This window comes from Macrobrachium rosenbergii, chromosome 35, assembly GCF_040412425.1.
Source record: "Macrobrachium rosenbergii isolate ZJJX-2024 chromosome 35, ASM4041242v1, whole genome shotgun sequence".
Classification (NCBI taxonomy): Eukaryota; Metazoa; Arthropoda; class Malacostraca; order Decapoda; family Palaemonidae; genus Macrobrachium; species Macrobrachium rosenbergii.
The window spans coordinates 4,694,871-4,838,132 of record NC_089775.1 but is presented as its reverse complement, the minus strand read 5'-3'; the positions used below and the strand labels follow the sequence as shown (position 1 = coordinate 4,838,132).

Sequence of the window (143,262 nt, the reverse complement as noted above, 5' to 3'; positions counted from 1 at the left end):
AGTAGGAGGAATTGAATGAGGAAAATTGGATGAAAGGAGAAGGAAAATAATTGAAGGAGAAGAAGAAGGGAGGAGAATAATCAATGGAAAGAAGACCTTTGACAGAAGGGACACTGACGTACCCAGAGATAAAACGGGAGATAGAGATAGAGAGGAGAGAAGAAGAATCAGAAGGAACAGAAGAATGAAGAAGACAATAAACAGACAACAAGGATAAACAAAGAAAAAACAAACAAAACAATTACATAAACTCGAACCAAAACAAATGACAAACGAGGCCATCAAATTGCAATAAAAGACGAAACGGCGAAAAAGAGAAACACGAATAAAGATTGAATGGAGAGAAGAAACAAACGACTGGATGGAATCTCTACAGGAGATTACTGGAGATTATCGGAGTTTTCCATCTACGGGATTTATAAGGATTTACTTAATGGCTGAAACAGCGACGAAAAATCTCTGGCAAAAGGGAGATTTAGGTTGAAATGTGAATACAAATTTTTTTAATTCTTTCTTCCAACAGAGTCGTTCTCAAGAGAAAGTGGAATAATAATAATAATAATAATAATAATAATAATAATAATAATAATAATAATAATAATTCTCGAATAATAATAATAATAATAATAATAATAATAATAATAATAATTCATTTAATTCTCAAGTGCCAGTTTTAACAAAGAAAGTGGACAGTAACTATAATAATAATAATAATAATAATAATAATAATAATAATAATAATAATAATAATAATAATTCATTCATTTAAGGGAACAACAAGTTAATATTTCTAACCACGGAGCCAGAACTCGACAGCAGATATCAACTTGTACCTATCCCCCTTGATGGTCGAATGGTCAGGTCGACTGTCTCCCACTGGACGCAAACCTGGGTTCGAATCCTGACCTAGGACAGATACATCATCACTTATAATTTCTTTTGGGTGTAAGTTATCCCAAGTGAATTCGGTATTAAGTGGTATTTTTAAAAGTATAAAACTAAGTCAGGTTTGTGTTAGTGAGAGATTTCCGTGTAAATATAGAAGATTCTTAAGTTATGAAAAATTAATTTACAAAAAGAGATATTTCACTTCCACTTAAATCAGGAGGGCCGTAAGAGGAATGGGATTTTAGGAATGGGAATTGAGACCTTTCGAGGAACTTGGAATCGCTGGTCGGGAATATAAGGCATCATAAGTTGACCTCATAACTATCTGTTCTAGAGATGAGATATCTCAGTCAGTGTGAGTGATTTCTGTTGGAAGAATATAATAAAATTTAAACTTTATTTGCATAATTTAAATTCCTTTTGTGTTTATTATTGATCATTTCCTCAATCTGTGATCTTATATTGTAAATTTGATCTTAATTTGATATGGTAACAGATGAATTGGTCAGTTTTCAACAAAAAGTTATATACCGAAAACTGCGATTGACCTTCTGTCGTGGGACGGCAATTATGGAAATTTTCTTCATAAAAGTGATAGAGTTGACCCTCAATAATTATTCCAAAGCGTAAATTTAACAACACAGAAAGGTTATGTATTCAAATTTTACAACAACAAAGATTATAACCTTGGCATATCCACTAAGTTTTTCCGGACACCAAAAGCTCAAGATACCTCATTTACATAGTCAATATTTTTAAGAACAAGAGAGACTTCAGAGGTTTGGCTGTGCTATTCTTGAAAGATATTCTTTATTTTCTGTAGAAAATTAAAAAAGAGCCTTCCTTTCTTCAGCATCTTTGTACAAGAAGAAGAAAGTCAGCAATACAGAATTCTGCAGAACCGCAAGATCTGAAAGACGGGAATATAAGTCTTAACTTTCCATTTCTTTAACTTTAAAATTATTCTCCTTCCAAGCTTAGCAATCCCCTTCCCCACCCACCCCCTCCCCACAGCATTCAGAATACACTCTAACCCCATCTACTCTTGCATCAGTCAACTCTGCCTGTTTTACTCAGAAAGCGATTCTCTGCCTACACCTTTCATTCTGCGATCCAATTGCTCAGTCACCTTCCTCTCTGCACTGCTAATTCACATTCTCACTGAGATAGTCTCCAGATCTCATCTCATTATCTCACTGGTTCACTGGTCTTATCAATTTTCTTCTTATGTTTGTCATGCGAGTGTGCTTATTCTATTTATTTGTTTATTTATTTATCTGTTTATTTATTTATTGCAAGTACTCCTTGCTACTTCAGTGACCCAGTCCTTGAACTTAGAATATTCGCTTTTTATTTTAGTGAATTTTATGTTAATCAGTCTCATTCATCATTTCCCTAGAAGGTATCCTGACTTTTATTTAGCTTTTCTTTAATTATTATCTCATAATTATCATTAGAATATATTTTTCATTATGTGATACAATAAAACCAGAATCCATCGTTCCACCAAGATGATGGCAGCCATATTGGCTGCCATATTGGCTGCCATATTGGAGGCCATATTGGAGGCCATATTGGCTGCCATATTGTCCATGTATGGGACTCGTATCTGAACTGTTTCTCTCTCTCTCTCTCTCTCTCTCTCTCTCTCTCTCTCTCTCTCTCTCTCTCTCTCTCTCTCTCTCTCTCTCTTTGTGTTTCCAATTTCACCTCAGGGGGGAGATACCAGCCCCGGAGAGATGAGACAATTTCTACCTTTATTTCCGCGAGATTTATTCATTTTGGCAGAGGGTCTCCTGAAGGAAATAGCCTATCTCCAAGTCCACCGCCCAAAATGGCGCCTGGGAGGTGGAGCAGAAGGAAGGACAGACAGGTACAGACTCACAGACACAGATTCACAGACACACTCACAGAGACTCACAGACCAGGCACTTACACTCTCACTTCTGTCCCTGAATTTATATATGTGTGTGAAATGAACCTAACAGCTAATGATGAATTCAGAGTAAAAGCACCGTCCTCTCTCTCTCTCTCTCTCTCTCTCTCTCTCTCTCTCTCTCTCTCTCTCTCTCTCTGTCATCTCTCTCTCTCATCAGACTCTCTTCATATTTTCCTTCAGTATTTGATAATACTGTCAGTGAGTGTCATCTACCAGGATGTATCATCAGACCAATTTTTGAATGAAAAACCCACTTCACTTACAGTAGTATTATCTTGAAAGCAAAATGACTCATGACAATTTTTGAATGGACAAAACAAATAAATTTTTTTTTTAGCAAATCTAGATTTGAATCAACTTGAACCTAAGAAGATTTTGCAAAAGCCTTTATAATTAATTTCTCTGTTGTATGTGAAACTAAATATTAACTATAACTTCTTCTATGAATGTTAAATAGCTTTTAAAATTGTCATGAAGAATTGTGATGATGATAGGGAGTCGTCTGGTATAGTGACAAGTGTCATTTTAGAAGGTTGTCACGATCTGGACTTATGCTTTTTTGAAGGGTTGTATAGAGGTTGTAGGTGAATTATCCACTCAGCCATCGAGAGAGAGAGAGAGAGGAATTATTTTAGACACAATGGGGAATATTCTTGTTGAATTTGTCCTCTACAGAGACGCTACAAATCAGCTAAAAAAGTGATGAATCTAAAAAAAAACCTAAAAGCCAAACTGTGTGACATTCTATATCAATCTCTACATAGTCCTACAGATTCACGACTGTAGTTCCTCCTTCGATTTCATTGGTCAATTCCAGCCGTTAACTTGACTGGAATTCGTGATGCTGGGAATGTTCCAGGTTTTAGTGGCGGTCAGTGTACGTGTTGGTGACCGGAGGTGTTTTGTTATAGATGTGTTTGATGCTGAATTTAAGAATGAAAGTAAATTTGATATAGACTAATTTGGTTTTAAAGGCTTGATATATTTTAAGCAGAGATTTCGATTTTGTATAATATATATATATATATGTGTGTGTGTGTGTGTGTGTGTGTGTGTGTGTGTGTGTGTGTATATATAAGAGGGATATTTAAGCTAAAAAGTAAATCAAACTGACCACCTCTTTCTCGTTAGGCCTAGAATGGTCAAAGATGTTTGTCAAGGCAAAATTCAAACATTCCAGCTTCGTCTCATCTATTTCATTCCCTCCTTGGAATAGAAGGACTTCAGTGCAAAATCACATTAAAAAATATTATATATTACAATTTATGACCTTTGTAATTCACGAGACTCTTTCAAAACTGTTTAGCAGCTCATGAATTGACAGAGAGATAGACCTCTAGACACCTTTATCTGTTCTTGTGATTTTTCTTCTTTTCTTATACAAACTCAGCTCTTTTTTCAATAGATTATCTTTATAGGCCTACAGATGAACCTACCTGATTCAATCTTTTGTCGGGGTGGGCTATATAAGCCGGCCTGATGACAGCATAGGCCTAAGAGACCTTTGGGGAGGCTGCGTTTTAAATTGTTTTTGTGTTTTGACAATTTTTATTTTTCTACTGAGTCTTCTCTCATTTAAAAGTTTTTTTGAGAGATTTTCTCAAATATCTCTAAACGTTTTGCAGGGTTTAAAGATTTTATCAACATCAATATATTAAAAATAATAGCTTTTAGTTTTCTGTAAAAGAAAACTATTGTGCCGGCTTTGTCTGTCAGTCCGCACTTTTTCTGTCTGCCCTCAGATCTCAAAAACTGCTGAGGCTAGAGGGCTGCAAATTGGTATGTTGGTCATCCACCCTTCGATCATCAAACATACCAAATTGCAGCCCTCTAGCCTCAGTAGTTTTTATTTTATGTAAGGTTAAAGTTAACCATAATCGTGCTTCTGGGAACGATGTAGGATAGGCCACCACCGGCCCGTGGTTTAAGTTTCATGGGCCGTTGCTCATACAGCATTATACCTAGACCACCGAAAGATAGATCTATTTTCGGTGGCCTTGATTAGACGCTGTAGCGGCTGTACAGAAAACTCGATTGCGCCGAAGAATCCAAGATAAACAGTTTATTTTTAGCCCATTTTTTGGATTAGTGTTATTTGTGAGCAGATTTCCTTTAGATATAATGAATATAATGAACGTTAAGGAAGGTTCTGACATACTGATTACATTGTAAAGGAATCTCTCTCTCTCTCTCTCTCTCTCTCTCTCTCTCTCTCTCTCTCTCTCTCTCTCTCTTCTCTCTTTGAGTAACATCCTTTTGCAAAGAAGCCTAATTTCTTAGAAAAAGAAATCTAAAATAAAACTATATCGATTGTTCAGAACGAAGCAGTAATTCCTCTCTTTCTCAAAAACAGAAGATATGAATTTTCCAAAAACAGAAAGGCTTCAACCGTCCATTTTGAGCCAAAAGTTTTCCCTCTACAAGAGATAATTTGTCGTGGCTGATGTCTCCCTCTTGTCCTTGTAGTATTCTAATATACAAATGAATCATTAATATACAAAATATCTCCCGGAAGACATTTTTTAAAGTATATTTACAAAGACAAATAGGTAACTTATTTCGTCAGTTGCGCTGGATGAGATGTGATAAGCATTCACCTAGTACTAGGCCTATATAACTTTCTTTTAAATGTACAGATATTTGAGGAGAAGTCAATTACTTTCTTTTAGAGATAGAAAGGAAAGGTTTAGGCTAAATACATCACAGCTTTCTCTGCCTTTCACTAATAGAAATGAACATGCAGACTCAGAGGCCACTTAGATATGTGAGGGTCAATCTCTACACCGCCAACCGTCACATCGCAGGAAGAAACATAACTCCGCAAAACATTCTACCTATAAACGAAATCCCTATAAGCCCTCTATAAAAACAAACAAATAGGAGATAGAATGCAGGAGGGCTTAATGGACGCCGATCCCTCCGGAATCCCCTGACGAAGGTTTGCGCCACAAAGAACGCGTCCGATAAATAATCGAAGCCGGAGCCACGAGGAGCTTCCCAAAATGATGGCGGATTCCAACGAACTGTTTGTTCGTTCATCGTCGCTACAGATTTATTCCTAATGAAATATATATATATATATATGGAAATATCTTTAATGGCTCCCTATATATCAAATATTGGTATATATATAAATATATATTTTTCAATTATGTAGATAACGTAATTTTTTTATTTGATATAACATGTTAATACTTGTCATGGACAATTACTCTATTTAAAATGTCATATATTTATACAAATTTAGTTCTTGTCAGTTAAAATTCAAAAATAATTAAATGAATAAGCATCAATTCATTGAAATTAATGATTTGCTAAACCATATAAAGAATATTAATATTCCTCAAAATGAGAATTTCAATCTGTCTGGTTTCTCTGAAAACCAAAATAAATTCTTCTGATACAATTATAACAAATACCACAGAGCTTTTTACGGGATGAAAATGTCATTTAACAACATTTAATATTCTTGAGAAAATAAGTTTTTACAGTTTTTTTGTCTGTGCTCTGTAATAAATTCTCATATATTCATGGGATGATATTAGGATTTAATGACATAAGTTTTTAAAGCAATAAATATATACTCATGAATAAGGATGATATATAGGTCTATGAAAAACAAGACATTGTCAAGAACCTTTAATGTGTTTTATCTTAAGGACGATTTTGTTGGAATTCTGAGAATTTAGAAGATAATGAGTATCAATATATATCTGTATTATATCCTTATATTAGTGTCCACCATATCTTAAGGTACAAATAATCGATATATAATTGTTATCACTTAATGGAAAATTGACGTCATAGCAACTCGTCTGTTTAGAAGGAACAGTTTTGCGTTTTCATGACAGATATCGAGACATCTGTTGCCATATTCTTTGGACACCTGTTTCATTATCATTAATTTTGTTTGTTTCCTATGTGCTAGACTTAATAATGCTAATATTATTAATAATGGCGTCTCTCAGTTGCACATTTCTCTCACTAGTTGGCATCAGACATTCGCAGTCTGCTCGGGAGAATCATCATGGCTGAAGTGGAAATTCATGTCCCGCCCCGAGATGATGTGACGCTATTTCGAGCTCGTTTTGGGCGTAACAGCGGGCGTAATAACGCCCTCATTACCTGGCGTGCATAAGCTAATGCCTCCTCACTCCCAGGGGCTCCATTAACAACCGTCTCCGCTTCCGTGGGACAATAAAGAAGAAGATTCGAGAAGCTCCAAATGGCGGGAGAGGCCCAATATGGCTGTTACCTACTCAGGAGGATTGGACGACAGACGCTGAGAAGTTTTTAATATAAATAGACTTTTATCTCCTTTGGCTGTCTGTGTTTCTGTTTCTCAGTCTATCTGTCTGTTTATCAGTCATTCTCAGTCTGTTAGACTGTCTTTTAGCAAGGCTACGCGAGCGCTAATGGCGGGATTTAGACCAAACTTTCGGCGGCTGGTTCCTGGATAGTTTTTTGCTCGAACTTTTTCCCTCTCAACAAAAAGACGGAATTGGTCGAGATAGTTTCTGGTAATTCGTTCAAAAACGTCGCTTTTTTGGCATCCAAGTTGTTTTAGGGGGGGTGGGGGTTTTGGGCCAGTTGCCAAAAATGTCTTTGTAATGCTGATTTTTCTAGTTGCAAAGCTAAAAGTAAAGTAGATAGTATTTATTTGAGGATATAGATGAAGAATGTGTCATATTAAGAAGATATAGAAGTGCATTAATGACCATACGTCTATTGGCTCTAGTTGAAAGACCTCGTTCCGTTCCCGTTCCAAGGTCTTCTTCTTCTTCTTCGGCCTCAGGAATAGACGTTCCAGTTTTGGAACCGAATGTATCTCGTCTCTTCCAGGGGGAATTTCTCATCATAGGCATAATGCTTGTTCCAAAATACCTCTTAATGACATGTCATTCTTCTTCTTCTTCCTCCTTTCCCTGACTGCGCCATCTTTGAAAGGCTCTCTCTCTCTCTCTCTCTCTCTCTCTCTCTCTCTCTCTCTCTCTCTCTCTCTCTCTCTCTCTCTCTCTCTCCAGTTCTTTTAGATAGGGAAGGTAGCTGTTTCTCCACACACACACACAAACACACACAAGTACATATATATATATATATAGAGAGAGAGAGAGAGAGAGAGAGATTTCCCCAGGTTAAACCTGAAAGCTACAGCCTTCCAATTTTCAGCAATCTCAAGGAGTGAGGTTGCAAGCCCCACACCCTTACTTCTTGACCCTAGAAGGTGGCCTATTAAACATGAGCCGAGCTCTGCACCACTCAGCTATGATACCCACTTTGACTTATTGCTCGAAAATCTATAAAAATAATAATATATAATTTTATACTGAATTATCTTCAGATACGTAAAAATTAAGTTTAATATTTTATTCTTCATAATCATATCTGATGCATACATATGGGTATGTTAAAGTTAATTAATATTTTGGGAAGAAACTAAATTAAGGACTAAAATGACTTATTTATTTTGTCTTTTTTTGAAAACTTATGTATTAATGAAGAAACAACATTTCTCTGAGACAAGTTTATCAAAGGATCAATTATGAGATGAATTATCTATTTTTTTTTATGTAGTTCTCCAAAGTTCTGCTTTTACGTCATTGAGGAAATATTTGTTCAGTAAGATGTTAGTGACATCTTGGTCTATACTGAGTTTAGAAGCATTTCAGTTCATTATCTCAGGCTTTTATTGTCCTGTGTAACCTTTCTGTTCAAGATGTTCCCACGTGGAGTTGACTGATGTTATGTAATGTTCTGTAATGTGTGTCTCTTGTGTGGGAGTGACTGTGATTGTGTATGTGTGTGTTCAGGACACAGTTTTCAAGAGCAAGACAATATACAAGCAAGTCTCAAGTCCCCAGTCATCTCCTGTAGATAAGAAAGAAGAAGACAGAACTTTCAGTCCAACATAAACATTGTGATTTGCTCCAAGAGGAGAGCCGTTCCAGGGACAATACCTGATTAAAACTACTACTGTGAATGCAGTCGGCTTTCAGGAGGCATCGTTAACTCCTTGGGGTACGTCGTTGCTAAGATGGTGTTAATGAATTGTTTATTCTTATAAATATTTTGTGTTTTAATCAATCCAGGTGTTATTAAGCCGCTGGACACTGCTCTTAAAGAACTCTTCTTTACATATTGTGTGATAGAAATAACTTATTGACATATTTTATTTTGTATATCTACTGAAGTTTAATGATTCAGGAAAAAATGTCTGGATGGCAACACTTGTTGTAAATTTAAAAATAGAAACAAAATTCTTGCTTGAATTACTTAAGTTTAAAAGTCGATTTCTTTTTGGTTCCTTGCCTGTGAATATAAACCATTGATTGAGGATTATTAACTGAAAATTTGAACTAATTCATTGTTAGCATAATCTCAGAATCTTAATCTCTATCATAAAGGCCTATTTTGCCAACTGGCACTTTTCTTAAGATTTCAGAATCCTCTCCTTAGACAGGACACTTCTGGAGCAGGGAAAACAAAGGATTTCCTCATCTGAATTCCTTGTCTGGCGACAGAGATCAGGTCAATAAAGGCTTTCTCTTACTAGACTGCATTACCAAGTGTCTCTGGCTTACCTCTCCTCACTACAGAACCTTTATTTTCCTCTGTATTCTTTTTTACAACATTCGTAGCTTTCTGTACATTGCAAACACCACTTCTGTAGCTTCCTTGAGTCAATGGATGTTTCTGCATGTACTTTATACTCTTGTGGTTCTGGGGTCTTTCCTGAATCACCTGTAGCCTGTATTTTCTGTAGAATTTGTGTAACATGACTCTTTGAATCTACAGTTAGGGGTGTAATCCCTCTTTAATCTCTTGTGGTTCTGGGGCCTTTTCTGAATCGACTGTAGCCTGTATTTTCTGTAGAATTTATGCAATTTGACCTCCCCTTCAATAAACAGTTATGGAGCCTAACCCCTTATATCTCTTGCCTTGCAATCTCACATACTTCTCCCGAATGGCACCCCTTTTGGGCATTAGGTTTGAAAAACCAGCTTTTCTGGGATATCTCCCACAAATCTCTCTCTCTCTCTCTCTCTCTCTCTCTCTCTCTCTCTCTCTCTCTCTCTCTCTCTCTCTCTCTCTCTCTCCACAAGGCCCTCAGAATAAGCCCAGTGTACGAATCCCTCTGAAGAGAGTCTAAAACTGTCTTTTATCCAAATCTCCATCAATAGAACTCCCTTCCATCTATCTTTTGATAGTCTCAACGCATCGATATCTTGTTCCACCATGAGGCGTTCCACGTTCCCTGGCCAAATTTAGATCCGGAGGAGGTTTTTGCCCCAGACGGTATATATGCCCCCTTCAGGCGGAGGACCAATTCACCTGCCGAGCGCGAAATTGCCAGTGACGTCATCGGCGGCCTAATTAAACGGGATGTCTCCCCATACAGTGTCGAGAGGGACAGGTGGACGAGATAAGAATAAAAACTTTGAGACGAGGGAAACCACTGACGTCCTGTGAAGTCTTCCTTCTGACTTCGCCGTTTGGTTTCGCGACGAAGATAATCGTAAAAGTTTATTTTGAAGTTTTAATTACTTTTTTAGAACCTCGAAGGCCTTGAAATATTAATTCTGGGTCGTTTTTCGACGCGATGTTTCTCATTCAGGCGTCTCTTTCCTCAAACAGGGAAGAAGAAGATTGTGACTTTTAGCAAAAGTTCCTGTGAGAGATTCCCAACCTTTCTCTGTCAGGGACTTAGAGTGATATTAAGCCAACCCCAACCTCCCAAAAACACAAACTTGCCCCACCCACTTCCCCTCCCCACCCCCCTTTTCCTATAAGCATGAGTAGACAAATTTCCGCCCCCTTCCCGAAATGGTCTGTTCGTCAGCCAGGTGGAAGAATGTCCCCCGAACTTAGGGTCACTTTGTTTACATGAGGAAAAAAGGAGAATGTCTCAGTAACTTCGTCCCTCGTCTGAGATGAGTTGCTCCCAAAAGTTGGTTCCTTAATCATGTCTCAGGTTGCGAGCCTCTTCGTTGAGAGAGAGAGAGAGAGAGAGAGAGAGAGAGAGAGAGAGAGAGAGAGAGAGAGAGAGAGAGAGAGAGAGAGAGAATTAACATCATATTCATGAGAGACAATACTATAAGTTGTCACACCAAAAAACTTGACGAGTTGATCTGCTTAAAAAAAAAAAAAAAAAAAAGTTCCAGTGTGGAACTTTGCATATTCAAAAAGTAATCTGAATAATTCAAAAAACGACTGGGCTATTCGGAGAGGCTCGTTTTGGCCAGCAAAATTGCCAAAGTTTGGTCCTAACTGCTGGGGAACAAGAAAGTGTTTGGGATCAGTTTCTCTCAAAATTTGGGTACAATGATTCTGGATTTGGGTTTTTAATTTTTTTATTTTAATTTGATTTTTAATTTTGTTTTTAATTTTATTTTCCTTTGTGTGAAGGTCATTGTATTCGTTTATATTAACTTATTATTATTTGTTTGTGTTTAAGGTTTTATTTTGCTCCTTGACACTATAATATATCTCACAATAAACCACACTTGTCCATTTTATATATATATATATATATATATATATATATATATATATATATATATATATATATATATATATATATATATATATACACACACACACACACACTATATATATCTATCTCATACTCCTGCCCTTCACATTCAAATCCCTTCCTCTCAACACCTATTCCAATCTTTCTATCTTCCTCTTTACCTCAAAAGTTCTCAAAACTGCAAAATTGTACGCTCTTTTCATCACCCTATGGTCCTCCATTCTTCCCACATGACCAGACCATTTCATGACACTTTTATGAATTTCCCCCAAGTACTGTTTCTGTGTTGCAGTTTCCATAATGGAGGAAATCTTAAATATGTGAATTTCCTGCAGATGTTTCACATTGGGGGAATATTTGTTCAGTAAGATGTTTTTGAAATCTTGGTGTATAATGAATTTAAAAGAATGTCAATATCATCATCTCAGAAGTTTTATTGTGCAGTATCACGTAACCTGTTTGTTCGAGATGTTCCCGAGTCGAGTTAATTGAGAAGATTATGTAATGTGTCTTTTCTTTGTGGGAAGTTTGTGTGTGTTTGTGTCCTCAAACATCCCATGCATATATGCCATAATAAACAATTAATCTAGACACATTCTCTGTTTAGATACACACTGCTCTTACCCTATTAATCCTTCTCTCATCAGGTTTACTTTCCCTTTTGTAATGATTAATGTTATACCCACATAATCTTACAGTAACCTCCATCAACCTTTGACCTAATACAAAGACCCCTTAAACCACTCCTATATTCCTCTGGAACTTTTCCCTCTCTCGACCTTACACACATGGGTCAGCCATCCAGTCAGACTCTTTCCCATCATGCCACACCACATCCCTTCTTAAAACTCTTAATTGCTTTTCATAGAACTTTGCAAATCAGTTCCATTAAAATTCCCACCATTATACCATCAAATTCTGACTCTGTTCTGTTCTCAAAATTCATCATTTCTTCAAAGTACTCACTCCATCGAATCAAGGTTGCATCATCTTACATATTTCATTCTAAGATCCATTTGCTCATTGACCTTTGACCTTGATTGACCTTCCCCCCAACGAACAAGTTCTTCTTCTTCTTAAAAAAGTATTCAGGGAACTTTGTGACAGTTTAGATAATTATAAGATGAGTTTGTGAACTTAGATTCCAGTCAAAGAATGCAGAGTAATTATTGTATCAAATTTGTCATTCATATGTCAACATTATTCAGAGTAGAAGCAATATTTTCAACAATGGAGTATGTGTCACCCCAGGGGGAGAACTGTAGGCAAGTATGATGAGGAGAACAAGTATGAAAAAGTTATCAGTATGTTCATTTAATTATGTTCATTAAAGAGATTTAACTGGAGGTTTAATGTAGGAATGATAAGCTTGAAAACAATATTATTTGTTTATAGTAACTGGGAAAGGTTAAATTTGCATACTGAGTGGCCTAACGATACTTTGTCTTCAGTTGCTAAAAGAACTTCTAGTAATTAATAATTAGTTGCGAGAATTATTGCATGAATATATGTATCCTCTCGATATTATGTGGACATAACGTTAATTAGTTCAACCAAAATGGTGTTTGGTAGTTGACTGAGAAAGTTGAACAGATGGAAGGGTTGGTAGGATAAGAGCAGTGTAGGTCAGGAGAAAGAAAAGTGTGTGTGAATAAATGGATGTAAAATAAAAGCACACATTCTTAACTGGAAATTAATTATTATTATTATTATTATTATTATTATTATTATTATTATTATTATTATTATTATTATTATCCAGCCCAATAGCTATCACAGTGAGGCCTTTGGAGCTAAAGGTCAAGGTGAAAGGTCACCATCACTAACTCGTAGGATATACAATCGTACTTAGAGGTAGCCATAATCCAAGGTATCCTCAGTCAGTCCTTAGGCTAATTTTGGATCAAGTTGGCCTTATGCCAGTGAGACCCTTGACCATAATAACAGTTAATAACTTTAGGTGAAACTGTGGGAGAGTAATGAGCCTGTTGTGGACCTCTGGACCAGGGACCTTGAGCAGTTTGCAAAAGACAAAAAGTCTTGGAATTACTTAGGATAAACAGCCGAGTTAATTCTATATAAGAATTAATTGCTACTACAAAGTAATATTCAGTCAGAATTTATGGTATTTTAATTAATAATTCCCATTATTCATATTTATAGTCGCCCTGACCTTACCTGGAATTTTGACGGTATGGCATTACTTTCAGGATCTGGAATGCTGGGAATTTATTAACTAAACCTATCGACAAATATTTTTTTTTTAAATTCCTTCAAATTTGGCGAAAATATACAGGGTATTTTTAAAGGAGTTTCTCATTATTTTTTGAGATTCCCATTATAGACATTTTATTTTTACTGTTTTCTTTTATAAGATTATTATTATTATTATTATTATTATTATTATTATTATTATTATTATTATTATTATTATTATTATTATTATTCCCTGACCCAATTTCACTGAGGAAAATGACCTCACAGAAACAGGCTGGCCTAAGCACTCCAGCCATTGTGGTCAAGGCCTCCTAAGCATCTGCTCTCGGATCTAAGCAATGTGTAGCATCAATGGTTCCTGTCAATTACAGGACTTTCTTTGCATATAGTCACTAAACACTAACTAAACAGTTATGTATAATCACTAAACACTCACATTTACTATACACGCGCACTCACTAAACGCTCACACTCAATAACACTAAACACTCACTGAATACTCAACACTCACTAGGTACTCACTATACACTAAACACTCATCAAACACTAAACACTCACTAAACAGTCACTATGCACTAACTATACACTAAACAATCACTAAACCCTAAACATTCATCAAACACTAGTCACTCACTAAACATTCACTAAATGTAAACATTCATTCAACACTAAACACTCATTTAACATTCACTAAGCACTCACTCTACACTAAACACTCACTAAACCCTAAACACTCATTAAACACTAAACACTCACTATACACTAAACACTCACTATACCCTCGAAAAACACTCACTAAGCACTCACTATACACTAAACACTCACTAAACCATAAACATTAAACACTAAACACCACTAAACCCTAAACACTCATTAAACACTAAACACGCTCACTAAACATTCATTAAGCACTCACTATCCACTAAACATTCACTACTGTAAGTATTCACTATACACTAAACACTAAATGTGCACTAAGCATTTACTATCCATTAAACACTTACTAAACCCTAAACATTCATTAAACACTAAGCACTCATTAAACATTCACTAAGCACTCATTATACACTAAACACTCACTAAACTATAAACACTCATTAACACTCACTAAACATTCACTAAGCACTCACTATCCACTAAACATTCACTAAGTACTCACTATACACTAAACATTCACTAAGCACTCACTATACACTAAACACTCAACATTCACTAAGCACTCACTATACACTAAACACTCACTAAACACTAGATGCTCATTAAACACTAAACACTCACTAAACATTCACTAAGCATTCACTATCCACTAAACATTCTCTAAGTTATCACTATACACTAAACACTCACTAAACATTCACTAAGCACTTACTATACACTAAAAATTCACTAAACCCTAAACACTCATTAAACACTAAATACTCTCTAAACATTCACTAAGCATTCACTATCCACTAAACATTCTCTAAGTTATCACTATACACTAAACACTCACTAAACATTCACTAAGCACTTACTATACACTAAAAATTCACTAAACCCTAAACACTCATTAAACACTAAATACTCTCTAAACCCTAAATGCTCATTAAACACTAAACAGTCACTGAACATTCGCTAATCACTCATTAAACACTTACACTCAAAACACTAACATTCACTAAACCCTAAACACTCACTAGACATTCACTAAATACTTACATACTAAACACTAACATTCAGTAAACCCTAAACACTTGCACACTAAACATTCACTAACCCCTAAACACTAACTAAACATTCACGAAACCCTAATCAATCACTAAACACTTACTCACTACACATTCACTAAACCCTAAATGCTCAATAAACATTCACTGAATACTTACACACTAAACATTCACTAAACACTAACATTCACTAAACCCTAAACACTCACTAAACATTGAATATTTACACACTAAACATTCACTAAGCACTAACATTGACTAACCCCTAAACACTCACTAAACAGTCAGAATAAAAAAATCCATATCATTTAATCAATTACTTTCTTATCCACTCGACATAGAAATACGATTAAATAAAAACCAGAATTTCAATTATTTTTTTCATTATTCTTTATCTAAATCTAAATTGAAAACTATAAATTTAAGTTTACAATTTTTTGGCATTTCAAAATATCCTTGGGTTTTTCTTGTGTTTAAACTATCAAAATGGGCAGTTCTGAGTGTTTTTAGAGGGTTTTTAAATATATATATATATATATATATATATATATATATATATATATATATATATATATATATATATATATATATATATATATATATATATATATATATATATATATATATATATATATATATATATATATATATATATTCCTCAATTTGGGAACTTCATTATGCTCAGATTTCTTTTGACCTGACTGAAAATAATCGAGAGCTTTATAATACCAAATTCATGTTACAAAAATTGGAAGATACCTCACAGAGTTCTATCTAAGTATAAAGAGAGAGAGAGAGAGAGAGAGAGAGAGAGAGAGAGAGAGAGAGGTGGGTTGTTGGGGGTTGCTGTAGGAGGTTGAATCACCATCCCGAAACCTGGATAAGAGAAGTGGGCTCAGTATAGACCTACTTCCCTGCCTAAAATGTTAGCCAAGATCCCTCGTGGAATTAGTACCCAGAGTTAATCAGATAAGGTACAGCTCTTGGGAAGATATCTGTTTATAGGTTTTGGGGAAGGGCCAACCCATACAATGGCAAATTCATCAAAAGACGCCCTCAGAACCTGCGTTGGTATGAGTTTCTGCCGGAGGAAAAGTAATCTATGAAAGGTGGCCATGTTCTAACAATGTTCTTCAATTGCTCATGGGAATAACAAGTTGGTGACGATCAACAACTGAGCACTTGGTGACCCATGTTCAGCCTGCCCTCTTGGACAAGAGATTTGCTCCCAGCTCTTCCATCCACGTGTCATCTGGAACACGACTCTCTCTTTCGGTGCATTCATGGTCCCTGGGCAGTACATGGACAGTCAGGGGGTTTGCAGGTAACAGGTCTCTGCTTGGTACTCAGCAGTACCAAGATCTGCTTACTAGCAGTGTACTCCTAAAGGCATCATTCATTTCAGGTTTGTGGGCCAAGGACAACTTTCATCCATGCACAAACTTTTTTGGGAAGGTAAGCAGTACTGCTAGCCTTGAAATTCCAAGACCGCTTGATAAGTCCTTTCGTACTGTTGTTGAGTGACAACCCACCTGTAGTGACTTTCATTAACAAGTAGGGGCAAAAAGACAATTTCCCTCCACCCATTAAGTAGCGAAGTGGAGAAATGAGTGGATGGACTGAGGGATATAGATCTCAGCTGCCTATGACAGTTAGTAGAAGCTTCTATCAACCTTGCCCTCCTGGGGCTTTGGTTTCCAAGGAGGGACGTGGCTGCCATCCACCATAACTTACTGGGTTCTGTTAAGCCCCATTGAGCCCTTGAAGCAAACTCCTATATGACTGTTGCTCCTGTACGGCTGAGAGTTGAGTGGAGATATTGGGCTGGCAACTCTTGGTAACGATATGAAGAAAACAGCGTTAAAAATCTACAGACATTTTGGAAACACAAACTGGCTAAACTAATTAAACCAATTACAGATGCTAGAATTAAATTTCAGCACTAGAGAGAGCTATCTGAGATGAATATGAAGTATGTGCAGTCTGTTATAACTTTAAGAAAGCCAGTGTGCCCATGGCATCTGTATTTAATGATGTTGTTGCCATGGATTTGAAGGTTTGGGGAAAGCAAATCTTTGGCCACTATTATCAAAGTGGTTTTTCCATGCTGAAATGTACGAGGTGGGACAGACTTTCAATATAAAGATCATGATAACGTCTACAAAGAGTCCATTGAGCAATGGGATGTGTAAGCCACAAAATGTGGTGGTTGGTGATGCTGTTTGGAAGATAATACCTTATAGCCAGTGTGACTGGGATGTGGCTTTGGCTAGGGCCAAATCAGCAAGAAATTCTCTCAAAAATTATGCTGTCTTTTCTCCTAATCAACATGTTTTTTGGCAGAACCCTAGCAGGTTAAACTTGGGGTCTACACCGTCACAAATAGTAAGGGTCAGTTTGAATGCAAGACAAGGATGTGTAAAGGCTAAGTCAAGTGAGTGCCTGTTTAAAACTTTGCAGTACAACATACGTCAGTGATTTGAACAACATATAGAATGAAGATGAAGCCTATACAAAGGAAATGACAGTCATGAGTAGCGTGGTCCCATAATTGTGACATGCAGGAATGGAAAATTTCTGGTGGGGCACGGCAATGTCTGTGTGAGTGCATGTATATCATTTGAACTATGCTCCAGAGTGGAATATTGCAATTGATTACAAGGTTGGCATTAGAAGTATCAGCAGTGATGAGTCAGAGAAGGCTGAAATTGCAGTTGAACAACTTCACGACGAACCTCCAGTTGAACACCTGAAGGTGAACGTCTAGTTGAATGGCCCCATGAAGTTTCTGTGGGTCACCATATTAAGGAAATACAATCTGAAAGTGAAGCTGACATCGGGTAGGCAACACAACTGGAAAGTACAAACTCTGCTACAATTTTATAATGAACTTTGATAGAAGCATTAGTGTACGTAGATTTGCAGAGCAATCTTAGCTTGGGGAAGTGGTTGTTGATAGCATGAAAATGTTTGATTTTTCAATTCTGAGGATGAAATATGTCCTAAAGATAGCAAAATCACAAACTTGCAGGGCTGTCACTCATATATGACTAAGCTGAGAGTTGAGCGGAGATATATGGCAACTCTTGGTAACAACGTGAAGAAAACAGCGTTAAAAATCTACAGACAGTTTGGACACCCACCATCGGCTAAATTAATTGAACCAGTTGCAGATGCTGGAATTAAATTTCAGCACTAGATGAATCTGAAGTGCGTGCAGTCTGTTATAAGTTTCAGAAAGCCAAATGTAGACCTGTTGTCAGTGTGCCCATGGCATCTATATTTAATGACGTTGTTGCCATGGATGTGAAGACTTTGGAGAAAGCAATACTTCTTGGTCCTTTTTGACTTGGCAACCAGGTGCTGCACTGCAATGGTAACAAGATAAATCTTTGGCCACTATTATCAAAGTGGTATTTCCATGCTGAAATGTACGAGTTGGGACAGACTTTCAATATAAAGATCATGATAACGTCTACAAAGAGTCCATGGAACAGGGGTGTATAAGCCACAAAATGTGGTGGTTGGTGATGCTGTTTGGAAGATAATACCTTATAGCCAGTGTGACTGGGATGTGGCTTTGGCTAGGGCCAAATCAGCAAGAAATACCCTCAAAAATTATGCTGGCTTTTCTCCTAATCAACATGTTTTTTGGCAGAACCCTAGCAGGTTAAACTTGGGGTCTACACCAACATCACAAATAGTAAGGGTTAGTTTGAATTCAAGACAAGAATGTGTAAAGGCTAAGTCAAGTGAGTGTCTGTCTAAAACTTTGCAGTACAAGATACGTCAGTGATTTGAACAAAGCCTATACAAAGGAAATGACAGTCATGAGTGGCGTAGTCCCATAATTGTGACATGCAGAAATGGAAAATTTCTGGTGGGGCATGGCAATGTCTCTGTGAGTGCATGTATATCATTTGGACTATGCTCCAGAGTGGAATATTGCAGTTGATTACAAGGTTGACATTAGAAGTATCAGCAGTGATGGGGCTAAAGATCATGATGATGAGTCAGAGAATGCTGAAATTGCAGTTGAACTTCACGATGAACCTCCAGTTGAACAGCCTGAAGATGAATATCCTGTTGAACGTCCCTATAAAGTTTCTGTGGGTCACCATATTAAGGAAATACAATCTGAAAGTGAAGTTGACATCGGGTAGGCAGCACAACTGGAAAGTACAAACTCTGCTACACTTTTATAATGAACCCTGATAGAAGCATTAGTGTATGTAGATTTGCAGAGCGATCTTAGCTTGGGGGAAGTGGTTGATGATAGCATGAAAACGTTTGATTTTTCAATTCTGGGGATGAAATATGTCCTAAAGATAGCAAAATCACAAACTTGCAGGGCTGTCACTCCTATATGACTAAGCTGAGAGTTGAGCGGAGATATATGGCAACTCTTGGTAACGACTTGAAGAAAACAGCGTTAAAAATCTACAGACAGTTTGGACACCCACCATCGGCTAAATTAATTGAACCAGTTGCAGATGCTGAATTAAATTTCAGCACTAGATGAATCTGAAGTGCGTGCAGTCTGTTATAAGTTTAAGAAAGCCAAATGTAGACTTGTTGTCAGTGTGCCCGTGGCATCTATATTTAATGACGTTGTTGCCATGGATTTGAAGACTTTGGGGAAAGCAATACTTCTTGGTCATTTTGACTTGGCAACCAGGTGCTGCACTGCAATTGTAACAAGATAAATCTTTGGCCACTATCATCAAAGTGGTTTTTCATGCTGAAATGTACGAGTTGGGACAGACTTTCAATATAAAGATCATGATAACGTCTACAAAGAGTCCATGGAACAGTGGGGTGTATAAGCCACAAAATGTGGTGGTTGGTGGTACTGTTTGGAAGATAATACCTTATAGCCAGTGTGACTGGGATGTGGCTTTGGCTTGGGCCAAATCAGCAAGAAATACCCTCAAAAATTATGCTGGCTTTTCTCCTAATCAACATGTTTTTTGGCAGAACCCTAGCAGGTTAAACTTGGGGTCTACACCAACATCACAAATAGTAAGGGTTAGTTTGAATTCAAGACAAGAATGTGTAAAGGCTAAGTCAAGTGAGTGTCTGTCTAAAACTTTGCAGTGCAACAGATGTCAGTGATCTGAACAACATATAGAATGACGATGAAGCCTATGCAAAGGAATATTTCTGGTGGGACATGGCAATGTCTGTGTGGGTGCATGTATATCATTTGGACTATGCTCCAGAGTGGAATATTGCAATTGATTACAAGGTTGGCATTAGAAGTATCAGCAGTGATAGGACTAAAGATCAAGATGATGAGTCAGAGAATGCTGAAATTGCAGTTGAACAACTTCACGATGAACCTCCAGTTGAACAGCCTGAAGATGAATATCCTGTTGAACGTCCCTACAAAGTTTCTGTGGGTCACCATATTAAGGAAATACAATCTGAAAGTGAAGCTGACATCGGGTAGGCAACACAACTGGAAAGTACAAACTCTGCTACAATTTTATAATGAACCCTGATAGAAGCATTAGTGTATGTAGATTTGCAGAGCGATCTTAGCTTGGGGGAAGTGGTTGATGATAGCATGAAAACGTTTGACTTTTCAGTTCTGGGGATGAAATATGTCCTAAAGATAGCAAAATCACAAACTTGCAGGGCTGTCACTCCTATATGACTAAGCTGAGAGTCGAGCGGAGATATATGGCAACTCTTGGTAACGACTTGAAGAAAACAGCGTTAAAAATCTACAGATAGTTTGCACACCCACCATCGGCTAAATTAATTGAACCAGTTGCAGATGCTGGAATTAAATTTCAGCACTAGATGAATCTGAAGTGCGTGCAGTCTGTTATAAGTTTAAGAAAGCCAAATGTAGACCTGTTGTCAGTGTGCCCATGGCATCTATATTTAATGACGTTGTTGCCATGGATGTTTTGGAGAAAGCAATACTTCTTGGTCCTTTTTGACTTGGCAACCAGGTGCTGCACTGCAATGGTAACAAGATAAATCTTTGGCCACTATTATCAAAGTGGTATTTCCATGCTGAAATGTACGAGTTGGGACAGACTTTCAATATAAAGATCATGATAACGTCTACAAAGAGTCCATGGAACAGTGGGGTGTATAAGCCACAAAATGTGGTGGTTGGTGATGCTGTTTGGAAGATAATACCTTATAGCCAGTGTGACTGGGATGTGGCTTTGGCTTGGGCCAAATCAGCAAGAAATTCTGTCACAAATTATGCTGTCTTTTCTCCTAATCAACATGTTTTTTGGCAGAACCCTAGCAGGTTAAACTTGGGGTCTACACCAACATCACAAATAGTAAGGGTTAGTTTGAATTCAAGACAAGAATGTGTAAAGGCTATGTCAAGTGAGTGTCGGTCTAAAACTTTGCAGTGCAACAGATGTCAGTGATCTGAACAACATATAGACTGCAGATGAAGCCTATGCAAAGGAAACAACAGTCATGAGTAGCGTGGTCCCATAATTGTGACATGCAGGAATGGAAAATTTCTGGTGGGGCATGGCAATGTCTGTGTGGGTGCATGTATATCATTTGGACTATGCTCCAGAGTGGAATATTGCAGTTGATTACAAGGTTGACATGAGATCAAGATGATGAGTCAGAGAAGGCTGAAATTGCAGTTGAACAACTTCACGACGAACCTCCAGTTGAACACCTGAAGGTGAACGTCTAGTTGAATGGCCCCATGAAGTTTCTGTGGGTCACCATATTAAGGAAATACAATCTGAAAGTGAAGTTGACATTGGGTAGGCAACACAACTGGAAAGTACAAACTCTGCTACACTTTTATAATGAACCCTGATAGAAGCATTAGTGTATGTAGATTTGCAGAGCAATCTTAGCTTGGGGGAAGTGGTTGATGATAGCATGAAAACGTTTGATTTTTTTATTCTGAGGATGAAATATGTCCTAAAGATAGCAAAATCACAAACTTGCAGGGCTGTCACTCCTATATGACTAAGCTGAGAGTTGAGCGGAGATATATGGCAACTCTTGGTAACGACTTGAAGAAAACAGCGTTAAAAATCTACAGACAGTTTGGACACCCACCATCGGCTAAATTAACTGAACCAGTTGCAGATGCTGGAATTAAATTTCAGCACTAGATGAATCTGAAGTGCGTGCAGTCTGTTATAAGTTTAAGAAAGCCAAATGTAGACTTGTTGTCAGTGCGCCCATGGCATCTATATTTAATGACGTTGTTGCCATGGATTTGAAGACTTTGGGAAAGCAATACTTCTTGGTCATTTTGACTTGGCAACCAGGTGCTGCACTGCAATTGTAACAAGATAAATCTTTGGCCACTATCATCAAAGTGGTTTTTCCATGCTGAAATGTACAAGTTGGGACAGACTTTCAATATAAAGATCATGATAACGTCTACAAAGAGTCCATGGAACAGGGGGGTGTATAAGCCACAAAATGTGGTTGTTGGTGATGCTGTTTGGAAGATAATACCTGATAGCCAGTGTGACTGGGATGTGGCTTTGGCTTGGGCAAAATCAGCAAGAAATACCCTCAAAAATTATGCTGTCTTTTCTCCTAATCAACATGTTTTTTGGCAGAACCCTAGCAGATTAAACTTGGGGTCTACACCAACATCACAAATAGTAAGGGTTAGTTTGAATTCAAGACAAGAATGTGTAAAGGCTAAGTCAAGTGAGTGTCTGTCTAAAACTTTGCAGTACAAGATACGTCAGTGATTTGAACAAAGCCTATGCAAAGGAAATGACAGTCATGAGTGGCGTAGTCCCATAATTGTGACATGCAGAAATGGAAAATTTCTGGTGGGGCATGGCAATGTCTCTGTGAGTGCATGTATATCATTTGGACTATGCTCCAGAGTGGAATATTGCAGTTGATTACAAGGTTGACATTAGAAGTATCAGCAGTGATGGGGCTAAAGATCAAGATGATGAGTCAGAGAATACTGAAATTACAGTTGAACAACTTCACGATGAACCTCCAGTTGAACAGCCTGAAGATGAATATCCTGTTGAACGGCCCTATAAAGTTTCTGTGGGTCAAAATATTAAGGAAATACAATCTGAAAGTGAAGCTGACATTACAAACTCTGCTACACTTTTATAATGAACTCTGATAGAAGTATTAGTGTATGTAGATTTGCAGAGCAATCTTAGCTTTGGAAAGTGGTTGATGATAGCGTGAAAATGCTTGATTTTTCAATTCTGGGGATGAAATATGTCCTAAAGACAGCAAAATCACAAACTAGCAAAAAAAATAATTTGCATGAGAAAGTGGAAGATGTCGGGTAAGATGCAATATCAGTTTGATGGGTTGCGACAGAAAACATGAAAAATAGAAAACTGACTGTCAAATCCCATTTAGTTACCACAGGTTTTGAGGAAGAGAAAGTCTTCAGAAGGATTCACCTACATATTTGAAGCAAGCAGTGCATTTAGCAGTTACTCTGACCTCCACCAATCAATGGGATTGTCATTCTATGGGCATGAAAGTAGACTTCTTTCAAAGTCAAGACACTGAGTGAGTTGTTTATCTACGTCATCTGCCAGAATATGCTATTGGCAAGCTGTGGTGATTGAAAAGAACAGTTTGCAATATTTGTGATGCTGCTAAGAAATGGCACATGCACATATGGGGTTGGTTGTGGGATCATGTAGCTAGAATATCATCACTGAATTCAGTGCTTTTCTCATGGAGCAATAATGATAAACTCAGAAGGCCTTGCATGTGTTTATACTGTATCGACAAATTTCCTTGGGCAGGTACACAGGAATTCAAGCAGCAAGTGTTGAACCACTCGAGTAAAATATTCCTTGTCAGTAGTTCAGACTTAAAACCTTCAAATATGCTAGTCTAAATGTGGTCTCAAACACTGACGGTAGCATAAAACTTAACCAGCTTCAATACACCTCATCTCTAAGACCAGTCTTGTTGAGCAGGCATCGTGCTACAGTGAAAAATAACAAATTAAAAAGAAATTTGTATTTTTCCTAACATATGAACCAACACAATCTGAAAAAAAGTATATCGAGTCTTAATTGGGCAACTCAACTTTACTGCAACATGTAACTATTCAGATACTGCATTTGATGTACGGGAATTGAGTGTAAACAGCAATTGCATCACTGTTACGCGTAGGCTTAACAAAGTGTCCTCAAAAGTGAAGACAGACAACATAAAGCTTTACAATCTGCTAATGGCGCCACTCAAGGACTGTTAAGAGTGTATTTTGGATGCCTCATTTGTCAACCTTGTGGGGCAATGGATCTCAGGGAGATCTTCCTACAGGATGATAGCGAGGTGAGAGGTCCAATATTCTGGCAAACTAGAAAGATCAGGCAGGCTGTTAAACCTGTGCTATCTGCTGAAGTGTCGCAACTGCTCAAGTGTGCTGAGACTGCTGTACATCTCGTCAGCATATTGCATGAGATCTCAGGATGTGGAAACCTCAAAATATAGTGCTTCACCGACAACAAGAGTCTGGTGGAGCAATGGGAGATTGATGAGGTGTCTTGGGTGGATCGTCACAACTGGCTGACTGTCTTACCCAATTGGGACAAGAGGAACTCTGGTTTCCCATAATGGATACCACATACCTGTACATGGTAAAAGACAGGTCATTGATGGTACTTAAATAGTCTACGCATTGGTTTGAGCACCGATAGTTCGTTCAGCCTCATTTATGGAATCTACTGTCAGCATAAGAAGAGAAGACAATTATCGTAATGTATGTCGAATTGGTAATTGATGTTGCTAGGTAATTGACATTACAAGACAAGCATTGATGCACGAGGGAGTGGACAGAAAGACCAATTTGAGACTCTTGAAATGAGGTTACGTAGCACTCAGATCACCATTCATGTTTCACGGCAAATATAATGAAAGGAAATTTCATTTCAGATATTGCATTTACTTGAAAACATACACAGAAATGTGTAAGCATACATTCTAATCAATAAATATTCAAAAGAACAAGTACAAAAGGTTCCTTTTATTTGAGAGCACTTACAAAGAACATATCTTTACTTCTCTTTATAAATCGACCCATAGAACTCTTCCTCCAGTTCGTACAGATCGAAAGCCATGTCGTCTCTTAGCGCCATGAGTTTCTGGTCTGCTTCCTGGCTCTTGGCTTTGAAGAGCTGAGAATTGCTAGTGATGGCTTCGTTCACGGACGGGAAGTCGTTCAGTATCAAGTATTGTTTGACGTCGGCGACTAGTTTCATCAACGACTCCGCTGCCCTGACCTGAAACGAGAGCATTTGTTTTCGTTATTGATGTATTCTCTGACTATTGATACAATTAGTTACTTAGATTTATTAATTACACAGTACATCCCTTTTTAAGAATCTGTGAATGCTTGTTTATCAAGCTTTTAGGCTCTTTGACCAGTCCAGCAAAAATTTCTGTCCAGGACTTAAATCCAATGGTGCTGCGCTAAGATTGTACCTTTTGTAAGTGCCACAGAGGTTTATGCTCCTATCTGAATACAAGTATGTTGACAGTTCCACAAACAATATTAGACACATTAAAGTACCTTCAGTAAGTATTAAAGAAGCCAATGATCCTATTTTGAATGAAAGCATGTTTTATGGTTCCACAAACTATATTAGAGACATCAAAGATTACTTGAAGACCTGTAGTTTTCACAGTGTCACCTTTTAAAACTACACTAACTTCAGTAAAACATGAAGTTCCTTCTTAATCACTCATGTTTTGTTTTAACTGTAACGTGCAAGCACTCTTCTGGAGCAAGTCATATTACTACAAGCGCAAGCTTTCACAAATGTCCACGAGTGATATAAGAATGAAGATAGAAACACAATGAATCATATAATGGGAAACAAGGAAAAATAGTTTGAAAAAATTACTGTTTTATTAAAAGTAAAAGGACACTGATAAGGCAAGGGCATTAAACCAAGGGGCATTGTCAAAATTCAAAAAACTCCCATAAAGTACAATAATTATCTGAATAAAGGGAAGAAAATAATGGTTATTATAATCCTCATACTCCGCGCTTGATAGATAATCATATAAACAAATGCTCTCTTCTTATGTGGATGACTCAGGTCTAGGCAACTGTCAGGAAGATAAAAAAACTCCACAGAATTGATTCAATAAGAAAACATTCTTACCCTCCTGTAAATTTGTAAGGAAAATTTAGCATAAGTATAATATAGTGGAAAGAGTTTAGTAACTTGCAGGAAGTATTATGTTTTAACAAGGACTATATTGTACACACAATTAACTTGCCATTGTTTCTATTCATAGTTTCTACCGGAATACAAACCATTGCCTTTTATGTACCGTACCCTTCAGTGCAAACTGGAGTGGTCGATGAACTTCGTAACAAGGTGGGTCAACTCATGGTTAAGGGGTGGTGGGTGAGGGAATACCTCTCACTCACCTACCATCACCATCAACAAGCACTTTTTTTTGGCCATCACAAAACGTAGACACTGTGCTACACACTCCTCTAAGCTGTCTGTTTTTAATTTATATGACAGTTTGGGGTTGTTTGTTCAATAATGGAGAAAAACAGTGGACCAAGGCACTGTCAGGGGAGGAAGCATTTGTTTGGGGAAACAGATAAGTATTGTAGTTTTATAGTTATTTCCATCTTCAAATGAACCTGTAAGACAAACTCATTCAATGGAGAGAGGCCAATCATTGGCGTCCAAACTCCAGTTGTCCTCTCCAGCAGAAAAAGATGATTGTAAAATCCTGGAGACTGGCGTTCTAAAACTTTGATAACACCCTGCTTCTTCATCACTTCACTCCTGCTGATTGGGCCAGAGATTTCAGAGAGTCCATCGGATGTGGATGGAGCATGATCGATGTTTGAGATGTGGGGTAGGGGGACGAAGGTCCTTGAATAGAATCCTTTAACCTTCCCAAAAGAATAACACTAATCAGGATTCAACACCATGTTTCTGTGGCATCACAGGAAGGTAAATGTCACCCTCAGCGACCTCATCTCATCTTCCCCTCTCCTCCCTTCGTAGCTGTGGTTGGGGGAGAGGAATGAAAGGGTTAGGAAGACTTCCCTCCCTGCCTAGAGAAAGAAGACTGGACTAACTATCTGGGTTTAAGAGGAGCAGGTTTCCTCATAACCCTAGCCACCCCTGAAGGTTTGGCTACTGGTGTCTTCATCCCTGTACAATGGGTTTTAAGGATTCATTCTTCTCCTCTTCACTGCTGCCTCCACATCACTGACAAGTGCAACACCAAGCTGTTCCTAGGTGCGGTGTTGTCTTCTTTTTACAAGATGTAAGGGCAGAAAAGGAAGATAATCTTCACTTGCCTTTCTTCACCTAACTCTTTCCATGCATCTTGTTTTCTCCTCCAACAGCAGAGAAAGAGGTCAAGGCGGGCAGATAAACATCCGAGTGCTGCCTGTGAGAGAAACTCAGGGGCATCTCCCACAGGCGCAAAAATGGCGACAGACCACCTTAGCACAACAACAGAGGCAGCAGAGGGGAGGTCCCCTGGAATGCAGAGAAAAGTCATATTTTCATGTACTCAGGGAGTCCGGTGTGCTTGGAGGAGCTGGCAAAATAGGGGCAGGAGGTGATGAACCATGAGTACTCAGGGTCTCAGCTGAGGAGGGCTCAGCAGATGCATCTGGGGGCATCACTGTAGGAATGCGTATGCTTGGGAACCACCTCCACACACATAAACCCATAAGTTCGAGTCAGAGGAGAATGAATAGGTTAGGATAAATGATTTGTTTAACCAGACCTCTGAACTCTTTTTAGGTTCTTCTCGCATGGACTGGGAATGAAGACACCCTTGAGGGCAGTGGAAAATGTTTTTTAGTCTTCCTAGGTTTCTCTCAGTATCCCTTGCACTGCAAGGGAGAGCAGCCAGTTCACTCCTTGCAATGGGGCTACAAATCCTATTCCTGCAGAAAGAACAAAAATGGTTAGACTCAACAACCTGGGATAACATAGAGCCGGCTCATGCATACACACACACACTAATGTCCTGCACATCTTCAGTACTGCTCAACCACACACTTATTTGTATTATCAATATCCATAATGAATTAACAAAGTACAAACCACTATCATCAATACTTATAGTTAACACTGTTAAGCTTGAACTAGGCAGTCAGAGAAGAACAGAGCAATGCACTTCACTCTCAAAAGTGGCAAATGAAAAACTGCTGGGTTTAAATACATGAGTGAGGGGGTCCTCCCTCTAACCAACCTTATTACAAGCTTCAATAATGGTTTCCACTTTGCACCAGGAAAATTCTAAATAAAAGATGATAGTTTGTATTTCTATAGGAATAAAGTTATTTGCTAACATATCCATTTTGTAAGTTGAGTAATCAAGTAAAAGGTCTCTCTTTCTCAACTTTTTGCCTTAACATTCTAGCTCAATGCCTCCCATTTTAGAATCAGAGATAATATATAAAAAGTGTATAATGGCACCTCAACTCAACAGGCACTTTGGGGGTCTATCTTTCTGAAAAGAAACAGCCAGCACTTGAATACTCTCTAGATATCTTAAAAATTATCAGCAATTCTACTTAGTTCCTTACCTAAACTAGCAACTACCTTATACTTAACATCCAATTTAAGAGATCTATTTTAAAATATATGACATCTGAAATGGTAACCAAGCAAAAAAATTATGATAATTACGTAGCTGATATGTACACAAGTCTATTAAGTTGAGGTGCTACTGTATTCTACCGAGAGAAGTGTTTATCATCACTTACAATATTTGCAGATCTCACTTGCATCTGGAAATTAATCTCTTCCACCTGTGTCATCCTTGTCACTTGATTCTCGTCTTCGACCAACCCAAGCTTCACTATTTCTGAAACAGAAAGGCGTCTGTGACTGCATTCAAAGGCTACGATAGCTGTATCATGCAAATTTGAATGTATAAAGGGTCACCGTTATGTAGATGAAAAATTACAACTGATGTGTTTTTTCATGTCTTCAAAATCTTAGTTGTAAGGTACTTACTGCATATCAATATTACATGTCAAAAACAAAAAGCCTGATTAAAAAAAATCTAATGAACTTCAGTGATATGTGGCATCTGGTATATATCACTTGTATACTTGTCACTACCCATACCCAGAATTATGAGTCAGAAGTTGCAGGGTCTAAAAATGAAAAAAAAAAAAAAAGTTCAAAAGTGTTTTTCATAGGTATATAAACCAGAGCTTTTAATGTAAGAGTATTTCTCAGCATGAGCTCATTAGTCATCGAAACTCAGTAACAAGGAAGTTAACTGGTTGTAAATGTGGGTGTCACCTTCAGCATCAAGGATTAAGTAGGGTGGCTGAGGTGGAAATTATGATAAATGGCTCTGGTTTATATATCTCAGAAAAATACAAATTACTTTTAGCATCTGTTATTTGTTCCCAAAGAAATACAAACCAGTGCCTTTTATGTAGGAGACTCACTCCTTAGGTGGGAGGTCATGCCTTTTAACTGACTGGGAGTTGAGACCCACCCAAAATTGTCACGATCTCAGTCACACAGGTAAGAGGATGCCACAGAAATTAGGGTCCTTCAGGTGAGACACGGGCGAAGACCTGGGAGCAGTCCTCTTGTCTGAAAGAGAGCAGGCTAGCACATACAAGGCATACTCAGGACACGTGACAGCCCTACCTGTGGTGGGAAAACATCGTCACCTCCCAGAACCTGGAAAGAGCTCTCAATCAGAGTTCTCCAGAACTTATAAAGAGACTTTCTTTGACTTCTTCCTGCCTGAGGAAGGTGAAGAGGAAGACGAGGCACAGGATGAGGAAGAGCTTGATGACGAGGAGGAGGAGGGAGTAGAACAGCACTTGAACTTCTTTCCCTTGCCCTTTGCCAGTACAGCAGGTCTAGTCAAGCAAGGAGGGTCATCTTAATGATCTCGAACACCATGGTTGGTGCCCCAGTATCTCCCACGCTAAGCACAACCACTACAGGAAGGTCCTCCTTGGCAGATGAAGCAGAAGCAATAGCAGCAGAAGTTTCCTTGGTCTTAGTCACAGCTAAACGGTCGAGGAAAAGGGGCGGAAGATGGGCATCCTGGAATATTAAGGGAAGACCACTTCTTCTGCATATACTCAATGGATGACAACATTCCTGGAGCAAGAGAATTATCAGGATATCAGGAGTGGGTAGTGGCAAACTGTGTACACAGATCCGGGTCCCACTAGAGGAGAGACCAGCCTGGGTACCTGGATCGTCATTGAAGGCAAGCACATGGTAGAGTCCCACCTTACTGCCCATACCTTCCCTGGACCAAGGGGGAGCTACACAGGAACTACAATACCCACGTGGGTCTAGAACCAGAGGAGACATGTAGTGCCAAAATGTCTTCCAGTCCTTCAAAATATCAGAAGTGGAAAAAAGCATAAAAGCATTAACAAACATACAAAGAATAAAGGTTTGTAGAACTCAGCTTATAAAGAGTGCAGCAGACATCCACAGTAGCAACTCATGCTGATTACTCCCACATCAAAGGCAATGGTTTGTATTTGCACAGGAACAATAAAAACCTAACCGAAGTTAAGTGATACAACTTTTGACTAGCCCAGTGGCAGATTACTCCCAGACCAGAGGCTAAACTCCTGACCAGAGGCTAAACCTGACACTCTGCAGAAATGATCATTTCAACTGATGAAATTTCAAGCTCGCAGCCTACGGCCGAGTCACTGAACTAACCTGTGAAATTATCCAAAATCGATTTCACGTCATCCTTCAGTCTCTTGTTGTATGATTTCAGTAAGGCTTCGCGGCCCTGGGGCTGCTTCCCAGACTGAGCCATAGCCATGATCCCTGGCTAAACGTTCGCTGCTACCACTGGAAAATAAAATTCAAAATTACTTTTATAAAACACCAGAATGCCCTACAAAACACCATAGTATCTGCACTCTGACAAAGTATTTCTCCAAACTACAAAATTGTGAAAACATGTACACGACATGAAAAAAGATACACAGTAAAGACCTATTGCTTAAGATGTTTATTTTTAAAATATATGTCAACTACATTCAGTGCGATGTCTCACACTTTTCTTAAACCATGCTGGTAGAGTGCATACTACCCAAAGTATGAACAGTATTCTGCATACTGTTACATACTTCGTCCATCTTACAACCTAGAAACTCATGAAGATCCACAGTACAAATCTCTTGGGTCAAATTATTGATTTTATGATTACTTTGTATAGTAAAGTGTATTGTATACTGAATCATAAGACACATACACCATCCCTGTGTTAAACTGTGTGCTTACATACACACTACCATATGATATTAAAGTATTCACAAGCTAGGCTACATTTGAAGGATGTTTTCAGGAACATGTTTGCAGCTGCATGGTATAATTCTTATCTTAGCTTCCTGTACTGTAAATGATCACTGTTCTCCCCACACAACTTATAGGCTTATTTACTTTTAAAGAAGCAACAGACAAAACAATCAGCTTCCAAATTTTTCTGCTTCTAATGTTTTCAAGTTTTAATGAGTCTGTTCCTCTAATCCTTCCTCCATGTAAAATTCCAAAGAACATACAGAGTAGCGAGATTCAGAAGAGGAGGAGAGGTGTTGGGAGGACTATTCTGCACTATTCCAGCTCTGTGAGGTTTGATTTCTATCGGTGCAGGGTAGGTGGCTGGGAAGAAGTGCCCAAGGCCAAAGCTTCTGGAGACAAAGAGGGTCAGGGTACAGAGATGAGAGGCATTTAATGGCGTACATTGTGGGTACACCGTTATCGGTGATATCTGACCTGACAGAACCTTTGCCTAGATTCTGTAAGCCTTCACTTTTGCTGTTTCTCGATAGTTACAGAGAGGCTCACGTTTTAAAAACAATTCTAGTTTCCTAACTAAACCCATCACTTTGCATGCAACATAAAAAGGAGAGAAGATTGGTACTGTTAGCTTTTAGGTAACAAAGTTTTCAAATTAGGTGTTCTGAACCAAAATATAAACCTTTGCAAATTCATGTTTAAGGTTGACAACTAGAAGGTGGAACGTCCAGGCTTGTAATTTAAAAGAATCAGATTCTGCTGCTTATGTAAACACTTATCTTTAGTTATTTGCTATTTTACCTGTATAAAAAATGACCAATATTTTTCTAAATATATATAAAAAACAGTCTTTTATATGAGTACTATCTCCTCAGCACAAGCTTACGTGGTCACTGAACTTGATAACAGGGTCATTAGCTGGTGGTTATGGGGTGAGTGGGGGGACTATCCCTCACTCACGTTGGTCACTATGTATTCAATTTCCTTCTTTGGTCCACAGAGACGAAGCAAGGTATCTGAGGTGGGTTCATGTTCAAGAAGGCTCCAATTTGTATACCTAAGAATTATAGAAAGTGCTTATAAAAATTTTTTCATTTGTTCCTATATACTGTAAATAAAAACCATCACCTTTTATGTGGGAGACTTACTCCTTGCATGGGAGGTCATCTTGGCCGACTGACTAGTTAAAAACCACCCACAGGCACCAAGCTCCCAGTTGTGCATGCAAGCAAAGGTTGTGATGACTCCTGCAACCTCCTGCCCATCTGGTAAATGGCTTACCAGATTTGTAAGGCCCTGGGCTAGAGTAACCACTATTGAAAGGAGTGCACAGGTATAAGTGAAACTTTGGAGAACTATGAAATCCCCCTTGGGGGACACCAAGTCAGAAGGCAGCTAATTCTGGCTAATACCAATAATGACTTCCGAATCAGCTATATCCCAACCCCGCTTGTTGTAAGAAGGAGGACAGAGGGAGGCACATCTTACGGACTAAGCTAAGACTGGTTGCTTGAAGTTTAATCTGCATCGTGTCTAATTTCAGCAAGTACTCCAGTCTAAACACTGCTCTTAGAGAGAAAGAAGGAAGAAAGTCGAGTCCAGTCACACCACATTCATGCCTTCAGACTTACACTAGGCTGAAGTACTCAGGCAAGATACTATGCTATCCAGCTGAAGCCTGGTGTCTACACAACTTGTTGAACTACCACCACAGGTTCAAGAAGGTATCCCACAGGCAGAACAAGGCAGAGGTAGTCTGTATATGTCAGACACATGCCCTCATTACATGGAACATCAAAAAGTTCACCTGAAAGGCTAGGGATAGTCGTACAACTCTGATTTCTTGCGTTCTTTCATGAGTAGGGAGACTGACATCCTCCTTAATGAAATTGAGCTGTACTTTGGTCTCGAAGAGCAGGTCTTTTTCAAATAGTACTTAGCAGCACAAACCAGGATAGAGAAGCTCTCAAATGTCTCATCAGGAGTTTTCACCACAAACTCAATAATGAAAGAAAACCCCATCCCTCCAAAAGCCAAACAAGATGTGGCATACCATGTACAGGCCATGTATCTTCCCCACCATTAATACCAAAGCCAAAGCTAGGAGATAAAACAGTCTTGAGAGTGCGATCTCTGTTCGAAGCTTGGGACATGAGCTCAAAGGGAGTGCTAATTAGACTTCAGAGTCAGAAAGCCAGAAAGAATGGGATTTTTCTAAACACCTGCTTTCTAAACACCTGCTTCGTATATTTGCTGGGACTTGCAAGAGATGCTGACATTCTTGAATAAGAGAATGTCCCCACTTGGCAACATATATGGCTCACACTGGGCCAAATTCTCCTTTCAAAAGGAGTATTAAATTATGGGGATCCATTTGAAAGGGAGATAATGAAAGGCTAACATCCTTCATATCTCTGAAATGATCCTGATCTTCACAAACAAAACACTCAAAACAAAAACACAAGTTCAACTGTGCAGTCAAAGGAGCACAGCAGGACATCCTCACTGATGGTGGCCATTGAAAAGTGGGTGATGGCGGGTGAGTGAGGGGTATTTCCCACTCACCCCCTTAACAGCCATTTAATCCACCTTATAACAAGGTTCAATGAATATTTACAGCTGATGCGGAAGGATATTCCTTTTTAAAAGGTACACGATTTGTATTTCCATAGGAACAAATATTAACCTTGGCAGCATTATGATGAGTGACAAGTGGTCTACCTACAATGCTTTGACATCTTTAGGTTACTGCCCAGACAGTAAATACTCTGAATATTATGTGGACTCTTCTAGTCCACATCTACACACGGAAAGTACTAAACATCTTTAGGGAGAGAACAAAGCCTGCATTAAACAACTTGATGACCAATTAGTTTTTCTAACAATATATATCCAGGTAGGCATCTATTTTTACCATACCTAGTTGCTGCTCCAACCTCCTCAGTCTGAAACCCAATGTCTTCAAAACAAGATGAAGGCAATTCGGAAGAGTCATCCCGGTGATACTTCTGCACTTTTTGATTCTGATTAAGCCAAGCTTTACTGAACGTGTTCAGAGTAACACCATGCACTAGGTTCAGTAGTGAGAGTCCAGGGGAAGATGCAAACACCCTAGCCAGGTGAGGACCCAGTGTCCTAGATTAGGTTAGATTAGGTGTGGGTAGGTTAGGTCGCAGCCCAATTTACAATGTCCTGGGTTGGGTCAGATTAGGTTAGGTTAGGTAGAGGTAAGGATATGGTACCCTAGGTTAGGTTAGGTTAAATGCATTCCAGTATTTAACTTGTTTTGTGTTTTCCCCCAAACAAAAACCCATTTTTTCCATTGTGGCCCGTATAATTTTAGGATATTGGGGGGGGGGGTCCAGTATCTCTAAAATTACTAATTGGGGACCAAAATCAACATCAGGAACATTTACAACATATTCTAAAATCCTACGGGAATCATAATTTCAACTCCAGGGTGCCATTATGATTTAAAGTAGCCTACCAATTTAGCAATGATCTTCAATAAATTTCAGATGATTTATTTCTTAGCCTTTTTCAGGGACATTATTTGACTTTTTTAAAACAGATCGATATTCCAGATTTAATGATCTCTTATAAGTCTCATTAATACGCTTAATATAAAAAAATAACTGAATTCTATCCTAAATTGACAATTACCGTAAAATTTATCCTCCATTTTATGATTTAACTTTCATTCCCTTAAATTTCATGGAGATATACAAGTGAAATACAGTGAAATATGACTGAAATACGCTAAAAATGACTTAAACCTCATTTCCCATATAGATATTAAACTTATATGGTAACTAAATCCACGATATACGAAGCACCTTCCTTTTGGGTCAGGTTAGGCTGTAGGCCCGTCTACAGGCTAGCCTGGTGGGAGTTCATGCAGGCTATCAATTAAGGCAACAGGTAGGCATACATCAAGCAGGCTATTCATTTAATCTAAGTAATTATGAACACAAAAAAATTTAATTTTATAGAAGGGATAAAGCTATGGGTATATTTCCTATCAATGGTTCTATGGGCCTTACTGAAGGTAATTAAATAATATTATCTATGACAGTTACACGTGATATAGGCATATAATTAATTAATTATATGCAAATGACCCACCACCTAATGATTTAATCCATAAGTCGGAAAATTCACCAACACAAACACTACGAAGGTCTGGATGACAATAAGAGGAGTAGTAGTATTAATAAAGTGTGTTATCTTTGTAACGGCTCTCTTTCGTTCCCTTCTTTTGCATTTTTTGTGCTCTTTTTAATTTATTTTATCCATGGTGCTATATGCTTCTGATATATTCATTCATATTTTCAATTTACCTCTCTAGACAGATCTGTGGACTGTAAATAGGCTATTAATTATTTTTTATCCTTCTGGTATAGCTGTTGTCGTATTCTGGGTAAAAAGTAAGAATAACTCGTATGTTTTCATTTATTTCTTCACAATATAAACATTAAATGTCTCCCCCCTCCCTTTATCTTTTAGATTAGATTGAATTTTGTACGTGTGTGTGTGTGTGTGTTTGTTCTGGCAGGACGCTGTAGAAGAAACTATGGTAATTATTCTGTTTTAGGCTCACCATGGGCCTGTTATCTCTTCCACGTCATTTTTATGCTTATCTGTTGTACCCTCATTCAGTACTTCTCTGATTTTGTTTTCCCCATTCTGTCATGTTCTCCAGAATTTTACGAAAACTGGTGTTGATTTTTCTTCGTTGATGTGTTTGTTCTAGTTATAAATCTAACTTCATAAGAATACGTATATGTGTATTCCTGTGTCTCTTCCTGTTATTCATTACCTCATTGTTTTCATATTCTTCTTTACTAGTGTTTGTACTTTCTATTCCTGACTGTAATATGTCCCCTCGTAACTTTCCTTTTTAAATTGTTAAATAAAATTCTTTGGCTTATTTCTTATTTTTTTTTATTCCTCATTGGTCCATACTGGCTCTATCTCATCATGTTTTCATTGTGTCATCCTTTCCTTTATTATTCTATCAGTGTTCATATGTTTTCTTTTATTGAATCAGCTGAACTAAACATCGTGAGCCTGTACATAAAGTTTTGCCCTCCTTTTCATCCTCCTTTACTGATTTATCATCCATCTATCTTTTCCTTTAATTCTTTCTCTCTCTCTCTTTGGCAGCCACTTATGGCGCAACTGATATCTTTTATTCATCAATTCCTATCCTTCATCCCGCTTCTTCTTTTCCTGGTTTTGTACACACGTAAACAAACGCTTCTTCTTCTTCGTGTGTCAGTCGAGACGTAGCCTTTATAACGTCACCTCCTTTCTTCCAAGTTCTTCCAAGTTTTAATTTGGAACTGATTTCTTTTGTTTGTCTTTTTCCTCGATGAAAAGTAACGTCGTTACTTGCTTGTTGTACGCTTTACTTTCCTGCATTCTGAACAGGAATGCAAAATAGATATTAAAATGTCTTCCTCTTTGTTACAACAAACAGCGCAAGATGGGGATTGTGGGAACGTTCTGTCCTTACGCAGCGCATATTCACGTTTTATTTCGCCTATTTTATGAATTTATCACTCTTAAATAGACAAAATAACGTGTTTACTATTTTATTATATTGAAATACCATTGGCACAATTATTTTAAGGCTATTTTAAACCATTTCCATATAGATTTATGTTGAATAAAAGGAGAATATTAACAAAAAATCACCCCAAGCCAAATGCGCATTTTGGGAACGCCAGAACGCGTGGCGGGTGAGCAACAGTACGTGACGTCACTGCCAAGCGATGCTCATTATACTTTTTTCTTTTTTTCGGGGATGTCGAAGGCGGAGCTTCGATGGTGACGTCATATGAGGCGATCGGCGTAAACCCCGCCTCTACGTATCAAGTGTCTGTTTTTGCCGTTATTACGAATTTAATTACGGATTAAGTCGCCTTATTACGTTATTACGGTAAAGCTCATTTGGTTCTGTAATAAATAATTAAAGGCTTAACGTAATTAATAATTAAGAATTACCTTTTTTTAACCTAAAAACGGAAGCTTCAGATGTGACACACGATGTCAAAAGCCGAATTTTATTCAACATTATTTTTAAACGTAAATGAATTTCCAGAGCATTATTTTTCATTACAGATGAATCGGAAATAATATAATAAGAGATAAGATTGGAAATTAATGTTTATAAGTAAATAAATAACGCTTGAATAACGCCATGACAGCGATTTTAATTCGTAATCGGCAATGTTGACATGAGTCTAGTGTGATTACGATAGCATCAGTCTAATGAATTATTACCGGTATCGAGTACAGCCGTTAGATGGAATAATAATAATAATAATAATAATAATATAATAATAATAACTCACTTTCGGTTCTAATATGAAACGAAATCTGATTGATAATGATTTAACCACACAATCACTCGCGGTTCCAATATGGCGCCAAATCAAATGGTGAAATTGTATGACCTCCTTATCTGAAGTAACGACTGCCGCTTTACGTCAAATGCCCCCAAAAGATATCATAGTAAACCACATGGGGCATCTCTCTCTCTCTCTCTCTCTCTCTCTCTCTCTCTCTCTCTCTCTCTCTCTCTCTCTGAGAATTTCGGTACGAGTCGTTTTGACTCATTGTCACGCTTGTGTGGTTCCGGGAAGAGAGAGAGAGAGAGACTTAGTGAGAGAGAAAGAGGGAGAGAGAGATAGAGACCTTTGAGAGAGAGAAAGAGAACCTTTGTGAGAGATGGAGAGAAAGAGAACTTTCCCATAAGAGCTGATAAAGTTATATGAATTTAATCTTTGTTAGACCGATGTACCAAATGTCCCTCAAACATTAAAATCACGCCCCACCTCCGTCAATTGGTGCCCAGGTGCCCCAATTCACTACTCAGGTCAAACTACGTAAATTCCCAATGGTCATTCTTCGTTGTAAGTTGTACAACGAATACGTATAATGTTGTTTAAGTAATGTTTAAACAAGAGATTTAAATATTATTACACCGGCTGTACTGAGCCATCTGGCGTATGCACAGGAAGTTGACGCTCTGGAAAAGTTGCCGGTTAGGGTTTAAATATCTTTAAAATGGCTTAAATAACTTTTAAATAACTAATAAGCGTGCCGGTTGTTTATTAAATATTAATAATGTGATTTATTTATGAATTTTATATAGTTATATTATAAATAATAATCAGAATTATTATATAAATAAAGCGGGAGTTTAAACGTAATAGGCAATGACGCATTGAATACCCTGCCACCACCAACGATACCCCCCCTCCGCCATCCCCCCACTGTGGTGGCTGTTAAGTGGAAGTTGGCGGGACGTTCATTTTATGGTCACCCTTCCACATTATTGCATTTTCGGGGGTCGAAACGTTGCCCAAACACCCCTGGGACGATATAATATATAAGATAAACAATCATATTAAGTATTTATAGGAGGATGTTGCAGGAGTACCCTCCTCCCCCCCTCCCCTTCTTCTTCTCCCCCCCCATTCATCCCGGGGGTTGAGAACTTGACACACGAGAGTGAGTAACGCCAGTGTAAAATTAGCACTGTGTCAGAGCGGACGCGTTTTCTCGTCCGTCCGTCCCTAAGTGTGACCGCCCTAGCGAGGCCCCACCTTCGTCGAGAAGTCTTCTTCAGCTCCTGACGTGGCGGTCATTCAACCTCCCTCCTTCTTCTTCCCCCCGGTGGATAAAGCGTCCCGACAGGCGAGAGAGATAGATAGCAATCTCATAGGTAAAAACGTTTTCTCTCTCTCTCTCTCTCTCTCACTCTTTCTCACCTTATCTCTCTCTCTCTCTCCTCTAGCTCGCAAATAGTTTCCTTCTCTCGTGTTTAGAAGTCGGGCTCTACCGGCGTTTGGGCGCCTCTGAATTCCTCCCCTGTCTTCCGTTTTCCCAATTCCGGCGTTTATTCTTTGGTTTTAACATTTAACTTGTATTTAGCGCCTGTATATTAACCCTGGTTGAATTAGGGAGTTATGGAAGTCGAATTTTAACCGTCGGTTATAGGGTTTGAAGATGGTTACCACATTCGGCCAGCCACAACTATCGTAAGTTCGGTCGTTATTTCGTGATTGTTTGCGGTTGTTTGTGATTGTTTGTGGTTGTTTGTGATTGTTTGTGATTGTTTATTGTTTGTTTTTGTTTGTATGAGTAACAAGAGAGAGAAACAAACGTAATGGCAGGCAGTGTGGGCAGATTTAATTAGGTTCTTGTGTGGGAGAAAAAGCTGAGAGCGGAAACTTTGTTTGCGAGAGAGAGAGAGAGAGAGAGAGAGAGAGAGAGAGAGAGAGAGAGAGAGAGACCCTCCTCACACCACTATCCCCTCCCCCTCACCCCTCTCCCCTATTAAATCCCCCTCCTCAACCTTCTGTTAACCTGCCTCAACCTCGTGGTGCTTAGCATTTGACAAAGAGTTTGTATAGCTCTCTCTCTCTCTCTCTCTCTCTCTCTCTCTCTCTCTCTCTCTCTATCTCTCTCTCTATATATATATATATATATAATATATATTTTATTCTATATTTATATATAATATATATAACTAATATTAACTAATCAATTTAAAGAAAACATTACTGTTAGATTTACTTAAGAAAATAAATAATTATTGTTAATTGCCTTTACAGTTGTTACAGGATAAAAGAAAATAAAAATAAATTGTTAATTGTCATCACAGTTGTTAGAGGATAAGAGAAAATCAAATAAACATTTGGCTAGGTCACAGTTTGGTCTTGCAGCAAAGGTTAGAAGTCAAATAAGGCTTTTATTAGTCATAACCTTGTACTAGTTTTTATTATGAACATTGTATATTTGCCTTGATTATGTATATATAAATATATATTTATATATATATATATATATATATATATATATATAAATATAAATTGTATATAAATTTTTTTCTCTATAGATATATATATATATATATATATAGAGAGAGAGAGAGAGAGAGAGAGAGAGAGAGAGAATGAACACTTAAGAACGTTTTTGGGGCAACAGGAAATACTTTATTGGTTCCTACAAGGAAAATTTTTGTTCCCTTGTAAAAAAAAAAAAAAGTGGATGTTTTGCATAGCCTGAAAGCAAATATGTAAGTATATATAAATATATCTATTTATGTATACATATATACCTATCTGTTTATTCATATACATATGTATAATGTGTATATATATGCATACGTATACAAGATATTTCCTGTAGCCTCTCAAATTTGCTTTTTTAACCTAAATTATACCCCCGGGAAATATCCTTGACAGCTTTTTAAATATTGCAACCTGATTGTAATCATATTCATCATATATTCTTCACATTACGCCAAGAATGTCGTCAGAAAGCTAAATCTAGAAGCAGTACAATTATCCCTCATTACAGAGAGAAGGATTACTACACACGCAACCTCATGCTATGTTAATGCCCCTGCAACATAGGTCGAGGTGTTTGCAACATAAGTCTAGGTGTTGCAACGTGCGCCATTAAAGCATTATGTATTCCTTAGGTAACTGGGACATGTCATTTCGTATTCAGTCATGTAATTGAATAATGCCCCGTAATATAATCTGGTCTTTGTACGTAATGGTATTCTCAGCAATACGGAACATGACTCTGCAGAAGTGTCTTGAGTTCTGATGTCGTTTTAGCGTGAAAATATCATTAACTATTAAGTCTGTTTTCGATCATATTTATCATAGATGGACTTAAAGACTTGATGAACCATCAGACCAAATTTCACCAAACCCCGTTCACCCGTACCCCAACATAGACCTAACCTCCATAACCCCAATTAGAGCATTGCATTGGCACAAGTGATCACGTGATGATCTGTACTGATCACCCGGTGTAAATCACGTTATTATAATCCCCACGGGGGGTTCCGTGAACTGGTAAAATGCCGGTTTGTGGTAAGACCCAGTTAGATTCGGTGCCCTTACTAGCGATTTAGAACGAAAGCCACGTGCCCACGGGCATGACCGTGGAGAAATTCATGCACACGTCACGCACTGAGAGAGAGAGAGAGAGAGAGAGAGAGAGAGAGAGAGAGAGCTTAACATAAGTATAATGGAGTCTCGTCAAGGGCATTGCCACAGGGTTATCTCATAAAATGGGGCATCCTTGTGCTTGCTAACGTAATTCGACGTGACGTGGGTATTGGCTCTTGGTTAATGCTTTGTGCTTGTATGCACGGTATAGGGGTATATTGATTTTTTTTCACTCTTCAGTGCACAATATTGGTTTATTTTTAACCTTGCATGCACACTGTGGGCCTAAATTGGTTAATTTTTAGTCTTACATGCACAGTATAGGCCTAAATTGGTTCATTTTTTATATTACATACACAGTATAGGCCTAAATATGTTCATTTTTCAATCATATACACTATAGGCCTAAATTGGTTTATTTTTCGATCTTAAATGCACAATATAGGCCTAAATTGGTTAATTTTTAATCTTAATGCACAATATAGTCCTATATTGATTAATTTTCAATCTCACATGCACAATGTAGGCCTGTATTGGTTAATTTTTCAACCTTACAAGCACAATATATGAGTAAATTGGTTAATTTTTTAATTTTATTAGGCATAAATTTTTTAATTTTTCAGTCTTAAATGCACAATATAGGCCTAAATTGGTTCAATTTTCAGTCTTAAAATTGCATCAATATCTCAAATGCACAATATAGGCCTATATTGGTTCATTTTTCAACCTTACAAGCACAATATAGGCCTAAATTGGTTCATTTTTCAGTCTTAAATGCACAATATAGGCCTAAATTGGTTCATTTTTCAGTCTCAAATGCACAATATAAGCCTAAATTGGTTCATTTTTCAGTCTTAAATGCACAATATAGGCCTAAATTGGTTCATTTTTCAATCATGTACACAATACAGGCCTATGTTCGGTCATTTTGTAATCCTATACACACTGTATAGGTCTAATTGGTTTTATATATCGTATACACGCTTAAATAGTTGGTTAATTGTTTTATTCATGCAAATTAGACCATATAATGGACGTGGCTCCATATCCAGGCCATGTGCTTCACGCCACATAGCCACGAATCTGCCAACATGACAAGATTCATGGGTCACTAGGGATGATGAGTCTACGATCTTATTGAGTCTACGATCTTATTGAGTCTACGATCTTATTGAGTCTACGATCTTATTGAGTCTACGATCTTATTGAGTCTACGATCTTATTGAGTCTACGATCTTATTAAGTCTACGATCTTATTGGGTCTACGATCTTATTGAGTCTACGATCTCTCTTTAGTCTACGATCTTTTACTCGTGAGTCTACGATCTTATACTCGTGAGTCTACGATCATATACTCATGAATCTACGATCTTATTGAACCCCGACCATATTCTCGGTCCCGGATCGCATTTATTGATTGAGTATCGATCGTGGATTATAGCGTTCGAAGTTCACCCGGGATCGATAAATGGGACATTTAAGTCTAACGTTCGTCAGGTATGAATTTGAGAGAGAGAGAGAGAGGGGGGAGGAATAGAGAGGGAGAGATAGGAGGAGGGATAGAGAGTTAGAGAGCAAGAGAAGGAGGGATGGAGAGAGAGAGAGAGTGGGAGATAGATAGACGGAGAGAGAGAGAGAGAGAAAGATAAAATTCACATCTCCAAAACAGCAACAACGTAATATTTCCGTTTCCTGAAATAACATAAAGTTAATATTAGTACCAAGTAGAATGCAGTCAGTTATGAGAGAGAGAGAGAGAGAGAGAGAGAGAGAGAGAGAGAGAGAGAGAGAGAGAGAGAAATATGCAGTGTGGCAACGTGAATTATCTCCGGTATGCAAGAGAGCCGAGATATGGCGGTATACCTTAAGCCTTTGTTACGTAAGAGAGCTCACTTTAGCCCAATGCTTAGTTACGTTTAGAGCTCAATTCTTATCAATTCGTTCAATAGGCTGTGATTTTGGGCAGTCGTTTAAGCTCGATTGAAGGTGATGGATCTAATATGAATTCTATTATGGTTATATTAATGTAATTTTTATTATTTTATTATAATATTTCTATATTAAATTCGTTTTTTTAAACGTCATTCTCGGTAGGAAGTGGTATAGGCCTATAACCAGGCTAGTTTTACGTAAATAAATTGAAGTTATTTCGTGACTGCGCCCCTCTCTCTCTCTCTCTCTCTCTCTCTCTCTCTCTCTCTCTCTCTCTCTCTCTCTCTCTCTCTCTCCCAAATTGCCGTGATGAATTAAGGGGCACGTGTGTAGGAAGATGGTGTAGCCTAATTTACTCATTCATATTTTTTTCTCTTCCTCTTTCACGTAAATTGCTACCAAAAAAACAGCAGCTCTCTCTCTCTCTCTCTCTCTCTCTCTCTCTCTCTCTCCCAGGATTTTAAAAGGGTCGTCACGCAAACCGGTTGTAACTTCGTCCAAAATCTGGGTTCATCTCGAGTTGCAGAAGGTGTCATTATTATATATAACAAGGTCCGTCAGTCCGTCTATATTAAGGTCATCCAGGACCTTCACGCAGGAGGAACACGTTCACGGAAGTCCTTAGAGTCCTTTAAAGTGCTCAAATCGTCTGCTTGTCATTCCTAGACCGACTCCTGACGAAGGAATGCTCCTCTAAAACTCACGAAAAAAATCGTTCTTAATTCCTACCTTACGTCTGAGTTAAAGACTCCCTCCTACTCCTTCCCTTCCTGGGGAGTGGGAGTTGGGGAGTTCATTCACCTACTCCCCAATTAACACCCTGAAGGTCCTTATACTACCCTAAATTCGCCAGCTGCCACTTCAATTACTTCCCTACTGCAGAAGTGAGGCAGTATAGGTCTAGATATGAAATCATTTCTTTTCCATCGGCGAACGATGCATTTGTGTTTGTGCGTGGGCATGTTTGTGTGTGTGTGCTTGCGTGTCTGGGTATTCCTGTGCTTGGGTACGTCCTTCGGCGTGCCCCCAGCACCAGGAGGACGAGGGTGTGGGTCTAGACGCCCAGGAAGGAGCTTCGATGTGTAGTTGTATACCTCGACCGGAGGAAAGAACAATCATAACATTGATGGCTGGCTGCTGCCTCTCTCTCTCTCTCTCTCTCTCTCTCTCTCTCTCTCTCTCTCTCTCTGCATGTTCAAGGCTTGTTACATCTCTCTCTCTCACTCTCTGTTGGTTGTTTGTATATTTAATAGAGAGATTTATCGATCGGTTCAAGACGAAACAGTAATACCCAATTTCTCTCTCTCTCTCTCTCTCTCTCTCTCTCTCTCTCTCTCTCTCTCTCTCTCTCTCTCTAAGCCACCAACTCGACAGGGATCAGCTAACTATCTGTGATACATTTAACAGAGAGAGAGAGAGAGAAAGTGACGCGTAACCCAGACTTAAAATTATTGTATCTTAAACAGTAGAGCTTCGTGCAAAGGTTACCCCATTGATAATAGAATTACCTTGCAATTGACGACTTATTAAGCCATTTTTAGCAACTGTACCTTGCAGAAGCAACTGTATTGCAATACAGTTGCTTTTGCAAAATACAGATTGCTCAAAATGGCTCGAGAAGTCTTTAATTGCAAGACAATTCTATAATTAATGAAGTGACCTTTATAAAAAGTTCCCCTGTATAAGGTGAAATTGTTTTAGTCTAGGTAACAGTTACTTTCTCTCTCTCTCTCTCTCTCTCTCTCTCTCTCTCTCTCTCTCTCTCTCTCTCTCTGTTGAATGTATTACCAATAGTTAGCTGGTTCCTGTAGAGTTTGTGCCTTGAGAGAGAGAGAGAGAGAGAAAGCAGTTCTTACACCCAGAATATTTCTCCTGTCGAAAAGGTCATTTTGGCAAATAATTCATGATCTTTCGCTCCTGATAGGTTGGTGTACCTGATTACCAGTGTCTACCTTCATTAGGACCAGATTTCACTTACTGGTAGTGACTGGCCTTTTGTCTACAGACCAGATTTCGGTCTGGTATTAGGCCTAGTTGCCCTGTCGAGATTTAATTCATTCACTGGTCGTATTTGGTCTGGTATTAGGCCTAGTTCCTTTGTCAGTATTCTAACCATTAATTCAACATTAGCAACATATTGAGAGAGAGAGAGAATGGTTACGATTTCGAAACTGTACCCTTTGTCTTAATGGTATCTAAGCCCTGTCCTGTAACATTTTGGGTACACGGTACGTCTTGGTTCGAATTTTTTACCCTCTCTCTCTCTCTCTCTCTCTCTCTCTCTCTCTCTCTCTCGCTTTTACGGTGCATTTCAAAGCAATTGAATAATAGGTTTAGGTTAAATGTTAATGGGTGCTTCCTTATGTGACGTAACTTACGGTTGCCAGTTGCTGAATTTTATTAGTTTTTTGCGTCTTTCCTCGTAAGCGTTACTGAAATCTTACAAGTGTATAATAATATAGACACTTATTTAAGTGTATTACTTATTTATTAATAAATTATTAATATAATTGCGAATTTAAAGTAGAGTAATAATACAAAATGAAGGTTTATTGGCAACGAACCTACTACAATGCTTGAAGAGTTGCCAGTTTGTGCTATATTCACGTTAGGCTTATAACAGGTATTAGTATAAAAATTGACCTAGCGAGAGAAAGAGAGAGAGATAGTACCTTAGGTTCATTAATTTTGTGTTGCTTAATTAAGCGAATAAATAAATATCGCCAATGATTCTATGGAAGGAAAAGGGTTTCTCTTCTCTCTCTCTCTCTCTCTCTCTCTCTCTCTCTCTCTCTCTCTCTCTCTCCAACACAAACACTTCTCTCCATCAATGGGCAAGTCCCTCCTCCCTCAATACTCAGGACTAATCTCCAACAATGGGAACTGCGCTCTCCCACACAGCTTGGGAGAGAGAGAGAGAGAGAGAGAGAGGCATCTGCTATCGACCCAATTCGCTTACGAAAGGATTCGGTCCTTTCTAGAAGACTCCATTCTCTGTAGTCGTTTTTTTATATATTTTTTTAATTATAGTAATTTTTCAAATATAATTTTACAAATTATAGTTGTTACTGATCGGATAAATACTCTTAGGCCTATTTAGGACTTTTGGAGACAGAGTGAGAGAGAGAGTAAATCATATTCACCATCAAAAATATAGATTTTAAAAAATGGGTTTTATATACTCCCATTTCCTTAACATGACCAGACCACTTCAATAATGGCGTATTTATTTACGCTTTAAACATGTCTCATACCATTAAAGGCTACACCTTGCTGTTAGTCGACTGTTCAGGGTCGCAGCTGCTGGAGAGAGAGAGAGAGAGAGAGAGTTATTTTTATAACAAGATATGTGCGATTAAATAACACAGACGCCATGTTGTCATGGCAACGATTACAAGTAAGACTGTTTTGTATTCTTGTGTTTGTGCGTTTGTTTGTGTCTGTATATGAATATCATCAAATCTGGTTCAAGCTCTCTCTCTCTCTCTCTCTCTCTCTCTCTCTCTCTCTCTCTCTCTCTCTAGGTCTAGCTATATCGCGGTAGCTTCTGCTACGAACCTACGTAGTTAGCTGTAATGTTATTTCCTGTCGTTGATAATTACGTAATGTATTTATTTCAGGCGTCGGGATAAAATACAATACATTGTATTTTATAAAACAGAATAAAATATAAAATAAAATACATAGTATTTTATGTATAATAGTTTTAATTTTTAGGTTTCCAACCACCTCGATTTGGGTGGAGTGTGGGGGAGAGGCATATTGATTTCTTATCCGTTTGTGTAACGGTTTTTTTCCTATTTTAGGTCACAAACGCACAAACAAACAACCGATAAACAAACGACCTACGTTTGTTTGTGCGTTTGTTCGGTGTGATTGTTCCGAGGAAGGAAATAAAGATGAAATCAAAAGTTTGTTTGTTGTGAAACGCTTTCGGTAGAAGTACTGTAGGTCTACCGAGCGTGGAACGTGGCATGTGCACGAGAGAGAGAGTGAGAGAGAGAATGTGCGAGTTATCCAGCGCTCTCTCTCTCTCTCTCTCTCTCTCTCTCTCTCTCTCTCTCTCAGTATACAAGCGGACAGTGTCGGAGAAAGGTACCTAACTTGTGACAGAAAAGAGAGAGAGAGAGAAAGTGTTTGTATGTGCGTATGTGTGAGTTATCCAACTCTCTCTCTCTCTCTCTCTCTCTCTCTCTCTCTCAGTTGACAAGCGGACGAAGTGGGGGAAAGGTAACGTAACGGACTTGTGGGGGAAATATACGCAGTTAACATGACAATTGTTTTGTAGTGTCAAAAAACCGCTGAGTGAACTGGCCTTTAAGGTAAGTGTTCGGTAATTAATGGTTTGTTGTATTAATACAGTTGTGGGCAGTGTTGTTACAACCACAACCGTGATATATTGTATCGATACAGTTGGAGTCAATGTTGTTACAATTACAACCGTGACATTGTATAAATACAGTTGTAGCTAATATTTTTACAGTCACAACCTTGACATATTGTATAAATACGGTTGTAGGCAGTGTTGTTACACCCACAATCGTGATATTGTATCAGTACAGTTACAGTCGATATTGGTACAGTCACAACCGTGACATTGTATAAATACAGTTGTAGCCAATATTGTTAGAATCGTGATTGATAAATACAGTTGTAGTCGATATTGTTACAATCACAACTGTGACATTGTATCAAAGTTGTAGGCACTGTTGTTACAACCACAACCATGATATACTGTATAAATACAGTTGGAGTCAATATTGTTACAACCACAACCATGATATACTGTATAAATACAGTTGGAGTCAATATTGTTACAACCACAACCATGATATACTGTATAAATACAGTTGGAGTCAATATTGTTACAACCACAACTGTGAAATACTGTATCGATAGTTGTCATTATTGTTATAATCACAACCGTGACATTGTATCAATACAGTTATAGCCAGTATTGTTACAACCACAACCAAAACATATTGTATAAATACAGTTGTAGTTAATATTGTTACAACTGCAACCTTCACATGTTGTATAAATACAGTTGTAGGCAATATTGATACCAGCTATAAACCAGAGAGAGAGAGAGAGAGAGAGAGAGAGAAGAGTATAAGCCTGGAATGCAGATAACTGCCTCCGGGTTATATGGTTTTTAAGGGGTTGTGGGAGGGGGTTTATTACAGTGGTGTGGGGGCGGAGGTGGTTGGAATGGTAATTGTGAGGAGGGGAACTGTTGTTTGTGTTGGAGGGGGGGGGAGGGAGGGAGGCATTGTGGGAATTTTTTGTGTTGGGGGAAGTGGTTGCTTAGAGCAACAGGTGCTTGGTGTGTTTAGACATATGTCTAAACTGCCATGTCTAAACAGGCGTGCTTAGACCCATGTCTAAATCTGCATGCTTAGACAAATGTCTAAACAGGCGTGCTTAGACCCATGTCTCATACTTAACAATCACCTCTCTCTCTCTCTCTCTCTCTCTCTCTCTCTCTCTCTCTCTCTCTCTCTCTCTCTCTCTCTCTCTCTCTCATTTCCTGTCTATTTCCTCTCTTTCCAAAGGAAAAGTCGGCCAAATGTCATAACCCTATTTTGATAAGTGCTGGGAACCTCACTGGTAATATTTACTTGTTCCACTGTCTTTTAAAGAAAGTGTTCTATGAATGTCTTGTAATGTTTTTTGACATGTTTACTGTTATTTTTTTTAATAATTGAAATTTTTATTGTTTATATTGTTTCTGTTATATAAGATAATTGTTAGAATTTATATATTTATATTTGTGTATATTTATTTTTATTATTATTATTTTATCAGTATTTTAGGTCTCTTGATCTATAATTATATGTACCTCTCTCTCTCTCTCTCTCTCTCTCTCTCTCTATCTATATATATATATATATATATATATATATATATATATATATAATATATATATATATACACACACACATGTGTGTGAGAGAGAGAGAGAGAGAGAGAGAGAGAGAGAGAGAGAGAGAGAGAGAGAGAGAGAGAGAGAGAGAGAGAGAGAGAGAACTCTCTTCAATTTTAGAAATGTGTAATATATAAAAACCACTACTTTCCCTTTTGAATGCACTTAAGTATCTAGATAATGACAAAATTAATTTTAAAAAATAACAAAAAAAAACCACTCCACTTGTGGACCTTTGAACCGGCGTAAATATCCTCCAAGATTATTGAGTAGTTATCAGCGATTATCAGTTGTAGGCTTATTTATTATCTTAAGATTTGTGTATCATAAATATATATATATATATATATATATATATATATATATATATATATATATATATATATATATATATATATATATATATATATATATATATATATATATATATATATATATATATATATATATATATATATATCATTTTTTATTTATTTTGGGATGAGGATGCTAGCCCACCCCCTTTTTGTCGTGTGGCCCACCACAGACAGCTAACCACCAGGTACACAATTCACTGCTTTTGTCTCCAAAAGCACTGGTCTCTCTCTCTCTCTCTCTCTCTCTCTCTCTCTCTCTCTCTCTCTCTCTCTCTCTCTCTCTCGTAATTAAAATATATCTTCAAGATTACTGCAAGCGATGACGTCACTCATTCATGAACAGATGAATGGAAAATAGTTTTAGTTGATAGTAAATGATATTGATATCGGATTTCTGAGTGAAAGTGACGTCATCTGATTTCCCAATTCATGCACTGGGGACGACTGTCCACAGAGATAGAGAGAGAGAAAGTTACTAGTTTATTTTAAGCAACACTTAAGTTAATCCTAACTTCATAAGTGTTTAAAATATATTAATGTTTTGATTATAACTCTACTTACTTAAATCTGTTACGTATATAGGTAACTTTTTAATATCAAATATCGAATTCACTATACCTTGGGAATTATAATAATTGCTTCTGGCCCAGTCAGGATACGAACCTGGGGTCCTTTGGTTTAAGAAACAGCAAATTAAAAGGTCGACTTTAACTTCTCGACTATTAGGAAAGATATATATTCCTGTCGAATATAAGTTTTTATTACTTATTTTTCTTAAATCAATGCCCCAGGTTCGAATCCTGCCCTAGGTAGGAGGACATTTTTCTTAAATCAATGCCCCAGGTTCGAATCCTGCCCTAGGTAGGAGGACTTATATACATTCCCCTTTTGGGTGTAAGTTACACCCAGGGTGTAGTGAATTGTACATTAAATATATATCTGGTGAAAGTTACGTCAAGACTGGTCCAGTGATTTGCTGTTATAATTAGTCTCTGCTGGTATTAGCCTTATCACACATAGGCTACCTTATCTTGGAGGGTATTGGGCAAAGATACCCTCCCCCCTTTCCCTCCCTGGGACCCCCTTCCCTGCCCTCATCCAGAGGACGCCCCTAACTCATGATCTAGGTCCCTACCCTAAGCCAGGGGACGCCCCTATATGAAGAAACGGCTCTCTTCTTTACCCCCTGTGGGGGCAGTCTCCTACCCTTCCAGGGGACCACTGGCCCCCTTTCCCTAACCAGGGACACCCCTGCCCTTCCCAGGGGCACCACCTCACCTCCCAGCAGTGGTGGGAAGCCCTTATCTGATAATCCATTGAACAACACTATCTCAGACAACAGGTGACAGCCAGTGATCTTTGACCCCTGGTTACGACCTTTGGTCCACCTCGTATGATTCGTGCCAGGGGCATCAGAGGTGGGCGGGGCCTTCTGCTGTGTACCCAAGACCCCCCAGCAGATACTTTTTTGTATTATTACAGTAGATTTTGTGTCTCCGTTGTCCTGGGTAAAGTTTGCGAGATGAAATAAAAAATTTAAATAAATTTGTAATATTCGTTTTCAGCTTATTACCTCGTAAATCACTACCTCCAGGGGTATGAGAGGTACATACGTTAATGTATTAGAGGTACATAGATTTACGCAATGTTTATCTATAAATATCACCTCATAAACAAGTATTACATTTTGAACAACTTTTTTCAGCTCCACATTAGACCTACAATGGTCAGAGCCAGTTACATTATAGCCTGCCTCATTATTATATTATTACTGGCCTCGTCGAGGTAATATCTCATCCCTCAGAGGTAGAGAAACTATTCCCAAGAGGTATTTTCTCTTTTTCTCTCAGACAGCTTGCCTTTGTGACCTTGTGATGTTTTCATGGCGATATCATTATCACATGACGTTTCAGATCTGCTTAGTTAATGGTTTTCTTACGAGATGCAGACTCTGATTAGATTATAAGTAGTTATTATAACACTGAGCAATCATACACACTCGTCTTCGCGTAGAGAAGTTACTAAACACACTAAGCATTCACATACAGAAGTATATACGTAGGTAACGTTGCTATAAATAAGTTAAATTTGGTTCCAACCTTCTCTTAGAAGACCACTAGGCCGACATTGCACTTTCAACCCTTGTAACGAAACCGTCCGTTCGTTCGTTCGTTCGTCGATAAGACTGGCCCAGATAACGATAAGGGGTCGAATATTGTGTGGGGGGGACTTATCTGCAGTCGTCTTAAGACATAAGACTTGCTGGGAAGTCTTACTCGGTTTGGGACGCCTGTCTGTTGTGCTGTGGTCAAGTCGCCTCTGTGTCGTCCAAGATGAGGAACAGGTAAGGTTTGGTTTAGACTTTATATTGAGACTTTTTAGGCCATTTTACTGATTTGGTTTATTCTTTTCCTGTTCCTACGTAAAGTCTGTGTGGAGTCTGGCGTAATGTGTATGAGTTTAATCGTATATTAAGTCTGATTAACTAGACTTTTGAAGTCTAGTCTTGGATTGTGTGGTTTAGTACTACGGAAGTATTTAGACTTATCAGCTGATAAAACTTAGTCTAAAAGACGTAAAACTTTTTCATAAGACATAAAACTAAGACTGAAAACATAAAACTTGGTCTAAAAGACTTAAGATTTAGTCTAAAAGACATGAGACTTAGTGTAAAAGACATAAAACTTATTCTAAAAGACATAACTAGTTTAAGAGACATAAAATTTAGTCTGAAAGACATAAACTTAGTCTAAAAGACATGAAAGTTAGTCTACAAGACATAAACTTAGTCTAAAAGACACCAGTTAGTCTAAAAGACGCAAAACAATGTAAGCGACATAAAACTTAGTGTAAAAGACATTAAACATAGCCTAAAAAGACATAAAACAGTGTAAAACACATACAACTTCTAAAAGTTAGTCTCAGAGACATCAGACTTTGTCTAAAAGACTCCAGACTTGAGTTTAAAAGACTAGTGCCAACACCCAAGTCATGGTACGTGGTTTTGCAGCCATAATAGTATGTCTGATATTAATTCTGCACACCATTGCAGCCTAAATTCTCGGCCCCGGGGGGAAAACCAACTAAAACCGGTATATAATGATTCATGACTCACTCTCTCTCTCTCTCTCTCTCTCTCTCTCTCTCTCTCTCTCTCTCTCTCTCTCTCTTCAATTGAGGTTCCTGAACTTTGTTGAGGCTGTAAAGATTGAGAATATTATACCCTAGTTTTATTTATATAGTGAACAGCTCTCTCTCTCTCTCTCTCTCTCTCTCTCTCAGTTTTAATGTAAGTGTTGGTTTGTCAATATGTGGAGAGAGAGAGAGAGACATAATTTAATTCAAAATTCTCAACTAAGGCGATGTGTGTGGTTGCATTCATTCAACATCATCTCCTTGGACAAAATGCTCTCTCTCTCTCTCTCTCTCTCTCTCTCTCTCTCTCTCTCTCTCTCTCTCTCTCTCTCTCGCATAAGGTGTTACCTGAAGCCAGCCAGTGATGTCTCTAACGAAAATGTCTATCACTATTTTAATTAAAGTATTTCAATTGAATGATGTCCAAAGCTTTAAACAGATATTAAAATACATAATACTTTCAAATATTTAATTATTAAACATCTCTTAAAACTGCGTAATAGCGTTATATAAGCCTTATAGGCCTAAAGGTCCCTAGTGGAGCTCGCCCAGGTGAAATCAATATTCGTTTCCGCCGGTCTAATTCGGATGCCATAGGCCTATATGGGCGAAGGTAGGCTCGGGAACGCCAGTGTTCATAAGGGAAGTATGCGTTGTAGAGCGTATAAAAGTATGCGTCAGAGAGCATACTATAATGTATATAATAGTATGCGTAGGAATTCAAGTAACACGGAGCAGCTACTAGGTACCAGGCCTATAGTAGGAAGGAGTAAATGCGTATATTAAAGGAAGTATGCGTTATAGAGCATACAATCATAATATGCGTTCGAGCGCATACTACAGCATATTTAAAACTAACAGCATGCGATCAGTATGCGGAAGTATGCGCGGGAATTCAAGCAACACGGAGCAGCAACTAGACCGAGCGTGTATTCAAAGACCTTTTCCTCTCCCTTGGCAAGGCGTTGCTACTTGCTACTACAAAGTGCTACTACGAAGCAACACGCTGCTCTAAATAAACAAGAGCCCCCATGGCGTTGCTGTCTCTCTCTCTCTCTCTCTCTCTCTCTCTCTCTCTGAACTACTTCGTCTCTGCAAGGGGAGGTCGATAAACCCATCATCAAATCGCGCAATATGAGTCTAGCTCAAATTTAACTAAGAAAAAAAAGACTTGGATTAATTTCCCAGTAGGAAAAAAAGACTTAATTTACTTTCTCCTAGAAAAGGAATTAAGTTTTTCATAGAAGAAATTTAAGTCTCCACTAAAAAAAAATTTAGATGAATTTTTCCACTAGGAAAAAAAGACTAAATTTCTCAACTGGGAAAAGACCAAGTTATTTTCCCACTAGGAAAAAAGACTTAACTTCCCGCTGAGTTACATTCCCCAATGAAAAAATGACGTGTATATATATAGCAGTATAAGTCTAGTTCAAATATAACTTTGAGAAGAAAAAAAGATTAAATTACACTCTCCACTGAGAAAAAAAACATGAAAATCTCCACTAGGGGGAAAAAAAGACGCAACGTCTACATATGGGATTTAAAGTCTCAGAAACCCACCAATTAAATCCCCCAGGGGAGGAACCGCGTGACACCCACCATCCAATAGCAACGGAACATCTATATATAACCGCAGCTGTTTCGAACTCAGACCAGACATGATATATCCCTTTGCCAACAGGTGTGTTTGTGTGGGCGTGGGGGTGTTGTGGGTGGGGGGGAATTGCCTGGGAAGGGAGGGGAGAGGTTACAGGTGCCTTTATGATTGCGTGGGAGGGGGTATGGAGGGTCTAGGGCCTCACAGATGAGCTTAGAGACGGGAGACATGAATGGGATTCTTTTTGATGTTAAGATTCTTTGGTTTATTTTGTTTTTCCCTCTAGAATGAATTGATGGTTGTTGCGCTGTTTGCTGCCTAGGCGTACCTTTCAGGTGGTGTACCATCTCCTTCAGGTGGTGTACCACCTTCCTCAGGTAGTACTAATCCTTCAGGTGGTAGGTACCACCTTCTTCAGATGGTACTAATCCTTCAGGTGGCGTACCATCTCCTTCAGGTGGTGTACTGCCTTCTTCAGGTAGTACTAATCCTTCAGGTGGTGTACCACCTTCAGATGGTTCTACTGCTACAGGTAGCGTACCACCTCCTTTAGGTGGTACGCCACCTGAAGGACTAGTACCATCTGAAGAAGGTGGTACCTACCACCTGAAGGATTAGTACTACTTGAAGAAGGTGGTAGGTACCACCTTCTTCAGATAGTACTACTCCTCCAAAAGGTATATACACCCCTCCAGCACCTCTCACACCCTTAGAGATAGAGTGACATAAGTCAAGGTCAAGGTATAGTACGAAGGTACAGAGTACAGACACTCGAACCTTATCTACAGATCTCGAGGGTCAATGAAGGTCAAAGCTTATTAATAGTACCCAAAAGAGTGATAGGGATTGAATCTCAATCTGTTGCTCTCTGGGGAGAGAGAGTCGTTACGAGTAGATAGGATGAGATTGATAGGCTTAGATAGGATGGGGTGGTTGATAGGCCTGTAGGCCCTTGAAAATGTCGATGGGAGTAGATGGGATGAGAATACTATAGGCCTAGATAGGATGATGAGATTGTCTGTAGGTGTAGAGAGGGTGAGACTCTATATAGGCATAGATAGGATGAGAATGTGTGTAGGCATAGATAGGATGAGAATGTCTGTAGGCATAGATAGTATGAGAATGTCTTTAGGCCTGGGTAGGATGAGAAACTCGGTAGGAATACATAGGATGAGAATGCATATAGGCGTATATGCGACGAGACTCCCGATAGGCGTAGAGATAGGATGATGAGACCATCATCATCCTATCGCTCACGAGATTGAAAAACAAACTTGACGGCTGATAACGCCTAATTAATTCCACTCTCTCTCTCTCTCTCTCAATAACTCTCTCTCAATAAAACGTCAATAAACGTCACTAATTTGTGATGCGTAATATCCGGTTACCTCACAAGGCTACACCGCATCCGGACTGTTCTAAACCGTATCCGGACTGGCTACATCATCCTTGGACCGGATCCGGTAGTTTACGTCACTACCGGAAGTGCAGTGAGGTCATAGGTCATTGCTAAATTTCTGTCAGCATAAATTTTCGTGAACAGATAGGCCCATGATTTTCCTTTTATGAATATAACTAGGCCTATATTTTTCTTTTTTAACAACTAGGCCTATTTTTCCCTAATTTGTGATGTAAGTAGGCCTATTTTTTCCCTTTTTAACATAATTGGGCCTATTTTTCCTATTTTTTTAATGTAGCTAGGCCTATTTATTCCTTTTTTTAACGTAATTAGGAATATTTTTCTTATTTTAAACATAATTATACCTATTTATTCCTTTTGTGAACATAACTAGGCCTAAGCTTTTTCACGTTCCAATATGGCGCCTAAAATTGAGTCTGGTTAGCAACAGTAGATAAATTTGGACTCCGTCGAATAAAAGTAAAGTCTTGAATCTTTTACTTTAATTAGAAATACATCTTTATATAACTTTTAAGAGTAAGATGGCGATGTGTTATAGGTCGGTTGTGTAACAATAATGTTTGTGTTTATAATGGTTGTCAACAATCATATAGGTCTAAGTTTTACAACCAAAACATTATTATACAACTTTAAAGTTCGATCAAGTGACTTATTAAGTATCAGGAAATGTAAAGTTAGCACTAAGTCACTTAGAAAGTTTAAAGTGTTTAAGTGGTTTTTTTGTCCCACGTGACAAATATAGTGCCATCTTGTCAGCGCCGTTCGGCAACTTCCTAATTATACCTCATTATTTCGAAAGCGAGAGAGAGAGAGAGAGAGAGAGAGAGAGAGAGAGAGAGAGAGAGAGAGATTCAGTAATGGACGAACTGTGAAAACTCCACCAGCCATTTTTATTTATTCGCCTAAAATGAACGGTCCCGTCAGGCTGGTGTCACTCATTCGAGCGAGAGAGAGAGAGAGAAAGGAACTCTCTCTCTCTCTCTCTCTCTCTCTCTCTCTCTCTCTCTCTCAGATACCACATCACACCATGTTACGTCATTTATCATAACAGGTACACGGGGATAGACGCTCCTTGTGGGGGGGGAAGGGAAGGGGTGTACCCCAGGGTGGATTACATGAGCCCCTCAAGTTTAGTACTGTTAGTGCAAGCTCTGATAATAAAGCTGTTTGTTTGTTTGTTGTTTATTTGCGTGTTTGTGACTCATATTAGTCTGTTTGTGAGTCATATTAATTCCTACGGATGTGTGATTAATATATTTTAATGTAAGTGTGATTTGAAAGCAGATGTTTCAAGGGAGTCTTAACGTAGAGGAAAGAATTCATTAATTGTAATTGAGGTATGGCTCTTAGACCGAGCCTGGAATTAGAAGGAATTCGTAGACATTACTCTCTCTCTCTCTCTCTCTCTCTCTCTCTCTCTCTCTCTCTCTCTCTCTCTCTCTCTCTCTCTCTCTACAGATAAATCTTGGGTTCAGTTTTTGAGTGAGAGATTGTTGACTGCTTGAGGCATATGTAAAATTGTTTGATCTCTCTCTCTCTCTCTCTCTCTCTCTCTCTCTCTCTCTCTCTCTCTCTCTCTCTCTCTCTCTCCACAAAGAGGTCCTGGGTTCAGCTTTTAAGTAAGAGAATGTTGAATGTTTCAGGCACATATAAATGTGTATGTAAGTGTTAGAGAGAGAGAGAGAGATCTGTCAGAAGGAGAGAGAAGGGGATTACAGGAAACAAGTCCTTTGCAATAGATGACTTGTGTCCTTATCCCGTCTATTGAAGGCGAGTCACACTCTTCGGCCATTGTATTTGCAAAGTCATCATTTTGTTTTAAATTTTTATGCAAATTGGTCATGAGTTATATTGTTCTCTCTCTCTCTCTCTCTCTCTCTCTCTCTCTCTCTCTCTCAAAGAGAAACCTTGTGATGTCGCCAGCCAGAGATAAGGACAGGAGATAACTATTTTTATGTGAGGCGAATTACATGGGAGAGAGAGAGAAAATAGAGAAAATAAAGAGAAAAATTTACAGGCTTCATTTTGCTTTCAAACAAACTACGACACAGAGAGAGAGAGAGAGAGAGAGACATTTTACAGCCTTCGTTCTGCTTGCAAACAAAAAACCATAACTCTTTCGCTTTCTCCCTTTGCAGTTTGACAATGCAGGAACTAGTCGTTACGATAGGTATAACCTTGATCAAGGTCGGGGTGTTCGTCTACGACATCATCACCTACCCCATATACGCCGTAGTTCAGCAGCCGTGGAAAAGGAGGAGTCTCATGAACAGAACTAGGGTGAGTGAGTGCCTGGTTAGGGGTTCAAGTTGCTGGGAAAAGGGTGAATTATTGTATATGTAATACTATACGTAATTTTGAGTCTCGTGGTAAAAGTTTGCTACGGGTGGTAGGGCTTCCTGGAAAGGTTACCCAGAGGTTTTGTTATCCTGGAAAACGTACATGCAAGGAATTGCAAAATCCTGTGTCTGTAATCCCCTAAAAGTTCTCTGTAAATTTTCTCAAAGTTCTGAAATCCTGGAAATCCCCTCCCCTATTTCTCCAGGGGTACTGAAAGTCCCCATAGTTTTCTCCAGAGGTTAAGAAATCCCAGATAAAATTACTTATTGTTTTGACATCCTAAAGTATAAAACATCTGCATACTTTACTAAAGTAATTTAATCTTGAAAGAGAGTAATTGAGTCTTGCGTAAGTGACAAGAATTTTAAGCTTGGTTGAATTTGGAGGGCTTAGACTAATATGCAAGACTTCAGAGCTGCACGTCGCCTTTTCCTGTTTCCGTCAACTCTAAATGCAGTTTTAATAATGGTTCACAAGACACTGGAGAAATGGTTTTTCGGTGGAATATGTAAAATTAATTTGAGCAAATTCATCTGGTAGGTGGGGGCCAAATAGTTAATTAAATAAGCATGAGATTGTAAATGTTAATTTAGCCTCAAGTTATGATTTGGAGTCCTGCTTTGAACCAAGCAGAGAATTTCATGATGACACATTATTTTCTGCTTTTAAACATTATTACAGTAATTTATATCACCTGTCAGTTGTTTTTGGAATGTCGCCTTGATGGCTGTTATAAATATACCCCTACTTTGATCGATTTCTACTACTTAAATTGTATTTGATGCATTTGAGTGTAAATGTACTTTACAGGGCCTCATTTTTTGACAGATCCTATAGCTTTCATGTAAGCGAGGCAGTGGTAAATATAGCATCTTGAAAGCAGATGAAAAAACTTGAATAGCTTGCAATAGGGTACATTTTCAGCATTGCTTTAAGTTAGGTGCAGTTCGGCTCTTAAGAAACCTTGAATTTGTCAGGATTGCAAATGTGTAAAGTTTTATTCAGCTGTGGTGCAGATTGTTCCACAAGGGGACATCCTACTTACACTATTTTTTGTTTTCCAGGCCGTGCCGGTTGCCGTATCCGAAGGGCTGTGCTACAGAAACGTTGACCCGCCCAAAGCCTTCCAGATAGAAATCGAAAGGGCCAATATCAAGACAGTCGAACAGGCTCTGACTTATTCGTGTAAAAAACACGGAACAAAGAAAGCGCTCGGCACTCGCCAGGTCATCCGTGAATTTGAGGAAGTCCAGAAAAATGGAAAAGTATTTAAAAAGGTGAGGGAATTGTGCAGTGCCTTTTCCGCAGTCTCAATAACATTAGAATCTTTATTGACATTTCTAGCCTAGCCTTTCCCGAGACACCGTGTTAATGAACGCAATAAAGTGCAACGTAACTTTCTTCACAGCTGGAGCTTGGTGAATACACTTGGCTCAATTACAGAGAGGTGGACGAAATGGCCCGTAACTTCGGGAAGGGGTTGAGAGTGGAAGGGCACCAACCCAAGGAAAACATTGTCATCTTTGCGGAAACGAGGCAGGAGTGGCTCATATCCGCTATAGGGTGCTTCAAGCAGAACCTGCCCGTTTGTACTCTATATGCCACTCTTGGAGATGAAGCTCTTATTCATGGTATTAATGAGACTGAGGTGAGATTATAAATTTTTTCAGACTACTATAGTTCGGTCATTACTTGCACCTCAGGGCTAAAGATTTTAAGGCTTTATGTATGCTACAATCTATTGTCCTCTTAATCATTATTATTTGGTGACAGCAAGAAGAATTTTAGAATATAAATCTGTAAGAAAAGCAAGACGTAGAATTTCACATTTCAGTAGACTTGTACTTAAGAAAGCATCTCCGCATTAGAATTTATACCTGTCATTTTTTACTCCCTGAATAATTTTCATTATAAAAAGTGTTGTATTCTTATAGTATCAAGTTGAATCATCAAGATTACGAGATGAAAGTTTCGTAACAAAAATTATTTGATTCCGAGAGAGTATTGTACCTTTTATTGGTCACCACAAGGTTAGAGTAAAACTCAGAAATGTAAACGAGTGGGTCAGTTGACAATTGCAATGCATTTCAGGTGCGTCACGTGATCACTTCGCACGAACTCCTGCCCAAATTCAAACACCTGCTTGCGAGATGCCCCAAAGTCACTAATATCACCTATTTCAAAAATCCCATCAAGGACACAGACCTCACTGGCTACAAGGAAGGCATCGTTTTCAACTCGTTCGAGGAAATTGTAGAGAAAGGAAGAACTGCGGATTACTCAGGTATGACCTTTCAGGTTGGAGAAAGAGCCTCAATAAGGAATCTGTATTAACATTTGAACTACTTAGAAGAACCCTTACGATTTATTCACATTTTCTTTCTCCTCATTAATTGATTTGCTGTTTAATCATTCTTCGAGATATTGCTTTTTTATTTTTCTTGAGGATAAATTCCTTATTTCTCAGCATCTATTTCTTTAAATTTTTTACCTGCCTGCAAATAAATTTTTTTCAATATTTTGGCTAATTTCTCAAAGCTTTTAATTAAAACCATAGGCATTGATTTATCTCCTTTTGAGAAGCTCTTTGGAAAGTTCATTTCGAGGTGCATTGCCCACAATACGAACTTCGGTAGAATATTTTTATTTGATAGCACATGAAGTAAATCTTATTTTATTTTTCATACCATGGTCATTGTGAACATTCAAATTCCTCCAGTGTATCAATAGATCACTTTCATATTTTCAACTTTCCCGAGAGATTACCAGTTGGAGCTTCCTTTTTCACTGTGATTATATTCAAGCATCATCCCTAAGAATTTCTGCTGCTAGTTAAATGTTCCCTGCGACTTGCTTCATTGAAACCACTGATGCTTTCACGAGACGCTCTTCGAACCATTTATTGACGTGTCGAGAAAAAGTGTCTCGCGTAGCACGCTCTGAGGGGGCAGTGCTTCCGCAGGGATCTCTCTGATTGATGATTTTTCTTAATCCTGTGTTGCTTTTTTCTGAAGATTAAAATATTTGTTTCTCCTCGTCACATTGTTGGCTGTTATCCTGTGGTTGATTGTCGCACAGATGTCAAAGGTGAGAATCGAGAGATGGTGGATTGTTTTGAGTTGCCTTGGTCCTAACTACTAGTTTGTGAATGACTAATAAGAAGTATCATTGCTGGGTGAGGGTATTTTAAGGAAGTAAGCTCTCTCTTTCTCTATCTCTCTACTTTTTTCCAGTGTCGTGATGTTGGACCTTCTGCATAGTACTGTACTGTGCTCGATCCTTGTGTATTGTTATGTAAACCTAACCCTCGTATTCCTAACAATTTTTGTTACTTGTGATTTGCCGTTACTGTGTGTTAATGTTTCTCTAATTCATCCATTAGCAGATTAGATCATTTTCATTTGAATTCCATACTTTTTGTTCATTTAAAGTAAAGGCATGTTTGATAGCAGTGCTAGATTCAGTCATAAGTTATTGCTTAATAGATAGCTGTGTTTTGTAGAGGACAGGTACAAAGAACAGAAATATGCAAATAGCTAATAGAAATTGTAGATAGAAAATGCTTTAAAATAGATTCTGCATAATTCAGAGTAAAAACTTCATAATTTTAATTTTTTTTTTTAGGAACTTTTATTTTTTTACTTAACATTTTTTTTTTTACATAAAGTGTACTGCCACTAAAAGCACTTCATTTCTAAGTTGTCGAATAGATTTCGTATGTAATTTTGGTAATACATAATGTAATTTGATGGGGATTACCAAATGTAATTTGATGGGGAACTCTGTACAGGCATATCCTCTGGTTATGTCAATAAGGATTTGTGAAATATTTCACATTGTAAAAGAACAGCATATTTTCTTTTTACAAATTTGCTGCCATTTTATCACCAGAAACTCTGTATCAGTTTTAAAATATGTACTGTAATCATATGTCCCCTCAAATAGGTCATATTGAACACCTGATATCGCATGATAGGCCATCACAGTTATCCACTCGACATCAATTTTTTGACACTACATATTCATGATTTATGCTTTCGCTTGTGCCTCGGATGCTTGTCTTTGGTCTTGCGTGAATGCTCTCATTATTGCCTTTTAATATGCCTGTGTTGCATTTGCACTGCACGTGTAAGTATGGATTGTACATGCATATACACTTTTGCGGTGGTGGTTAATAGTTTGTAGTTTCAGCTGCTGTGAGTTTTTGATCTGCATTCTGTGCAATTTAGAATTAATAACTAGGAGTTGGTCTGTTTTGTAGATTGGGTATTTTATATTTTATGGTATATGGTATAGTTGAGTTTGAAACATTTCATAGCCTCTTCCTCTGGACTGTTATTGAAATCTAGTTTGGTCTTGTATAAATAGATTTTCTTATAGTCAGAGTATAGTACGTACGTCATTTGTACGTACAAGAAGTGCATGTACTTATATATAAACATACTGTACATAATTTTTAAAATGTTCTCAGCTTTTTTTTTGCTTAAATTCAACTGAAATTTTTTTGGATTCTACAGGGAAAAATTTGCTTTTAGATTAAAAGTGAGTGAAGCAGTTTTTAGATGGCTTTTATCTCAGCTTCATAATCACTTTTGCAATACCCCTTTGTTCGTTTGGGTTCCAACATCATCATCATCGCATCCAACAACATTATGTAAAGGGCCCCTGAGAAATTCACTCATTCCTGTGCTTTGTCTTCCACAAATCTCCACTCATCACCAGCCTCCATTCTCATAGCTCTTGTCTAAGTAGGTCTGAGTCCTTCAGGTCATTCTGGAACAAGCTTACATTTGTGCAGATGCCTGAATACATGACCTTGTCAACATCATCTGCCTGTATGTCTAAGACACATCTCTTATCTCCTGATCTAAATTCAGCTTCACAGTCTAGACATGATTACTTAGCACCTACTCTGCATTCATCATTTCCCCCCTGAAATATGTTTACATATATACCTTTTGCCTTCATCTATCCTTTATTGTATCCCGTGACTTGTATGATAAACAAGTTTCTTTCTTGTTGCCCCATATCCCAGTATTTTTGTTCCCAGTCGAACCAGTCCACATTTACTGTCCTCTCGTCAGGTATGGTTTCGAGAACTGCAAATCTACTCTGACGTTACAAAAGCCTCTCTGTGTCTGTAGAGGGTTTTGTTGTTATAGATAACTAAATATTGTTGGGTGTAGCCTTGGCACTGTAGATATGAAATGCTTCGTGTTTCATTGAGGTTATGAGGAATAATATGCAAACATATTTTCTCTGTGACTGTTTTGGGAAATCCAAGTAACTGGTGAAAGCTGTACCAGAATGACACAAAAGGAACTGCTTTGTTCTACAACAAAGTGGCCTTGGTGTATGTTTTACAGTTCAGATTATGAAGAAGCTGTTAAAAAGGACTGTCTGGTCTTGAACTCAGAGGAATTTATATAAGGTGGCAAAAAAAGACTCTTGATAAAATGGAAGAAATTGGGCCATTCCTTTGCGGGACCATACATGTTGCAATTTACGTATCAGTCATAAAACACACACACCAATGCTGATAAAAGAGTAATTGTAGGAAACACTCGTATCAGGGAGCCGCACCCTCATTAGCCTGGCCACTTGTGGCTTGTTTGAATTGTAAACATAGATAAATTGTGGTACCATATGTAAACAGTTTTGACAGTGCTAATTGTTTTGTTTGGGCAAAATTTCCTTGTACCGCTGCTTGTCATTGTAGACTTCACATTCTCTGATTTGCTACAAAAGTTACGTGGCATTTTTGTTAAGCTGCTCACAATTTTGATATATTGATATAAAAATCAGTTACACAAATGATGGCCAGTTAAAGCTTGCTTGCAATTCATGTAGGGTTTGGAAAGCCTTGTTTTTTTGGGTTGAATTATGTTAAAACGATCTTCGTCATTATGATTTTGGTGTACTGTCTTTCATCTTGATTTTAGAGTTACGGGGAATACTTTCCCCGAGAATATCTTTTAGACAGTCCGTATTTTCACCTGTTCCATATCGAGATTTTTCATTAATTTGGCTTCTTTTCAAGTGATTGTAGGTTAAAATTATATTTGGTGAGTTGTCTTTTTATGTTACTCATCATGTTATTGGCCCAGTTGAATCCACTATTCCATTCATTCAGCATTTTATTTAGACCAGTTGAATGTTTTACTTGCATATGTTCATATCAACATTGCTCTGTATAGCATTATGCTAAAGTTCAAAGGTGATACTGCCTGTCTTGAGGAGACATTAATATTCTAGACTGTAGGTTCTCATTGAATGGATTAGGTGAAAGATGTAGATATATTACCATCACCGAGGTGATATTTCTCATCACAAAGGGTAGATCATTTTATTTTGATGAATGTGAATGTGGTTAAACAGGCTAATTGAAGCAGTGGCTTATGTATACAAAAGTATTTTTGTAATATATTTTTCAGCTTCTCTTTTCCTTTATATTTAACGTGCATTCACTTGAGGAGATTCTGAATGCTGTATATAGTTAATTTTTCCCATATTCATTGTAGTAAATATTCGTGTAATGCACTATAATTTCCCCTTCTTGTGATCTTGATAATCTTGGTTGGGTAGGGACAATGTACTAACCTTATTCATGATGTTTCAAGTAACCTTGGTCTATTTTCTAGGTCACAAACCTTATTTTTGTATGCCAGGATGCTGTAATTTCAAGCACAGTAACTGTACTGCATAACTAATAAACAAACATTTGTCTTTGACAAGTACTATTAGGACTTGAAAATTAACCAGATTTATTCATGTATCTTTTGCTTCAATTATTAAAATTGAATGTTTTACCTTTCTGATAATTACAGTTTGGGTGAGGAAGCAGTGTACAGAATTTTTGTAATGGTGTCAGACTATTCCCTTTGATTGTTCAAAGCCTTAAATGTTATTTGAGACATATTTTGTATTCAAAATGTTTTTGCAACTTCACTAACTTGTCTCCCTGTTACATCAGATGTGCTTCCCACTCCTGAGGACACAGCCATTATTATGTACACCTCTGGGTCGACTGGAACTCCGAAGGGCGTCATCATGTCTCATTTTAACCTCGTCAACGCTATCATGGGCTACGCCGTCGGTTTTGAAGCCAGAGACAAGGACGTGTACCTAGCTTATCTGCCTCTTGCTCACGTGTTGGAATTGATGGCCGGTAAGGCAGTGTTTTCATGGAGTAGGTCTCTTAGGTGTCAAGTGGTGGTTTTTTGGATGAAGATTCTTGATGTGATAATTGCAAAATTATCTTTCTTTATTCATTTTTTACTCATTATAACCCTGAAAGGTTCTGTTGTAACATTTTAAGAATTTCAAACAAAGGTATGTGATTATATAATTGAGAGAAATTTTTGCAGGATTATTGAATTCCTTTAGAAATTTCTCAATATTGCCAACAAACCTGTGTCAGAAAATCGAGAGAAAGTCTTGCAAATGAATTCATGGTTGTACTTTCGACTAGAGAAGTGTGGGTTATATCAGAAGCTTAACATTTTTAACTTGATTTCAACAGAGGCGATGATGATAATGTACGGTGTACCGATGGGTTATTCAACTCCCCTGACAATGACGGACCGCTCCAGCAAAATCAAGAGGGGCAGCAAGGGAGACTGCACGATCTTGCAACCTACCATGATGGCTGCTGTACCAGTAAGTAACTGCAAAATCAGTAACGAGCAATACAGGAAAACATTTTTTGAAAAACAAGTAATGCTACACACTCTACATATATCTCTGCTTGCTGTTTTAGAAGCGGCAGACAGCCATTCCATTTTTCCATCGGCATTTTTGTCCTCAGCTCATCCTTGACCGCATCTACAAAGGCATCTTAGAGAAAGTAGAATCCCAGGGTCCTTGGCTCACTCAGCTGTTCAGTTACGGACTGGAGTACAAGATCAACTGGATGCATCGTGGATGGGACACGCCCATCTGCAATTGGTGAGTTTGCTGTTGGTTTTTCTCTCCTAGTGTGAAATATTTATAGTGTGTGAATGTCTAATTATCCAGCCACCCTTTTGGATATATTCATTAATTCCTGTAGCCTTACAGGGAATACTTAAGCCCTCGATGAATCTTGACATCTAGTGTGCCACGGTTGATATATGGTAGCAACTCCGTGAGGTTTCTTGAGCACGAGAATCTTTCATTTTATTTACTGTGACAATCGTTTTATCATTACTCATATACTGAAATGCTTGATTCTGCAGAAGTTTGAACATTTCTCAATACAGGTTTTACCTGAAGGTATATAATGTAATGGACATGACTTAGTATCCTTCAGCTAAATGCATTGTGGGGAAAACATAGACAAACCGTATCGTTCTTTATCCTCAGGGTGGTCTTCCGGAAAATCCGCGCCCTCTTGGGAGGAAAAGTGAGAATTATGGCTGTTGGCGGAGCCCCCCTCTCGCCCGAGACTCACGACTTCATCAGGGCCAGTATCGGAGTCCCCGTTCTTCAGGTGAGCAGTTTGTGTGAATCCTCGGTTGATGACAGTTTGAAATCTTTGTGTTTTGTATAATACTTGACGTGTGTTGCTCGGTGTTTATCATGTGTGGGCACAATCTCTTGTTGAGAAACCAGTCATAATTCATTTATGAAGTATTAATTATTTGTATCAGACAGGTCTTTTTATATTAGTTTCTAGAGAACCGGAACTTACATGCAGATTGACACCCACCTGTCTTTTATGTACGATTACACTTATACTTTTGTTTGGTAAAAAGCTGGTTTCTTCTTACAAAAGATAGGACTTATTCAATTAGCAGGTATTTGTCTTATGTCTTTTTACCGAGCAGTTAAGCCATTGTGCAATGACTGTACAGGAGAGGGATGTACATTATCTGTGGAAAATGGTCAGACATTGCTGTAGGTGGACTATTAACAGTAGCATTATTAGGCAGTTTAACCAGATGTATTATTATGAAGTAGTTTAACCAGACCACAGGTAAAATGTTACTCAGAAGGCTGGCCACTACTGAGAGTGTTTTATCAGTAATTACATGAATACGCTAGCATTGTATTTATTTTTTGACATTCTCATGGTAATGAGGAATGGTTTTTTATAAAGTTAATGTGTACATTGCATTGTAACAATGCAGAAATACTGGGAATCTACCGGTTAAACATTTATAATTTGGCTGTTGCATTTCCTTGCACAGATAACTCAGCCGTTCAAGAAATGTTTGTAGCTCAAAAACGTGGATTAAAATATTCCAAATCTGTTGGAAGACTATGTCAGGAGGGAAATTGTAGTCTGAAGACGTGAAAAGCAATCTAATTCCTGTTTCATACCTTCGTCTGCAGTAACACAGAGCGTTGGATGCAATTCATGTTACAAAAAGAACACTAAACCTAATATTGGAAAATGTATTTTAGCTCTCCGATAAACTATGCATTTTTATTTTAGGGTTACGGTCTTACCGAGACCTGTGCCTGCGCCACGCTGATGGACGAATTTGACATGTCCCGGGGTCGTGTCGGCGCCCCCTCGCGGATCTGTGATATCAAGCTTATTAACTGGGAAGAAGGCAACTACAGAATCACTGACAAACCAAGACCATGTGGTGAAATTGTCATTGGTAAGAGACTCAAAACCACATCGGGAGTTGGTGAAAATGAAGAGTACTGTACGAGGGTTAACAAAAAACTTTGCTTTTTTCTTTTGGCAAAATTACAGCATATTGTATCTTCTTGATTTGCTTTAGGTCATCTGTTAATGTGGAAGGATTAAAGGACATTTTAATAGTCATAATCCTTCTGACAGATGTATATACTTTGACATTTATTGTACTTTTTAAAGCGATGTAATTAAATGAAGATGTATGTTTAAGGTTTCTGTTAGAGCACAGTACTTCCAACTGTATTCTAAACTGGTAGATACAATAATCATTTCAGATTTTCATACCCTCCTCAAACTATATCAGGGAATTCTAACCCTCGATTACTACTCTGCTTAGTATACCTTGCAACCCAAATATCTGTATCTTCTGATTAGCTGTAATGGACTAAGAGTGAGTACAACCAGTAAGTTTGCAGTTGGTATGAGTGTTAACGTTTCAGTCGGTTACCCTTATTTCCAGGTGGTAACAACATCGCTGTTGGCTATTATAAGAATGAAAAGAAGACTAAAGAGGACTTCAAAGATGTGGACGGTAAGCGCTGGTTCTGCACTGGAGATATAGGTCGATTTGACGAGGACGGCTGCTTGAGCATTATTGGTGAGTTGGGAACTTGTCCAGTGGTTGTCCTTATGCTGTAGGCATTAAGGAGTTTTTCATAGACAAAGATCAACAGAGTTAATTAATACTTGTAATGTTAAGCTAGCTTGTTTCCGTAAGTATTTTCAAAGATATATCTTCAAAAAGCTGAACTAGCAGAAGATGGTCTTTACCAGGTCCTCTTTTCTTCAATCTAAAATTTGTCAAAAATGTTTTGTCGAGTCCAGATTTTTCTTTTATAGTACAGAAATACCTATTTGTGTAAAATGCAGTATTGGGTTTTGTGCCCGTTAGGTTTTATTGTAAAACTGAGAATCGTTTTTCATAATTCAATAAGAACTAATAATCGAGGAAAATTATCCATCTTGTTGTCTGTTACTGAAGAAGATTTACAAAATCTAAAAAAAATCTCTGCAATGTTGTTATGCAAGTAATGTATAATTTTCAAGCTGAAATTATATCCACAGTTGACATAAAATCTTCAAGTTACACTGCAGTGTGTTATGCTTCTAATATATAATTTCTTAAGCTGAAATTACACCCGCAGTTGACGTTAAGGTGAAGTACACTAAATTATATTGATGTCGGTACGCAAGGCCTCTCAGAAAATTATTTATTCTCGCCAGATCTAAGCATTGAATAATTTGTCTGCAACGTCTCCCCTACCATGTTAATCTTCATGACAATTTATCAATAATACAGCAAGATTTAAAAGCTAACCTCCTCCTCCAGATCGCAAGAAGGATTTGGTGAAACTTCAGTTCGGTGAATACGTATCCTTGGGCAAAGTAGAGGCGGAGCTGAAGGTGTGTCCAATTGTAGAAAACGTGTGCGTGTACGCAGAGTCGTCGAGCAATTTCATCGTAGCGATCGTCAGTCCCATCCAAAAGAACCTGGAAGAACTGGCCCAAAAGCTGGGCAAAGCTGACCTCCAAAGAGAGGAACTGTGCATGGACGACGGCATCAAAAAGGCTATACTCGACGAACTCATCGCAACTGGGAAGAAGGGTAAGTTTGAGGCAGTCCGTGGCGTCTGGCAGTATTTGTAGGTCAGTGTGAAAACCTGTGCTTGTCTCTAGTAATATTGTCAGTACTAATTCCAAAGAGTCTTTTCAGTGCATTACTATTGTGTGGATGGATAAATATCTGCTCTTTACATTACCTGAGTATTGAAACAATAATGAACTCTGTCTTTATACCACATGGTAGTATGTCTCCAGAGATGTAATGTGTATCTTTCCTGGGTATACAAACCAGAACCTTTTATATAGGAGTATTTGTCAACATGAGCTGAAAACCAGTGGTTAGTCATCCACTCAAGCATTGGCACTGCCAACTGAAGTACAATGTGAGACACTCGATGTCCCCCTCTGCATGTAATAGAAGCCAAAACGATGGTGTTACCATTCAACACTACCAAGAGACTTTATAACTGACTATAACTGTCCCTGACAAGGCTGCAACATAAGTCACGCTTCCTGCTTCAAGAGGACATTGCTGTTCAGAAGAAATGCACCCATGAGACATCTGAAACAAAATCTCTTCTCAGGGAACCCTTTAAAAAGTTTCTTTAGCGTAATTATCAAGCCATCCTCCTGAATTCCCGATTCAAAGGAATGAGCCAGTGAGGAGTTCAAATTAGCACTTCAGGCCTGGAAGTGACCACAAGTTGATTACTTGTGATGTAGAAGCTCTTTTTTTTTTATGACAGCAGGAGACCTACAGCCACCTGCCAAAGTCAAAGTGAATGTTCTGGCCGACACAGGAACTGAGGTACTACCTCCTTATGCGTGTTCACAGGAGAGTGCACATGACAGGTTCTCTCAACCGCTGAACACCAGCAAGCCAAGGTACTTTACGTGCTGATTGGGAAAGAAAACAAACTTCTCCAGTGGGACTGAAACGCCAGTCTGACAAAAAAAGCGGTGTAATCAATCAATGTCCCGAAGGAGTTACATCTCTGAAGACACTAAGATTATGCAAATATATGGATACTGCAGTAAGCCATTACTCTTCAAACACCTTGGAAGTCATAGTGCACCAGTTCCCTGGTCAGTCAGTCAGTGTTTTTTTTTTTGGTTGGGAAGAAAACTAAAGGTTGGAGACTGATGTTTGACCTCTCCCCAATCGAGTCTGTAATACAAACTCACTTCTAGTTGAATTGATGGGCATTGTAGGAAAACCCATCAGAGTACCTTAGCTTTGTGGGTGGCAGGCAGCCTACCAGTCCAAGGTATTGATTTGGACTGTTAAAGTCCTTTGGAAAAGTGTGAAGTTCCTTCTCTCTGAAGGATTCTCAAACCATACCCATCAATCCAACCAGTTATGAGTTTGTGTAACAAACTTACTAGGGAAGAGACGTCAAACACCAGTCTCCAACCCCAAGGTGTCTTCCTCACCAGGAAAACAGACTTTTTGACAGGGGAACTAATGCTCGATGACTTCTAAGGTGTAGCTCTTCCTCCTGAAGAACTGGAGGAACATGACGGAAACAGTCATCAACACAGATACCTCTGCCGGGGTGAATATAAAATACCTTCCTGATGTAACCTCTAAAACGGAAGTTGGTAGTCAGCCTGGAAGTTGAAGCAACCCATGTCAGAAGTCACTTATGCAACCTCCAGCATGAAAAACTACTACTGGCACTCACTTCCAAAATACATGATGCCCTTGTTGTGACTACAGCACCTGGAGGGAGGTTTACAGCTCTGGATTAATTTCTGAGGTCAATTCAGTAGGCAAGGCTGTAGGCTTGTACTAAGCCATAGCTGCCCCGCTCAGGTTATTCCACACACAAATGAGCAAAATAATCTCTGAAAACTGGTGGTCCAGCTCAGCCTGCAACAGATCTGGAGGAGCAGGACTGTCCAGTCCCATCCAAATCTCAGGGAAACAAACTGCTCTTTCTTCATCCAATGTTGTCAAACCAGAACACTGCTCCCTAGGGTATTCCTAACCAGATGAGCCTCTCGTTGCAGAAAATGTATGAGACACAGAGGAGTTGCAGAGCTCAAAGGAGAGGAGTGTTGCAATGGCTTGTTCTTATCCTGTCTTCTCTCTCAGTGGCTACTGTGTCTTGGAGCAAGGGGGCAAGCGGTGTTTGACAAGTCTTCTTTCTCAGTGGCTACTGTGTCTTGAAGCAAGGGGGCAGCGATGTTCAAGTCAGGTAAGGGTTCTGACTGAAACTCCATTGGTCTTGTACATTTTTTGAGACAAGTTCTAGTGGGACTCCTTTGACTGAAGGAAGAGTGGCTCGTCTTCATGAGATTCAGAAGAGACCAAACGGTCCTGGTCCTCCAGGTCTCTTGTAGGCCGAGCTAGAGCAACAGTTTTCGGAGATCATTTCCCTCCTTTGTGAGAGGAATAACCTGAGGGAGGCAGCTACAGCTTTGTGCCAGCCTATGGTCTCATCTACAGAGATGACCTTTGGGAATACTCCAGAGCCATCAGCCACGCTCCAGGCACTGTAGCTACAGTTAGTGCCTGGTGTTTTGGAGGAAGTAAACACCCTGATTTGCAGGTTAGGAAGCACTTTTTTGCAAACTCCTTTACTGCTGCTTTCACACCAGAGGAAGCTTTTCATGCTGGAGATTGCAGAAGTGACTCCCTTTGATGCCAGTTGCATCAGCCTTTAGGCTGACTATCAACTTCTCCTTTTAGGAGGACCATGCGAGTGCAAATGTCTTGAGCATGGAAATGTTGCTGGTTCCATCCTATAGCCTCCCAAAGAAGACTGAGGGAGAGAAAACCTATCCTGTTCCCAGCACCAACCAATCCATAAAAGGGGCTACAACTACAGTGGGGTTATGCAACCCACTCTTTTGACCCTCCGATCACGGCTGAGCAGAGCAAGTTAGCTGTGTAGTCTTGTCCTGGTATGAGCCCAAGGTCAGATCTTGAGACTAAGCACACCAACAACCGTACCTGAGGTAGACAGATCACCGCCCAATGATTATGTACTCACCCTCCCCAAAGTGAGTAGAATGCACATAAGAACCCCTTCAAAACCTCTTTCACAAGGCCTTAGACTACCCTTCCTCTTGACCTGCCTTTTCAAGGAAAGAGAGTGAGGTCGAGGTAGTAAAGAGCATTTATGGCTCCTATACCCTTCCCTCTGCTAGCCTTACTTGCCTACACACTGCAGGACTGGTCAGGGCAGGAATTGAGTCTTCAGATCCCACTCAGCGGAGAATCTGCTACAGAAAACTACTGCAACGGGAAGAACCCCTTCTTATGCAACAGTCACAATGCTAAGACAGCTGCAGACCGTCAGGAACTACCTCAAAAGTCTTGCATTTGAAGGCCTTCCTCCCTCCACCAGGTTAATGAGGAAGGCTGCAAAAGAAGGATTACCCAGTCGTAGTAGGCTACTAGATAAGTAAAGGGTAACACAACTGCTGACGAAACATCTCATTCAGAAGCTGCTCAGTCCCCTGTGGATTGCAAACAATACAGTTTTAGTAAGTAGTCGCCTCAGAACAGGGAATTCCCCTGCTGAAAGCCTCAACTACAGAGGGTCAGTCAGTACAGTATTGGTGACTTAAGCCACCCACAAAGACAGCTATAACCAGACAGTGAAGATGATCACATTTTTTCTCCATATCTGGATAAAACAAGAAGCAAAAACAAAATAAGGCACAAGTAATACGTTAGTGAGCGAATACTCATTAACAAATTCAAGTTCTCAACCACCAGTCATCACAGAATTCAAGTTCCCTATACCAGACATCACAGAATAGCGTCTCCACCTGTCAACCACCTGGTTAACTACATTTTTTCCCAAGTTTACTGCTGGTTTCCACCTCACGCTGAAAGATACTCCTATATAAAAGGCAATGGTTTGTTTCCTATTTACAATGGAAGCAATCACAAGAAGGTGGAGGTTAAAGTTTTAAGTAAGGGATCACTATCCTCTCGTATAAACTTCAGAGTGGAACATTATATTCTGCTTCAGCGACGAGGTCTGTCTAGAAAATTAAAGTTGAAACAAATTCAGAAGTACAAGATTGATGTAAATCAAAACATGTTGTTAAAATGTCAGTAAAACTAAATTTGCTTTTCTTTCCTACAGCTAAACTCGAAAAGTTCGAGTTACCTGCCGACGTTTACCTCACACCTGACATATGGACTCCTGACACAGGCCTCGTAACAGCTGCCTTCAAACTTAAAAGGAAAGACATCCAGTCCAGGTATCAGGACGCTATTAATCGAATGTACGGTTAAGCTAAAGGGGTTGCTGCTATATTTCTGTGTGTTAGGTGTTCTCGTCTGTCCGTTTCAAGTCCAACACAATTTCCACTACTTGACGGTTGTTGAGATTGAGAGGTTCTGTGGTGAAAATACATTATTTATTTAAAGCTGATTTGATTGAAAGAATAATTTATATCACTGTCGCTTGGTACGAGGTTAGGCTTCCGTTAGCTGTAAAGCAAAGGTAGAAACTCAGAAGTGCAAATTAAGTAGTGTTAATTTATAACATTAAAGAAACTGTTGTTTAGATGCTTAGTAAAATCTAATCTACCAGTTGAAAGCATTAGTGCGCAAAGACGCCATATTCGTTCTTTGCCAAGTAGGTTTGGTCATTCTGTATTATTCATCTGTACTTTTACATATTTTTCTCAAACGGTCCCTAATTTGTGTGGCAGTTTAACATTTAGGGAAAGAAAAGATTGTACAAAAAATGTTGCTTATTCATCAATATTGTCTGGTAATGTCTGCAGAGTTTATTCAAAAACATAGTGATGCAGGAATATAAGAACAATTAATTACGCTTATGCAGCATTTTGTTTAGACTTGTAGGACGGAATGATAAAATAACTGGAGTATCACATATATATAGTCTACCTAATGTTATTTCACATAAAGTAATAGTTTCTGCTTAATATTATCTACGTACAAGCTCTGTAAACAGCAGTCCTACCCAATTAAAACATAAAACGAAAATACTGGACACCATAACTGTTTGCTGTAATGATTATTACTGGTACAGATGCATTTTCATTCGCTGTATGTCAAGTATACAATTTTTTTATATAATAGACAAAGGCTGTGAGCACGTTAATGGTAAACCTATTATTGTTACGTGTTTTGTCAAAAGGCGTTTGATGAATTTGTTACAGAAATGCAATGACAACTGCTCACAGAAAGTAAATGGTAAAACATAGTCAGCAGCTTTGTCCGAGTTAAAAGTGTACAGTCGTTGGTTAGCAAACGCGTGAAATACAATCACCGTGCTTAACATGTATGCTATTTCATCGAATCGCCTGTCATTATCCCTCATTCATGAACGTGTAAATGTCAAGTCATCAACCCTTAATCATCTGTATTTTTCTTTTGTTTTCACTGTTCTAAATATTGCCGATTTCATGCGTTGTTTAACCACGATGTCACTGAACGTACTTGGTTTTGTTTTCTTCAGCCCAGCAACTGTCAAATGTTTCGACAGTGGTCTGGCGAAATTGAAAATGAACAGTTCAACATTACTCAAATGGCAGTTAACTAAAATATAGGGAACTGCTTGTAGCCTTGCCCCTTGCCATTAAACCAAATGTTTGTAAATTAATCCTGTATATATATATCCATACATACTCGGTAGTTTTTGCGTAGTGTCACTTAGTTCCAAGCACTTCCTGGCCCTTCCTATGAATGACTCCCAGGGCCTGCCAGTTGAACCAAGTCTTAGTTCTTTGAAGTTTGTTCTTTAAGTGCATCCGATTGCATCCCCACTGTCAAGTTTGGGACCAGATGTCTTTGGTGATTTACAAATTCTTTTGAGATCACATTCCCAAAAGGTGTGTCCAGATTTAGTCTTCTTGTGCTTTCAAGAAAATATACCTGAAATGCTGTAATTAACTCTAAAATTAGAATGTCGTTGGTTTACAAAGAAGAGAAGTAGGTATTCGTGAAATTTAGTGTATACCCAGTCCGTTGGGGAGTAAGAATAGATAGCAAAGCCTCGAATAATAGATTGTTTTGAATTGTGAACAAATTCCAGTAGTTAATTTTTTCCTCCGTGTTTTGTATTCATACGCACAATATAATGCTGTACGTGGGAAAATTTACCACATTACAAAATTATTCTCATGATTTTGCACAGTTAACAAATGTCGTCGCGTACAGGAATTGGCGTCACATTACGCGAGATCCAACACAAGAGCATTGAAAAATAACAGCACAGCTTTCTTTTATTTATTGTAGATTGTGAGGGGTTCTGTAAATTCTGTTCTGCATTTGAACTAGACGCATTTATGCTTCAGTGATCAGCCACTGTGGCAACAAAATGGTTTTCAAAGGGAAAGTCTAGCGTTATCTTTGGTTATCGTAAGAACCCGTTATCCTTGAACAATCATTGTAACATGGTGTGCTTTAAAGTGTGACTGGAGCCTGAAAGAAAATGCCTTTACAAGTGTAGGAAATAGCATTTTTAATCACCAGACCCTTTTTTTTTTCATTGCGAAGCTGCAGCTTCTTCAGTCATTTAAATGCAGTACTGGTAAAATGTGCCTTACAGCTAAGAAAGTACCTTCCCCATCGAGTCGCTCGCGTAAAGGATCGAGTTCTCGTATAAAGGAGAATTACGCTCGTCACGTCATCCAACGCAACTTTGTCCTCGCAAAAACCACCTCCGGAATATTTCGTGTGGTGGTTCGTGCAGTCTTGTTTGATGTGTTCATCCATTTAAGAGTATAATGCAGTTGCATTTAGTAATCCACAAAGGGGCTACATCATACTTTGTATCAAGCCAACTTGAATATCTTGAGATGTCACTCTAAGGCATCCGAGAATATGTACGTTCCACTTTGTTCATCTTCAGTGTACGTAATCTGTAAGTTTAAAAAAGAAGTTATTTTTCAAAAAGGCATTAATAACTACAATCACTTCAGACTTTGAAGCACTCAAATTGTACATAATGTAGGTAATTTGTCAATTTTTTTTTAGTAATCAATGTGAACATGGTAATAAAAGTTTAACATATTTTCTTCTTTTCCTCAATTTTTCTGTGAGCTGCTCATTTTACGAGAGTTTTAATGAAAATGTACAGATGTTTTGTGATGGTAAAGACTCTATCCGGAGACAGTTTGACAAATATATGACCCACTGGAAGGTATTTTTTGTACTGCCTACAGCATTCTACCATTGGCACACTTACAGGCAGTGTCATCCTAAAATTGTAGCTTCTTCAAGTGTGTAGAATGAGGGCCAAAGCCCATTATGCAAATTATGGGAACCCAGACATCATATACCAGTCAGGCATGACTGGTTAGCCTCAGCGAGACCAGAACTCCTAACTAATGGACCATCCCTTATGAGTTCACTGACCAGACAGTTTTATATAAAATCAACGCTAGTGGAAACACTATATTCTACTTACCTCAAGACAGATGGAAGATTATACAAATCAGGTTGTTACCTGGGTAAATAACCTTCCTCAATATCTGTAAACATTTGCAAAGAAGAGTTCTAACTGAGGATAGGACATAAAAGGCATACTGTGTTATTTATTTTATTCAATGAAAATTTTTGATGTTTGAAGACTTTCCGTACTTTCTTACAAAACTAGCAACAGAAGTATAAAACTACAATTTATACAACACGTATAACCATAAATATAATTATTATATATTTATAAGACCTCAAAAGTCTCCGGCTTTTCTTAAATGAGCCATGAGACTTAAGCAAGATATATACTGTATATAAATATGTGGTAAATTCCTAGTAACAAATTCTCTTTATACCAAAAACTTTTAAACTTATGTATGAAATTTTAAGGACTTTGTACGTTTCAGATACAAACCAAGCGTTTACTGACATCTGTGCTGGTCCTGGTGGGTTAGACATTCCCCGAAGTTCAAATGATCTCGGAAATAGTAAGTGGGACCTCCCTCTTGTGAAGTGAAATCACGTGGGACCTCCCTCTTGTGAAGTGAAATCACAAAGGCGTAAGAAGTCTGCCAGCATAAGAACGGTCTGTAGAAGACGACACAGACTTGAGTTCATTCCAATAATGCATGTGGACGACTTTACTTTTCGGGACACTGGACCTGAGACTGGAAAAGGCACTCCTGGAAGAACAGACCACAGTCTGGAAAAGACATGGGGAAAAAGCATATTCTAGAAGAACAAACCAGTCTGGAAACAGAGGCTGGAAAAGATACTTCTGAAAGAACATACCAGAGTCTGGAAATGGCATAATTTTGAGAGAACAGACCACAGTGTCTGGAAAAGGCATACTTCCTGAACAGACCACAGTCTGGAAAAGGCATACGTATGGAATACCAGACTACTCTGAAAAACACGTAACTTCTGGAAGAACAGGCCACAGTTGTCGAAGTGAGCACAGCACAAAGGGGTGCCCATTTTAGAACGCTTCATGAGGTGGGTGAGACTGACCTCCAGTTCTTTGTCTAACAGTGCTGACAAGAAGGAAGTAAACAGTAATTTAACTCAGGCATTTCATTTTAGCTTAACAAAAAACAAAATCTATAATTAATGTATTCTTAGCTACTGCAGAGGTCACAGAGATTAAATTAGGAAAACGAGAACATGACGAGTCGCCGAGAGAATACAGATATGAGTTCAGACCTGAATGTAATGAGTAAAATAATGAGGTGAAAGAGGATTAAATTCTCGAAAGACGATTAGCTGCAGCAAACAATGGTGCTACTTACAGAGACCAAGAGGATAAGTATCAGAAAAGGGAGGTCCCTCCAACTTCCCGACTACGGCGTTACCAATAATTACCTCGTAAGATTTTAGGAGTTTGTCTAACCTGCCAAAATTAGCAAAGAGAAAAGTTTGGTTTGCATCCACAGTATATATACTTCTTCAACCTACAGTACGCGAAGGCACGTCACACGAGAAATCCAGTAGCCTTGACGGGCGTAGGCTCCTGAACAGAACATGACAGGTCACCCAACATGGCTGGCCTTTAGCCGCTGGCTGAGTCGAGGGTAAAAGCGTGCAAGGAACTTCTACCACGTCAGCTGCTTCGTTTAGGCACAACAGATATGCATTCTAGATATTAAGGCCCTGCCATTTCAAGACCTCTGGGTCTTTCTATTTCCTCAAAAATTTTACATTTTAGTTCTTTTACCAACCTATCACCCCCCAATCTCTCCCCATGACCAGACCATTTTAACTCTCTTGATCTATCGTTTTACACTACTTTATCAAATTGGATCTCTCCTTGCTCCAAAATTCCTATCAAAAGCTTCCAGGATTTTTCTCGAATTCCCAAAATGGGAAAGAGGGCCTAACAATCTCGCTGTTCATCCTAATCTTTGCCTCAAAAGAGACTCCCCAAATTCTAAACTACCTCCTTTACCCAATGAATTCTGTGATTCACTTCCATCATCCAATACAGTTACCCCCAAATGATACTAACCACTGTTTGATCTTTCCAGATTTATTTTCATCTTTCATAATATTCACATGGAACATATACAGCCTGTTTCACTAGTCTCTGCAGTGTCTTTTCACTATCACCTACTAACCCTGTTTAATCACTGTAAACATGTTTCTTCAACTTTCAACGAAATACTAAACAACCACAGATAAATGATAAGCTCTTCACATCAAAACCAGACATTCTCCAATCTATATATTCGAGTACAGGCTTTACTTCCGTATACAAACTTCAGATTAATCTACAAAATATAAAAATGACAGCAGCACCTTACACTCCATACCCTCCCCAACACAATCACGCCTCTAATTCCATCGCAATCTTTCTGTAGGTCTACATACCAACCACAAACTTCCCTATCACTAAACTTTCAAACTTCTCCCAAGCTGTTCAGTGACAGCTGACTTACACATCCTCTTCCTCAAACAAATAAACACTGTTCTTCCTTTATCAATCCTGTTCTATGTCTTCCTTTCTCAATCAAAACCCAGCCACATACACACCCAGTATTCTAGTTAATGTTACATCCCTATAATAAACCCCTTACAATCACCCGCACTGCCTGACCATTTGCATAAAATAACAATTATTCGTCTCTGGAACATTCCCAGACAATTGACAACGCTGATCAGTTAAACACACTACCGTCACCATATAGCAACACTTTTGTAATAACATGAACTCCATTTTTACAACCATTAAAATGATCTCATATCTTCACGAGCATTCTTAAAATTTGGATTAACCCTCCTGTGTGCAAGGTAGAAAATATAAAGAATTCTTCATTTTAAAGTAGATATTGTTTTTAAGTTGTGATATAGACTGAATGGCAGGGTCAAAATCATTTTAAGAATACCAGCGAGGCGCAAACTAATCTCTGTTAACATAACCATTGGAAAGACACTAACGAGCGAGCTCACAGCTCTTCAAAATCGGGGCAACGGGGTCACAGCCAGAGAGAGATTTTACTTCTGCTCGAGGTTCAACTTGGCGAGCTCACTGTCTTAAGTCACGATCGTCTAGCACCATTAAATTCCTCACTAGAGGAACTGAAAGCAAGTCTGAAGATATGACTAATTATATCAACCCCCTTCATACAATAAGGTATATTAAAAACATCTTTGACTAAATAATTATATCCAGTACAACAACTACTTAAAAAATACAAACATCCGCAGGTACAGTCGCATGACTGATCCACAGCGGCCCATTACAAAAATCCATTAACTGAAGATTATGGGAGATTTCTTAGTATTGCATCATAACCCTTTTTAAGCTGATATGGATATCTCTTATCTTTTTACAGTTATCAGTAAAGCAGACGTAATACAAAGGCAGTTTTAAGTGAGATTTGCAGATCTGGGGTACTTCTTACAACTATAATGGAAAAAAAAAGCAGTATACGAACCATAAAGATACAAGATACCCCAGTTTCACAAAATTCTGAAGTGAAATCTAAAGAAGAAGTAGTAATCTATGTCCCATCTGTTTACAATTCCAAAGGCACCTTCCGAGCAAAACAAAACAATCCTAAATGTCCTCCGTACACGGCTTTAGGGAACAGTTTGTGCACCCCTCTCATTAAAGGGAGGTACAGGTAATCTTCAACTGTAGAGGCTAAATTCACCTTCCAGCTAATCCTGCCCTAATTTGAAGTAGTGGTACTTCTTCAAACCCCTGACGAGCGTCTTGCAAACTTCACTTTCTTATACATCTAGATGCAATGCCCCTCAGCGGGAAGGATCTAAGAAATGCCCACCAAATTAATGTACACTCTGTCTAAAAGCACCAGCAGTTTGTAAAATCTAAGTAACTCTGCGAGAATCGTAAAATATTCATCCGACCTTTCACTAAGAGGCCCAGTATTGCTGAAAAAGCAACGGATTCCTATGTTGTTAATCTGCTATCAGGAAAATATGTTAGTGTTGGAATATAAGTTTCCTCTCACCTTTCTCTAACGCATATAAACACACAATTCCGAAAGAGGATTGGTACCCAATGAGATGACTTTGAGATAATGGAAAAAATAAAAATAAAAGAAAACTATACATTCCGAAAAGAAAGCCCCTCTAAATAAGGATAAAATATACTGGAATGAAAATGGATACTTCCACATCATACTCGAAAACTTAATATAATTGGTCCAATCTGACTGCAAGCCTTATTTACAAAAGTCACCCCAAAGATCCATAATTTATGCCGATTTCTTTGGACTTAAAATCGCTGGGCCACTTCTAAACATAACACAAACATGAATTAACTACAATCTGTGCTTAAAAGTAAAAGATTGACGAGTAAACAAAACCTACCAATAAACTGGATCAAATTGAAACAACAAAGTACACTCGTATGTTCTACGACATAACGGAGGAAATGAAGATCTTAAATTACCAATGACGACAAATTGTGCTTTGGAATGTTTAAGTAAACCCTTTGGTACAAGAAACCAATCAGAACTTATAATATGACTACTTATCAACTTGGCCTCACAAGAGAGGCATCACTCGTCTGAATCTTCAGACTCCTCGATGCCGTATTCGTTGTTGTCGTAGTTGAGAGGTTCATGATTTATGTTCACTGTGACCTCCTCTATAGCAGCAATGACTGACTCCCTCTTGGCGAGTTGTCTTGGGGTGTAGTTCTCCCTGTAATAAATCGGCGAATGAATTATCATCTCTGCAAGATAGACCTACATGAGTAGGGCACTACAACACAAAAAGGAGGGCTTTCTAAGATAGACCTATACAGACACCACCCTGCTTACAAACAAGTTGCTTTCTGGACGGCCGTTTGTAACGCTGAATTGTTCATAAGTTGGTTACTGTGCTCTTCACACCTATTTAAGTAGAGTATGACATAAAATCAAAACAGCAATGTATGTTATTTCATCCTGAAATACAATACGCCGTACAAGAATAGGTCCGCAAAACAAAATCTGAACTTTCTGATGGCAAAGGGCAGCGCTCTGAACACAATTTTAAATTGCAATCCCGCCTGTTTGTATTTCTGAATGTTCGTGAGCTGAATGTTCGTAAGTAGGGCGGTGCCTGTTAATATGAACTGGAAGAAAATTAACTAAAAGGATGACACCAACTTCTGGAAAATACGTCTCTAAACAGCAGATATCAACTTGCAATCCCAACTTCATTGCTATAATGAACATTCTTGGACACTTTACTAAACACATGCCAATATAATTCTCAAGATATCGGAGACTACTGCAGGGAGAATTTATGACAAATATTACACAGAGGGGTTACTTTAGTACAACCCTAGTCTACGGTGACATTTCTCTGGACAATATCATCCTACGAAGCCGCTCACCTGTTTGCGACTGTAGCATTTGCCCCCTGCCTTATCAACAACTGGACGACGTCTACGTGTCCTCGGACGGCGGCGCAGTGTAGTGGAGTATCCCCTAACTTGTTCTGAAAATAGGAGAGAAAGAATAATTGTTTTACTCTAAACCTTTTCTTTGCTGATCTTGGAGCAAGTTAAAACTAATACCATATTCAAAACAGCTTGAGAGAGAGACCTTGCTAAAGAGATCTTGAGAGAGAGAAAACTAGAGAGAGAGAGAGAGAGAGAGAGAGAGAAAGAGATTGCCACAAATGATTGATAATACAAATGTATTAGGAAAAGACACAAGAATAAGGTTCAAAACAAAATTATTAAAAGTGGTCACAGTCATTTTGGCTTCCTTTCAGGACTGTCTACAACAGCGAAAGTCTCTAAAATGAAGTACTGAAGAAGGACCGTGAGTATATCATCACAAGTGTTTTTACTTGAACTTTTCTCTCCACACGGGATAGATGATAAGATTTAAAATGAGCTCTCTCCACTCTCCTGTGCCCTGTGCTATTTTTGCATGAACTGCTATCAGATCTACGTCATCTATCCCCTTATCCCATGATTTCCTGGACCTTCCTACTTCACTCTTCTGACCAACTTGCAACAAGATCGATACTCCTGAGACCATGAGACGCCAATGAAGAATTAGAGATATTTACTTCTGGTGATAGAAATCCATTTCTCGTTATAATGTGGTTCGCACTCCACAATAGGCTGTAGGTCCCGTCGCTAGGTAACCAATTGGTTCTTAGCCATGTAAATTAAATCTAATCCTTCGGGCCAGCCCTAGGAGAGCTGTTAATCAGCTCAGTGGTCTGGTTAAACTAACGTATACTTAGGTCTTACATCAGTAAATAGCAGGAATGAATTTTCTCCTTGCTTAAACATTAGGAGGTAAGAAGATTCCACATGTGCACTGGGCAAACCATTCCACATTTTAGCTGTAGCCCAAATAAAATTCCTAGCAAACTGAGTAGTATTAAACATGATATAAGAAAGGTACCTCGTCCCTCATTACACATCTAAACCACTCAATCTTTCAAACCTCAGTCTTGTTTCCATGTGAGAAGACATCATACCCCTACATACCTAAGGTTTTTAAGAAAGAATTTAGTAGCATATCATGGGAAGCACTCAGATGGATATTTTGTGAGCAGGGGTTATCAGAATGACTCACTGGCCAAGTGATGGCACTATACCATAACGCAAGATCTCTAGAATGAAGCCAGTAGCAGGTGTATCAGAGGAATTTCAAATAAATATGGTGTTCATCAAGGATCAGCACTGAATTCTATCTTGCTGCAAAATTGCAACAGACGAAAATAATGATCGTTCAGAAACAGAGGCTCCTGGTAACTGACGCATTAAACCTGGCACTGACAACAGAATCTGAGAGGACTGACAAGCAGTGTAAGCAACACAAAACTTGCAACAATTGAAACAGGAGCAAAGGGAAAAAGTACTTCAAAAAGTAGCCATGTGGAATTGAAACAGTGTAAAGTGAATTCAGTTATGTGTTAAGATTTGATGTGTAAACCTGAAGGATTTTTTGATGCCTTGAATGTATTAATTACAAGAAAAAGATGCGAACACTGGACTATGAAGCAGGTATAGAGAAGAAACTGAGTAGCAGTGGCCTCAACAAAATACAAAATAACAGCTCCAATTACTAAACACAGCAAAAATCTATGAAGCATAAACAAGGCTGGTACAATTCTATACAGCACAGACATGGGCACTTCCACAAGTAAAATGGAGGTGGTTCTGCAATAAGTAACCATAAAACTATGATTATGGCTGGTATGAAAAAGTGACTGACAATGATCAGAGTTAAAATAAATCAAAAAAGTACCCTAGCTTCCCCATAGGCCATGCTCCTCTATCAGAAACTTTCAGGTCTTCAATAGCCCTTTATGTCCCTGCGATTCGGATGGCTGGAATTTTACTGTTCATCTGTACAGGAACCCATAAAGTCAAAGGTGACGAAGCAAATGCAATCATGATACGAGTCTCACCTGCAAATTAATCTCAATCTTAGGTTCTTTGAGTAGCCGCGACACACAGTGTACGTGCCCTCCCTGGGAGGCAGCGTGCAGAGCAGACGATCCACTCTTGTCCAAAGTGTTCACAGAAATCCCAGCTGAGAGACATTCCTCCACCAACTCTAAGTTACCCCGACGGGCCGCATCAATGATGGGCGTTTTGACGTTGTCGCTGCTTACTGGAACGTACAGGAATAAGTTTTCATATCAGCAATGACCCAAAGAGTCTTTATCAAATTATGGAAAATATTAACATCGAACGTATATCCCTAATCAGTGATGTATTCCAAGAACTCGACTTATTACTTACCATAATTACTGGGAATGTATCCAGTCTTGTTGTCAATCTTTGCCTGCCACCAGTTGGCATCGGTTCGGTCCACAACGAAGAGGATGTCTCCCTCCTCAAATGACAGCTCGCAGTCCTGTAAAGAGTTTATCAAACTTAAAAATTTGTTGAATGCTCATACAATTCTCTGTAAATCATCCATCAAAATATAAATAATTTTTTTGGAACCTATGCATGTTGTTCCAAGCCACACAGACCACATTTTTAGTCAGTTTGGAGGTAGAGACAAACTGGATATAGTAATTAAAAGGTAGGACCCTAATCCTTTTCTGCAAATCATGAAACACATTACATGCTTAAGCAGACATGACACTTTGTAGGTAACAGCTTTGGCAGCCAGTAATAAAATCTGCATACCCTTCTAGTGATTTAATTCTCTAACCAAACAGTTAGAAACCTCAATTCTGGTGCTTTTTTTCTTATCAGCAATACCTTATGAACAATAGGAGGCAATACAAACATATGTCACAATCATTTTCCATGAAATGCTGACATAGAGGCCCTAAACTGACCACTTGGCTTTTCTTCAAACCTGGGCAAATACTCTCGAGGGAGGTACGGCATGATAACTGGGACCTATGAGGTCATTCAGCGCTGAAAGAGAAACTGAGAGTAAAAGATTTTAAATATTTAACAGGAGGAAAACCTTACAATTGCACCATGAAACAGGTGTTAGGTGAGGGTGGAAGGAATGGTGTCAGAAACACAATATGAATGGAGGTACAGTAAAAGGAATGAAAGGGGTTGCAGCTATGGCCCAACAGGGTGCTGCAAAGAACCTTAAGTAATGCCCACAGTACACCTCGTGAGGGACACTGATGGAACTATCTCCCTAAAGGACCGATGAAAAAGTGGCCCTTATCATAATTCTGGTATGAGATAAAAAAACGAAAAAACTGCCATACTAGCTATATTAAAGTTAAATTCACTAGATGAAACGTAAGGGTATTCTAACATAGCAAACCCAAAACATGTCTTAACTATAAACTTTTGACTAAAATATCTGACAGAGACAATTACAAAACCATATCTTGTCCTGGAGACAACGTCTTGAAGCTTCCGTGTAATACCTGAGCTGGTGTTCGACTCTATCAAGACTGAGAAATTCTCTATCACCAATTTACCTGTATTAGCATAAACGTAATGACTTTGGTGATTTTAAATCCGAAGAACAAGGATGAGTGAACAGAAATACAAAACACGAGCACATGCACTGAGTTTTTGATGCTGGTCACATGCCAAGTTGAGAAATGACACCTGATGACTCACAAATGAGGGCCTCCACTCGTAACACAACATTCAACAGGGATATGATGCCATACTTTTCTTAAGAATAACATCAACCTTTACTCAATAAACAATGTACATTAGTAAAATAAAAGAGGTTTGGTTGTAAAAAAATGTACTCCCAAAATATGATCAGAAATACTATAATGAATGTACTTATTTACTTAATGAAACTCAGTTACTGAATTTTCCGTAAGGATACTGGGTCTAGGTATTCAAAATGAAAGGAACAATGTCCAGTACCGTACTGTAAGGTTAAATATGTTCGTTTACTCACACGTTTTGCTTTGTAACTTCCCAGAGCCTCGAAAGCCTGAACTTGACCTGCGAACAAAAAAAAAAATGACTCACTTTTCCACTACCAAAAACTGTTTCATATCTGAAGGTTACTTTTATTTAGGCTCCTAAAGAACGACTTGTGCCTTGAGTTTAGAAAAATGAAGAAGGAAATGTGACCAAGTCATTTTTTCATGACGTAAATGCAACAAGTTTTGTGCACCATTCAAACAATGAGATATTTTGCTCTGAAATAGAAATTCTGTCACATCAGGTGCACTGATCTGCTTTGAGTCGAAGTGTACAACAAGAAACAGAATTACAAGGAACTAAGAGTTACATGGTGTACAATTCTGTAAAAACAAAAGCAAATCATCTTAGACTACAGGAAATATGTTTCAGGTTAAAATATGTCCAGCTATATCAATATACCCCCTGCCAACAGGAATTTCTAAATGCTTTTCTTACCCTTTCTTACAGGTGGGGGAGGTGGTGCTGGCCTGTGTGGTTGCGACATCTTGCAAATAAGTTAATCTCGTGCAGAAACAGTACAAATATCTGAAAATGAAATGAACAATGAATGAAGGAGTTTTCAAGTTACGACATTTCTACAGCGTTGTGTCGTCATTTTTACCAGAACGCAGTTTCACTTACATAAAATAACTTTCTAAAATAAAGTACAGATTTTACTTTAATAACTACTGTAATCAGAAATAAGCAAATGCCTCTGCTGTTAAGTAATCTTTAATGCTAAAGGTAACATCTTTGAGAATCTTAACTTGATGGGTAAGATGTCAGCCTCGCTTAAAGTTAGAAGTTTATTCAATCAGCACAAACTCAGAAAGAAAGGGTTTTCCTGGTCACCCCTTTGTTATGCTTGCCAATACAGTGCTAATAAAAACTACTCTGGACTAAGAAGTTGTATTCTTCTTAGATAAGTAAGGCTAACACTGAGCATAGAAGTATCCTGTCTGGGACTTACCCAGAGGGAGGGAATCAAGAAACTTTATCTCTCGTCAGAGACTGATGGGTTCTGAGATTTCAACATAAACTCACAGACGAACAAGAACGAGAAAGGTTCCTAACCCTTTAGAACACACAACATATCCTTCAGTCTAAAGACCTGGCTTACAGCTAAGCAATGCCCTTTCACTGCCGAGATTACGAGGAACATATCTCGACAAAGGTAAATAAGGAAATCTGTAATCCACTAAACAAAGATTCCACCTAAAGAGAGGCCCCTTACAACACCAGTCACATAAGCTGACTCACTTTCCTTGGTGCACATCAGACAAAGATTATCAGAGATATCTTGACTTCTGCGCAGTCCTGCGAGAAGACTTCTCTCACAAGAACTAGTAGATAGCCTCTAAGGATGAAGTTGGGGTATCTGTACCACCTGATACCTCTAGAGGTGTGGTTGATGAAGGAGAGTGAGCCACAGGGAGTTTCTCTCAGTGCCTCAACCATGACAGCCTGAAATCAGGAAATAACTTGGCATGGGGCCAACAAGGAGCCACTAAGGTCACCCTTGGCCCCAGTGTGATCAACACTCGATCAGACTGTACACCAGAAAGGCGTGTATGACAAGATTGTCTCAGGGCATCTGCCATCACCACCTACGGATCTGGTACAGGAAAGCTAAATGAGTGGAACTCCCTGTTTAGCCAGGTGGCAAATATTAATCATCAATATTCCCCCTATCTCGAAAAGCCTCTCCATCATAAAAGGGTTTAAGAGACCACTCAATCCCTACTACCTGACTGTGACAACTGAGTTAGTCTGCCATCACATTCCTCCCACTTGGAATGTACCTGGCCGACATCTTGACAGCATAACAAAACTCTCAATGGTGCACCTGAAACAAAAATGCCATTCAGGTGTGTAATCCCACCCTCGTTTGATGCATCTGTAAGACGCATCTCCAGAGGTGGAGAGTTCAGATGAATTCCTGCAAGGTGGTTCCTGGCATCCAACTTTAAGCGAGATTCCTTCTGATCTCTTGGTTTAGGGCACAAGCAGAGAGAGAGAGGACAGGTGACCGGGGATCCTCCTCTTGTCAACTTAATCCCCATTCAGGGTCACTGTTTTTAATGAGGCTTTTCCAGGCTATTCTATCTTGTGTCCTACCCTTGCCTATGACGATTGTGTAATCACTGACTCATCTTCATACCTGTACTCTCTAATTCTTATCTCAACCTATCTAGCTTTCTCTCTGGTTTCAGCAATCAGAACAATGTTATCAGTGTACAATATACGTAAATCCCTGGTGCATCCCTTCCTTAACTTGAAGCTGCTAGTTATCCCTAAAGTACTGCCCACACTAGTTTTTATACTTCTATACATTTCACTAATTATTCTCATGTTTTTATTTCAGGTGCCTCTTGCTCTCTGAATCTTAGGTATTGTATCATCTGCCTTTTCTGGGTTGATACAGACCATATGAAGGGTCCTCTACTTCTCTCTGTTTTTGTCGATTACCAGGAACAAAGAATATTTCGTCATCTGCACAAACCCTTTTTCATAACGCCTAGTTGCTATACTGTATTCGATCACGACCTCGTCTGCTTTCATAATAATACTACAACGTCGATTACCCTTCCGTATTTCAATTGTCCTTCATGGTTGCAACTTTCAACTGAATATAATAGTTCTTTCATCTACTTCAATCAACTCAACATCTTCATTCAGGTCCACCCAGAAACTTTCTCCTGTTCATTGCAACCTATTTGAGGATCTTACGGACTCATAATAGGAAGTGTACATTCCCCCGTACATAGCCTTCTCCTCGTGATCTTTTCAATATGTACCTCGGTAACGCTGCTTTGAAAATCTCCAGACAGAACACTTACCAATGCCATTCCTTCCTTCCCTACTTGCACCACTCTCCCAGTTCCTTTGCTTTACAGTATTTTACCCTTCTAACAAGTCTCCTGAACACATAACACATCTACTTACTTAACCTTCATCAGATCTGCAAATGCAGGTTCCCTCCCTATCATGCTACCTCCAGCTAACATTCCAAATCTCAAGGGCTGAGCTTCCAGGCGACATCCTAGCACTTCTAACACTCGCTAAAAAGCTGACTACGTAATTCATTTAATCTGTTTTACAGATGAATGCCCTGACACTTGTAAAAAACAACAAACTCTGGGGCTAATCCACTCCCCAAGGCAAGTTTCTTACGCATATGCTCACATTTTCATATGAAGCATACAGTACTTTCGTACGGCTCCACAGAGCAAATTTTTCAAAAATATCTAAGCTCTCCTCATCCTCAAATCAGACAAAGAGTGCACTTTCAGTGCGAGATCCAGATGTACAGTGGTACATTTGGGGAACTGGCTCCCACCCCAAAATCTACTAAATAGCCCACACAAGGGTGAGCTCTGTCCACGAGATCTATGTTCAAGTGAGGTGCCACGGACGTCTCCCTAAGCTCATTATGCTTACGTAAGAGCACGGTGACCTCTCAAAAGAGCCGTTCCAACTCTGCTTCTGGAGTTCTAAAGGTGTGGAGCCATCTGGTCCCATCAGACCCCAAGCAGCAAAAGCAGGACCCTCTCCAATGAGAGATGAAAACCCAGAAACCTGCTCTAAGTTCCACTGGTACCAACGAATACATTATAGTCTGAGAACAACCTGTGCGCAGAACAGGGATCAAAGCCGTGGTCATCTGTCGCGTGAAGTTCCCTGTGTTCGATGAAAGCCAAACTGGTAGGGGTTTGTGACAAACTACAAGCACACCAAAGTGCAGAATGATCATCCACACAGTTCATCCCATTGAGCACCATAACAGAGGGCATACTCTCACTTTTCCTTCAGCTACAGGAACAAATGCAATGGAGGTTCATTTCCCGTCTACTAATTGATTGGTTTGCCTTTGCTGGTCGAAACTGGAACTGCGCTGACACCCAATTTACCCCCAAACCCCTGATAGTAGCAAAGACCACTGAGCTCTTGCCAAAATTTAGGCAACCAGTCTCTAAAAGTTTGCCGTGAACGTCAAACGATAATTGTATATTCTTATAGTGACAACGTTTCCCAAACTGACCAATCGGCATTTAATTGATGATTTTTGGACCAAGTTCCTTGGTTTCACTGTGGTTATGGCTTAGCCATCTTCGTCTCAGTTTATTGGCTGTTTTTCGGTGCATTACAATTTGTCAGATTTCAGAATAACTTTCGAATATAGGCTACGTTGCAGTTTTGTTAAATGTTAAGGAGATGGCCGCGTGAAGATATCATATAACATTATAATTGTTTGACTGTAGAAAAGGGTATATATTATGCAGTACAGGTGAAATAATTCAAGAAGTTTGGATGTGAAATTTAAAGTCTTTTATATTTTTAACGTTCAACCCTGAGGGGCTGGTACTGAACACGGCGCCTGGGAAGTGCTTCCTCCATATTTAATACTAGCCCCTCGAGGATGAATGTAAAAATATAAATGGAAGCAAATTCCTCATTATCACGGTAAATTCTCAAAATCTCACCTATACTGCACTTATATACACCATTACAGGCAGTCCTCGGCTATCGGCGATCTGGTTTTACGGTCGCTTGTCTAGCAACAACGATAACCGGATCTTCGACACCGATTCCCAGTTATCATCGCTGATAACCGGTCATCGGCACTGATTGCCAGTTATCGGCGGCGCTGATCACCGATTGTCGGCGCCGATAACCAGGAATCAGTGCTATTATCGTCGATTTTCGGGCATCGTCACGCTGTCGGGAACGGAACCCCGCCAACAACCGGGGGACTGCCTGTATCTAAATTATCCAAAAAATTATATTAACAAACGACATAAATCCGTGTGGGCATCTCCTTTACATTTGCCGGAGGTGTAAATCATTTACTCACGAAAGTCGAAAATAGTGTACGCACGAAAATAAGTCGTACAAATCAGAGGAGGCTTTGGATAGAAGTTTAAGACTTTCATGTGGATGGAATACCAAGGGCAACTGTAGATGGATGGGGGACGCAGTTTGGAATAGAGCACTTGGACCTATGAGGTCATTCAGTGCTGAAAGCTGGAGCAGAAAGGTCTGAAAGGTGTAACACACACAGTAAAAGGAATGAAAGGGGTTGCAGCTGGGGGGCCGAAGGCACGTTGCAAAGAACCTTAAGCAATGGCCGAAGTGCACTGCGTGAGGTGCGCTGACGGCACTGACCCCCTACAGGAGACACATTGCCTGGCCTAGGATACGCCTTAGCTGTCATAGGCAGTTCAGAGTGAACACAACCTAACCTGACCTAACTTTACCTTACCTAACCCCAGTACGTTAGTGTCCCTATAAACACAGAGGAGTAGGTTCGGAAAACGACCACTTTGCACGTAGGCTTCAACGCAAATCAGCCGAATTTGACGCTCGTCTCCATCGATAACAGAAAACCAAGGTCTTAGGGTTAGGGTAGGTTTGGGGTAAGCGCATAGCCGACTACAAATAAGGTCAGGTGGGTCACCCCAGGTCAGGGAGTCTTCGGGTCACAGGGCATGGCTTCCTAGGTTAGGTTAGGTTCAGAAAATTAAAAAATTTAGGTGAAATCTTTCTATTTATGGGGGTCGGGTCAATATGAAGGCAACAAATAACCAATGTACGCGATGCAGATGGGTCACCTCAGGGCAGGGGTCGTTCCAACCACTGGACCTGACCCCCAAAGTCAAATTAGGTTAGGTTAGGTTAGGAAAATTACATAATGTAGAATTTGCAGGGGAGGGGTAATTTGCATACAACAAATAACCAAAGGACATGAGGTCAGATAGGTCATACCAGGTCAGGGGTCATTTGGACCACACGGAATGACCCCGTAGGTCAAGTTAGGTTAGGTCATCTTTTTGGAAAACTGCATAGAGTGAAATTCGTGGGGGGGGGAGTTAATTCAGACAACAAATACCCACATCCCACAAGGTCAAAATGGGTCACCTCAGGTCATAGGTCATTCAAACTACAGAACCAGACCCCATAAGTCAGATTAGGTTAGGCTAGGTTCGGAAAATAAGTCAAGGTCAAATTAGTGGGATCAGGAAAGAGGTAATGGGCAAACAACAAATACCCGAATCACACGAGGTCAAAAAGGGTCGCCTCAGGTCAAAGGTCACACGAACCACGAGACACGACCCCACAGGCCACGTCGTAACGAAATTTGGGGGCGAGGGGTGGTCAATCTACCCCATAATGACCCCTGACGACCCGCAGCCTTAAATGAGGTCAGAAAACTGACCTTATCTGACCTTTAAGGCTGAAATCGACCCCGTCGAAAATATTCCCCGAAACGGTTAACCCGACCACCGATATTACCGACCTTATTTACAACATTAATAACCGATTTAACAACATTCAAACAACAACAACAATTAAAACAACTATAAAACAACAATAAACAACAGGTGGAGTTATAATAAACAAGTAAACACTAACAAAAACAAGCGAAAACAACCAAAATCTCGGGGGAGGCTTCGCAGATGAGTCACTCAAAACAAACACGGAGTCTAAGTGCTTGGGGGGAGGAGGAGGGAGGGAGGGGGGAGGGGAGGGGGTAGTGGGTGGAGGAGTTGTTAATGGCTTCCTCGAGAGGTTGCTGCTCTGTCGCCCTGATAGGAGATGGTCGCCATTTTGGATGCGGGCGGGGTGGATTGTTAAGGGTTTGGGGGAGAGAGAGAGAGAGAGAGAGAGAGAGAGAGAGAGAGAGAGAACGATTCATATTCATTTCTTTATTATTGTTATTGTACTAACCCGTTGAGAGAGAGAGAGAGAGAGAGAGAGAGAGAGAGAGAGAGAGAGAGAGAGAGAGAGGACGATCTCAATTTTTTCCTTATAATTATCAACCTGTTTCCTCCGGGAGAGAGAGAGAGAGAAAGAGAGAGAGGACGATCTATATCCAATTTTTATTATCATTATCGACCTGTTTCCTCTGAGAGAGAGAGAGAGAGAGAGAGAGAGAGAGAGAGAGAGAGAGAGAGAGAGAGAGAGAGAGAGAGAGAGAGAGAGAGAGTAAAATTCACTTTAATTTCCACACCAGGTGAGTTAAACACCTGTGTCATTATCCTACGTCACTATCCAGCTGTTTCCAAGATTTCCAAATATGCTATATTCTTTTTTTTTTAAATTATCGTAATCAGTTCTTCCCACATGGCCAGACCATTTCAAAACACACCTGTTTATCCTATCACTTATGCTAATTCTTAAAAATGCTTCTCAAAAAAAGTATATATAGTAGAGAGAGAGAGAGAGAGAGAGAGAGAGAGAGAGAGAGAGAGAGAGAGAGAGAGAGAGAGAGAGAGAGAGAGAGAGAGCACATTTTACACCTCTTCTCATTTCTGAGGAACGAAAGGGGTTGCACTGCAGAGATTTGGGTCATGTGGCCCACTGCTGGAGCTGTGGACACCAGCCTCACACCTGAAAAATAGCACGCTCGTATTACATGAAGTATTCATTTATGAAACCCAGTAATTGGTTGATTACGGAGGGTTGCAGTCAGGATGGAAAAAGCGAGGTGCTGGCCACCTCATCCCAAAAGATTTTACAAGGACTGGGAGATTTACAACGTCTAGGGTCATCCGTTCTGAGCGGAAAAGGGTCCTAGTCTTACGTAAATAGAGAGAGATATTGCTAGTTTCACATATAAAAAAAAACTTGTCACATAAATGATACATGGTAAAATGCTATGACATCCCCAAGCCATAAAATAAGTGTACAGGAACACTTTCAAGTACACTTTTAAAGTGTTCACCTTCGATTGAAAATCCTCGAGTGGAGAAGTTACACTTTTAAGTGTTCACCTTCAACTGAAAATCCTTGAGTATCTTGAGATACTCACACTTATAAACTGTAAGCAGTCGGTCACAAATCTCTACACCATGAGAGGTAAGTGTACCTTATTCTGATTCTGTAACTTTTCAGCCACTAATGAGGCTAAAACCTGTTAATTTATATAATGTCTGATCATTATGGCACTGGGATAGATTGCTTGGTTAATATACTCACTAGTAAAACTGCTGAATAAAAATAAATTGGCTGAGAAATCACAAAACTTGACTGAAATTATCGCTGTCATGAAATATAAAACTTATGCCAGAGGCTTAGCGTTGGGACCTATGAAATCATTCAGCGATGGAATGGTAACTGAGGGTAAAAAGGTTTGAAAGGTGTAAAAGGGGTAAAAACCTCTTTGAAACAATCCATTAGTTAGGATTCATGTTGACTGCAACAATACGATGCAACTACACCAAAGTTATCGGACAATCTATCATACCTCACTTGCTTTCTAATTGCTATATCCACTAATCTTGGACAGAGAGATAAGTCAAACAGGGTTTTCCCTGTATATGCTTAAAGACGTCTGGTAAAGTGACAGCCTGTAGGTTACATAGGGTCACCTGTCTTCAGGAAACAAGGGTTACACACACTTAACCTCTTTAGTATACTGGCTCATAGAAATCTTCACATTGGATAGGAATCTAAAATTCTTGAATTGTCTTGTCTACCTCAAGTTTTGAATTCCCAGTACTTTGGTACCATTTGAACTAGCAGTCCAACGGCAGAATTCTACCTTCAGATGTACCCATCTGCAAACACTTTGCATTCAAGTGCCACTTGTTTTTTAAGCAGTCGGCTGCAGAGGTTGTTACACGACTCACCTTAATGTTTATCCAAAGATAGCCAGAGCCTCCCTCCTGCTTGGAAAATACCAAGTCGGTGGTTTCACAGACCAACCTACTCGGTTTCCCGTCAAATTCTGTATGCATGCTGTGGAATAGAATATTAAATTTTGGCCAAAGGCCAAGCACTGGGAACCTGTGAGACCATTCAGCCCAGAAAAGGAAATTGAGAGGAAAAAATTTAACGTCTCCTAATTTTTGTAGCCGAGACTGTAGCTACTAGAGTATTTTTCATGTTGAGTCAATCTTGTCCTGAAATCTTTCTTTACCAAATAAGGTTACCAGTTCATATAGTCTACAAAATTAACATCAAAAGTTAACCATGCGTGATGACCAGTCTTCATGCAATTCCAAGTGTTGGTAGCTTATTGCATCCAATTATGGAAAAAATGGAAGACGATCATAATCCACCGAGTAACTGGAGAATTTGAATCACTCCCTGGATTGTGGTATTATTCATGAAAATAAATGTAAATCATATTCAGGTAATATAGCAATAATGCTTTGCAGAAGACCTGATCACACTGACATGAACCAGACACTTCTTTAGCATGGCGACTGCAGCTTCAGACATGATACTTTCATTGATAAAATCTCTCATCTTGAAAGTGAACTCTTCTTTAATATGTACTGGTTATTAAGGTTACCCAGATTGACACAAACTCACATCACCCGACTGAGATTCAATTCCCATCATCAGCCAGACTGAAATTTCATTCACGACATTAGCCAGACAGGTTCAATTCATTCGGCCTGCGACTCGATTCACATCAGTGAGACTGAGTACCATTCACGTCATCAGCCAGACTAAGGTTCAATTCACATCAACCAGACTGAGATTTCCATTCATGACACCAACCAGACTGACATTCAATTCACATCACCCAGACTGTTACCCTTTCAACACCACCATCGAAAACGGTTAGGTAAACGGCCAATTTATTTAATTTCTTTATTTCAAAACTTTACTCAGTCTTCTTCACAGCCTTGGTACCACGGGGCCTGCGGCGGATCTTCTTGAATGGCTGAGCTCTCTGGGAGCGGAAGATGGCGGAGGCGCGGCGGAGGGCAGCCTGAAAAAGGGGACAGTGTTTAGTAAAACTGGCAGACGAGGGACTAGCATTCAAAGAAGTGACTTTGATAGATTTGTAAAACAACATTGTCGTGAAATTATTGTAATACTGAACTAAAGTAACACTAAACTTTACAAAAACTTTAGGGTCTGGCTTTCTGGTAACAAAGTCTCAACTTGGAATATTTTCTAAATACCTTACACAGTTAATGCAATTCCACATAACAAAATCTAACCTGTACTTTACATTTAACATTTAATTTACAAGATTTATTCAAAAAAGGATGAAATTTCAATGTAACCAAGCAAAATATGACAAAAATGTAGCTAAGTACAGACGTACAATAAGTTGGTGTCTGTTGAGCAACACTCGAAAAAGTATAACTAGGTAAAACTTCTCACTCCTTAAAATACAAATTTCACTCTGAAAAATGTCAATACGAACCATTTTCAAATCCTTTCTGTAGCGGTTTCCTTTGATGAATTTCCTGATGGAATGGAGAGCCCTGCGAGGTCCGGACTTGATGGTGGTCCTGAGGGCGTTCTTGGCTGGCTTTGTCTGGAGAAAGGAAAAAAAATTGAAGTTGAATTCTCACGTATGCTTAAGGGTCGACAACACTTTACAAATTCAAGCTGACAGGTCAAAATGGATTGAAGTGTACATCTGTAACTTGAAAGCACAAACAGACGAATAATATGCCCATAAAAAGCTGCGCAGGAGGACTTGCTTAAAATAAAATGTCCCTAAACACAAGTACACCAATATACTGTGGAGTACAGCAATCAATAATACAATTATGATACAATTTTGGCCAATGGCCAAGAGCTGGGACCTACAAGGTCACTAAGCGCTCAAAGGGAAATCGAGAGGAAAAAGGTTTGAAAGGTGTAACTGGAGGGAGACCTCGTAGTTGCACTACGAAACAATTGTTATGAGAGAGAGTGGGGTGATGGAAGATACGAATGAGGTTCAGTAAAAGGAATAAAAAGGGACAAAGGGGGCCCTGCACTAACCAATACAGGGCATCAAGGTGCTTTGATAAATGGAAACCAACACGAAAATATGAGGGGAATAAAATACTATAAGAACCTCTTCCAAGTTTCATATGTAATTATTCTTTTAATGGTGGCATTCTTTATATGATTTTTCTAAGTGGAATATGAAGGATATGCTTACAACTAAATGAATGAATAACATAAGGTTTGTCTTACAAGAGAGCATTTTTCTATAAAGGTAATCAAAGGCAGTTCACAATTACTTGCACAGTTACTAAATCTTAAAGGAATCTCAGGATGGTGGCATTTCTTAAGTGTGTTAAATATGTAAAATATGTTGCCATTTACCACATTTATATATTTTGGAAAATGCTGAAATTATTATGAACTGTTGAATTTTTTAATCACATTCCAGTGACTAGTATAAACTATATTATGTAATTTGACTTTTTTGTGGAAACTGTGAAAACCGTAATTGGTTACCAGTGTGCGTGGAGTTGGTGTGAAACAGCGTGAGTGAGAGATTGGTGAGAGGAATAAATTAAAAAAGTGGAGAAGATTGAGTCTTATTTCATCTACCACCTCACAACACAAAAGCCACTAATTATTGATGCAGAAACTGACAGCTATAAATTATGATTTTCAGGAGCAAGTACCCTTCATATAATATAAGAATAATGTAGAACATCAAAAGTGACAGAAAAAAAAAAAAAAATTTAAACATATCAAAGTGAGGACTCTGTGTTAATTATTCTGCAAACAGTATAAATACTGTACTATAAATGGCTGAAGTTTAAAATAAGACTGCATTAATATTGGGTATATCTTGTACATTTGAACAAAAAGGTTACACACAGATTGTAGCATTTAATGAACACAGTTACCTATAAGATTTACAGGTCTACCTGAGGCCTTAAAAATGTCTCAAACTATATCAATTCCAATATTAAACTGACTCAAGTTTCTGTACATTGGTTCTAGTTTGCTTACTATCCAAAGTAAATATATGGCTGGCAATGTCAAAAGCATATTCACAACCAATGATCTTCAAATGTTTTTATTAAATGGCCTCTTGAAATTCAAGTACTGCACAGGTTGAAGCAATCTGGCTATTCTGATATTTAATGTCTAAATGTTATCTATTTTGTAGAACTTGCATTTACTGCTTCCAATACTTCTGTGTCCTCCAACTGGGATGGTTCCCTGAACTCAACATTTTACTTCAAGCAAGTCTAATTAGTGCATTGTATTGCTATGGGGTCCTTTTATCTAAAAGTAAACATATTTTTAATGTATTCTGTTATTCTTAATATTCTTTTCACCTATACATTGCAAGGAGTGATCCTAGTCGCTAGTTTAATGATTAATAGATCATTTTTGATAACTCCTTACCAAGCTGTTCATATCTAATTCCTGTTTTTATGACGTATTTGCATTACAATGACCTATTCTAAAATTGAGAGGTACCTAACTAACTTCAGACAATTCACCCAATTTCCCAGGTCTTCTGGTGACTTTTACTGCTGTATATTTTCAGCAATGTTAAGTCCATTTGTAGCATCACCAAAATTGCTTATTTTGTTAAGCAATACAAAGTTTAGTCACTTACAGACAACTAAAAAAAAAAAGGCATCCCAGCACCAAACCTTGAGGAACACCACTTGGAATGGAATGGAATACAGAATTAAGGCTAAAGGCCAAGCGCTGGGACCTGATGTCACTCAACGCTGAACGGGAAATTGAGAGTAGGTCTGAAAGGTGTAACAGGAGGAAAACCTCGCAGTTGCACCACGAACCTTGGGGGTGGATAACGAGATAGAAGAAAAAGAATATGACGGGGGGAGTAAGAGGAATGAAAGGGGTTGGAGCTAGGGGCAGAAGAATTGCTGTTAAGAACCTTCAGTAATATTGACAGCACTACCTCCCCATGGGGACTGTATATTTGCTTCTGAAACTGATGTTTCACCCTTTTGGTGCGCCTGTCGTCTGCGAGCGACGAGAGTTAATTGTAGTGGATGCGCGTGCGTCGACTCTGGTTTACCACCATAGAAAAATGTTTACCCTTAAAATTACTGGTCCACTTTCTTCTGTTTACCATCAGAGAAAACTTGATGTCGATATCTAGCACCATCTGTTGGTGGCGTCCCGAAACGTGACAATAACAAACAGACCTCCAGAGCTTCTCACCCAGCTGGACAAGAAATAAATTATATTTTGTCTATTTATTCCAAATAAATTGGTATGTTTTGTGTATTAATGCATTTTTTTTATTATGAATCAATGCTGGTTTAAAATGATGCTTGATTAAGTTACCACAAGCTCACGTAATTGTAAAATGAAGCCGATATAATGGCCAGAATCTAAATGTTATTGTTTGACCCTTTAACTGGCCATTTAAATGTCGAGCCTTTTAATCGATCATGGAGGTACACAAACATGTGTGAATGAGTGATCTACGTATATGCATTTTTGTTAGCTTATAATATTGTATAGACATATACTTGTATTCATATATATAAATAAACAGAGGAAGAAGTGAGAAGAGAGAAAGGACGAAGATAGCCTAGTCAAGCCATGCATGCCTGTGTGTTTTGGTAGGCTAGGATTCGTCACTGTTCAGGAAATTAACAAAAACGCATGATTTAGGCCAGCTAGGCTTCGCGGACGTTGTCTGGGAAATAAAAAAAATGAGTACTGATTGTTTTTATTTGTTTTTGTAGCACTCACACAACTCTGTAGGCTAAGCTTACTGTGAAGGTTAGGTTGGTTTCCAGCCTGGAAAATTTTGAACAAGAGTTATTGTTTGATCAATGGTTTGTTACCACTGATCAAGCAATAACTCTTACCTTGTAATTTGTAACAGTGTACATGGTTTTGTGTCTATTACCTAGGAAAGTTTTTTTTTTTTTTTTGCTTTTGCCTTTTATTTATAATTTTGTTCATTTTAAATTTTAGATTATCATGAATCCTTCAAGAAAGCAAGCAAGAATTTTAAAAACACACGAAGATATTTTGAGGGAGCTTGAAGAAATACGAGCATCTGACAGTGAAAATGAGGATGCATTTGAGGACATGACTGATTTATGGGAAGGGGACAGTGAAAAAGATACTGGTGAAGCAGAAGATATGATTGAAAGAAAATCTTACTCCCTATGAGTGTTTTGTGAAATTGTTTCCCTTAGAAATGTTTGAACATGTGGTTATGGAAACAAATAAATATGCCGAGATGATGATAAATATGAGGCGTCCATTACAGTGCAGATCCAGGTACAATAATTGGCACCCAGTAACAGTGGAAGACATCAAAGCATTTGTTGCTGTAGAAATAATGATGGGCATTGTCAAGAAAGCAACTTTAGCATCATACTTTGCAGATCCTTTTTGGTTATCAAAGCCACCAGGTTTTAGGGAGGTGTTCACTAGAGACAGGTACCAGTTGATATGAGCTTTTTTGCATTTTGCAGACAATGATGCAGACAAAAGTAATGATAGGCTTTATAAGGTGAGGCCAATTCTAAATATTGTTCAAAATTTGTATACAAAAATTTACAGAAGTAATAAAGACATAGCTATTGATGAGACTATGTTGACATTCAAAGGCAGGTTGTATTTCAAACAGTATTTACCTTCAAAACCAACAAGATGGGGGATAAAACTCTGGTCCCTTTGTGATGCCAAAACTGGATACCTTATGCATTTCAATGTATATACAGGCAAGGAAACAGTTAATCATCACCCTAGTGAAGGTGGGTTAGGTACTAAGGTTACCTTAGCATTATTAGAAGGGTTTGAAAATAAAGGCCATATAGTTTGTGGATAACTTTTACACGAGTGTAGAGCTTTTTAGTAAGCTAAGGGAGAGAAGTGTGGGTGCTTGTGGCACTGTTCGTGTAATTACACAGGCAAAGTGAACATGTTGTCAACTGTTGGTGATTCAGGTGTGACAGGGGTAACAATCAAATCAAAAAAAGGTGATAGAATTGTACATAAACCATCTGTTCAAGCTTATTATAATAAACATAAGGGAGGGAGAGGTGGACAGGTCTGATCAACTGTGTGCAACATATAATTTTAGCCAGCGGAAGAAGAAATGGTATCAGGTTATATGGCATTTTGTTATAGAAGCGGCTTTGGTGGATGCAAAAATAGCTGATGGTATCCAGAATCCAAATAAAAAACGAAGTCAGAGGAAATTTAGAGAACAGGTAGTAAATGGATTGTTGGAAGGTTATTCAAAAAGGCCAGTGACTGGTAAGAGGAGACTTGAATTACCATTATCAAACAGACTCACTGGCAGGCATTTCATGGCTCAATTTGCAAACAAAAATCACAAGCCTGAGTGTATTGTTTGCAGTATAAGAAGCAGTGACTGCTGCTTGAAGAAACAACATATCACTGTGAAACTTTGAAACTTGCCCTAACAAACCCCCTTTGTGTATTGCGCCAAGCTTCAAAATTTACCATACTGTAAGCAAGTACAAAAAGGCCTGTGAGTGTAAAAAGCTATGCAAAACCAGTGGTTAGTTGAAATTTTGTCTCAAGAGTTTTCTGAATGAAAGTTCCCATTTCATTTCTGTATGAGGCTCATAGATGAAAGTACATGAGAAAATATTTTTTTTTTTCTATATAATTATCTGAATGCTGTTCTATGTCATTCCTATGATCTTGACATCATACAAGTAGAGATTCTCTCTCATATTTTCATATAATAAACAATTTTTATATTGACTTATTTATCAAGAGATGGTTACAAATTTGTTCCACACACTTTTTCTTTAGATTTAGCTTCCCCCAAAAAATGCTGGGTCAAGTATTATGAATAATGCCCACCTAAGATTTTTTGCTTTATTTTTACCATTTTTCTTTAAAACTTAGCATTTTTCAGTACTATAATCACCTTTTAAGAAAAAAATAATGTCAGATATGGAAAAAGTAGGGCCTCTTCTTACACCAAAAGAAATATGGAGCCAATTGGAGCATTTTTATATTTTTATGAAGATTTACGCATCTATGGGGAAAATTCCAAATGCAGACTGAGTTTAAGGGTTAACAGTTAAATCATACTCCTAATCACATACAAAAGTACAAGGGAATACATACCTGGTACTTCCTGGCTTTGAAGGAAAGCACGATACCCTTGCCCCCAGGGGCAGGCTCAATGCCCAACATCTTGTTGTGGATCAAGCCGTTGTAACGAGGGCTATTGACATTCTTCAGGTTCATTGGTTCCTGAAAATGAAGGCATTGGTGAAGAAAACCTAACAGATATTAAAAGTATCTACAAAACGAGCGCTTTCGAGACCCTGCTCAATTCTCCTTCTCAATCTCGAGAAAATGTCATAAGGAAAAAGATTTGTAAGTTATTTTATCGTGAATTTCAGCAACACCAACGAACAAACTCTCTCGCGATCCAACTCACCGTGGAGAACGGCTTCTTGACGTTCCTCTTCTTCGCGAGGTACGCATGATTGTTGCGAATGATCAACCAACACAGATCAGCACTCATCTTGGCCTGCAACAGGTTAGGACGTTATAGCATTCATTTGGTGTCGTCTATAACCTTTCTAAATCAAAAAATTATCAAAAGATCTGCAATTTAGATATATATGTACAGTAGTAAGGTAATGGATCTAACAGACACCACCCTACTTATGAACATTCGACTTACAAACATTCAAGAGATATTAACGAAGGGGATTGCAAATTCAAATTGTGTTCAAATTGTGTCTTTGACATCTGTAAATTCAAATATTGTTTTACGCTGCAATTCTATACATAAAGTACAGTACTAATTTTATATCATACTGTAATTAGATAGGAATGAAGAGTACAGTAACACATTTACAAATGGCTGTAAGGAACATATCTTGTTTGTAAGTAGGGTGGTGTCTACACTTATTTAAAATCTTAACATATCAATGGTATTAACAATCCAAAGACAATTATGAGAAGTATATGATTGATCCACTCTGACAATTATCAGTTTTAACGAAACAGGGACAAACTCAACTTAACAATTTACTAACAGCTCAAAATGAAAGTACATTTAGTTTTAGTACTGAAATTATTCTGAACGATTGTAACTGTTTTTGTTATTCAAGATTAAATAAAAAATGACTGGTACCAATCTCGGGTATAATAATCACGCTCTCTGTCCCTGCTCTGAAAAATTTAAAATTTAAAGTCACGGCTACTAACAACAGATACCAATTCTTTCATAATTCCCCAAGATAAGAAAAGTATGCGAAGGCTCTGATATAATATATAAAAGAACCTTCGGGCATAACTGGTCAACGGCCATTATGACGAAGTAAATTTAGGAAAAGTGTAGGATTTAATTTATAAGTTAAAAACGGCCCGTTTGATGAATCACGCGAAACGTACGGAGAAAAGCTTCCGAAATTAAATAGAGGATAAGATTCTGCATTCCATGGGTGTTCTAAGATTAGATAGAATAGTATAATTACAGATCTTTTGAAATTTAACAACTACTACTTATTACAAGGTTCCCAAAAGACAAGTATAAGGTTTACTGAATTCCTGAAGTGTCTTTTTTTGAATGGTATAGCCTGGGGTTTCTCTAAGCTGCGTAATTAAGAATTTAACTTCACAGCAACTCAAAGACATGGTTATGGACATACGCCATGGCACGGGAACATCGGTTACAACGACCTTAATGTCATTAGGCACAATGGCACGTTATGACGCAGTCCTCGAATTTATTCGAGTCAATAAAACCAGAGTATCATAATTATGGGTTAATACTAAAGACCACTAATGCAGAGAGGTTCGAGCCAGTCGCCGACTGGAATATCTATCGCCCTCTGTTCAAGATATTTAACATCAGTTTACGTGCGGAATGGGTGCCATGGTTAGTGCCCGCCCCTTGAGGGTGCCACTAAAGCATAAACGTAAAAAAAGATAATGTACAAAAATAAAAGTAAAAAGATAAAAATGTACAAAAAAAAATAAAAATAAAAAAAAATAAAAATGTTAAAAATAAATGGTGACGAAGCACCTGCTGAGTATGGGGTCAGGGCTACTTTCAGAAATATGACCTAACTGCACCTCCCTTGACTTAACCTGGGCTTGGGCACCCTGTCCTGACCTAGCTGGAGGGGGGGGGGGAACTTGCCCTCCTAACTCCCCCAGGGGGGCAAGTGTACAATGACAGGAACAGGTTCTGCAGAGGAAAAGAAACTTTGACCTTTCCAAGAATGCCATGTCCTGACCTAACCTGACCTCTCACTTTGGGCACCGTGCCCTGACATGGCTGGGGGGCCAAAACCCCCTGGAACCCCCCCCAAGTTGCCTAAAACCAGCCTAAACACCAGAAAGGCCTGATTCCAAGGTCAGTTTTGACCTCTTACCCTGCATTCTACCCAAGGGTACAGCTAAGGGTCACAGCAAACACCCTTTAGGAACGCCTACAGTGTACCACGTGAGGTGCACTGACGGCCCTACAACCCCTTAAGAGTTGATTAGATTTAGATTAAGAACCAGCTGATGGGAAGAATCAGGTAATAAAGCAAATATAAAAGGCGAAAAATTAAAATAAAAAAGTGACCATTGATAATTCAGTTTAATTGTAAATAAAATATATATATATTAATATTTCGAAGGAAATTGACCTTTATGTAATTAAATGTCAGAAGATATTACAGAGTATTTAACCTATAAAATTACCTTATTTTAAGCCTATAAGGGTTCCCAATGATACCCAAACATACCCAACAAATGCCCACATCGTTTTTAATCTAAAAAAGGTGAAAAATATAAAAATTTCGGGGCATCTTTGAGCAGCCGAATCCCACACAGGTCTCGGGACGAATCCGGTTCCTCTCATTTAAACCGAAAAATACCCCATAAATACCCACTTTAAATATAAATAAACACCCCTTAAATAAAGCCAGAACCTTCCTCTTTCATTTGACATCAAATAACAAGAAGAAAAGGTTAAAATGGCGGAGAGAAAAGGGAAAATATGAAGACGTCACTCACGGGTAGCACGTTGTTCGCCTTCCGTGCTGTTGGGGAGAGGATTGTTTCGGTGGCGCATAGAAAACGGAGGCTCCTTCAGCCCGCCGGGGGTAGGTGGGTTGCTTTTTGGGTAGGGTTTCTCGCTGAATTTTGGGGTAACAATGGGGATTTTGGGCTTGTTTAGGTATTAATTCGATATTTTGATGGTTAATATTCTCTCAGTTTTATTAAAAATGTTTTTTTTATTAATACAGGTCATATAATGGGATAATTCTCGAGTTTTGAGGATTCTGGCGTCGATAATCTCGAGACTACTCGATGGCCATCGACGTATGCAGTTGTCCCAACAATTAGCCATTAAATGTTTTTAATATATTAATTTAAAATAACATTAACCAACTATGAAAATTACGTGGGCATAAACCTATAAATTTAATGAGAATACAATTTTACATTAACGACACAATACTGCGTATGCAACCTCTTTAGTTGGCTGGATGTAAATGGCCCCAGCGTCCGCCATCAAATGCCTTTTAACCTAGTTTGTTTATATATTTTATTATAATGTATTCCCAAAAACACCCTTGTTAAAATTAATAACTTTTGTTTTTTTTAAATTAAACTTATAAACACTGGATATAATAATGTAATAGAACAGATATTGAGAACTAGTTAACAAATTGCTACTTAAAATAAGGCCTATGTAACGGCTCATCCTTGAAGCTTCGAATATCCTCTAGGATTGAAGTCTAGAAATTGCTTGTTCGTAGTTTTAATTCTAGACTTCATTTAGAAATGTTAAATATCTTATTTAATTCTTGTCTTATTTTATTTTTCCCATAACAAAACCATTACTGTGTTTGAATAACACTTCAATCTCCTTGATGAGACGATTTTCCAGAACTCTATTTTATGACAAATTAATCAAGGTCTTTTTATAAAGAACATTTATCAACATATTATTTTAACAAAAGCAATATTCAAAGATAAAGGCCATTAGTATGCCTTAAAACATCATTAATCTATATACGCTTACGTAACCTTCTTTGTCAGCAATTCGAAATGGATTCCTATATATATTTGGGCAAATATAATTAAGGTTTCTCAAGCTATCTTTCATTCCTGCCAAAATAAATTCAGGTATAACTTAATTTTAATTACTTATAGGTCATTTATTTCCTCATTTGCACAATTAAATTTAACCCCACCTGCTAATTATTAATGTTTAACAAAACTTCTAACAAAGATAAAGATTAACATTTCAGAACCTATCTCACACAAAAAATACTATAAATAATTTTTTGTCAATAGAAATAACATGCCTCCTCTTAGGAAACTATGTATATATTTAAGAATATATCAATTTATATGAATTTAATGCATAATTACCGTTAATTCGAATTTGTATTCTGAGACTAAAACATAAGAAGAATGAGATAATTACGAATAAACACTAAATATTACGTCACAACAAAAGGAAAAAATATGATAGGACATATATATGTTGCAGATGATTTTAAACCACTTAGAATAAATTCTGACAGCCATATCACGAAAGAAATAATAATATATTGAAAGAATTTTTGTTGGAAGAAGAAAGAGCAAGAAAGAATAGAGAAATACGGTACAGAACGTGAAAATAAATTGAAATAAATCAGGGGAGGAGGAAAAATGGTGGACATATTGCAGAATATCTCAACAAATTTGAAAAAAAATCACTAAATATAGAAAAATATACCGATAAAATTACAGTTTAAAGAAGACAGAACATGAAAGAATAAATATATACAATTAAAAAATGTAAAAACATGTTAAAATAAGCTTAAATGAATCAAGATGACGACCGGGAGGTGCCGCTACAGAGGCAACACCTCCGCCTCCATCTTGACTCGACGGAATCTGCGTATTTTTGTACTTTCAAAAACCTCATATTTAATATTTAAACAACTGTGAATTGTGTGGAGATGTTCTCATTATCTTATAATATAATTTCGGCGTCCGCTGGGTCCTAAATATGGGCCCTGGAGTGAAATATGGCGGGGGGAAGGTTGACTGAATTTGGGAGTGCCAAGGCCATATGATGGGTCACGTTTAAATTACGTCATTTTTTCTTTTAATCTTTATTTTTAATTATGTTGATTTTTTTAATGATATTAAACGTTAATTTTGGAGTATTTATTTTATATTAATATTTTGGAATGAATTTAGGGACCTACGTCACTCTTTTATGTATTTATTTTGTATTTTTTAATTAACGTTGGGTTGTTTGGTGCCATTAAATGTTAATTTTAATATATTTTTATATATTAATATTTTATCATTAATTTAGGCTAGATTTCAGGCCTAGGTTGGTCGTGGTAGGCCTAAAACATAGGCCTATTTAGGTTAGGTTTAGGACTCCATATTTGCGATATGTCACGGTGGGCTAATTTAACTTTTTGCTTATTTCTGTGTGTAATTTAGGTTAGGTCCCCCCCTTAGGGTAATTGGCTTAGGGCTAACTTCATTACACCCTTAATAGGCATAGCCTAGGCCTTAGGCTGGTTAAAAGGTAAAACTGAAGCCTAATACCGCAGCCTGGTTCGCGGGAGTCGGCCGCCGGAATGTTGACCGCCATTTGTTTTGTGTCTATGGCTTTTATGTTTATGGTATTAACTGTCTTTTGCTTATAACTTTACGTTCATCCCCATGGGCTGGTACTAAACACGGCGCCCATTTTGCACGTGAATCGGTAACCACTGAACCAGAGGGGTGCGGCGGTAGTCTTCAGTTTTGCCGGCTAATGTAGCTTTTCGGGTCGTTTATGGCATTAGGTTAAGTATCCCCCACAGGTCAGGCCTAGCCTGGTTTTAAGTAGGTCTGGTCGAGGCTTGAGGATGGATTACGCTTTACCGAACCTTATTAGAATTGCCAAGTGATATAAATCTGAACAATTGAGAAAAATGGATCTTGAACAGTAGAAAAAATTGGATCTTGCCTAGATAGTGACCCCCAAGGGTTTTTATGGATCATTATCTGGTACTAAACACGCCGCAAAGGTGGATACATACCGGGTTAAAACCCTTGAGGGTCACCATCCAGGAAGGATCCAGAAAATGGTGCATACGACGCAGTAAAGGTGATCTGAGATAACTTGAGGAATTTGCTGAAATAATGTCAGAAATTTACCATCTTTTGTACAGGTTTTCAAGCAGAAAAGGTCTGCGGGATGCCATGTTTCTTACCAGGTCCTTTGGGGGCGAATTTAAAATCATAAAACAAAAGATTTTTATATTGTTAAGTCAAAAACTATATTGGTAGTCAGTATCACCATGCATAACACTTCTTTAGAATTACCGGACCTTTAAACTATAATTAAATTTTGGACTTGAAAATACTTTCCCAGGCGTTACATACATTCAGTGGGTGCTTTGAATGCTTCTATGCAAATGGCCTAACTAACCTCACCCCAACTAACCTAACTAGGTCCTTACCCTTGTGCGCGATGTTAGTTTAAAAGCTTCCCGTGAACTTAACCTTAACCAGAATGAGAACTGTCGGTGGGATTAAAGTCCTGGGATTTAACTTTTTTTTGTTCCTGCACCCAAAAAATCCACTTTCCCCTCTGTGGTATCCCAAATTATTGGATATAAGGGTGGGGTCTAATGTCTTGGCATTCAAAGCACATTGAAACAGGAAAAATCTATTTTCAAGTCAAAAATGCAATAATGGCTCAAGGTAAATTAATTCCATTATGGTGGGCTAATGTAGCTATAATAAGTCATTTCTGTGTGTTGGGATAGGTTAGGTATCCCCCAAGGTTAGGGCTAACTTGCTTGCTGCCTTAAGTACGCCTAGCCTAGCCTTGGGTTGGTTTGTTTTAAAGTTCAGATCCTTATGGGAATTTTCAAGGGTTGTCAGGTGTTATAAATCTGTCTGGCTTGTTCCTAGGGGAACTTTTAAACATATGCCACTTGAGTAAAGCTAAATGATAATTAGCAGTTTTTCTGATACACTAACTGCTTGTCTGTTGTTTGGTACAGTTTTCACCGTCGATTTTTGTTCCTACAGAAATACAGTCGCCTTTTATATAGGAGTATTCCTCAGCTCGAGCTACAGCAGTCATTAAACTTGGTAACGAGGTGGTTTGACTGGTGGTTATGAAAGGATGAATGGGGGAATACCCCACTCACTTTTTCTTCTTGGCTGCTGTGAAGGGTAGATGCCTCTCTGCACTCTCTCTTTTTTCCCGTAATTGAATCATTGTTGGATGAGTAGATTTATTTCAATTTTGCTTTATTTTACTTGCTTTCACCTTTGCTTTTTGCTTGAAGCATGGAGAAAAAACTTGATTGTCATTGCTAGAGGAGTGGGTATCCTTGTGGAGACATCATGGTCCCCATAACAGTAAATTCCCACAGGTACGCTTCCTTCTGTAGGGGGAAGGCGTGCACTCGCACTTCGCCCCCTGCAAGGAGCGCGTTTGTTGGGCTTCCCAGGGAGCTCCATCGTACTTCCCTCCCTCACGATATGCTTCTGTTTTCAGAGGCATCAAAGGAGGGTCGGGGTTCATACCTGCAAGGAGCGTTTGTTTTGGGTTGTGTGATCAAAGGACTCAACTTGTCAGCATGTCAATGTTTTAGAGATCTCAGCAGTATAGTTAGCACTGTAAGCGTTTTTAAGAATACTGATAGTCACTTGGTAGTGGCTTATGTCACCAAGCTGGGGGATGGGGGTATGGTGTCTTGGGACCTTGTGTCAGGTGTCTGCAATTGCAACATCTACCAGGTACATTCCTGGCAAAAGAAATACCTTGGTGATCAACTTGGTCGTCAAGGTCAGGTTGCAGGGATTTGGCATAGTCTCTGCACCCTTGTATAGCAGAAAGGCTGTTCGAGCTCAGGGGTTCTGGATTTATTCACAACCAGGCTGAACAGGAGGCTCCCTGTGTTTTGTTCTCCAGCATTAGATCCGTGGGTGGTGATAAAAGATGCCTTTTCAAGGTGACTTTGGTGATTCCTCTCTGACCCCAGGCTGAATGGTTGAGGGGTCAAGAGAGAGTCCCACATAGCCTAGTCATATTTGTCAGTCCAACTTGTTATAGCACCACCAGTCCATGGAGCCGCTCTGCCTTCTGGGTCCCTCTCCAGCTGGAGCAACTAGACCAATCGACCGCAGACTTTCTTGTCAACTTTCACTGAGAGATGCTCCATTCAGTGACAGGCTATTGCTCTGACTCTATTCCTCGTTAGAGTTGTCGATGCTTAGGAGCATCAAACACCCTGTGGACTCAGGCCTCCAGAGTAGGATGTGACCTATCTTCCTTAGCCTGTTCCATGTGAGCTCATGAGGGAATCTTCAGACAGAGATCCCATACTCCCAACTTTTTCAGCAAGTTATAATTTCAGTGAAGTATGCTTGTAGGCTGCTCCAGATGAATGCTTTTGATGTGAGCCCTGGGGTACTTTAAGAATAGAACCTGATATCTTAGGCCTGAGTATCAATTGTCTGCACTTACTTGATAGCACTGGTATTCATGAGGTGTCCAAGAACTCTTTTTCCACCTTTGTGAGACTCGAGCAGACTTGTAAGTCGTCATATGAGCGAGGCGACCATTCAAAATTTGTAAGAGCTCACATTATCAGGAGGTATTAGATATCCACTTCATCAGTTCAAGGTGATGATGCTTCCACTTTTGAGTAAGTCTCTTAATTAAAAGGGGAATATGTATTTTCATAGGAAAAAGTCACAAATTCAAGGGAAAATTTTGGTTTACCAACAGGTGATTGGGTGGTACCCTTTCCCTCACCTACCCACCCCTGACTACCTTGTTACCACCTGACATCAGGAATACTCATAATTAAAAGGCTCTGGTTAGTATAAGTATATCTAGGTAAAGTATAAATTATCTTGAATTTACTATATATCATTATAAACATCGTTGCACTGGCTTCTTTGTACGTGTGATAATTGGGAAGTGTTTTCCATACTGTTTTGTGTAATGTTTTGAACTGTGGTTTGTAAAAATCTTCTCATCTTTTCAGAATAAGTGTAATAATAAGCCTTACATTTAAGTATTGCCCTGGAAAGTAACATTTTAATGTGGTATGTGGACCTTGGTAATATTTGTAGGACCAGACTTTATATGAAAGTATATGTGGGTCTAGCTTTTTATGCAGGCAGATCTAAGTGTAGAACCTAACAAAGTCTCAAGTGGTGTCTTATCTATGTGGGGTCATGCTTAGAATATGTGTTAGCGAAGAGCAAGTTGTGAATGTTACTCTCATGGGACAGAAAAGGTGCTTTCTGTGCTCTGAATTCATAGTCGGTAGAGTCGCAAAGCCATCGGTGGAGAAACATGGAGGTACTGTGGTCTCTAGTGTGCTCCCTCTATTGCACCGTGTTTGTCATTCTTCTGCTCTCGGCGACAGTCCACCACTACCTCGGTCTGCGGAAGCGTTACATCGAGGTGCTGACGAAGCTCTTCAACTTCGGGCATGATCGAGTCGAGAGAAAGCGGCTCCCTCTGTTCCAAAACATCGCCGAGGAATTAGAGACCCCGATGGACGACATCAGCCGACCCATCTTCCTGCCGAACCATCCCAAAGCTCCAGGCATGGACAAAGGCGTCAAAGAGGACTTCCACCTCGACCACATCCTGGGGTACGTTGCCGCGGGCATGGCCGCCATCACGGACGACAGCGTCACAAAGTACTTCGAGCCCGAGGAGCTGACCCAGTGGAACCTCTTGTCGCGCACCAACAAGGCCTACGAGTTCATTTCCTTTCGGCTCACCCTCTGCTGGATGGTGGGCATCCTCGTGCGCTACTTGATCCTCTTCCCCCTGCGCCTCATAATCCTGCTGCTGGGCTTCCTCAACCTGTGTGTGTGCATGTCTGCCGTTGGGGTGCTCCCGGAGTGTGCCCTCAAGCGGTGGGTAAACTGCAAGCTCTTGGTGTTCTCCTTTGACTTCATAGCCGGGTCCTTGTCGCTCGTGGCGACTTTCCACGACGTCGACAATGCCCCCAAAGGAGGGGGTATCGCTGTGGCAAACCACACCTCCCCCATTGACGCCTTGGTGTTGGCAACGCATCACTGCTATGACATGGTAAGTGAGAATGAGTTGGTTACTGTAATCTTCATGCACATTTGAGTACATTATGATGTAAAGTCAATACAGCACTGTACGTTTCTTCATCCTAAAACACACTGTACGTACAGAATAGGTGCGCAGTTTTCATTTGCAATCCCGTTTGTTTGTATCTTTGAACGTTTGTAAGTTGAATGTTCGTACGTAGGATGGTGTCTGTAATATCAACTGATTTTTTAAGCTCCGCCTAAATTTTTCACCTTTCTCAGACTGAATGGTTGGTAAGTCTCAAATATTTGGTTGCTAAGTTAGGCATTTTTATGGATTTTTACATTTTTCATTTTTTCTGTGGTTTGAACATGCACATCATGAATACTGTGCATGAATTTTTATTATCTTTTTATCCAAATTTTTACTGTTTGTGTTGCACACTTATTGACTCTTGAATTGCAGGGAAGATGGCTTGGCAGTACCGTAAGTGTAGCCATGCGTTTTGTATCAGGTGCAAATTCTGTACTTTTTTGTTTATTAAATTGCTTTGTTCATACATTTAGCAGTATTTATTATCTGACTTTAGCGTTTATTAGTTTTATTTACCAAGGTTATTATTTTCATGTTTGATTCAAAGTGGAATAGCATCAGATTGACCATTCATGCTTCTGACCTGTTGTACAAGCATTAGGTCATCCTACAAGTTGCATTGAAGCCTTTGAGTTTGAGGGTTCCATTATTTAAATGGGAGTCCAGTGTCCTGACCCTATAGAGTACCTGCTGGGTAATAAGTGTTAAATTTTTCGACAGATAAAATCCCACAAAAATACTGAAGGCCCTTTTGAGTCGTCGTTAAAATGTAGCTTCACTGCTTTCTACTTTTCCATTGTCATCCAAGATGTCTCTTTCTTTCATGAAATCTTCAGCTGAAAACCCTTACGGACAGAGTCAGCAGGCTATAAACCCAAAAGGGTTCCAATGGGAAATCAGTCTGCAGGGAGTGAGACAAGTTATAGGAATAGGTGATAGATAAATAAATATGAGAATAGAAAGTAATGGTACACATGAATTCATGGACGTCAGCAGAAAGCAGGAATGAATTTGACTTCACTTAAACATCTGGAGATCAGGAGATTCCACATCTGCGCCAGGCAAACTATTCCACATTTTAGTTGTAGCCAAGATTCAACTCTTAGCATACTGAGTAGTATTAAGCCTCTTTAAGTAAACCTTTCTCCAATCCTCATTTTCATTCAGATTCTTCAGTGAGCTCTGAGCGATTCCAGGAATACGACTCAGTGGTGTATCATGAAACAGACTTATAATAACTTTGCTTTTCGCAGGTGGGTCAGAGACATTCCGGGGTCCTGGGCATTTTGTCGTCCGTCCTGTGCAGAGCCTCTTCTCACATCTTCTTCGAGCGTTCGGAAGCCAAGGAGAGAGCAGTCGTCATGGATAGGTAAGAGCAAAGCCTTCTGGTTTTTGTTTAGATTTTCAGATGCATTTTTGTCCCTGATGTGCTAACCCTTTAACGGATTACCATTTTGGAAGCGTTCCAAATTGGGGAGTGGATTTTTGTCGGTTGTTTTAGCTGCAAATCAAATAGCAATCCTGTTTTGTCCCAAAGAAGATTTTTATTGTCATTTGAATTAAAAGACTGTGACAGATGTACCTTGACACTGCACATGTAAGTGAGGGTTCTCTCATTTTGGGAGGGGACACATACGTCCAGGATAAAGGGCTACTCCCAGCCTTGTAAGAATGATGCTCATAGATACTTGGTGTTTGTAACAAAGCTACTCAGCCTTTGCAATGCTTCACTGAACTTCTTAGTTGTGTTTAAGGCAGACGGGTCCATTTTAAAGTCCTGGTGTTTCAGGTAGAATGCGTTGTAAAAAATTGTGTGCAAGGTAAATGTACTGCATATGGAATGCTAGTTGCAAAAATGACTGCTTGAGTCTTCTCTAACATGTGAAAGGAAGCCTTTGGGTTTTAAAGCTTTTTCATTTCAGATACATACATACTTCATGACACAAAACAGGTTTTCCATTTTCCATAACAGAATTTATGGTAAATGTTCTTTCCTAATACACTTATACTGTATCAAATGTAATCGTATGGATCAGTAATAACTTCAAAAAAATGAGTTAACCCAACTACACAATAGGTCATCTACATCTGAATGTGGTTGAATGTGAAATGATAATTAAATTCTGTTATTTTAACCTTTTCAAACCGTCTCGTCAGATTGCAGATGCACGCCAGCGACCCAAAAATGCCCCAATCCTGATCTTCCCAGAGGGCGTGTGCGTCAACAACACATCCGTCATGCAGTTCAAAAAAGGAGCGTTCGAGGTCAGTAGTTTAGATCGTGACCTAAATGACCTTCGCTGATAAACGTTTCCAAGATAACATGATTTTACGAGTTCCATTCCTGGTCTCTTAGAATTGCATAATTAATTTGCCTTGAACCTCTGCAGATAGACACGGTCATCTACCCCATTGCCATCCGATTTGACGCGAGATTTGGCGATGCATTTTGGTGGCAGGACAAATTTTATCACTACTTGCTGCATATGATGACTTCCTGGGCAATCGTCTGCAACGTTTGGTATCTTCCACCCATGAGGAGAAAGTCAGATGAATCTGCAATTGCCTTTGCAGCTCGGTAAGAAAGAAGGAAGGTCAATTGCATGATTGTTATTGTTATTATATCATTCAGGAGATGAAACCTATTCATATGGAACAATCCCACCAAAGGGGCCATTGACTTGAAATTCAAGCTTCCAGAGAATGTTAAGGTGTTCGTTTTGATGAAGGACGAGGAGGTAATGGGAAATACCGAAAGAAAAAAGAAAAATAAATTAATAAATATATAAAAATGTATAATAAATATATAAATAATGTATTGCATATTCGCTTGAAACATCAGAAGTTCCAATTGCACATCTCAGTAGGGGGACTTTTCCACAGTCCAACAGTATGAGGAATAAAGGACCTCTGGAACTGAGAAGTGACATATTTCTAGAAGTAGTAACTTTAGGGATCTCAGCTTAACAGGCCTCTGTACTAACCAACTACAATATAATGATTCTTTTTGCTATGCTGCCGTTTTAGACGCGATACATTTTTAAGTTGAAAATGGAAGTGTAAAGTCCCAAGTTGGTTTAAGTTGAGAGCTATTTGGAATTGCTGTTAACTGTGAGATATGTATAAAATATTTGGCAAATCGGTGCTGAATTGTAATCAGGAATAAAGTATATATGTACATCAGACTATGATATCATATGATTCAATTGTCAGAATTGTTATCGAAATTCAGCTTGCACAACGAATAAAAACAACTATTTATTTCACAGCGTCAAGGCAAAAATTGCTCACCAGGGCGGGCTGATCGACCTGTCGTGGGACGGTTTTTTGAAAGCCTCTCCTGTCAAGGAGGAATGGAAGAAACAGCAACAGGAGGAGTTTGCCAGACACTTGAACGTCAACGAAGAAGAAGAAGATGATGACAGTATATGTGACGGGACGCTACCCAACTTCAAAAAAGAATCGGACCAGATATTAGCCGATTTGAAGAAGGAGAAGCAGGCTTGATTGGGAGACGAAATGTGAGGATAGTAGTAAGTACCTTTTTGTATTTGATAGTGATTAGGAAATTTGTGCTCTAAGAAGTATCTTGAGTTTTATTGCTACAGTAATGTGACGGTATTTGGACCGAAACGTCTCGGGTGGTCTCTCAAACCCATGGTTGCATAAAATGTTAACCAGATTACCGTAGATTCCTTCATAGAGCAACGCTTGCCACGAAATTTATTTTCTGAGTGGTGATTCCCATTTTTATCCTTCCTTTCGTGTTTCCAACATCCCACGCCGGATAAAAGACAGGAAGATGCTGTCCAACCTCTCATAACAAGGAAACATTGACATTGTAAGAATAGTCAGTTAGCATCTGACATTACACAGGTTCTGTGACCACTGTATGCTGGGCGACTGACTTTTGTTTGTTAGTCAAATGATTACATAATTCTTGAATAAAGCCTTTGGCTGGGATTATTAGCAGACTAATGTAATTCTTCAATAAAGCCTTTGGCTGGGATTATTAACAGACTAATGTAATTCTTCAATAAAGCCTTTGGCTGGGATTATTAGCAGACTAATGTAGTACAGTACTCGGTAGTCAAAGTTGTTGATCCCCCATTCAGACCTTGAGTATTTGATGGATTCCTACTTCTCCATTTGCGGTAGCCGAGTTATTTCAGTGACCATACAGCCATTTATCTTGTAGATTATACAGTAACACTTGTAATCTTACACACGAAGAAATATTATTCAGTTGTATTCCACTTAGGAAAATGAAAGATGTAAAAGATTAGAATATGCCCAACAGTTTCATCCTCCAATGTACTGGGCCTCTTTTTGGTGTGTTTGTTAAGAAGGAGGTCCATTGGAGGACGAAACTGTTGGGCATATTCTAACCATTTGAATCTTTCATTTTCATTTGTGGAATGCAACTGAATTATACACTAACTAGATGGTTGCTATCAACAGGGCTTTGGGAGTTGGCCAGTCATACTCTCTAGAACTGTTTGCTTCAGAATGCTATGCATAGATTATTTTAGGATTAATGGCTTGCATTTTTCCAAATGAATTGTCATTATAGGATGCTTAGGTGAACTAAACTCGCTAATCACTGTTAGCTGTGCCCTTGTTGGTAATTTTCAAAACTGAAAAAGTGCTACAGTAACTAATATATTGTTCTCCAACCAAAAAATTATTTGGATTAAGAGATGTGTTTATAAACAATCATCCACCTCCTTGCCCAATTAATATTAAAATTACCTCCTCCTTGGACAATGAATAAAATGAGAATTTGTACACATTTGAAATATTTATGAAAAAGTCATTCAGATACTCCAGAATACCAGAGACGACATGCAGTAGAACATATAATCCGAAAAGGTCCACATTACGTAATATACACCGACGGATCTAAGTCACAACACGGGGTGGGATATGCCGCAGTGTCCCAAAACCAAGTGTATCGGTTCTCTCTCCCAGATAATGCCTCAGTATTTACAGCTGAGTTATGTGCAATAGTATCAGCCATAAAAATAATTAGAGAAGTCTCGTGTAATAATTTTGTGATTTATAGCGACTCCAGAAGTGCTATAGAAGCCATTCAAAGCTATACTATTGTACAACATGTAAAGTTTTCATTCCATAAATTGTATAATAAGGGAAAAAATACTGAAATATGTTGGATCCCTGCCCATGTAGGGATTCAGAAAAATGAAGAGGCTGATAAACCGCAAATGTAGACATCCCTGTTAGTGGCTATACAAGATTTATAAAAACAGTCATTGTAAAAAAATGGCAAAGTATATGGAATGAAGAACCTGGAAATAATAAATTAAAACAGATAAAATCCAGTGTTGGAAAATGGAGTTCGTCATATCAGAGAGAGAGAGAGACGCGCACAAGTTAACTCTGATGCGTCTTCGAATGGGCCATACTCGTTTGACACATGGACAACTAATGAACATTCCATGTGGTCCTCCTCCCAAATGCCCAGATTGCAGTGTGTTGATAACAGCGATTATCAAATTTTGGAAATAGACCAATAAAAGAAGTTTTGTCAGAATCTTCAACATTCTCAGTAGTACCCATTTTAATGCTCATGAGAAGCTGTGAGTTAATTGGTATAATATAAAAAATCAATCAGTCAGTACAATGAATTTTAAAATGAAAAATCAATCAATCAGTACAATGAATTTTTAAACAAGTAAATTTTTATTTTACTTAATTTATTTTGAATTTCAATATACCTTTTTAGCGAGTATATATGGAAGTATGAGCATAAATGTATTTATTGTGTGAGTGTGTTCCAGCTTTTAATTTCATTTTCATTTTCATTTTCGTTCATTCATCATTGACGAGTGACCTATTAAGTCCCAGTCCTTGGCTTCTAGCCTAGACTTGTCATTTCATCCTAATCCTTTGGGCCAGCCCTATGAGAGCTGATAGTCAGCTCAGTGGTCTGGTTAAACTATTTTAATAATAATAATAATTAATATATTGTATGATTAAAGTTAAAGTAATTCATGGTAGCAAAGAAACTCACAATGATTTAAAGGCTACCACTTGCAAACATGAAGATTCTCAAATGGCTTGTGGTTTCAATTAGATTATATAAGTTTGTTTTTTTGTTACTTTTCAGATTTTGACTCGTGGGCAGCCTGAGGAATCCCGTACGCTCACACCAGAAGTGCCTCCGCTTCGTCGACGTGTATCAAAATATTTTCTGAAATTTATCAAGAGGGGAAGAGTTTTTCGTTTGGCGTATTTATTTAAATACTGTATATTTTTGTATTCGTTCAACCTTCCAAGCATGGCAGCTGGAGCACCTGTTCCTGTTGGCTCCCAAAAAGCTAACAGAGAGGACTTTGTGACTTGGTAATTTGTCCGTGTTTTTAAAAGATCATTTAACTTTCATTGTGAATTGTATCTAGAATTATGTAGACAGTGTATACAAGCGAATATTCGTCTGGGAGTGCCTCAAATAACCGAAAATAACTTTGTATACACCCTCCATTTCTTCATTTCATTGCAGTAGCTATAACGTACTGCCTCAAAGTTACATTTGTATCGAAGCCTATAAATATATTCAACACATATTTTTGGAAGAACGATCCTACAGTTTGTGGTGATAATTTCATTCATCGTCGTCATCATCTAAATCATAAACCTTCGCAAGTCAGCTTCTCTCTTTGTGGAATTAGTAATTTTAAGGTGGCTTCTGAGTATTTAGGGGTCAAGTCATTTTAGGTGGTCATTTTTAACCTCGACGTTACTTACTCTGTTTCTTAAGGAGCCAGTTGATACGCAGCTATACTGCTAGAGTTTATCTCATACAGTTTGAGAAAATTGTCAGTGTTGCTGACTCATAGGATGTACATACTGTAATCTGTAATTAGCCTGTGAACAGCATTTGATCTGTAATGGCCCACAGTTCAAGATTTGTGAAGTATCTACACAATCAGGCCAGCAACAAATGTGTGATATCCAAATTGTCAGATATTGTAGGACTGTGTGGATGCCATAAAAATAGAACGAGCTTTAACGAAAAGCTCACTAAGTGCACTTATAAACGAAATAGCTCCTGTGTAATGTTTAAGTCAGGTACTCCACAATTTTTAACTTGGTCATTAAATAAGAAAACAACTATGTAATGATGTTTTGTGTCTAGCTTTAACTGAATGTTCGTTTGTCCCGTAGTATTTGCGACGGGGATCCAGATATGTACTGTATTTAGGATTTTGGTAGAAGCACTGCTTGCTCATTGTATTTCTTTCTCAAAGCAGTTTCTGCTTTGTCAGAGGTTTTTATTTTCAAAGCACAAAGGATTAATGTTTCTGGTCACTCAGTCTGCGTCAGCTTCTGTGGTTACGTTGCGCATTTCGCACCGAAAACTTTCTGATGTGTGAAAATGATCTTTCATCAGGAAGTTTCGTTTATTTTATAAACCAATATCAGACGGAAGGGAATTTGGCATGTTCCTGGAATTGTCTCTGTAGTGACCTTATAAGAGGAATGTTTTTTTATGCATGTAGTACACAGCTGAAGAATAATGGCTGTATTTAGGAAGAAATGGGGTGTTCCTGCTTTTTAAATTTGATTGCTAAACCTTTATAGATGTCTGATGTGTTTAAGGTCAAGTTTACAGGTGGCATTTAGGAAACACTATTACAGATCTTAGCCTGTAATACTTCACTCCAACACACTAGGGATTTGCAATTATTTTTCTTGCATTATGTATTTCGATCAGTTGCACCTTACCCAACTGTTCCCCTCCTTAATTGGCTCAAACCTATGGATTCATGGTTTATTTTTACAAATTACACGAAGCATAATTTGATCGGAACATTGGTCAGCCTGGAGAAAGCTGAGAACATCATTTCATTGTAGAGTTGAACTACTCTGTCGATATTCCGTCTGTTGTAGGATAAATATAGTTATGTAACTTCAAAACATCAGTCATATATTGGGTTGCAATTCCATTATGCAGGAAATGTTAATTTTTGCCATTCCAATGTCTTTTCTGTTTTCGCACCAGTCTGATGAAAATGTTTCCCCGCTGTAGAAGTCCTGTAGAACTCGTTGGTCAGTTCGCATATTATTAAGGTTACAAACGTTATGTATTTTTATTTCACACTCATATCTTCTTAAATATAGGCCTAAATACCATTTGCATTTTGGTTCCTAAAGGATTACCCAAGATTCTGGTCAGTAATGATGCATTAATCTTCGTGGCAGTCTTACCAAATGATGTCTTCTGTTTTTCTCACTCTGTCCTTTTCAATGCTTGATTTTTTCTGAGTTCTTAGATTATTTAACATTTATAATTGACGTTCCGACACCAAGTCGTTTTTCTCCAACCGTCTAACGAGGCAAAGATTCGTTTCATTGTAAGTTTTGGGTGCCGGTTGGATCCGTCACCGATTCTCATTGCCTGAAATACTGACAGGCAGTCACCAGTAGTAAAATCAAGCACCCAGATTTTCTTATAGTTTTGCAGCTCTAAAAAGAGGACTCGACTTTCTAATTCTGACCGACTGTGCTTCCTTTTTTGTATCTTCTTGGTTAAGTGAGGACTTAATTTTGTACTTTTAATTGAGTGCGTCCTTTTTCTTCTATGCTTGTAGTACAAGTTTTCTAGGCGTAGTCATAAGTTTTAAGGAAAATGTACTTGTATTCAAGGATAAATGTACAAGTATTAGACATGGATAGTGAACTTAACACAATGATTAAGTAGCTTGGTAGATTTTTGTTCAGCGATGTGTGATTCTTTGTTTATTTTATAGAAAAACATAAGTTTATACAATGACCCCCAAACAGGTCACTTCATATTTAGTGGACCGAGTGTTACAATGTTACTTTTAAAATTGAATGACCTCTGGTTGTGATATCTCGCCAAAATGGGTGAGTGAGCAGACGTTTCTCAAAGGTCTGAGCAGCTTCTACTTTTGAAAAGCACTGGACTATCCATATCTGAGACTTGAATTAGCATTACGTCAGAATCTCGTGCGGGAGGCCACGATGTTTCGTACATATCTGTCCTGCCATTCCAACTCAGTCGCTCAGAAGTAACCAAATGTGAAGATAGTCAGCATTAGTTTTGATACTCTAAGGCTAATTATGTTTAAGACCTACGCAATATGTGGTGGAGAGCCTTGGACTCTGGAAACTCTTAAGATAGCCGGTTGGTGTTCCAGGCTATCTCATCCGTGAGAAGCTTAAAAACATTCTGTAGGCCATTTTGCTTGTACTATATACTAGTTTGAATATTATTAAGTTTAGAAATGAATTAGTAGTGATGGGTATTAAATGTTGAAAATGTAATTGATAGCCCCAAATCTCAACTCAAATTTTTTATGCTTTCTAAATGGCCATTGTTTGTTAAGTAGTATTTCAGCTTAGGCTAGCTTTTTAGTGTTTTATTATTCTGTAAACATTAAAAACCTTTAATTTTTATGCTATTTTAAGTGAAATCGTGAATTATTGACACTTGCTCGATTATTCTCAACTATTTCAACGTGCAAATACGCTCAGTTGAATTATAAGGGAAGGAATTCAGGCGCAGTGTTAAATTCAACATTATTTCTTAACATCGGAATAGTACAAGACTTTACTGTACACAGTCAAAAGATTTATTTGTTCGTCCACGGCGACATAAAATGTCCCAGAGCGGTCTCACGCTGTTGCGTGCAAATCAGCGCAAAGATAAGTCTTAAGTTCCAAATATTTGTAGGTGCAAATACAAGGATAAGCTTTAATTTTTTCTAATTGTTTTGTAGTCTTTTGTAGTCTCTCTTATGAATTCAACTTTGAACCAGATGGTATGATACTGTTTTATATCATATCATGTGTTATGCATTTTTTCCTGTTCTTGAAATGATCCTATGAAGGTGAGAATAGATAAATATTTTGAAGTAATGTGAAAATGTATAGACTGATTTTAGTTTCGAGGTAGTTATGTGAAATTGGTTAGAATTTGATGTTTCATTTTTTTTTTTTTGCAAAATTCCATAGTCATAGTGAATAATCTAGACTTTTATTTTCTTGTTCATAATTTTCAGTTGCACATAGTGTGATACAATTAGTGTGCAGCCCAATAACCAAAGGATTGAAAGTGTGATTTTATACAGCCCAGTGCCGAAACCTGTCCAAAAATCTTAAGCCAGTACCGTTAGCCAATTTTTAAGACGATGGATACGCAGCCAGATTACTCGATCGTTTTGATGTCCAGATCTCAGTGATCTAGAATATATATTAGTAGCAGTTCTCAGATACCTTTAAGTGAAATTAGCGCATTGGTGTCTGAGAATATCTATTTTTTTCTTTTAGTTTTAGGAGAGTCAAAGTTTTACCGAGCTTCTTTTGACCCAGGGTGTAAGATTTTATGTCAGAATTGGAGTTTTCTTGTAGATGGCTACCAAATTAAAATTGAGAATAGATTTAAGTTTTTCTCTTCCCTTCAATCATTGTTGTTCATCAGTCACTTGAATGCAGTTGGTACGGATTGACATTTGGGGTGCGTCCCAGGACATAAAGTCCAATCAGTACACCTTACGTGGTGCACTGTAGGCATTACTTGAAGTTCTTTGCGGCGTCCCTTCCGTAGGCACCTAGCTGCAACCCCTTTCATTCCTTTTACTGGACCTCCTTTCATATTCTCTTTCTTCTATCTTACTTTCCACCCCTTTCTAAATATTTTTTATAGTGAAACTGAAAAAAAAAAGGTTTTACTCCTGTTACACCTTTCAAACCTTTTACTGTCAGTTTCCGTTTCAGCACTGAATGACCTCAAAGGTCCCAGCGCTTGGCTTTTAGTCGAAGTTCTATTAAATTCTATAGCTTTCATAGAGCATTCTTCTTTACTATATAAGGTTGTTTGAATCAGTCGTATACTTTACTACAAAATCAAAACTTGGATCTTAGATAATACAGTAATTTAACAAGAGATGGTGATAGGAATTAATGAAAGAATTAACTTTTGAAAATATAAAATGCTTTATTGTTTTATATATGTCAGTAATTACTGGAATGCACAGAGAGAGAGAGAGAGAAAAACGAGAGAGAGAAAGAGAGAGTCACGAACCAGCGCCAACATGGAGCCACTGGCTCGGTGAGAAACCTAAACGATAATAATTGCATTTTCGCCATTTTTTCAGGTCATAATTTGGTCGTTTGGGGCACAGGCCTATGGCCATTTAAAGACGACCTTGGTGCGGCCATGTTGGCTAAAAGGGAGGTCGTAGTAACTAGGGGAGAGATTTAGTTTAGGCTGTAAATTATCGTATCAATTACTGAAACCAGACCACTGAGCTCCGGACCTCCCGAAGGCTGGAAGGAGGTTCAGTCCTCCTGATGTTTAGGAAGAAGAAGAAAAAGAAGAAGAAGAAGAAGAAAGCTATTAAAAGCTCATTAGTTTAGTCATTTTAAAGTTTAAGATTTTAAGACTGACTTTGTTCTTCTTTATCAACTTCGTAGGAATTTACTGACGTTTAAAAAAGGTTCCAGAATTCAAAAGTATTTTATAGGCCTATATTATATTCCATTCACCATAACTCAAGGATATATAAATTAGATGGACGTATAATAAAAATCAAAATTAAAACAAAAACTGAAGTAAATTGATTTAATGAGAGATTCAGAGAGATTATGGTCTGGAAATTAACGGGGGAAAAATTACCATTGGAAATATGCAATATGATAAATACAGGGATTACTGTGAGATTACTTTATATATATGTATATATATATTTTATTTATATATATACAGTATATATATGTAAATATATATAAATTTACATTTCTTTCAACTCTAAAAGTTATGTTAAAGGTGTGTTTTTGTTTGAAATGAAATTCAATTTAATATAATAATTTAGAGATTTATAATGTGAAGACCATAGGACGTTTTTAATGTAAAATGTTACTAAAAGTCTAGGCGTACACTAAAGTCTTTAATTTACTTATAAACACAATATTTTAAATACTTAAACACTGGGTTGCATATGTTGCCACATGCCATTTTCTATATCTATGCGGGTCTAAGTATGTTAGGAATATGTTCATGTTGAAAAAAAAAAAAGAGATCTTGAGAAATTTAATCGAGAGAGAAAGAGCCATTCTTCAAAAAAAGAGAGAGAGAGAGAGAGAGAGAGAGAGAGTCACGAACCAGTGCCTCTGGCTGGTTCAACGAGAAGACTAGACCGATAATACTGTATTTTCTTCGTTTTTCGCGACAAAAGTTGGTCGTTTGGGACATAGGCCTATGGCTATTGAAAGACGACCTTGGTGCGGCCATATTGGCAAAAAGGAAGTCGTAGTAACTAGGGGAGAGATTTGGTTTAGGCTGTAAATTATCTTATCAATTACTGAAACCAGACCACTGAGCTCCGGACCTCCCGAAGGTAGGAAGGAGGTTCAGTCCTCCTGATGTTTAGGAAGAAGAAGAAGAAGAAGAAGAAGAAGAATAAGAAGAAAGCTATTAAAAGCTCATTAGTGCTTTCGTTATTTTAAAGTTTAAGATTTCAAGACTGACTTTGTTCTTCTTTATCAACTTCGTAGGAATTTACTGACGTTTAAAAAGGTTCCAGAATTCAAAAGTATTTTATAGGCCTATATTATATTCCATTCACCATAACTCAGGGATATATAAATTAGATGGACGTATAATATAAAATCAAAATTAAAACGAGGAAATTGAAGTGTATTTGATTGATTTAATGAGAGATTCAGAGAGCTTATGGTCTAGAAATTAATGGGGAAAAAATTACCATTGGAAATATGCAATATAATAAATACAGGGATTATTAAATAGTTGTCACATTTCTGTTACACATTTAGTATTGAATTTGTATTGTGTAGATATTTTTCTGCTTATTAAAAGATATTAATATTTTAAATATGAGTAAATCGTTGTTATAAGGGTTTTAGGGGCGTATATAGTAAGGTGTATTTTGGTCTGAAGTGAAATTCGATTTAATGTGATAATTTAGAGATATATAATGTGAACACGGGATGTGTTTAATTTAAAATGTTGCTATACTTTAGGTCTAGGCGTACACTAAACATAGTTTTTATTTGCTTTTAAACACAATATTTTAAATACTTAAACACTGGGCCTACATATGTTGCCACATGCCATTTTCTATATTTATGTGAGCCTAAGTATGTTAAAAATACGTTCGTCTACAACCCAAGAAATATTTTAGCTAGCCCTGGAATTAAAAAAAGAGAACCAGATTTCATCTTGCAAAGTAAATTTAATCGTTTTGTCGTCCTGATTACAGAGAGAGAGAGAGAGAGAGAGAGAGAGAGAGAGAGAGAGAGAGAGAGAGAGAGAGAGAGAGAGAGAGAGAGAGAGAGAGAGAGAGTCACGAACCAGCGCCAACATGGAGCCTCTGGTTCAACGAGAAGACTAGACCGATAATATCTATTTTCTTCGTTTTTCGCGGCAAAAGTTGGTCGTTTGGGACATAGGCCTATGGCCATTGAAAGAGGACTCAGGTGCGGCCATTTTGGTAAAAAGGGAAGTCGTAGTAACTAGGGGAGAGATTTAGTTTAGGCTGTAAATTATCGTATCAATTACTGAAACCAGACCACTGAGCTCCGGACCTCCCGAAGACAGGAAGGATTTTCAGTCCTCCTGATGTTTAGGAAGAAGAAGAAGAAGAAGAAGAAGAAGAAGAAGAAGAAGAAGAAGAAGAAGAAGAAGAAGAAGAAGTAGAAGAAAGCTCTTAAAAGCACTTTAGGTGGTTTAGTTATTTTAAAGTTTAATAATGACTTTGTTCTTCTTTATCAATTTCGTAGGAATTCGCTGACGTTTACAAAAAGATTCCAGAATTCAAAACTATTATATATTATATTCCATTCACCATAACTCAAGGATATATAAATTAGATGGACGTATAATAAAAAATCAAAATAAAAACATGACGAAACTGAAGTGCATTTGATTGATTTAATGTGAGATTCAGAGAGCTTATGGATTGGAAATTAATGGGTCCCTGATTGGTTGTCAAACTTCTTCAACACATTTAGTATTGAATTTGTGTCATATTGATATTTTTCGGCTTTTACAATAGTATTCATATTTCAAAATGAGTAGATCATTGTTGTATGCGTTTTGAGGGTGTATTAAGGTGCATTTTTGTTGGAAAATGAAATGAAATTGGATGTATTGTTTCAAATGTTACTATAGGTCTATGCCTACACTAAACATAGTTTTTATTTACGTTTAAACAATAAAAACATTAAATACTTTTAAACATTTAAATATAGGTTTGCATATGCTGCCACATGCCATTTTCTATGTTTATGCGAGCCTAAGTATGTTAAGAATATGTTCATCTACGACCCAGGAAATATTTTTAAAAAAAAAAAAAGAATTCATCTTGCAACGTGGTTATTTTTTTAGATTCTTCAAAAAAGAGAGAGAGAGAGAGAGAGAGAGAGAGAGAGAGAGAGAGAGAGAGAGAGAGAGAGAGAGTCACGAACCAGCGCCAACATGGAGCCTCTGATTCAACGAGAAACCTAGACCGATAATAACTGTATTTTCGTCTTTTTTCGCGACAAAAGTTAGTAGTTTGGGGTCTAGGCCCATGGCTATTGAAGGACGACTCGGGTGCGGCCATTTTGGTAAAAAGGGAAGTCGTAGTAACTAGGGGAGAGATTTAGTTTAGGCTGTAAATTATCGTATCAATTACTGAAACCAGACCACTGAGCTCCGGACCTCCCGAAGGTAGGAAGGAGGTTCAGTCCTCCTGATGTTTAGGAGGAAGAAGAGGAAGAAAGAAGAAGAAGAAGAAGAAGAAGAAGAAGAAGAAGAAGAAAAGAAGAAGAAGAAGAAGAAAGCTCTTAAAAGCTCTCTAGGTACTTTAGTTATTTTAAAGTTTAAGACTGACTTTGTTCTTCTTTATCAATTTCGTAGGAATTCGCTGACGTTTAAAAAAAGGTTCCACATTTCAAAAGTATTATATATATATATATATATATATATATATATATATATATATATATATATATATATATATATATATATATATATTCCACTCCCCATAAGTCACGGATATATAAATTAGATATAATATAAAATCAAAACAAAAACGTGAGGAAGATTCAGTGCATCTGACTGATTTAATGTGAGATTCAGAGAGCTTATGGTCTGGAAATTAATGGGGAAAAAATTACCATTGGAAATATGCAATATGATAAATACATGGATTACATTGCTTTCAACTCTAAAAGTTATGTTAAAGGTGTATTTTTGTTTGAAATGAAATTCAATTTTAGTGTAATTTAGAGATATATAATGTGAAAACACGGGATGTGTTTAACGTAATATGTTATTATAGGTCTAGGAGTACACTCTAAAGTTTTTAATTTACTTATAAACACAATATTTTAAATGCTTAAACACTGGGCCTGCATATGTTGCCACATGCCATTTTCTATATCTATGCGGGTCTAAGTATGTTAAGAATATGTTCATCTACGACCCAGGAAATATTTTTGCCCTGGAATAAAAAAATTAATCTTGCAACGTAAATTTAATCGTTTTGTCGTCCTGATTAAAGTTTTATTTAGCCATTCCTAGAGAGAGAGAGAGAGAGAGAGAGAGAGAGAGAGAGAGAGAGAGAGAGAGAGAGAGAGAGAGAGAGAGAGAGAGAGAGAGAGAGAGTGAGTCACGAACCAGCGCCAACATGGAGCCTCTGATTCAACGAGAAACCTAGACCGACAATAACTGTATTTTCTTCGTTTTTCGAGGCAAAATTCGGTCGTTTGCGACATATGCCTATGGCCACTGAAAGACGACTCAGGTGCGGCCATTTTGGCAAAATGGGAAGTCGTAGTAACTAGGGAAGAGATTTAGTTTAGGCTGCAAATTATCGTGACAATTACTGAAACCGTACCGCTTAGCTCCGGACCTCCCGAAGGATGGTAAGAGATTCAGTCCCCCTGATGTTTCGGCAGAGGAAGAAGAAGATAGTCTCTCTCACTCTCTCTCTCTCTCTCTCTCTCTCTCTCTCTCTCTCTCTCTCTCTCTGCGTGCATTTTACTCTTTCTTTTCTGGAAAGTTGAAAATGGCGACGTGTGTTGTAATAGTGATTCGACATGATTGATTGACTAGTTTTGTATAGAGAAATGGCGTTGCAATACCCGTGGTCATTGACAGATGAATCTATATGCCTTTTAGAACAAGCTGAGAGAGAGAGAGAGAGAGAGAGAGAGAGAGAGAAAATCAAAATAAAAAGTGAGAAATTCGACATCGTATTTCTGTTAGTGACTGAATTGAAGATTAAAATAAGGATGTCTGCATTAAATATATATTTTATTAAATCAGAAGAACAAAAAGAGGTTTTTGGAAAATGGGTTGTTGGGGCATGAAAAGGGAAAATGGCGGAAACAAAAAAATGAATAACATAAAAGTGAAAAGAGGAACTGAAGAGTTTTATAAGAAGAGTGAACCTTTTTCAAGAGACATTTTCCAATGCTTAGGGAAACGACAGAATCATTATTAAAATCTGAAAACATGAAATGATATAGAAAATGTCACCTAGAAAAAGTGTGTATAATTAAATCAGATTTATATTTGTGGTTTAAAAAAAATAGATAAAAGAAAAATATACCTTTAGACCTATGATTGCTAATCTGGGTCTCGACACGTGGTTGGAAGCCGCCATTGGAGTGAGGGAAGTCTAGACCCATACTAGTATTTTCGTCGTTTTTCTACGACTACTTTCGATGTTTAGCGAATAGGGGTAGGGGTATGTTAAGACGACTCAGGTGCGGCCATTTTGGCAAAAAGGGAGGTCGTAGTAACTAGGGGAGAGATTTAGTTTTAGCTGTAAGTTATCGTGACAATTCCTGTAATCAGACCACTGAGCTCCGGACCTCCCGGAGGCTGGAAGGAGGTTCAGTCCTTTTGGTGCTTGGAAAGAAGAAGAAGAAGAAGAAGAAGAAGAAGAGAGAGAGAGAGAGAGAGAGAGAGAGAGAGAGAGAGAGAGAGAGAGAGAGAGAGAGAGAGAGAGAGATGGTAAGAGGCATTTTACTCTTTCTTTTCTGGAAAGTTGAAAATGGCGACGTGGGTGGGGTGTCCTGTGAAAGTTATGTGACATGACTGATTGACTGTAGAGAGAAATGGCGTGGCAATACTCCTGGTTATTTATAGATGAATCTATATGCCTATTAGAACAGTTGAGAGACAGAGAGAGAGAGAGAGAGAGAGACAGAGACTATTTGAAAGTTGGGGCAAAAAGTGAGAAATTTGACATCGTATTTCTGTTAGTGATTGAATTGAAGGTTAAAATAAGGATGTCTGTATTAAATATATATTTTATTAAATCAGAAGAACAAAAAGAGGATTTTGGAAAATGGGTTGTTGGGGCATGAAAAGGGAAAATGGCGGAAACAAAAAAATGAATAACATAAAAGTGAAAAGGGGAATTGAAGAGTTTTATAAGAAGAGTGAACCTTTTTCAAGAGGCATTTTCCAGTGCTTAGGGAAACGACAGAATCATTATTAAAATCTGAAAATATGAAATGATATAGAAAATGTCACCTAGAAAAAGTGTGTATAATTAAATTAGATTTATATTTGTGGCTTAAAAAAATGGATGAAAGAAAAATATACCTTTAGACCTATGATTGCTAATCTGGGTCTCGACACGTGGTTGGAAGCCGCCATTGGAGTGAGAAAAGTCTAGACCCATAATAGTATTTTCGTCGTTTTTCTACGACTAATATTGATGTTTAGCGAACAGGCGTTGGGATATGTTAAGAAGACTCAGATGCGGCCATTTTGGCAAAATGGGAAGTCGTAGTAACTAGGGGAGAGATTTAGTTTAATGTAAGTTATCGTGACAATTACTGAAACCAGACCACTGAGCTCCGGACCTCCCGAAGGCTGGAAGGAGGTTCAGTCCTTTTGGCTTGGGAAGAAGAAAGAAGAAGAAGAAGAAGAAGAAGAAGAAGAAGAGAGAAGAGAGAAGAAGAGAGAGAGAGAGAGAGATGAGAGATGATAAAAGCATTTTACTCATTCTTTCCTGGAAAGTTGAAAATGGCGACGTGGGTGGGGTGTCCTGTGAAAGTTGTGACATGACTGATTGATTTTGTAGAGAGAAATGGCGTTGCAATACTCCTGGTCATTTACAGATGAATCTATATGCCTCTTAGAACAAGTTGAGAGAGAGAGAGAGAGAGAGAGAGAGAGAGAGAGAGAGAGAGAGAGAGAGAGAGAGAGAGAGAGAGAGAGAGAGAGAAAGACTATCTGAAATTGTAAAAAGGTGAGAAATTTGACATCGTATTTTTGTTAGTGATTGAATTGAAGGTTAAAATAAGGATGTCTGCATTAAATATATATTTTATTAAATCAGAAGAACAAAAAGAGGTTTTTGGAAAATGGGTTGTTGGGGCATGAAATGGAAAAACATTGTGTAAACAAAAATGACATAAAAGGTGAAAAGGGTAACTGAAGAATTCTATGAGAAGTCTGAATATTTTTCAAGGGCATTTTCAATGCTCAGGAAATGACAGAGTCATTATTAAAATCTGAAAATATGGAATGATAAAGAAAATATCATCAGAAAAAAATTTGTATAATTAGATTAGATTTATATTTGTGGTTTAAAAAAATAGATAAAAGAAAAATATACCTTTAGACCTATGATTGCTAATCTGGGTCTCGACACGTGGTTGGAAGCCGCCATTGGAGTGAGAAAAGTCTAGACCCATAATAGTATTTTCGTCGTTTTTCTACGACTAATTTTGATGTTTGGCGAATATGGGTAGGGGTATGTTAAGACGACCTACATGCGGCCATTTTGGCAAAAAGGGAGGTCGTAGTAACTAGGGGAGAGATTTAGTTTAAGCTGCAAATTATCGTGACAATCACTGAAACCAGACCACTGAGCTCCGGACCTCCCGAAGGCTGGAAGGAGGTTCAGTCCTTTTGGCGCTTGGGAAGAAGAAGAAGAAGAGAGAGAGAGAGAGAGAGAGAGAGAGAGAGAGAGAGAGAGAGAGAGAGAGAGAGAGAGATGGTAAGAAGCATTTTACTCTTTCTTTTCTGGAAAGTTGAAAATGGCGACGTGGATGGAGTGTCCTGTGAAAGTTATGTGACAAGATTGATTGATTTTGTAGAGAGAAATGGTGTTGCAATACTCCTGGTCATTTACAGATGAATCTATATGCCTATTAGAACAAGCTGAGAGAGAGAGAGAGAGAGAGAGAGAGAGAGAGAGAGAGAGAGAGAGAGAGAGAGAGAGAGAGACTATTTGAAATTGTGGGGCAAAAGGTGAGAAATTTGACATCGTATTTCTGTCAGTGATTGAACTGAAGATTAAAATAAGGATGTCTGTATTAAATATATATTTTATTAAATCAGAAGAACAAAAAGAGGTTTTTGGAAAATGGGTTGTTGGGGCATGAAATGGGAAAATATTGTGTAAACAAAAATAACATAAAATGTGAAAAGGGGAACTGAAGAATTCTATGTGAAGACTGAATATTTTTCAAGGGACATTTTCCAATGCTCAGGGAAATGACAGAGTCATTACTAAAATCTGAAAATATGGAATGATTAGGAAAATGTCGCCTGAAAAAATGTGTATAATTAGATTTGATTTATATTTGTGGTTTAAAAAAATGGATGAAAGAAAAATATACCTTTAGACCTACGATTGCTAATCTGGGTCTCGACACGTGGTTGGAAGCCGCCATTGGAGTGAGAGAAGTCTAGGCCCATAATAGTATTTTCGTCGTTTTTCTACGAGTAATTTTGATGTTTGGCGAATAGGGGTAGGGGTATGTCAAGACGACCTACATGCGGCCATTTTGGCAAAAAGGGAGGTCGTAGTAACTAGGGGAGAGATTTAGTTTAAGCTGCAAATTATCGTGACAATCACTGAAACCAGACCACTGAGCTCCGGACCTCCCGAAGGCTGGAAGGAGGTTCAGTCCTTTTATTTGGGAAGAAGAAGAAGAAGAAGAAGAAGAAGAGAGAGAGAGAGAGAGAGAGAGAGAGAGAGAGAGAGAGAGAGAGAGAGAGATGGTAAGAAGCATTTTACTCATTCTTTCCTGGAAAGTTGAAAATGGCGACGTGGGTGGGGTGTCCTGTGAAAGTTGTGACATGACTGATTGATTGTAGAGAGAAATGGCTTTGCAATACTCCTGGTCATTTATAGATGAATCTATATGCCTTTTAGAACAAGTTGAGAGAGAGAGAGAGAGAGAGAGAGAGAGAGAGAGAGAGAGAGAGAGAGAGAGAGAGAGAGAGGGAGGACTATCTGAAATTGTGGGGCAAAAGGTGAGAAATTTGACATCGTATTTCTGTTAGTGATTGAATTCAAGATTAAAATAAGGATGTCTGTATTAAATATATATTTTATTAAATCAGAAGAACAAAAAGAGGTTTTGGAAAATGGGTTGTTGGGGCATGAAATGGAAAAATGGCGTGAAAAAAATGAATAACATAAAAATAAAAAGGGGAATTGAAGAGTTCTATGTGATAGGTGCATCTTTTTCAAGGGGCATTTTCCAATGCTCAGGGAAATGACAGAATCATTATTAAAATCTGAAAATATGAAATGATAAAGAAAATATCACCTAGAAAAAAATGTGTATAATTAAATTAGATTTATATTTGTGGTTTAAAAAAATAGATAAAAGAAAAATATACCTTTAGACCTATGATTGCTAATCTGGGTCTCGACACGTGGTTGGAAGCCGCCATTGGAGTGAGAAAAGTCTAGACCCATAATAGTATTTTCGTCGTTTTTCTACGAGTAATTTTGATGTTTGGCGAATAGGCGTAGGGCTATTGAAAGACGACCTAGATGCGGCCATTTTGGCAAAAAGGGAGGTCGTAGTAACTAGGGGAGAGATTTAGTTTAAGCTGCAAATTATCGTGACAATCACTGAAACCAGACCACTGAGCTCCGGACCTCCCGAAGGCTGGAAGGAGGTTCAGTCCTTTTGGTGCTTGGGAAGAAGAAGAAGAAGAAGAAGAAGAAGGAGAGAGAGAGAGAGAGAGAGAGAGAGAGAGAGAGAGAGAGAGAGAGAGAGAGAAGAAGAAGAAGAAGAAGAAGAAGAAGAAGAAGAAGAAAAGAGAAAAATATATTTAAGAAGACGGGTCAAAGTTTGTCAGCCCATTATAAGTCTACTTAACAATCCCTAATTTTACAACAAAGAATATAGGTTATAGAAGAAGCCCTATAGTATATAAGGACGCCCCAGCCCCCACCCCCCCCTGCCTGTAGGGAGAGAGTAGTGGAAGGTACACAGGTACCACATCTATTTCAGTAGAGACCTGTAAATAATGAGAACATTTAAAAATCATTATGCCTATGATTCATATTCTGGACCCAACCCACCCTCTCTCTCTTTTTCCAACAGCCTGCAATCAGCCTTCAGTCTAGACCTACATCACAACCTATCACTAGACCTGTAAGTCGTCCCTCCGACGGGAGCGCGACGCCTCCAGTCCCACGCATAAGTAACAGTTACGTGTTCCCATTACATCGGGAGGTCCGGAGCTGGGTGGTCTGGTTCCAGTTATTGTCCAGTTCATTTCCAGTGCAGCATATTCACGCCCCCAGTCACCACGACTTCCCTTTTGCCCTCCCGAAGCCGGGTCGAGGTCCTCCTGAGGCAGAAGGCCTCCTCGAGGTAGATAGTCTCGGGATAAAGTCTTAATCGGCGAATTTATAAGTCTAGGAACCAGAGCAGACTTGACTGGTTGACAGAGCAACCAGTTAAGGGTTCAAGTCTGTCTAAGAATCTTTTATGTTTTTTAAAGAAAATAATGTAATTTATTGTCGTTAACTGACCAACAAACAGTTTCTTTCATTTTGAAAATAAGACAACTTTATTTAGGAACAATGAACGTCTATTTCTTTGTCCTCCGGAGAGAAAGAGAGAGAGAGGGAAAGATGGAGAGAGAGAGAGAGAGAGAGAGAGAGTTCTCAAGCCTCCTGTTCTAAGTTCAAGCCTTCTTACGTGAAATGCATTGTCTCATTTATCGATTTATTGATAGCTCTAGGTTCTCTGCCGGCGCTTCGTAACTGCTTTCGCCTGCTTTCAAAAGCGTCGTTTTTCCTCAGCGGCCGAGGATTATTTTGCTTGTGATTGAATAGATTCATTTTTCGTTTTCTATGGTGACAGGGAGCAAAGTACAATGGAGTCCTAAGAAGACCTGCAGAGGGAAGTTACCGGCGAATCTTTTTTTTAAATGTTCGAATCACCCGAAGCTTCTCCCGCCATGAAACACGTCACGGAGCGACTCGGCTTTTTAATCGACTTTATTATTATAGTTTCTAACTATTTGACCTCATAAAAAGCTTTCATTTAATATCGTTTATTCATTATTAAAAGACAATTGGGCAACCTTCGCGTGGGGAGGAAGCTCCGCCCACTGACGTAGAAGGTCAGCATCGCCTGAGTCAAAGTTGTTGTGGGTCTTCCAAGGATGTGTTACTCCTCTCGCTTCTCCTAAAGCGCGCCTCGGCCTTACTAATATTACAATTTTCTGCGATAAATCGTGACATTTCACGATAAATGCCGGCATTATGTCATTTATTAATGTTATTCCGCTTTCGAGAAAGTATTCTGAATCGCTAGGTGAAGGAAAAACATAAAAATCTTTATTATTGAAGGAATTATTTGGCCTCATTGCAAATGGCGCTCGGTCGTTGACTTTAGACGGAGTTTCAACTTCGCACGATTTTAGCAATAACAAAATAATTATGGCTGCAGACCTTTCTTATGCTTGTTATAATTCTTTTTCTTTTTTTTTATTTGGGGTAATATTATTCAATTTAGCATTAGTCAGTCTCTCTCTCTCTCTTTTGTCTATATTTCTTTCTTTCTCCCTCTCTCTCTCTCTCTTTCTCTCCTCTCTCTCTCTCTCTTAGTATCGTTATTATCGATTTTTATTAATTTTTAATGGAATTTCAATCGTTTTTATTATCAGCATTCCAGTTAATTTTTCAATGCATTTTTTATACGTTTTCACTAATGAAATATTAACAGTATATTAACACCAGCTCCAAGCATGGAGCCGCTAACTCAACGAGAGAAAATCTAGACCGATAATAACATTTTCTTCGTTTTACGCGGCAAAAGGTGGTCGTTTGGGGCATGGGCTTACGCCTATGGAAAGACGACCTAGATGCGGCCATTTTGGCAAAATGGGAAGTCGTAGTAACTAGGGGAGAGATTTAGTTTAGGCTGTAAATTATCGTGACAATTACTGAAACCGTACCGCTTAGCTCCGGACCTCCCGGAGGTTCGATGGAGGTTCATTCCTCTTGATGTTTCGGCATAAGAAGAAGAAGATAGTCTCTCTCTCTCTCTCTCTCTCTCTCCTTTTTCTTCTTCCTCTTCTTCTTCCCAAACATCAGGCTGAGTGAATCTCTCTCCAGCCTTCGGGAGGTCCGGAGCTCAGTGGTCTGATTACAGTAATTGTCACGATAATTTACAGCCTAAACTAAATCTCTCCTCTAGTTACTACGACTTCCCATTTTGCCAAAATGGCCGCACCTAGGTCGTCTTCCAGTAGCCATAGGCCTGTGCCCCAAACGACAACCTTTTGCCCCGAAAAACGATGAAAATGTTATTATCGGTCTAGGGTTTCTCGTTGAACTAGCGGCTCCATGTTGGCGCTGGTTCGTGACTCGCTTTCTCCCTCTCTCTATAAATCTTTCTCGCTTTTTCTCTCTCGTTTTCTCTCTTTCTCTCTCGCCCAGCTTTCCGACTGTTGAACTGTTAGTGCTGTTAATATTTCAGTGGTGAAAACGTATAAAAAATGCATTAAAAAGCTCAAGAATAATTATATAAACGATTGAAATCCCTTTAAAAACGAATAAAAATCAATAACGACGGTACTAACGACAGCTCTTTATTTAGGTCCTTGTTATTAATAACGTTCCTGTTATTAATAACAATATTTATTCATTTAAATAACGGAAATAACAATGGTGGTTTAACCACTGGCAACTTAGAGAGAGAGAGAGAGAGAGAGAGAGAGAGAGAGAGAGAGAGAGAGAGAGAGAAAGGGGCGGGGTTGATTGAGTGAGCTCTTATGAAGGCAGCCAGCAATAGACTCATATATTTTAAACTGTTTTATATTCTGTGTATTTTCCGTGTGTTTGTGTAAGAGAGAGAGAGAGAGAGAGAGAGATAGAGAAAACTGAGAAAGAGAGAGAGAGAGAGAGAGAGAGAGAGAGAGACACAAAAAACCTAGACTTAAGTCCACTCAAGCCGCGGTCGAACCCTAGACTCAACCTTCCCTCCCTCCGCCAAAATATCTTGACATTTCCCTTCGTATCTCCCAAGGGCGCGGCCCTACGATTTCGGCACCTGGGCCAAACGACAGAAGGGCTCGATGCGGCTGCAGAGGGCAAAAGGGAAGTCGTAACCACTGAGGGAGAAATTAGTCTACGACTGCGAATTAACTTTACATTAACTGAAACCAGACGCCTCAGCTCCGGACCTCCCGGCGGAGAGCTGGAAGAAGTGGAGCTTTTAACGGCCAGAGAGAGAGAGAGAGAGAGAGAGAGAGAGAGAGAGAGAGAGAGAGAGAGAGGCGTGATATTCTACTGACGGACACATATAGACACTATATAAGTTTATGTATTTTTACATCACAGCGCCATTCTTGTTATGACGATAATGGTACTAATGATTTAAAGGATTTTCAAGATGGCTCCGTCTGTAGAATATCACGCCTTTCTCTCTCTCTCTCTCTCTCTCTCTCTCTCTCTCTCTCTCTCATTAACATAAACGCTCTTATGGCAGAAGGTCTAAGGTTATTTTGTAATGGTCTTGACATGTAGGGAGAATGGGGAGACAGAGGCATTGGAAAAGAAGGGTCTAAATTTCCAGAAAGTGAGGATGAGCCCGCATGATAGAGGTGAGTGGTGCAGTGTGTTTAAGTTAATATATATGAAAAGTCAAAAGGTTATTAATGAGTATACATATAAAAAAACATTCACAATATAAACCGAAAACTTTATAAAAAAAAAAAATCACTACTATTAAAACTTCAAGTTCTGCTAAACCTAACTTCATCTTGAACTATACCTCTAAATATGATGTTAAAATCTTCAACATTTACATAAGTGTTGCAGATTTCATGTCAGTAGTTCTACAAATCACCCCATTGTTATCATGGAATCTGAAACAGTTTGAATAGATTACTGTGACACACTGAAATCAGTACTTTGTCGAGAAATGAGTACATCTAAAATAAAAGGTAATTGGCTGTTTTGCCCTAACTCTGTGGTAAACTCTATCGTATTATACTCTGTATTTATGTAGTTTAGAAACAGGTTAGCTAGCTGCTCGCTCTTGAATCTAAAAAAATTATATATATATATAACAGAATCGAGTCTATAATTGAACAAACCAATTATTTTGATATACGCTCAAGGGCATTTCGAAAATCACTGATAAAGAAGTTAACGAAACTAAGCGGCAGCAGATGCCGAGTTTAACCGTTCGTCGCCTGCGAATCAAAGTGTTTACCCCGTACACCACTGGGCAGAAAGATGACCTAATTCAGATCTTGACCTCGCCCGGTGACCTCTCACATTAACTCGGTAACAACGCAAACGCGAAACATTAATGGATAAGGGATGCCCAGCTGGGCGAATCTTGGGGGAATTATAGCAGATTTGGGCATCGGACCCATACCCATATATACGAATGCTCTGGAAGCAGGGTCAGTTAGAAAAAGGCATCAGGGCAGGGAGTGTGCGATGCCCACAGTCCAAGTGAAATTCTAAGTCCACGAATTTTACAATGTGCCTTTTAAGATAAGGACTCGGTCACTGCTACCCACTGAAAGGTGGAGAAGTTATACAGTTTAAAAACTAAATAAATGTATTTAAGGGGAAACATAAATTTCATTTAACCAAAATGTATAAGAGGGGAACTTGTGATAGATATATATATATATATATATATATATATATATATATATATATATATATATATATATATATATATATATATATATATATATATATATATAACAAGTATTGGCAAACAAAGGTAGTTCCATAAAGCTTTGTCCAAGTACTAAAATATATTCAGGTGGTGACCTCAATTAAAACTTACAGTACATTGTCATTTTTTTTTTTTTTTTTGGACAGGAACTTATGAATAGAATTACCACTTCCGCCCAGAGAGCTTTTCATTAAAATGTACGGCGAAAGTAATGTGCTATAATTGATGGCACGCTGTGTCGGGTAATCAGCTGTCTAATTGGCGCGCAAGCACGCTATTAAATACTCTCTCCTTTATGGCAGGGAAGTGTTGATGATGTGAGTAAATAAAAGAAAAATAGTTGAACATTTTGTGGTTAACTGTTTCTATTCCAGAGTAGCTGTGTGTGTGTGTGTGTGTGTGCGTGCTTGATTATCATTCAAACCTGTACACTAGGATGCATTCTATGACCTCTGAAGGGGTGATACTGCGTTTCTGCTTGGTAGCATTCCTACAAAGCTGGCCTGAGAAAGTTCTCTCTCTCTCTCTCTCTCTCTCTCTCTCTGGAACAGATGAGCAAGAAGAAGAAGAAGAAGAAGAAGAAGAAGAAGAAGAAGAAGAAGGAGAATTAAAAGCAACACATTATTTTGTTTTCCTATTTCATCTCTGGACAACAGAGACGGAAATTGGCGAGATTCATCATGGATGCCTCTTCTGTGCCAGAGAGCTTACGGTGAAACTTATTTGTTTGACCCCTTATTCTGACCCCTTAAGGGTCATACACCCTTAAAAACCAGGGGGGCGAGGTGGAGGGTCCCTTCCGTTGCCGCCCCACATGCAAATGAGCCCCTAACAGCAGGCGAATGTATGAAAAATATGCGGTAAACCTGATGTAGCAACTTGGTGTAGCAGAGGCTCCGCCTCCATGTTTTTTTTTCAAGGACCGCTCCTACCTGCAACATCTCTCACCTGCCTTCCTTCTCCTCCTCCTCACCATCACTCCTTCACAACCCGACGTAGGATCGAGTATCTACAGGATCCAGGTCCTACGGCCGTCTATAAAGGATCATTTTCCCCTAAACAGGGAGGTAGGTGAACGAGATTACCGCTTCTAAATTAAATGGCTTCGATACTCGGGGATACGATCAACATCGGTCTAGTGATTCGATTTGACGTTTAGCGTTGTTGTGAGGTTATTTCGTTTAGATACCATCAGATGTTGTTCGTCTGTTGCTTAGGAGGTGTTGTTGCGACCACGAGTGACGGAAATGAGCTGCAGAAGGAATTTTGTTATTTTGGTGGGAAAATGGGTGAATTGTGAGATGCATGTTAATTATGGTACTATGTTCCGGGAGTACCTCAAACATCAACACGATATCAACCGGTCTGATGTTCTAAGCTTATTATTAAAGTAGTTAATAACTTGATATATTAATGGCCAAAACGGCAATGGCCGTGTGTATAATTATGTATTTTTTCTGGTGAAAGGAATGGCGCAACATTACGTAATTAGCGTAGCCACTGGCAACACCTGAGAGAGCGGTGTTGATGTCTCTCAGGGCACAGAATTCCTGGCGAGATTTTCGATGTTCCTTTAAGCATACAAATCACCTTTTTCTCTCATTATCTATGCAGATGTTGCAAGGACGTTGCGTGCAGCCGAAAGTACTTTATAGAATGGTGAGATGCAAGGAAGTAATGTGTCAGAATTGGCTGATATTCCCGATAAAAATGGCCGGGCTAGGTCTAGGGATCATCCGTGTTGCTGCTGCGTAGGATAATAAGGGGTATAACCTTTAAAGGGATTATGACTTTGCAAACGTCAGAATGGCGATGGATTTTTATTATAAAAACTTGAAAATATAAATAAAAGACTTGTTTTTATAAGTATTTTAGGTACTTAAATGATCGCAGGTTGCGTTAATTGGCAGATGTAACGAAAAGACGACAGAATAAATGGAGAAATATATTTAGTATTCATGGTACCATGTCAAGGTCTGTGGTCGACCTGATTAGGTAATGGAGTTAGGAAACATCGTCCCTTCCCACCCCATTCCCCCCCCCCTGTGGGTTCCATCCCGCGAACCGTGGCTTCGTTATGCGACGATAACCAAAGTGCCGGATGTATATGCTGACAAAAACGAGCACCTCTGTGCATTGTTGTGCGAAGGGGGCGAAACAGACAGCAGTGTTCGTGTTCTTGCCGGTCAATAAAGGAGTAAACGAATGAATACATAAACGAAGCCACCACGAACACGAACGGACACCTGTCACGTGGTTTTTGTTTACAAAATGTCCGGGGTTGATCTTGCCTGTGGCTTGCCTTGGGTTGAAATTTTCCCCACGACATTTTCTGAAAGGTGTTTGACATTATTGCACCACTTTAAAGGCCCTTAAATCATTATTATTATTATTATTATTATTATTATTATTATTATTATTATTATTGTTGTTGTTACAAACATAGGCCTAATTTTATCAAGTACTAATTTAGAAGAGAAAGGAATTAGGCCTATGTTCATCATTATGGGTTCGATTATAAAGGAATAACTGATAACTATAGACTATAGTACATTTATTCTATGAGATGGTGAGGAATGTAGTTAGGATGGGAGTTTAATAATAATAATAATAATAATAATAATAATAATAATAATAATAATAATAATTTTCAATTACTTTTTGTTTATCTCTGGATGAAAGTTGAGATATAATTTTAATTATCAGGAATTACTGATTAATCTCAAAACAAATTTAAATTATTTAAATATCAATGATTCATTATTCACTCAAATTATAAAAGTTATTTTTCTTACACACCTGAACGGGCGTGTGAACAAATTTGAATGTGTGTGTGTGTGTGTGTGTGTGTGGGGACGGGGAGGTGGGATTAATATTACAAATTACATGTCACCTTTACTAAAAAATGACTGAAAGGTTTTGAAAAATTAATGTGAAACTCACATAGGCCTACGGACATCACCATTACCTATAGGCCTACCTAACTCAGTTTTCATTCTAAAGCTTCTCTGTAACCGTAAGGAAACGATTAATGACACGAACAATACGACAAAGCCATCGAGAAGGGCAAAAAGATGGTGAGATATGTTTGCAAAAAGATGGTGAGATGTAAGTTTGACTCACTTATAACCAGATGAGGTCATCTTTCCCTCGTAAAGGAACATCATTGGAGACTTGAATGACCTCAGAATGCAATCATTTGTGATAATTAGCCTTAAATTTCATAATAAGAATCACAATTCTGGTCAGGTTACCAAGATGGAGAATGACATAGGTCTAGCAATCTCGTCCCCACAAAACTAATAGGCAACTGGTGTTTAGTATGAATAAAGACGCATAAGTATGCATTAAAAGAGTGCTTTGGGCGTGCAGTGTGGGGAAGAATCTTTGGTGATTATGTAAAAGCAGAGAAACAGAGAATTAAACAGTTAAGAACAAGTATAAGAGCGCAGCAAAAACAAGTCGACCTTTATAAAGAATCTTGGATCTTCCTGTACAACTGCTCGGCGTCATGTGCTTTTAGACCCATGTCTGGGATCTGGTCTCGGATTTTACCGGATTTGACAATACTGCCTCAGAAATCTTACGTTAATTTGGACCGTAATGTTTTTTTTTCTAATCACGTATCATAAAATGGCCTTTAGTTCAATGACAGAGTTTGTTTGTACAGCTTAAATGGTTATACTCTGACGTCAGAGCCCACGTGTAGGCCTAGCGGGACTCATAAATCACACAGGCACAACATTTATTTATTTCTTCTCATCTAAAGTAATTCTTAAGCTTTCTTTCTTTGAGTCTTCAGCTTAAAACCTCTACAGACAGTGTCAACAGACTGTATTAAACCCAAGAGTTCTCCAAAGGGAAATCAGCCTTAACAGAGAGAGAGAGAGAGAGAGAGAGAGAGAGAGAGAGAGAGAGAGAGAGAGAGAGAGAGAGAGAGAGAGAGAGGTGATAAATAAATAAACATGAGGGAACAGGAAATAAAACCGATACACTTGAAATTCAGGAGAGAGAGAGCAGTGAGCTGCAATGAATTTACTCCTTGCTTAAACATTTGGCGAACTATTCCACACCACATTCTAGTTGTAGCCAAGATAAACTCCTAGAAAACTTCGTAGAATACTAAACCTGGTGCTAGAGAAACAGGTACACCAGGTAGAGTGCAGAGGATGTTTGTTGTTGTAGTACATTTTATGTAATGTACTCACTCTACATCACCCACAAGTCAACATTAAGATTTAGCAAAATAAACTTGACTGGTGACATAACTCTATCCAGGAAAGTTTGAGAGTTTTTCCACTGACAAGGAAAACCTAAAAATCAGTTTTTGTGCTTTAAACTGACCTGTTTTAGTGAACTTACAATAAGTTCCTATTTCATTTTCCCTTTTCTTAATCTCCAGGATAATCATGGCCTCCCAGGACTGTCAGGTGTGCCTGGAGCGCTTCGACAACGCGGAGAGGAGGCCCAGATGCCTCAGCTGTGGCCACACACTCTGCACTTCGTGCCTGACAGACATCCTAGGCCGAGGCCAGCTGCTGTGTCCCTTCTGCCGCCTACCTCACAACGGGACCGTCCAGTCGGTGGACGACGTCCCCATCAACTACACCGTCGTAAGCCTTCTGGAGGACCCTGCGTTTTCCCTGGCCACACAGAGGGACCAAGCCCTCCTCGTGGAGCTGAAGCGCGAGGCGAGCGAGCTCAACACGGAGCACCTCGTGACCCTCAACTGCCACCTGACGCGGCTCCGCGACTTCCAGCAGAAGCTGAGCAACCAGTGCGTCATCCACCAGAATCAGCTCCAGGCTCTGCAGGCCCTCGTCGGGAGGCACGAGTCCCTTCTCGAAGCCATGGTCTCTACCTCTAACGAAGTGGCAGCCAGGATAGATGAGGGGGAGGGGACGCGGACCACCCTGGAGGCCGCGCAAGAGCAGGTGAACTCTGCGTCGTCTCTCCTGGAAGTCGCTCAGGTGCATCAGGACCACGACGGTCGCAGTGTCATGGTGCAGGGGTGGGTTGCAAAGGCGCAGGATGTCTTGGGTTCTCAGGCACTCAGCAGGGCGAAGGAGGTAATGTATTCTAGACCTAACTTGTATAATTCAAGTATTGCTCTGTCTTTAGCATTCCGACACCTAGATAGATAGATAAGATTTCCTTGACAGAACAGAAACTTCATGGGTGTCTTGTACTAGGTACAAAGACTTATGAAAATCCTGTCGAACCTAAACATCTTTCGTCT

General features: G+C 38.6%; 5 protein-coding genes and 2 pseudogenes across 10 annotated transcripts in view; 4 read left to right on the top strand and 3 right to left on the bottom strand.

The window, feature by feature from the left end:
• Positions 1-25,169: 25,169 nt before the first annotated feature.
• MED22 (Mediator complex subunit 22) lies at positions 25,170-38,018 on the bottom strand. 2 transcript variants are annotated; one of them, XM_067134283.1, is made up of 4 exons: positions 37,911-38,018; positions 30,964-31,101; positions 29,010-29,110; positions 25,170-25,527 (listed from the first exon to the last, which is right to left on the bottom strand). In XM_067134283.1, exons 2-4 carry the CDS (start codon positions 31,070-31,072, stop codon positions 25,303-25,305), a joined length of 435 nt encoding a protein of 144 aa, XP_066990384.1. In that variant the 5' UTR covers positions 31,073-31,101; positions 37,911-38,018; the 3' UTR covers positions 25,170-25,302. The 2 variants fall into 2 exon arrangements, with proteins under 2 accessions (XP_066990384.1, XP_066990383.1); XM_067134282.1 differs by lacking the exon at positions 37,911-38,018 and adding an exon at positions 35,677-35,808.
• A 1,065-nt stretch (positions 38,019-39,083) lies between these two features.
• Positions 39,084-76,441, top strand: Acsl (Acyl-CoA synthetase long-chain). 4 transcript variants are annotated; one of them, XM_067134278.1, is made up of 13 exons: positions 39,084-39,286; positions 58,036-58,177; positions 59,302-59,514; positions 59,646-59,885; positions 60,329-60,521; positions 65,211-65,405; positions 65,760-65,896; positions 66,045-66,184; positions 66,581-66,707; positions 67,656-67,827; positions 68,329-68,466; positions 69,199-69,474; positions 73,538-76,441. In XM_067134278.1, the coding sequence occupies exons 2-13, from the start codon at positions 58,043-58,045 to the stop codon at positions 73,687-73,689; spliced, it is 2,118 nt and encodes a 705-aa protein (XP_066990379.1). In that variant the 5' UTR covers positions 39,084-39,286; positions 58,036-58,042; the 3' UTR covers positions 73,690-76,441. The 4 variants fall into 4 exon arrangements, with proteins under 4 accessions (XP_066990379.1, XP_066990377.1, XP_066990380.1 ...); XM_067134276.1 differs by having other exon boundaries at positions 39,085-39,602; XM_067134279.1 differs by lacking the exon at positions 39,084-39,286 and adding an exon at positions 47,648-47,785.
• A 515-nt stretch (positions 76,442-76,956) lies between these two features.
• Positions 76,957-92,707, bottom strand: LOC136856420 (osteoclast-stimulating factor 1-like). 2 transcript variants are annotated; one of them, XM_067134280.1, is made up of 7 exons: positions 92,603-92,707; positions 86,645-86,734; positions 86,178-86,224; positions 84,575-84,689; positions 84,238-84,443; positions 82,196-82,299; positions 76,957-81,516 (listed from the first exon to the last, which is right to left on the bottom strand). In XM_067134280.1, exons 2-7 carry the CDS (start codon positions 86,691-86,693, stop codon positions 81,372-81,374), a joined length of 666 nt encoding a protein of 221 aa, XP_066990381.1. In that variant the 5' UTR covers positions 86,694-86,734; positions 92,603-92,707; the 3' UTR covers positions 76,957-81,371. The 2 variants fall into 2 exon arrangements, with proteins under 2 accessions (XP_066990381.1, XP_066990382.1); XM_067134281.1 differs by having other exon boundaries at positions 92,622-92,682.
• A 3,073-nt stretch (positions 92,708-95,780) lies between these two features.
• RpL28 (ribosomal protein L28) lies at positions 95,781-105,005 on the bottom strand. The gene is made up of 5 exons (XM_067134274.1): positions 104,912-105,005; positions 102,330-102,422; positions 102,011-102,139; positions 96,360-96,473; positions 95,781-95,915 (listed from the first exon to the last, which is right to left on the bottom strand). The coding sequence occupies exons 2-5, from the start codon at positions 102,414-102,416 to the stop codon at positions 95,808-95,810; spliced, it is 438 nt and encodes a 145-aa protein (XP_066990375.1). The 5' UTR covers positions 102,417-102,422; positions 104,912-105,005; the 3' UTR covers positions 95,781-95,807.
• LOC136856236 (piggyBac transposable element-derived protein 4-like) lies at positions 100,095-101,459 on the top strand (annotated as a pseudogene).
• A 6,079-nt stretch (positions 105,006-111,084) lies between the features above and the next one.
• LOC136856417 (glycerol-3-phosphate acyltransferase 3-like) lies at positions 111,085-122,467 on the top strand (annotated as a pseudogene).
• Positions 122,468-138,950: 16,483 nt separating this feature from the next.
• Positions 138,951-143,262, top strand: part of LOC136856416 (E3 ubiquitin-protein ligase TRIM32-like) — a 7,607-nt gene continuing 3,295 nt past the window's right edge. Inside the window, exons 1-2 of the mRNA XM_067134273.1 lie at positions 138,951-139,090; positions 142,426-143,092. Coding sequence (XP_066990374.1) covers positions 142,433-143,092 — 660 coding nt within the window. The 5' untranslated portion in view covers positions 138,951-139,090; positions 142,426-142,432. The remainder of the gene's footprint in view (positions 139,091-142,425; positions 143,093-143,262) is intronic.

What these genes read in the sequence shown, in the direction of transcription:
- LOC136856420 (XM_067134280.1), bottom strand. Translation starts at nt 86,693, where the DNA reads ATGTCGCAACCACACAGGCCAGCACCACCTCCCCCACCTGTAAGAAAG. An exon ending in TCCCCCACCTGTAAGAAAGG is followed by an intron (nt 86,225 to 86,644) that starts GTAAGAAAAGCA and finishes TTTTGTTCGCAG; the next exon opens with GTCAAGTTCAGGCTTTCGAG. An exon ending in GAAGTTACAAAGCAAAACGT is followed by an intron (nt 84,690 to 86,177) that starts GTGAGTAAACGA and finishes AACTCTTTACAG; the next exon opens with GACTGCGAGCTGTCATTTGA.
- Acsl (XM_067134276.1), top strand. Translation starts at nt 39,571, where the DNA reads ATGGTTACCACATTCGGCCAGCCACAACTATC. An exon ending in ATGGAAAAGTATTTAAAAAG is followed by an intron (nt 59,515 to 59,645) that starts GTGAGGGAATTG and finishes CTTTCTTCACAG; the next exon opens with CTGGAGCTTGGTGAATACAC. An exon ending in ATGGTATTAATGAGACTGAG is followed by an intron (nt 59,886 to 60,328) that starts GTGAGATTATAA and finishes AATGCATTTCAG; the next exon opens with GTGCGTCACGTGATCACTTC.
- MED22 (XM_067134283.1), bottom strand. Translation starts at nt 31,072, where the DNA reads ATGGCTATGGCTCAGTCTGGGAAGCAGCCCCAGGGCCGCGAAGCCTTA. An exon ending in GATTTTGGATAATTTCACAG is followed by an intron (nt 29,111 to 30,963) that starts GTTAGTTCAGTG and finishes TTTCTGTTTCAG; the next exon opens with AAATAGTGAAGCTTGGGTTG. An exon ending in AAGTGAGATCTGCAAATATT is followed by an intron (nt 25,528 to 29,009) that starts GTAAGTGATGAT and finishes CTCTCGTTTCAG; the next exon opens with GTCAGGGCAGCGGAGTCGTT.
- RpL28 (XM_067134274.1), bottom strand. Translation starts at nt 102,416, where the DNA reads ATGAGTGCTGATCTGTGTTGGTTGATCATTCGCAACAATCATGCGTAC. An exon ending in TCAAGAAGCCGTTCTCCACG is followed by an intron (nt 102,140 to 102,329) that starts GTGAGTTGGATC and finishes CTTCATTTTCAG; the next exon opens with GAACCAATGAACCTGAAGAA. An exon ending in TCAAAGCCAGGAAGTACCAG is followed by an intron (nt 96,474 to 102,010) that starts GTATGTATTCCC and finishes TCCTTTCTCCAG; the next exon opens with ACAAAGCCAGCCAAGAACGC.